Source organism: Triturus cristatus, chromosome 1_1 (genome assembly GCF_964204655.1).
Source record: "Triturus cristatus chromosome 1_1, aTriCri1.1, whole genome shotgun sequence".
Lineage (NCBI taxonomy): Eukaryota > Metazoa > Chordata > Amphibia > Caudata > Salamandridae > Triturus > Triturus cristatus.
The window spans coordinates 393123752-393263481 of record NC_140579.1 but is presented as its reverse complement, the minus strand read 5'-3'; positions in this window follow the sequence as shown (position 1 = coordinate 393263481).

Genomic DNA, 139730 nt, shown 5'->3' with positions numbered 1-139730 from the left:
TTCTCTCCCTCTAAAGCAGCTCTGCTGACCTGGTTCTCTGTCTCTAGAGCAGTTCTGCTTACCTGGTTTCTCGGGCTCTAGAGAAGCACTGAAGACCTGGTTCTCTGGCTCTAGAACAGCTCTGCTGACCTGGTTCTCTCCCTCTAAAGCAGCTCTGCTGACCTGATTAACATCCTCTAAAGCAGCTCTGCTGACCTGGTTCTCTGGCTCTAAAGCAGCTCTGGTGACCTGGTTCTATGGATATAAAGCAGCTCTGATGACCTGGTTCTCTGGCTCTAGAGCAGCTCTGCTGACCTGGTTCTCTGGCTTTAAAGCAGCTCTGCTGACCTGGCTCTTTGGCTCTAAAGCAGCTCTGCTGACTTGTTTCTCTCCCTCTAAAGCAGCTCTGCTGAGCTGGTTTCTCTGCTCTACAGCAGCTCTGCTGACCTGGTTCTCTACGTCTGGTGCAGCTCTGCTGCCCTGGTTCTCTGGCTCTAAAGCAACTCTGCAGAGGTGGTTCTCTGGATCTAAAGCAGCTCTGCTGACCTGGTTATCTCCATCTAAAGCAGCTCTGCTGACCTGGTTCTCTGGCTCAAGAGCAGCTCTGCTGACCTGGTTCTATGGCACTAAAGCAGCTCTGCTGACCTGGTTCTCTGGCTCCAGAGCAGCTCTGCTGATCTGGTTCTCTCCCTCTAAAGCAGCTCTGCTGACCTGGTTTCTCTGGCTCTACTGCAGCTCTGCTGACCTGTGTCTCTGGCTCTAGAGCATCTCTGCTGACCTGGTTCTCTGGATCTAAAGCGGCTCTGCTAACCTGGTTCTCTGGCTCTACAGCAGCTCTGCTGACCTGGTTCTCTGGCTCTAAAGCAGCTCTGCTGACCTCGTTCTTAGGCTCTAGAGCAGCTCTGCTGACGCGGTTCTCTGTCTCTAGAGCAGCTCTGCTGACTTGGTTCTTAGGCTCTAGAGCAGCTCTGCTGACCTGGTTCTCTGGCTCAAAAGCAGCTCTGCTGACCTGGTTCTCTGGCTGTAAAGCGGCTCTGCTGACCTGGTTCTCTCCGTCTAAAGCAGCTCTGCTGACCTGGTTCTCTGGCTCTAAAGCAGCTCTACTGACCTGGTTCTCTCCCTCTAAAGCAGCTCTGCTCACCTGGTTTCTCTGGCACTACAGCACCTCTGCTTACCTGTGTCTCTGGATATAGAGCAGCTCTGCTGACCTGGTTCTTAGGCTCTAGAGCAGCTCTGCTGACCTGGTTCTCTGACTCTACAGTAGTTCTATTGACCTGGTTCTTAGGCTCTAGAGCAGCTCTGCTGACCTGGATCTCTGTCTCTAATGCAGCGCTGCTCACCTGGTTCTCTGGCTCCAAAGCAGGTCTGCTGACCCGGTTCTCTGGCTGTAAAGCAGCTCTGCTCACCTGGTTCTCTGGCTGTAAAGCGGCTCTGCTGACCTGGTTCTCCCCCTCTAAAGCAACTCTGCTGACCTGGTTCTCTGGTTCTAAAGCAGCTCTGTTGACCTGGTTCTTAGGCTCTAGAGCAGCTCTGCTGACCTGGTTCTCTCCCTGTAAAGCAGCTCTGCTGACCTGGTTCTCTGGCTCTAAAGCAGCTCTACTGACCTGGTTCTCTCCCTCTAAAGCAGCTCTGCTGACCTGGTTTCTCTGGCTCTACAGCACCTCTGCTTACCTGTGTCTCTGGATATAGAGCAGCTCTGCTGACCTGGTTCTTAGACTCTAGAGCAGCTCTGCTGACCTGGTTCTCTGACTCTACAACTGCTCTGCTGACCTGGTTCTCTGGCTCTAGAGCAGCTCTGCTGACCTGGTTCTTAGGCTCTAGAGCAGCTCTGCTGACCTGGTTCTCTGGCTCTACAACGGCACTGCTGATCTGGTTCTCTGGCTTTGAAGCAGCTCTGCTGACCTGTTTCTCTCCCTCTAAAGCAGCTCTGCCAACCTGGTTCTCTTGCTCTAAAGCAGCTCTGTTGACCTGGTTCTCTGGCTCTAAAACCTGGTTCTCTGGCTATAAAGCAGCTCTGCTGACCTGGTTCTCTGGCTTTAGAGCAGCTCTGCTGATCCGGTTCTTCGGCTCTAGAACAGCTCTGCTGACATGGTTCTCTGGCTCTACAACAGCTCTGCTGCCCTGGTTCTCTTGCTCTAAGGCAGTTCTGCTGACCTGGTTATCTAGCTCTACAGCAGCTCTTCTGACCTGGTTCTCTGACTCTACATCAGCTCAACTGACCTGGTTCTTCGGCTCTAGAGCAGCTCTGCTGACCTGGTTCTCTGGCTCTAATGCAGCTCTGCTCACCTGGTTCTCTGGCTGTAAAGCAGGTCTGCTGACCTGGTTCTCTGGCTGTAAAGGAGCTCTGCTGACTTGGTTCTCTGGCTGTAAAGTGTCTCCGCTGACCTGGTTCTCTGGCTCTAGAGCAGTTCTGCTGACCTGGTTCTTATGCTCTAGAGCAGCTCTGCTGACCTGGTTCTCTTGCTCTAAAGCAGCTCTGCTGACCTGGTTCTCTGGCTCTAGAGCAGCTCTTCTGACCCGGTTCTTAGGCTCTAGAACAGCTCTGCTGACCTGGTTCTCTGCCTCTACAGTAGTTCTATTGACCTGGTTCTTAGGCTCTAGAGCAGCTCTGCTGACCTGGATCTCTGGCTCTAATGCAGCTCTGCTCACCTGGTTCTCTGGCTCCAAAGCAGGTCTGCTGACCCGGTTCTCTGGCTGTAAAGCAGCTCTGCTGACCTGGTTCTCTGGCTGTAAAGCGGCTCTGCTGACCTGGTTCTTTCCCTCTAAAGCAGCTCTGCTGACCTGGTTCTCTGGTTCTAAAGCAGCTCTGTTGACCTGGTTCTTAGGCTCTAGAGCAGCTCTGTTGACCTGGTTGTCTGGCTCAACAACAGCTCTGCTGACCTGGTTCTCTGGCTCTAAAGCAGCTCTGCTGACCTGGTTCTTAGGCTCTAGAGCAGCTCTGCTGACCTGGTTGTTTGGCTCTACAATGGCTCTGCTGACCTGGTTCTCTGCCTGTTAAGCGGCTCTGCTGACCTTGTTCTCTCCCTCTAAAGCAGCTCTGCTGACCTGGTTCTCTGTCTCTAGAGCAGTTCTGCTTACCTGGTTTCTCGGGCTCTAGAGAAGCACTGAAGACCTGGTTCTCTGGCTCTAGAACAGCTCTGCTGACCTGGTTCTCTCCCTCTAAAGCAGCTCTGCTGACCTGATTAACATCCTCTAAAGCAGCTCTGCTGACCTGGTTCTCTGGCTCTAAAGCAGCTCTGGTGACCTGGTTCTATGGATATAAAGCAGCTCTGATGACCTGGTTCTCTGGCTCTAGAGCAGCTCTGCTGACCTGGTTCTCTGGCTTTAAAGCAGCTCTGCTGACCTGGCTCTTTGGCTCTAAAGCAGCTCTGCTGACTTGTTTCTCTCCCTCTAAAGCAGCTCTGCTGAGCTGGTTTCTCTGCTCTACAGCAGCTCTGCTGACCTGGTTCTCTACGTCTGGTGCAGCTCTGCTGCCCTGGTTCTCTGGCTCTAAAGCAACTCTGCGGAGGTGGTTCTCTGGATCTAAAGCAGCTCTGCTGACCTGGTTATCTCCATCTAAAGCAGCTCTGCTGACCTGGTTCTCTGGCTCAAGAGCAGCTCTGCTGACCTGGTTCTGAGGCTCTACAGCAGCTCTGCTGACCTGGTTCTATGGCACTAAAGCAGCTCTGCTGACCTGGTTCTCTGGCTCCAGAGCAGCTCTGCTGATCTGGTTCTCTCCCTCTAAAGCAGCTCTGCTGACCTGGTTTCTCTGGCTCTACTGCAGCTCTGCTGACCTGTGTCTCTGGCTCTAGAGCATCTCTGCTGACCTGGTTCTTAGGATCTCAACGGCTCTGCTGACCTGGTTCTCTGGATCTAAAGCGGCTCTGCTGACCTGGTTCTCTGGCTCTACAGCAGCTCTGCTGACCTGGTTCTCTGGCTCTAAAGCAGCTCTGCTGACCTCGTTCTTAGGCTCTAGAGCAGCTCTGCTGACGCGGTTCTCTGTCTCTAGAGCAGCTCTGCTGACTTGGTTCTTAGGCTCTAGAGCAGCTCTGCTGACCTGGTTCTCTGGCTCTAAAGCAGCTCTGCTGACCTGGTTCTCTGGCTGTAAAGCGGCTCTGCTGACCTGGTTCTCTCCGTCTAAAGCAGCTCTGCTGACCTGGTTCTCTGGCTCTAAAGCAGCTCTACTGACCTGGTTCTCTCCCTCTAAAGCAGCTCTGCTCACCTGGTTTCTCTGGCACTACAGCACCTCTGCTTACCTGTGTCACTGGATATAGAGCAGCTCTGCTGACCTGGTTCTTAGGCTCTAGAGCAGCTCTGCTGACCTGGTTCTCTGACTCTACAGTAGTTCTATTGACCTGGTTCTTAGGCTCTAGAGCAGCTCTGCTGACCTGGATCTCTGTCTCTAATGCAGCGCTGCTCACCTGGTTCTCTGGCTCCAAAGCAGGTCTGCTGACCCGGTTCTCTGGCTGTAAAGCAGCTTTGCTCACCTGGTTCTCTGGCTGTAAAGCGGCTCTGCTGACCTGGTTCTCCCCCCTCTAAAGCAGCTCTGCTGACCTGGTTCTCTGGTTCTAAAGCAGCTCTGTTGACCTGGTTCTTAGGCTCTAGAGCAGCTCTGTTGACCTGGTTGTCTGGCTCAACAACAGCTCTGCTGACCTGGTTCTCTGGCTCTAAAGCAGCTCTGCTGACCTGGTTGTTTGGCTCTACAACGGCTCTGCTGACCTGGTTCTCTGGCTATTAAGCGGCTCTGCTGACCTTGTTCTCTCCCTCTAAAGCAGCTCTGCTGACCTGGTTCTCTGTCTCTAGAGCGGTTCTGCTTACCTGGTTTCTCTGGCTCTAGAGAAGCTCTGCAGACCTGGTTCTCTGGCTCTAGAACAGTTCTGCTGACCTGGTTCTCTCCCTCTAAAGCAGCTCTGCTGACCTGATTAACATCCTCTAAAGCAGCTCTGCTGACCTGGTTCTCTGGCTCTAAATCAGCTCTGGTGACCTGGTTCTATGGCTGTAAAGCAGCTCTGATGACCTGGTTCTCTGGCTCTAGAGCAGCTCTGCTGACCTGGTTCTCTGGCTTTAAAGCAGCTCCGCTGACCTGGCTCTTTGGCTCTAAAGCAGCTCTGCTGACTTGTTTCTCTCCCTCTAAAGCAGCTCTGCTGAGCTGGTTTCTCTTGCTCTACAGCAGCTCTGCTGACCTGGTTCTCTACGTCTGGTGCAGCTCTGCTGCCGTGGTTCTCTGGCTCTAAAGCAACTCTGCGGACGTGGTTCTCTGGATCTAAAGCAGCTATGCTGACCTGGTTATCTCCATCTAAAGCAGCTCTGCTGACCTGGTTCTCTGGCTCAAGAGCAGCTCTGCTGACCTGGTTCTGAGGCTCTACAGCAGCTCTGCTGACTTGGTTCTGAGGCTCTACAGCAGCTCTGCTGACCTGGTTCTATGGCACTAAAGCAGCTCTGCTGACCTGGTTCTCTGGCTCCAGAGCAGCTCTGCTGATCTGGTTCTCTCCCTCTAAAGCAGCTCTGCTGACCTGGTTTCTCTGGCTCTACTGCAGCTCTGCTGACCTGTGTCTCTGGCTCTAGAGCATCTCTGCTGACCTGGTTCTTAGGCTCTCAACGGCTCTGCTGACCTGGTTCTCTGGCTCTAAAGCGGCTCTGCTGACCTGGTTCTCTGGCTCTAAAGCAACTCTGCTGACCTGGTTCTCTGGCTCTACAGCAGCTCTGCTGACCTGGTTCTCTAGCTCTACAGCAGCTCTGCTGACCTGGTTCTCTGGCTCTAAAGCAGCTCTGCTGACCTCGTTCTTAGGCTCTAGAGCAGCTCTGCTGACATGGTTCTCTGTCTCTAGAGCAGCTCTGCTGACCTGGTTCTTAGGCTCTAGAGCAGCTCTGCTGACCTGGTTCTCTGGCTCTAAAGCAGCTCTGCTGACCTGGTTCTCTGGCTGTAAAGCGGCTCTGCTGACCTGGTTCTCTCCCTCTAAAGCAGCTCTGCTGACCTGGTTCTCTGGCTCTAAAGCAGCTCTACTGACCTGGTTCTCTCCCTCTAAAGCAGCTCTGCTGACCTGGTTTCTCTGGCTCTACAGCACCTCTGCTTACCTGTGTCTCTGGATATAGAGCAGCTCTACTGACCTGGTTCTTAGGCTCTAGAGCAGCTCTGCTGACCTGGTTCTCTGACTCTACAACTGCTCTGCTGACCTGGTTCTCTGGCTTTGAAGCAGCTCTGCTGACCTGTTTCTCTCCCTCTAAAGCAGCTCTGCCGACATGGTTCTCTTGCTCTAAAGCAGCTCTGTTGGCCTTGTTTCTCTGGCTCTACAGCAGCTCTGCTGAACTGGTTCTCCGGCTCTAGAGCAGCTCTGCTGACCTGGTTCTTAGGATCTAGAGCAGCAATGCTGACCTGGCTGTCTGGCTCTATAACGGATCTGATGACCTGCTTCTCTGGCTATAAAGCAGCTCTGCTGACCTGGGTCTCTGGCTCTAGAGCAGCTCTGCTGACCTGGTTCTTCGGCTCTAGAACAGCTCTGCTGATATGGTTCTCTGGCTCTACAACAGCTCTGCTGCCCTGGTTTTCTTGCTCTAAGGGAGTTCTGCTGACCTGGTTATCTGGCTCTACAGCAGCTCTTCTGACCTGCTTCTCTGACTCTACATCAGCTCAACTGACCTGGTTCTCTGGCTGTAAAGCAGGTCTGCTCACCTGGTTCTCTGGCTGTAAAGCAGGTCTGCTGACCTGGTTCTCTGGCTGTAAAGCAGCTCTGCTGACTTGGTTCTCTGGCTGTAAAGTGTCTCTGCTGACCTGGTTCTCTGGCTCTAGAGCAGCTCTGCTTACCTGGTTCTTAGGCTCTAGAGCAGCTCTGTTGACCTGGTTGTCTGGCTCAAAAACGGCTCTGCTGACCTTGTTCTCTGGCTCTAAAGCAGCTCTGCTGACCTGGTTCTTAGGCTCTAGAGCAGCTCTGCTGACCTGGTTGTTTGGCTCTCCAACGGCTCTGCTGACCTGGTTCTCTGGCTGTTAAGCGGCTCTGCTGATCTTGTTCGCTCCCTCTAAAGCAGCTCTGGTGACCTGTTCACTGGCTCTAAAGCAGCTCTGCTGACCTGGTTCTATGGCTCTAAAGCAGCTATGCTGACCTGGTTCTCTGTCTCTAGAGCAGCACTGCTGACCTGGTTCTCTTCCTCTAAAGCAGCTCTGCTGACCTGGTTCTCTCCCTCTAAAGCAGCTCTGCTGACCTGGCTCTAAAGCAGCTCTGCTGACCTGGTTCTCTGGCTCTAAAGCAGCTCTGCTGACCTGGCTTCTTCGGCTCTACAGCAGCTCTGCTGATCTGGTTCTCTGGCTCTAGAGCAGCTCTGCTGACCTGGTTCGTAGGCTCTAGAGCAGCTCTGCTGACCTAGTTCTCTGGTTTGAAGCAGCTCTGCTGACCTGATTCTCTGGCTCTAAAGCACCTCTGCTGGCCTTGTTCTATGGCTCAAAAGCAAAGCTGCTGACCTGGTTCTCTGGCTTTGAAGCACCTCTGTTGACCTGGTTCTCTGGCTCTAAACTAGCTCTATTTACCTGGTTCTCTCCCTCTAAAGCACCTCTGCTGACCTGGTTCTATGGCTCTAAAGCAGCTATGCTGACCAGGTTCTCTGTCTCTAGAGCAGCTCTTCTGACCTGGTTCTCTTCGTCTGAAGCAGCTCTGCGACCTGATTCTCTGGCTCTAAAGCAGCTCTGCTCACCTGGTTCTCTGGCTCCAAAGCAGGTCTGCTGACCCGGTTCTCTGGCTGTAAAGCAGCTTTGCTCACCTGGTTCTCTGGCTGTAAAGCGGCTCTGCTGACCTGGTTCTCCCCCCTCTAAAGCAGCTCTGCTGACCTGGTTCTCTGGTTCTAAAGCAGCTCTGTTGACCTGGTTCTTAGGCTCTAGAGCAGCTCTGTTGACCTGGTTGTCTGGCTCAACAACAGCTCTGCTGACCTGGTTCTCTGGCTCTAAAGCAGCTCTGCTGACCTGGTTGTTTGGCTCTACAACGGCTCTGCTGACCTGGTTCTCTGGCTATTAAGCGGCTCTGCTGACCTTGTTCTCTCCCTCTAAAGCAGCTCTGCTGACCTGGTTCTCTGTCTCTAGAGCGGTTCTGCTTACCTGGTTTCTCTGGCTCTAGAGAAGCTCTGCAGACCTGGTTCTCTGGCTCTAGAACAGTTCTGCTGACCTGGTTCTCTCCCTCTAAAGCAGCTCTGCTGACCTGATTAACATCCTCTAAAGCAGCTCTGCTGACCTGGTTCTCTGGCTCTAAATCAGCTCTGGTGACCTGGTTCTATGGCTGTAAAGCAGCTCTGATGACCTGGTTCTCTGGCTCTAGAGCAGCTCTGCTGACCTGGTTCTCTGGCTTTAAAGCAGCTCCGCTGACCTGGCTCTTTGGCTCTAAAGCAGCTCTGCTGACTTGTTTCTCTCCCTCTAAAGCAGCTCTGCTGAGCTGGTTTCTCTTGCTCTACAGCAGCTCTGCTGACCTGGTTCTCTACGTCTGGTGCAGCTCTGCTGCCGTGGTTCTCTGGCTCTAAAGCAACTCTGCGGACGTGGTTCTCTGGATCTAAAGCAGCTATGCTGACCTGGTTATCTCCATCTAAAGCAGCTCTGCTGACCTGGTTCTCTGGCTCAAGAGCAGCTCTGCTGACCTGGTTCTGAGGCTCTACAGCAGCTCTGCTGACTTGGTTCTGAGGCTCTACAGCAGCTCTGCTGACCTGGTTCTATGGCACTAAAGCAGCTCTGCTGACCTGGTTCTCTGGCTCCAGAGCAGCTCTGCTGATCTGGTTCTCTCCCTCTAAAGCAGCTCTGCTGACCTGGTTTCTCTGGCTCTACTGCAGCTCTGCTGACCTGTGTCTCTGGCTCTAGAGCATCTCTGCTGACCTGGTTCTTAGGCTCTCAACGGCTCTGCTGACCTGGTTCTCTGGCTCTAAAGCGGCTCTGCTGACCTGGTTCTCTGGCTCTAAAGCAACTCTGCTGACCTGGTTCTCTGGCTCTACAGCAGCTCTGCTGACCTGGTTCTCTAGCTCTACAGCAGCTCTGCTGACCTGGTTCTCTGGCTCTAAAGCAGCTCTGCTGACCTCGTTCTTAGGCTCTAGAGCAGCTCTGCTGACATGGTTCTCTGTCTCTAGAGCAGCTCTGCTGACCTGGTTCTTAGGCTCTAGAGCAGCTCTGCTGACCTGGTTCTCTGGCTCTAAAGCAGCTCTGCTGACCTGGTTCTCTGGCTGTAAAGCGGCTCTGCTGACCTGGTTCTCTCCCTCTAAAGCAGCTCTGCTGACCTGGTTCTCTGGCTCTAAAGCAGCTCTACTGACCTGGTTCTCTCCCTCTAAAGCAGCTCTGCTGACCTGGTTTCTCTGGCTCTACAGCACCTCTGCTTACCTGTGTCTCTGGATATAGAGCAGCTCTACTGACCTGGTTCTTAGGCTCTAGAGCAGCTCTGCTGACCTGGTTCTCTGACTCTACAACTGCTCTGCTGACCTGGTTCTCTGGCTTTGAAGCAGCTCTGCTGACCTGTTTCTCTCCCTCTAAAGCAGCTCTGCCGACATGGTTCTCTTGCTCTAAAGCAGCTCTGTTGGCCTTGTTTCTCTGGCTCTACAGCAGCTCTGCTGAACTGGTTCTCCGGCTCTAGAGCAGCTCTGCTGACCTGGTTCTTAGGATCTAGAGCAGCAATGCTGACCTGGCTGTCTGGCTCTATAACGGATCTGATGACCTGCTTCTCTGGCTATAAAGCAGCTCTGCTGACCTGGGTCTCTGGCTCTAGAGCAGCTCTGCTGACCTGGTTCTTCGGCTCTAGAACAGCTCTGCTGATATGGTTCTCTGGCTCTACAACAGCTCTGCTGCCCTGGTTTTCTTGCTCTAAGGGAGTTCTGCTGACCTGGTTATCTGGCTCTACAGCAGCTCTTCTGACCTGCTTCTCTGACTCTACATCAGCTCAACTGACCTGGTTCTCTGGCTGTAAAGCAGGTCTGCTCACCTGGTTCTCTGGCTGTAAAGCAGGTCTGCTGACCTGGTTCTCTGGCTGTAAAGCAGCTCTGCTGACTTGGTTCTCTGGCTGTAAAGTGTCTCTGCTGACCTGGTTCTCTGGCTCTAGAGCAGCTCTGCTTACCTGGTTCTTAGGCTCTAGAGCAGCTCTGTTGACCTGGTTGTCTGGCTCAAAAACGGCTCTGCTGACCTTGTTCTCTGGCTCTAAAGCAGCTCTGCTGACCTGGTTCTTAGGCTCTAGAGCAGCTCTGCTGACCTGGTTGTTTGGCTCTCCAACGGCTCTGCTGACCTGGTTCTCTGGCTGTTAAGCGGCTCTGCTGATCTTGTTCGCTCCCTCTAAAGCAGCTCTGGTGACCTGTTCACTGGCTCTAAAGCAGCTCTGCTGACCTGGTTCTATGGCTCTAAAGCAGCTATGCTGACCTGGTTCTCTGTCTCTAGAGCAGCACTGCTGACCTGGTTCTCTTCCTCTAAAGCAGCTCTGCTGACCTGGTTCTCTCCCTCTAAAGCAGCTCTGCTGACCTGGCTCTAAAGCAGCTCTGCTGACCTGGTTCTCTGGCTCTAAAGCAGCTCTGCTGACCTGGCTTCTTCGGCTCTACAGCAGCTCTGCTGATCTGGTTCTCTGGCTCTAGAGCAGCTCTGCTGACCTGGTTCGTAGGCTCTAGAGCAGCTCTGCTGACCTAGTTCTCTGGTTTGAAGCAGCTCTGCTGACCTGATTCTCTGGCTCTAAAGCACCTCTGCTGGCCTTGTTCTATGGCTCAAAAGCAAAGCTGCTGACCTGGTTCTCTGGCTTTGAAGCACCTCTGTTGACCTGGTTCTCTGGCTCTAAACTAGCTCTATTTACCTGGTTCTCTCCCTCTAAAGCACCTCTGCTGACCTGGTTCTATGGCTCTAAAGCAGCTATGCTGACCAGGTTCTCTGTCTCTAGAGCAGCTCTTCTGACCTGGTTCTCTTCGTCTGAAGCAGCTCTGCGACCTGATTCTCTGGCTCTAAAGCAGCTCTGCTGACCTGGTTCTTAGGCTCTAGAGCAGCTCTGCTGACCTGGTTGTTTGGCTCTACAACGGCTCTGCTGACCTGGTTCTCTGGCTGTTAAGCTGCTCTGCTGATCTTGTTCTCTCCCTCTAAAGCAGCTCTGCTGACCTGGCTCTAAAGCAGCTCTGCTGACCTGGTTATCTGGCTCTAAAGCAGCTCTGCTGACCTGGCTTCTTCGGCTCTACAGCAGCTCTGCTGTTCTGGTTCTCTGGCTCTAGAGCGGCTCTGCTGACCTGGTTCTTGGGCTCTAGAGCAGCTCTGCTGCTGACCTGGTTCTCTAGCTCTACAACGGCTCTGCTGACCTAGTTCTCTGGCTTTGAAGCAGCTCTGCTGACCTGGTTCTCTGGCTCTAAAACAAATCTGCTGACCTGGTTCTATGGCTCTAAAGCAGATCTGCTGACCTCGTTCTCTGGCTTTGAAACAGCTCTGCTGACCTGGTTCTCTTGCTCTAAAAAAGCTCTGCTGACCTCGTTCCCTCCCTCTAATGCAGCTCTGCTGACCTGGTTTCTCTTGCTCTACAGCAGCTCTGCTGACCTGGTTCTCTGCCTCTAAAGCAGCTCTGCTGACCTGGTTCTCTGGCTCAAGAGCAGCTTTGCTGACTTGGTTCTTAGGCTCTAGAGCAGTTCTGCTGACCTAGTTCTATGGCTCTAAAGCAGCTCTGCTGACCTGGTTCTCTGGCTCTAAAGCAGCTTTGCTGACCTGGTTATATGACTCTAAAGCAGCTCTGCTGACATGGATCTCTGGCTTTGAAGCAGCTCTGCTGACCTGGTTCTCTGGCTCTAAAGCATCTCTGGTGGCCTGGTTCTCTGGCTCTAAAGCAGCTCTGCTGACCTAGTCCTCTGGCTCAAGAGCAGCTCTGTTGACCTGGTTTCTCTGGCTCTACAGCAGCTCTGCGGACCTGGTTCTCTGGCTCTACAACAGCTATGCTGACCTGGTTCAATAGCTTTGAAGCAGCTCGGCTTACCTGGTTGTCTGGCTCTAAAGAAACTCTGCTGACCTGGTTCTATGGCTCTACAACGGCTCTGCTGACCTGGTTCTCTGGCTCTAAAGCAACTCTTCTGACCTTGTTCTCTGGCTCTAGAGCAGCTCTGCTGACCTGGTTCTCTGGCTCTAGAGCAGCTCTGCTGACCTGGATCTAAGGCTCTAGAGCAGCTCTGATTACCTCGTTCTCTGACTCAAGAGCAGCTCTGCTGACCTTGTTCTTAGGCTCTAGAGCATCTCTGCTGACCTGGTTCTCTGGTTCTACAGCAGTTCTGCTGACCTGGTTATCTCCCTCTAAAGCAGCTCTGGTGACCTGGTTCTCTGGTTCTACAGCAGCCCTGCTGACCTGTTTCTCTCCCTATAAAGCAGCTCTGCTGTCCTGGTTCTCTGGCTCTAAAGCAGCTCTGTTGACCTGGTTTCTCTGGCACTACAGCAACTCTGCTGACCTGGTTCTCCGGCTCTAGAGCAGCTCTGCTGACCTGTTTCTTAGGCTCTAGAACAGCTCTGCTGACCCGGTTCTCTGGCTCTACAACGTCTCTGTTGACCTGGTTCTCTTGGTCTAAAACCTGGTTCTCTGGCTCTACAACGGCTTTGCTGACCTGGTTCTCTTGCACTAAGGCAGCTCTGCTGACCTGGTTCTCTGGCTCTACAGCAGCTCTGCTGACCTGGTTCTCTGCCTCTACAGCAGCTCTGCTGAACAGGTTCTCTGGCTGTAAAGCAGTTCTGCTGACCTTGTTCTCTGGTTCTAAAGCAGGTCTGCTGACCTTGTTCTCTGGCTGTAAAGCAGCTCTGCTGACCTGGTTCTCTGGCTCTAAAGCAGCTCTACTGACCTGGTTCTCTCCCTCTAAAGCAGCTCTGCTGACCTGGTTTCTCTGGCTCTACAGCACCTCTGTTGACCTGGTTTTTCTGGCTCTACAGCAGCTCTGCTGAACTGGTTCTCCGGCTCTAGAGCAGCTCTGCTGACCTGGTTCTTAGGCTCTAGAGCAGCTCTGCTGACCTGGCTGTCTGGCTCTATAACGGATCTGCTGACCTGGTTCTCTGGCTCTAAAGCTGCTCTGCTGACCTGGTTCTATGGCTCTAAAACCTGGTTCTCTGGCTATAAAGCAGCTCTGCTGACCTGGTTCTCTGACTCTACATCAGCTCAACTGACCTGGTTCTTCGGCTCTAGAGCAGCTCTGCTGACCTGGTTCTCTGGCTCTAATGCAGCTCTGCTCACCTGGTTCTCTGGCTGTAAAGCAGGTCTGCTGACCTTATTCTCTGGCTGTAAAGGAGCTCTGCTGACTTAGTTTTCTGGCTGTAAAGTGTCTCCGCTGACCTGGTTCTCTGGCTCTAGAGCAGCTCTGCTTACCTGGTTCTTAGGCTCTAGAGCAGCTCTGTTGACCTGTTTGTCTGGCTCAACAACGGCTCTGCTGACCTGGTTCTCTGGCTCTAAAGCAGCTCTGCTGACCTGGTTCTTAGGCTCTAGAGCAGCTCTGCTGACCTGGTTGTTTGGCTCTACAACGGCTCTGCTGACCTGGTTCTCTGGCTGTTAAGCGGCTCTGCTGATCTTGTTCTCTCCCTCTAAAGCAGCTCTGGTGACCTGTTCACTGGCTCTAAAGCAGCTCTGCTGACCTGGTTCTATGGCTCTAAAGCAGCTATGCCGACCTGGTTCTCTGTCTCTAGAGCAGCACTGCTGACCTGGTTCTCTTCCTCTAAAGCAGCTCTGCTGACCTGGTTCTCTCCCTCTAAAGCAGCTCTGCTGACCAGGCTCTAAAGCAGCTCTGCTGACCTGGTTCTCTGGCTCTAAAGCAGCTCTGCTGACCTGGCTTCTTCGGCTCTACAGCAGCTCTGCTGATCTGGTTCTCTGGCTCTAGAGCAGCTCTGCTGACCTGGTTCTTAGGCTCAAGAGCAGCTCTGCTGACCTAGTTCTCTGGTTTGAAGCAGCTCTGCTGACATGATTCTCTGGCTCTAAAGCACCTCTGCTGACCTTGTTCTACGGCTCAAAAGCAAACCTGCTGACCTGGTTCTCTGGCTTTGAAGCACCTCTGTTGACCTGGTTCTCTGGCTCTAAACTAGCTCTAATGACCTGGTTCTCTGGCTCTAAAGCACCTCTGTTGACCTGGTTCTCTGGCTCTAAAGCAGCTCTGCTGACCTGGTTCTATGGCTCTAAAGCAGCTATGCTGACCTGGTTCTCTGTCTCTAGAGCAGCTCTGCTGACCTGGTTCTCTTCGTCTGAAACAGCTCTGCTGACCTGATTCTCTGGCTCTAAAGCAGCTCTGCTGACCTGGTTTTTAGGCTCTAGAGCAGCTCTGCTGACCTGGTTGTTTGGCTCTACAACGGCTCTGCTGACCTGGTTCTCTGGCTGTTAAGCTGCTCTGCTGATCTTGTTCTCTCCCTCTAAAGCAGCTCTGCTGACCTGGCTCTAAAGCAGCTCTGCTGACCTGGTTCTCTGGCCCTAAAGCAGCTCTGCTGACCTGGCTTCTTCGGCTCTACAGCAGCTCTGCTGATCTGGTTCTCTGGCTCTAGAGCAGCTCTGCTGACCTGGTTCTTAGGCTCTAGAGCAGCTCTGCTGACCTGGTTCTCTAGCTCTACAACGGCTCTGCTGACCTAGTTCTCTGGCTTTGAAGCAGCTCTGCTGACCTGGTTCTTTGGCTCTTAGTCAGCTCTGCTGACCTGGTTCTCTGGCTATGAAGCAGCTCTGCTGACCTGGTTCTCTGGCTCTAGAGCAGCTCTGCTGACATGGTTCTCCCTCTAAATCAGCTCTGCTGACCTTGTTCTCTGGCTGTAAAGCAGCTCTGCTGACCAGATACTCTCCCTCAAAAGCAGCTCTGCTGACCTGCTTCTCTGGCTTTGAAGCAGCTCTGCTGACCTGGTTCTCTGACTCTAGAGCAGCTCTGCTGACCTGCTTTCTCTGGCTCTACAGCAGCTCTGCTGACCTGTGTCTCTGGCTCTAGAGCAGCTCTGCTGGCCTGGTTCTCTCCCTCTAAAGCCGCTCTGCTTACCTGCTTCTCTGGCTTTGAAGCAGCTCTGCTGACCTGGTTATCTGGCTCTACAGCAGCTCTGCTGACCTGTTTCTCTGGCTCTAGAGCATCTCTGCTGACCTGGTTCTTAGGCTCTACAATGGCTCTGCTGACCTGGTTATCTGGCTCTAAAGCGGCTCTGCTGACCTGGTTCTCTGGCTCTAAAGCAACTCTGTTGACCTGGTTCTCTGGCTCTAGAGCAGCTCTGGTGACCTGGTTCTCTGGCTCTAAAGCAGCTCTGCTGACCTGGTTCTTAGGCTCTAGAGCAGCTCTTCTGACCTTGTTTTCTGGCTCTAGAGCAGCTCTGCTGACCTGGTTCTTAGGCTCTATAGAAGCTCTGTTGACCTGGTTCTCTGGCTCTAAAGCAGGTCTGATGACCTGGTTCTCTCCCTTTAAAGCAGCTCTGCTGACCTGGTTTCTCTGGCTCTATAGTAGCTCTGCTGACCTGGTTCTCTGGCTCTATAACGGCTCTGCTGACCTGGTTCTCTGGCTTTGTAGCAGCTCTGCTGACCTGGTTGTCTGGCTCTAGAACAAATCTGCGGACCTGGTTCTATGACTCTAAAGCAGCTCTGCTGACCTGGGTCTCTGGCTTTGAAACAGCTCTGCTGATCTGGTTCTCTGGCTCTAGAGCAGCTCTGCTGACCTGGTTCTTAGGCTCTAGAGCAGCTCTGCTGACCTGGTTCTCTAGCTCTACAACGGCTCTGCTGACCTAGTTCTCTGGCTTTGAAGCAGCTCTGCTGACCTAGTTCTCTGGCTTTAAAGCAGCTCTGAAGACCTGGTTCTTTGGCTCTTAGTCAGCTCTGCTGACCTGGTTCTCTGGCTATGAAGCAGCTCTGCTGACCTGGTTCTCTGGCTCTAGAGCAGCTCTGCTGACATGGTTCTCTCCCTCTAAAGCAGCTCTGCTGACCTTGTTCTCTGGCTGTAAAGCAGCTCTGCTGACCTGATACTCTCCCTCAAAAGCAGCTCTGCTGACCTGCTTCTCTGGCTTTGAAGCAGCTCTGCTGACCTGGTTCTCTGACTCTAGAGCAGCTCTGCTGACCTGCTTTCTCTGGCTCTACAGCAGCTCTGCTGACCTGTGTCTCTGGCTCTAGAGAAGCTCTGCTGACCTGGTTCTCTCCCTCTAAAGCCGCTCTGCTGACCTGCTTCTCTGGCTTTGAAGCAGCTCTGCTGACCTGGTTCTCTGGCTCTACAACAGCTCTGCTGACCTGTTTCTCTGGCTCTAGAGCATCTCTGCTGACCTGGTTCTTAGGCTCTACAATGGCTCTGCTGACCTGGTTATCTGGCTCTAAAGCGGCTCTGCTGACCTGGTTCTCTGGCTCTAAAGCAACTCTGCTGACCTGGTTCTCTGGCTCTAGAGCAGCTCTGGTGACCTGGTTCTCTGGCTCTAAAGCAGCTCTGCTGACCTGGTTCTTAGGCTCTAGAGCAGCTCTTCTGACCTTGTTCTCTGGCTCTAAAACAAATCTGCTGACCTGGTTCTATGACTCTAAAGCAGCTCTGATGACCTGGGTCTCTGGCTTTGAAACAGCTCTGCTGACCTGGTTCTCTTGCTCTAAAAAAGCTCTGCTGACCTGGTTCCCTCCCTCTAATGCAGCTCTGCTGACCTGGTTTCTCTTGCTCTACAGCAGCTCTGCTGACCTGGTTCTCTACCTCTGGTGCCGCTCTGCTGCCCTGGTTCTCTGGCTCTAAAGCAACTCTGCGGACCTGGTTCTCTGGATCTAAAGCAGCTCTGCTGACCTGGTTCTCTGGCTCTAAAGCAGCGCTGCTGACCTGGTTCTCTTCCTCTAAAGCAGCTCTGCTGACCTGGTTCTCTACCTCTGGTGCCGCTCGGCTGCCCTGGTTCTCTGGCTCTAAAGCAACTCTGCGGACCTGGTTCTCTGGATCTAAATCAGCTCTGCTGACCTGGTTATCTCCATCTAAAGCAGCTCTGCTGACCTGGTTCTCTGGCTCAAGAGCATCTTTGCTAAATTGGTTCTTAGCCTCTAGAGCAGTTCTGCTGACCTGGTTCTATGGCTATAAAGCAGCTCTGCTGACCTGGTTCACTGGCTTTGAAGTAGCTCTGCTGACCTGGTTCTCTGGCTCTAAAGCAGCGTTGCTGACCTGGTTATATGGCTCTAAAGCAGCTCTGCTGACATGGATCTCTGGCTTTGAAGCAGCTCTGCTGACCTGGTTCTCTGGCTATAAAGCTGCTCTGCTGACCTGGTTCTCTGGCTCTAAAGCAGCTCTGTTGACGTGGTTCTCTGGCTCTACAGCAGCTCTGCTGACCTGTGTCTCTGGCTCTAGAGCAGCTCTGCTGACCTGGTTCTCTCCCTCTAATGCCGCTCTGCTGACCTGCTTCTCTGGTTTTGAAGCAGCTCTGCTGACCTGGTTCTCTGGCTCTACAGCAGCTCTGCTGACCTGTTTCTCTGGCTCTAGAGCATCTCTGCTGACCTGGTTCTCTGACTCTACATCAGCTCAACTGACCTGGTTCTTCGGCTCTAGAGCAGCTCTGCTGACCTGGTTCTCTGGCTCTAATGCAGCTCTGCTCACCTGGTTCTCTGGCTGTAAAGCAGGTCTGCTGACCTGGTTCTCTGGCTGTAAAGGAGCTCTGCTGACTTGGTTCTCTGGCTGTAAAGTGTCTCCGCTGACCTGGTTCTCTGGCTCTACAGCAGCTCTGCTGACCTGTTTCTCTGGCTCTAGAGCATCTCTGCTGACCTGGTTCTTAGGCTCTACAATGGCTCTGCTGACCTGGTTATCTGGCTCTAAAGCGGCTCTGCTGACCTGGTATTCTGGCTCTAAAGCAACTCTGCTGACCTGGTTCTCTGGCTCTAGAGCAGCTCCGGTGACCTGGTTCTCTGGCTCTAAAGCAGCTTTGCTGACCTGGTTCTTAGGCTCTAGAGCAGCTCTTCTGACCTTGTTCTCTGGCTCTAGAGCAGCTCTGCTGACCTGGTTCTTAGGCACTATAGAAGCTCTGTTGACCTGGTTCTCTGGCTCCAAAGCAGGTCTGATGACCTGGTTCTCTCCCTTTAAAGCAGCTCTGCTGACCTGGTTTCTCTGGCTCTATAGAAGCTCTGCTGACCTGGTTCTCTGGCTCTATAACGGCTCTGCTGACCTGGTTCTCTGGCTCTAAAACAAATCTGCTGACCTGGTTCTATGACTCTAAAGCAGCTCTGCTGACCTGGTTCTCTGGCTTTGAAACAGCTCTGCTGACCTGGTTCTCTTGCTCTAAAAAAGCTCTGCTGACCTGGTTCCCTCCCTCTAATGCAGCTCTGCTGGCCTGGTTTCTCTTGCTCTACAGCAGCTCTGCTGACCTGGTTCTCTGCCTCCGGAGCAGCTCTGCTGACCTGGTTCTTAGGCTCTGGAGCAGCTCTGCTGATGTGGTTCTTTGGCTCTAAAGCAGCACTGCGGACCTAGTTCTCTGGCTCTAAAGCAGCGCTGCTGACCTCGTTCTCTTACTCTAAAGCAGCTCTGCTGACCTGGTTCTCTACCTCTGGTGCCGCTCTGCTGCCCTGGTTCTCTGGCTCTAAAGCAACTCTGCGGACCTGGTTCTCTGGATCTAAAGCAGCTCTGCTGACCTGGATATCTCCATCTAAAGCAGCTCTGCTGACCTGGTTCTCTGGCTCAAGAGCATCTTTGCTGACTTGGTTCTTAGCCTCTAGAGCAGTTCTGCTGACCTGGTTCACTGGCTTTGAAGTAGCTCTGCTGACCTGGTTCTCTGGCTCTAAAGCAGCGTTGCTGACCTGGTTATATGGCTCTAAAGCAGCTCTGCTGACATGGATCTCTGGCTTTGAAGCAGCTCTGCTGACCTGGTTCTCGGGCTATAAAGCTGCTCTGCTGACCTGGTTCTCTGGCTCTAAAGCAGCTATGCTGACCTGGTTCTCTGTCTCTAGAGCAGCACTGCTGACCTGGTTCTCTTCCTCTAAAGCAGCTCTGCTGACCTGGTTCTCTCCCTCTAAAGCAGCTCTGCTGACCTGGCTCTAAAGCAGCTCTGCTGACCTGGTTCTCTGGCTCTAAAGCAGCTCTGCTGACCTGGCTTCTTCGGCTCTACAGCAGCTCTGCTGATCTGGTTCTCTGGCTCTAGAGCAGCTCTGCTGACCTGGTTCGTAGGCTCTAGAGCAGCTCTGCTGACCTAGTTCTCTGGTTTGAAGCAGCTCTGCTGACCTGATTCTCTGGCTCTAAAGCACCTCTGCTGGCCTTGTTCTATGGCTCAAAAGCAAAGCTGCTGACCTGGTTCTCTGGCTTTGAAGCACCTCTGTTGACCTGGTTCTCTGGCTCTAAACTAGCTCTAATGACCTGGTTCTCTCCCTCTAAAGCACCTCTGCTGACCTGGTTCTATGGCTCTAAAGCAGCTATGCTGACCTGGTTCTCTGTCTCTAGAGCAGCTCTTCTGACCTGGTTCTCTTCGTCTGAAGCAGCTCTGCGACCTGATTCTCTGGCTCTAAAGCAGCTCTGCTGACCTGGTTCTTAGGCTCTAGAGCAGCTCTGCTGACCTGGTTGTTTGGCTCTACAACGGCTCTGCTGACCTGGTTCTCTGGCTGTTAAGCTGCTCTGCTGATCTTGTTCTCTCCCTCTAAAGCAGCTCTGCTGACCTGGCTCTAAAGCAGCTCTGCTGACCTGGTTCTCTGGCTCTAAAGCAGCTCTGCTGACCTGGCTTCTTCGGCTCTACAGCAGCTCTGCTGTTCTGGTTCTCTGGCTCTAGAGCGGCTCTGCTGACCTGGTTCTTGGGCTCTAGAGCAGCTCTGCTGCTGACCTAGTTCTCTAGCTCTACAACGGCTCTGCTGACCTAGTTCTCTGGCTTTGAAGCAGCTCTGCTGACCTGGTTCTCTGGCTCTAAAACAAATCTGCTGACCTGGTTCTATGGCTCTAAAGCAGATCTGCTGACCTCGTTCTCTGGCTTTGAAACAGCTCTGCTGACCTGGTTCTCTTGCTCTAAAAAAGCTCTGCTGACCTCGTTCCCTCCCTCTAATGCAGCTCTGCTGACCTGGTTTCTCTTGCTCTACAGCAGCTCTGCTGACCTGGTTCTCTGCCTCTAAAGCAGCTCTGCTGACCTGGTTCTCTGGCTCAAGAGCAGCTTTGCTGACTTGGTTCTTAGGCTCTAGAGCAGTTCTGCTGACCTAGTTCTATGGCTCTAAAGCAGCTCTGCTGACCTGGTTCTCTGGCTCTAAAGCAGCTTTGCTGACCTGGTTATATGACTCTAAAGCAGCTCTGCTGACATGGATCTCTGGCTTTGAAGCAGCTCTGCTGACCTGGTTCTCTGGCTCTAAAGCAGCTCTGGTGGCCTGGTTCTCTGGCTCTAAAGCAGCTCTGCTGACCTAGTCCTCTGGCTCAAGAGCAGCTCTGTTGACCTGGTTTCTCTGGCTCTACAGCAGCTCTGCGGACCTGGTTCTCTGGCTCTACAACAGCTATGCTGACCTGGTTCAATAGCTTTGAAGCAGCTCAGCTTACCTGGTTGTCTGGCTCTAAAGAATCTCTGCTGACCTGGTTCTATGGCTCTACAACGGCTCTGCTGACCTGGTTCTCTGGCTCTAAAGCAACTCTTCTGACCTTGTTCTCTGGTTCTAGAGCAGCTCTGCTGACCTGGTTCTCTGGCTCTAGAGCAGCTCTGCTGACCTGGATCTAAGGCTCTAGAGCAGCTCTGATTACCTCGTTCTCTGACTCAAGAGCAGCTCTGCTGACCTTGTTCTTAGGCTCTAGAGCATCTCTGCTGACCTGGTTCTCTGGTTCTACAGCAGTTCTGCTGACCTGGTTATCTCCCTCTAAAGCAGCTCTGGTGACCTGGTTCTCTGGTTCTACAGCAGCCCTGCTGACCTGTTTCTCTCCCTATAAAGCAGCTCTGCTGTCCTGGTTCTCTGGCTCTAAAGCAGCTCTGTTGACCTGGTTTCTCTGGCACTACAGCAACTCTGCTGACCTGGTTCTCCGGCTCTAGAGCAGCTCTGCTGACCTGTTTCTTAGGCTCTAGAACAGCTCTGCTGACCCGGTTCTCTGGCTCTACAACGTCTCTGTTGACCTGGTTCTCTTGGTCTAAAACCTGGTTCTCTGGCTCTACAACGGCTTTGCTGACCTGGTTCTCTTGCACTAAGGCAGCTCTGCTGACCTGGTTCTCTGGCTCTACAGCAGCTCTGCTGACCTGGTTCTCTGCCTCTACAGCAGCTCTGCTGACCAGGTTCTCTGGCTGTAAAGCAGTTCTGCTGACCTTGTTCTCTGGTTCTAAAGCAGGTCTGCTGACCTTGTTCTCTGGCTGTAAAGCAGCTCTGCTGACCTGGTTCTCTGGCTCTAAAGCAGCTCTACTGACCTGGTTCTCTCCCTCTAAAGCAGCTCTGCTGACCTGGTTTCTCTGGCTCTACAGCACCTCTGTTGACCTGGTTTCTCTGGCTCTACAGCAGCTCTGCTGAACTGGTTCTCCGGCTCTAGAGCAGCTCTGCTGACCTGGTTCTTAGGCTCTAGAGCAGCTCTGCTGACCTGGCTGTCTGGCTCTATAACGGATCTGCTGACCTGGTTCTCTGGCTCTAAAGCTGCTCTGCTGACCTGGTTCTATGGCTCTAAAACCTGGTTCTCTGGCTATAAAGCAGCTCTGCTGACCTGGTTCTCTGACTCTACATCAGCTCAACTGACCTGGTTCTTTGACTCTAGAGCAGCTCTGCTGACCTGGTTCTCTGGCTCTAATGCAGCTCTGCTCACCTGGTTCTCTGGCTGTAAAGCAGGTCTGCTGACCTTATTCTCTGGCTGTAAAGGAGCTCTGCTGACTTGGTTTTCTGGCTGTAAAGTGTCTCCGCTGACCTGGTTCTCTGGCTCTAGAGCAGCTCTGCTTACCTGGTTCTTAGGCTCTAGAGCAGCTCTGTTGACCTGTTTGTCTGGCTCAACAACGGCTCTGCTGACCTGGTTCTCTGGCTCTAAAGCAGCTTTGCTGACCTGGTTCTTAGGCTCTAGAGCAGCTCTGCTGACCTGGTTGTTTGGCTCTACAACGGCTCTGCTGACCTGGTTCTCTGGCTGTTAAGCGGCTCTGCTGATCTTGTTCTCTCCCTCTAAAGCAGCTCTGGTGACCTGTTCACTGGCTCTAAAGCAGCTCTGCTGACCTGGTTCTATGGCTCTAAAGCAGCTATGCCGACCTGGTTCTCTGTCTCTAGAGCAGCACTGCTGACCTGGTTCTCTTCCTCTAAAGCAGCTCTGCTGACCTGGTTCTCTCCCTCTAAAGCAGCTCTGCTGACCAGGCTCTAAAGCAGCTGTGCTGACCTGGTTCTCTGGCTCTAAAGCAGCTCTGCTGACCTGGCTTCTTCGGCTCTAATGCAGCTCTGCTCACCTGGTTCTCTGGCTGTAAAGCAGGTCTGCTGACCTTATTCTCTGGCTGTAAAGGAGCTCTGCTGACTTGGTTTTCTGGCTGTAAAGTGTCTCCGCTGACCTGGTTCTCTGGCTCTAGAGCAGCTCTGCTTACCTGGTTCTTAGGCTCTAGAGCAGCTCTGTTGACCTGTTTGTCTGGCTCAACAATGGCTCTGCTGACCTGGTTCTCTGGCTCTAAAGCAGCTCTGCTGACCTGGTTCTTAGGCTCTAGAGCAGCTCTGCTGACCTGGTTGTTTGGCTCTACAACGGCTCTGCTGACCTGGTTCTCTGGCTGTTAAGCGGCTCTGCTGATCTTGTTCTCTCCCTCTAAAGCAGCTCTGGTGACCTGTTCACTGGCTCTAAAGCAGCTCTGCTGACCTGGTTCTATGGCTCTAAAGCAGCTATGCCGACCTGGTTCTCTGTCTCTAGAGCAGCACTGCTGACCTGGTTCTCTTCCTCTAAAGCAGCTCTGCTGACCTGGTTCTCTCCCTCTAAAGCAGCTCTGCTGACCAGGCTCTAAAGCAGCTCTGCTGACCTGGTTCTCTGGCTCTAAAGCAGCTCTGCTGACCTGGCTTCTTCGGCTCTACAGCAGCTCTGCTGATCTGGTTCTCTGGCTCTAGAGCAGCTCTGCTGACCTGGTTCTTAGGCTCTAGAGCAGCTCTGCTGACCTAGTTCTCTGGTTTGAAGCAGCTCTGCTGACATGATTCTCTGGCTCTAAAGCACCTCTGCTGACCTTGTTCTACGGCTCAAAAGCAAACCTGCTGACCTGGTTCTCTGGCTTTGAAGCACCTCTGTTGACCTGGTTCTCTGGCTCTAAACTAGCTCTAATGACCTGGTTCTCTCCCTCTAAAGCACCTCTGTTGACCTGGTTCTCTGGCTCTAAAGCAGCTCTGCTGACCTGGTTCTATGGCTCTAAAGCAGCTATGCTGACCTGGTTCTCTGTCTCTAGAGCAGCTCTGCTGACCTGGTTCTCTTCGTTTGAAACAGCTCTGCTGACCTGATTCTCTTGCTCTAAAGCAGCTCTGCTGACCTGGTTTTTAGGCTCTAGAGCAGCTCTGCTGACCTGGTTGTTTGGCTCTACAACGGCTCTGCTGACCTGGTTCTCTGGCTGTTAAGCTGCTCTGCTGATCTTGTTCTCTCCCTCTAAAGCAGCTCTGCTGACCTGGCTCTAAAGCAGCTCTGCTGACCTGGTTCTCTGGCCCTAAAGCAGCTCTGCTGACCTGGCTTCTTCGGCTCTACAGCAGCTCTGCTGATCTGGTTCTCTGGCTCTAGAGCAGCTCTGCTGACCTGGTTCTTAGGCTCTAGAGCAGCTCTGCTGACCTGGTTCTCTAGCTCTACAACGGCTCTGCTGACCTAGTTCTCTGGCTTTGAAGCAGCTCTGCTGACCTGGTTCTTTGGCTCTTAGTCAGCTCTGCTGACCTGGTTCTCTGGCTATGAAGCAGCTCTGCTGACCTGGTTCTCTGGCTCTAGAGCAGCTCTGCTGACATGGTTCTCCCTCTAAAGCAGCTCTGCTGACCTTGTTCTCTGGCTGTAAAGCAGCTCTGCTGACCAGATACTCTCCCTCAAAAGCAGCTCTGCTGACCTGCTTCTCTGGCTTTGAAGCAGCTCTGCTGACCTGGTTCTCTGACTCTAGAGCAGCTCTGCTGACCTGCTTTCTCTGGCTCTACAGCAGCTCTGCTGACCTGTGTCTCTGGCTCTAGAGCAGCTCTGCTGGCCTGGTTCTCTCCCTCTAAAGCCGCTCTGCTGACCTGCTTCTCTGGCTTTGAAGCAGCTCTGCTGACCTGGTTATCTGGCTCTACAGCAGCTCTGCTGACCTGTTTCTCTGGCTCTAGAGCATCTCTGCTGACCTGGTTCTTAGGCTCTACAATGGCTCTGCTGACCTGGTTATCTGGCTCTAAAGCGGCTCTGCTGACCTGGTTCTCTGGCTCTAAAGCAACTCTGTTGACCTGGTTCTCTGGCTCTAGAGCAGCTCTGGTGACCTGGTTCTCTGGCTCTAAAGCAGCTCTGCTGACCTGGTTCTTAGGCTCTAGAGCAGCTCTTCTGACCTTGTTCTCTGGCTCTAGAGCAGCTCTGCTGACCTGGTTCTTAGGCTCTATAGAAGCTCTGTTGACCTGGTTCTCTGGCTCTAAAGCAGGTCTGATGACCTGGTTCTCTCCCTTTAAAGCAGCTCTGCTGACCTGGTTTCTCTGGCTCTATAGTAGCTCTGCTGACCTGGTTCTCTGGCTCTATAACGGCTCTGCTGACCTGGTTCTCTGGCTTTGTAGCAGCTCTGCTGACCTGGTTCTCTGGCTCTAGAACAAATCTGCGGACCTGGTTCTATGACTCTAAAGCAGCTCTGCTGACCTGGGTCTCTGGCTTTGAAACAGCTCTGCTGATCTGGTTCTCTGGCTCTAGAGCAGCTCTGCTGGCCTGGTTCTTAGGCTCTAGAGCAGCTCTGCTGACCTGGTTCTCTAGCTCTACAACGGCTCTGCTGACCTAGTTCTCTGGCTTTGAAGCAGCTCTGCTGACCTAGTTCTCTGGCTTTAAAGCAGCTCTGAAGACCTGGTTCTTTGGCTCTTAGTCAGCTCTGCTGACCTGGTTCTCTGGCTATGAAGCAGCTCTGCTGACCTGGTTCTCTGGCTCTAGAGCAGCTCTGCTGACATGGTTCTCTCCCTCTAAAGCAGCTCTGCTGACCTTGTTCTCTGGCTGTAAAGCAGCTCTGCTGACCTGATACTCTCCCTCAAAAGCAGCTCTGCTGACCTGCTTCTCTGGCTTTGAAGCAGCTCTGCTGACCTGGTTCTCTGACTCTAGAGCAGCTCTGCTGACCTGCTTTCTCTGGCTCTACAGCAGCTCTGCTGACCTGTGTCTCTGGCTCTAGAGAAGCTCTGCTGACCTGGTTCTCTCCCTCTAAAGCCGCTCTGCTGACCTGCTTCTCTGGCTTTGAAGCAGCTCTGCTGACCTGGTTCTCTGGCTCTACAACAGCTCTGCTGACCTGTTTCTCTGGCTCTAGAGCATCTCTGCTGACCTGGTTCTTAGGCTCTACAATGGCTCTGCTGACCTGGTTATCTGGCTCTAAAGCGGCTCTGCTGACCTGGTTCTCTGGCTCTAAAGCAACTCTGCTGACCTGGTTCTCTGGCTCTAGAGCAGCTCTGGTGACCTGGTTCTCTGGCTCTAAAGCAGCTCTGCTGACCTGGTTCTTAGGCTCTAGAGCAGCTCTTCTGACCTTGTTCTCTGGCTCTAAAACAAATCTGCTGACCTGGTTCTATGACTCTAAAGCAGCTCTGATGACCTGGGTCTCTGGCTTTGAAACAGCACTGCTGACCTGGTTCTCTTGCTCTAAAAAAGCTCTGCTGACCTGGTTCCCTCCCTCTAATGCAGCTCTGCTGACCTGGTTTCTCTTGCTCTACAGCAGCTCTGCTGACCTGGTTCTCTACCTCTGGTGCCGCTCTGCTGCCCTGGTTCTCTGGCTCTAAAGCAACTCTGCGGACCTGGTTCTCTGGATCTAAAGCAGCTCTGCTGACCTGGTTCTCTGGCTCTAAAGCAGCGCTGCTGACCTGGTTCTCTTCCTCTAAAGCAGCTCTGCTGACCTGGTTCTCTACCTCTGGTGCCGCTCGGCTGCCCTGGTTCTCTGGCTCTAAAGCAACTCTGCGGACCTGGTTCTCTGGATCTAAATCAGCTCTGCTGACCTGGTTATCTCCATCTAAAGCAGCTCTGCTGACCTGGTTCTCTGGCTCAAGAGCATCTTTGCTAAATTGGTTCTTAGCCTCTAGAGCAGTTCTGCTGACCTGGTTCTATGGCTATAAAGCAGCTCTGCTGACCTGGTTCACTGGCTTTGAAGTAGCTCTGCTGACCTGGTTCTCTGGCTCTAAAGCAGCGTTGCTGACCTGGTTATATGGCTCTAAAGCAGCTCTGCTGACATGGATCTCTGGCTTTGAAGCAGCTCTGCTGACCTGGTTCTCTGGCTATAAAGCTGCTCTGCTGACCTCGTTCTCTGGCTCTAAAGCAGCTCTGCTGACGTGGTTCTCTGGCTCTAGAGCAGCTCTGCTGACCTGGTTCTCTCCCTCTAATGCCGCTCTGCTGACCTGCTTCTCTGGCTTTGAAGCAGCTCTGCTGACCTGGTTCTCTGGCTCTACAGCAGCTCTGCTGACCTGTTTCTCTGGCTCTAGAGCATCTCTGCTGACCTGGTTCTCTGACTCTACATCAGCTCAACTGACCTGGTTCTTCGGCTCTAGAGCAGCTCTGCTGACCTGGTTCTCTGGCTCTAATGCAGCTCTGCTCACCAGGTTCTCTGGCTGTAAAGCAGGTCTGCTGACCTGGTTCTCTGGCTGTAAAGGAGATCTGCTGACTTGGTTCTCTGGCTGTAAAGTGTCTCCGCTGACCTGGTTCTCTGGCTCTACAGCAGCTCTGCTGACCTGTTTCTCTGGCTCTAGAGCATCTCTGCTGACCTGGTTCTTAGGCTCTACAATGGCTCTGCTGACCTGGTTATCTGGCTCTAAAGCGGCTCTGCTGACCTGGTATTCTGGCTCTAAAGCAACTCTGCTGACCTGGTTCTCTGGCTCTAGAGCAGCTCCGGTGACCTGGTTCTCTGGCTCTAAAGCAGCTCTGCTGACGTGGTTCTTAGGCTCTAGAGCAGCTCTTCTGACCTTGTTCTCTGGCTCTAGAGCAGCTCTGCTGACCTGGTTCTTAGGCTCTATAGAAGCTCTGTTGACCTGGTTCTCTGGCCCTAAAGCAGGTCTGATGACCTGGTTCTCTCCCTTTAAAGCAGCTCTGCTGACCTGGTTTCTCTGGCTCTATAGAAGCTCTGCTGACCTGGTTCTCTGGCTCTATAACGGCTCTGCTGACCTGGTTCTCTGGCTCTAAAACAAATCTGCTGACCTGGTTCTATGACTCTAAAGCAGCTCTGCTGACCTGGTTCTCTGGCTTTGAAACAGCTCTGCTGACCTGGTTCTCTTGCTCTAAAAAAGCTCTGCTGACCTGGTTCTCTGCCTCCGGAGCAGCTCTGCTGACCTGGTTCTTAGGCTCTGGAGCAGCTCTGCTGATGTGGTTCTTTGGCTCTAAAGCAGCACTGCGGACCTAGTTCTCTGGCTCTAAAGCAGCGCTGCTGACCTCGTTCTCTTACTCTAAAGCAGCTCTGCTGACCTGGTTCTCTACCTCTGGTGCCGCTCTGCTGCCCTGGTTTTCTGGCTCTAAAGCAACTCTGCGGACCTGGTTCTCTGGATCTAAAGCAGCTCTGCTGACCTGGATATCTCCATCTAAAGCAGCTCTGCTGACCTGGTTCTCTGGCTCAAGAGCATCTTTGCTGACTTGGTTCTTAGCCTCTAGAGCAGTTCTGCTGACCTGGTTCACTGGCTTTGAAGTAGCTCTGCTGACCTGGTTCTCTGGCTCTAAAGCAGCGTTGCTGACCTGGTTATATGGCTCTAAAGCAGCTCTGCTGACATGGATCTCTGGCTTTGAAGCAGCTCTGCTGACCTGGTTCTCGGGCTATAAAGCTGCTCTGCTGACCTGGTTCTCTGGCTCTACAGCAGCTCTGCTGACCTGTGTCTCTGGCTCTAGAGCAGCTCTGCTGACCTGGTTCTCTCCCTCTAATGCCGCTCTGCTGACCTGCTTCTCTGGCTCTAAAGCAGGTCTGATGACCTGGTTCTCTCCCTTTAAAGCAGCTCTGCTGACCTGGTTTCTCTGGCTCTATAGAAGCTCTGCTGACCTGGTTCTCTGGCTCTATAACGGCTCTGCTGACCTGGTTCTCTGGCTCTAAAACAAATCTGCTGACCTGGTTCTATGACTCTAAAGCAGCTCTGCTGACCTGGTTCTCTGGCTTTGAAACAGCTCTGCTGACCTGGTTCTCTTGCTCTAAAAAAGCTCTGCTGACCTGGTTCCCTCCCTCTAATGCAGCTCTGCTGGCCTGGTTTCTCTTGCTCTACAGCAGCTCTGCTGACCTGGTTCTCTGCCTCCGGAGCAGCTCTGCTGACCTGGTTCTTAGGCTCTGGAGCAGCTCTGCTGATGTGGTTCTTTGGCTCTAAAGCAGCACTGCGGACCTGGTTCTCTGGCTCTAAAGCAGCGCTGCTGACCTCGTTCTCTTACTCTAAAGCAGCTCTGCTGACCTGGTTCTCTACCTCTGGTGCCGCTCTGCTGCCCTGGTTCTCTGGCTCTAAAGCAACTCTGCGGACCTGGTTCTCTGGATCTAAAGCAGCTCTGCTGACCTGGATATCTCCATCTAAAGCAGCTCTGCTGACCTGGTTCTCTGGCTCAAGAGCATCTTTGCTGACTTGGTTCTTAGCCTCTAGAGCAGTTCTGCTGACCTGGTTCACTGGCTTTGAAGTAGCTCTGCTGACCTGGTTCTCTGGCTCTAAAGCAGCGTTGCTGACCTGGTTATATGGCTCTAAAGCAGCTCTGCTGACATGGATCTCTGGCTTTGAAGCAGCTCTGCTGACCTGGTTCTCGGGCTATAAAGCTGCTCTGCTGACCTGGTTCTCTGGCTCTAAAGCAGCTCTGCTGACGTGGTTCTCTGGCTCTACAGCAGCTCTGCTGACCTGTGTCTCTGGCTCTAGAGCAGCTCTGCTGACCTGGTTCTCTCCCTCTAATGCCGCTCTGCTGACCTGGTTCTCTGGCTCTATAACGGCTCTGCTGACCTGGTTCTCTGGCTCTAAAACAAATCTGCTGACCTGGTTCTATGACTCTAAAGCAGCTCTGCTGACCTGGTTCTCTGGCTTTGAAACAGCTCTGCTGACCTGGTTCTCTTGCTCTAAAAAAGCTCTGCTGACCTGGTTCCCTCCCTCTAATGCAGCTCTGCTGGCCTGGTTTCTCTTGCTCTACAGCAGCTCTGCTGACCTGGTTCTCTGCCTCCGGAGCAGCTCTGCTGACCTGGTTCTTAGGCTCTGGAGCAGCTCTGCTGATGTGGTTCTTTGGCTCTAAAGCAGCACTGCGGACCTAGTTCTCTGGCTCTAAAGCAGCGCTGCTGACCTCGTTCTCTTACTCTAAAGCAGCTCTGCTGACCTGGTTCTCTACCTCTGGTGCCGCTCTGCTGCCCTGGTTTTCTGGCTCTAAAGCAACTCTGCGGACCTGGTTCTCTGGATCTAAAGCAGCTCTGCTGACCTGGATATCTCCATCTAAAGCAGCTCTGCTGACCTGGTTCTCTGGCTCAAGAGCATCTTTGCTGACTTGGTTCTTAGCCTCTAGAGCAGTTCTGCTGACCTGGTTCACTGGCTTTGAAGTAGCTCTGCTGACCTGGTTCTCTGGCTCTAAAGCAGCGTTGCTGACCTGGTTATATGGCTCTAAAGCAGCTCTGCTGACATGGATCTCTGGCTTTGAAGCAGCTCTGCTGACCTGGTTCTCGGGCTATAAAGCTGCTCTGCTGACCTGGTTCTCTGGCTCTACAGCAGCTCTGCTGACCTGTGTCTCTGGCTCTAGAGCAGCTCTGCTGACCTGGTTCTCTCCCTCTAATGCCGCTCTGCTGACCTGCTTCTCTGGCTCTAAAGCAGGTCTGATGACCTGGTTCTCTCCCTTTAAAGCAGCTCTGCTGACCTGGTTTCTCTGGCTCTATAGAAGCTCTGCTGACCTGGTTCTCTGGCTCTATAACGGCTCTGCTGACCTGGTTCTCTGGCTCTAAAACAAATCTGCTGACCTGGTTCTATGACTCTAAAGCAGCTCTGCTGACCTGGTTCTCTGGCTTTGAAACAGCTCTGCTGACCTGGTTCTCTTGCTCTAAAAAAGCTCTGCTGACCTGGTTCCCTCCCTCTAATGCAGCTCTGCTGGCCTGGTTTCTCTTGCTCTACAGCAGCTCTGCTGACCTGGTTCTCTGCCTCCGGAGCAGCTCTGCTGACCTGGTTCTTAGGCTCTGGAGCAGCTCTGCTGATGTGGTTCTTTGGCTCTAAAGCAGCACTGCGGACCTGGTTCTCTGGCTCTAAAGCAGCGCTGCTGACCTCGTTCTCTTACTCTAAAGCAGCTCTGCTGACCTGGTTCTCTACCTCTGGTGCCGCTCTGCTGCCCTGGTTCTCTGGCTCTAAAGCAACTCTGCGGACCTGGTTCTCTGGATCTAAAGCAGCTCTGCTGACCTGGATATCTCCATCTAAAGCAGCTCTGCTGACCTGGTTCTCTGGCTCAAGAGCATCTTTGCTGACTTGGTTCTTAGCCTCTAGAGCAGTTCTGCTGACCTGGTTCACTGGCTTTGAAGTAGCTCTGCTGACCTGGTTCTCTGGCTCTAAAGCAGCGTTGCTGACCTGGTTATATGGCTCTAAAGCAGCTCTGCTGACATGGATCTCTGGCTTTGAAGCAGCTCTGCTGACCTGGTTCTCGGGCTATAAAGCTGCTCTGCTGACCTGGTTCTCTGGCTCTAAAGCAGCTCTGCTGACGTGGTTCTCTGGCTCTACAGCAGCTCTGCTGACCTGTGTCTCTGGCTCTAGAGCAGCTCTGCTGACCTGGTTCTCTCCCTCTAATGCCGCTCTGCTGACCTGCTTCTCTGGCTTTGAAGCAGCTCTGCTGACCTGGTTCTCTGGCTCTACAGCAGCTCTGCTGACCTGTTTCTCTGGCTCTAGAGCATCTCTGCTGACCTGGTTCTTAGGCTCTACAATGGCTCTGCTGACCTGGTTATCTGGCTCTAAAGCGGCTCTGCTGACCTGGTTCTCTGGCTCTAAAGCAACTCTGCTGACCTGGTTCTCTGGCTCTAGCGCAGCTCTGATGACCTGGTTCTCTGGCTCTAAAGCAGCTCTGCTGACCTGGTTCTTAGGCTCTAGAGCAGCTCTTCTGACCTGGTTCTCTGGCTCTAGAGCAGCTCTGATGACCTGGTTCCCTCCCTCTAATGCAGCTCTGCTGACCTGGTTTCTCTTGCTCTAAGAAAGCTCTGCTGACCTGGTTCCCTCCCTCTAATGCAGCTCTGCTGACCTGGTTTCTCTTGCTCTACAGCAGCTCTGCTGACCTGGTTCTCTGCCTCCGGAGCAGCTCTGCTGACCTGGTTATTAGGCTCTGGAGCAGCTCTGCTGATGTGGTTCTCTGGCTCTAAAGCAGCAATGCGGACCTGGTTCTCTGGCTCTAAAGCAGCGCTGCTGACCTGGTTCTCTTCCTCTAAAGCAGCTCTGCTGACCTGGTTCTCTACCTCTGGTGCAGCTCTGCTGCCCTGGTTCTCTGGCTCTAAAGCAACTCTGCGGACCTGGTTCTCTGGATCTAAAGCAGCTCTGCTGACCTGGTTCTCTGGCTCAAGAGCAGCTTTGCTGACTTGGTTCTTAGCCTTTAGAGCAGTTCTGCTCACCAGGTTCTATGGCTATAAAGCAGCTCTGCTGACCTGGTTCACTGGCTTTGAAGTAGCTCTGCTGGCCTGGCTCTCTGGCTCTAAAGCAGCGTTGCTGACCTGGTTATATGGCTCTAAAGCAGCTCTGCTGACATGGATCTCTGGCTTTGAAGCAGCTCTGCTGACCTGGTTCTCTGGCTATAAAGCTGCTCTGCTGACCTGGTTCTCTGGCTCTAAAGCAGCTCTGCTGACGTGGTTCTCTGGCTCTACAGCAGCTCTGCTGATCTAGTCCTCGGGCTCAAGAGCAGCTCTGTTGACCTGGTTTCTCTGGTTCTACAGCAGCTCTGCGGACCTGGTTCTCTGGCTCTAGAGCAGCTCTGCTGACCTGGTCCTTAGGCTCTAGAGAAGCTATGCTGACCTGGTCCTGTGGCTCTACAACAGCTATGCTGACCTGGTTCAATGGCTTTGAAGCAGCTCGGCGTACCTGGTTGTCTGGCTCTAAAGCAGCTCTGCTGACTTGGTTCTATGGCTCTACAACGGCTCTGCTGACCTCGTACTCTGGCTTTGAAGCAGCTCTGCTGACCTGGTTCTCTGGCTCAAAAGCCGCTCTGCTGACCTGGTTCTATGGCTCTAAAGCAGCTCTACTGACCTGGTTCTCTGGCTCTAAAGCAGCTCTGCTGACCTGGTTCTTTGTCTCTAGAGCAGCTCTGCTGAACTGGTTTTTCTGGCTCTAGAGAAGCTCTGCAGACCTGGTTCTCTGGTTCTAGAGAAGTTCTGCTGACCTGGTTCTCTCCCTCTAAAGCAGCTCTGCTGACTTGATTCTCTCCCTCTAAAGCAGCTCTGCTGACCTGGTTCTCTGGCTCTAGAGCAGCTCTGCTGACCTAGTTCTCTGGCTTTAAAGCAGCTCTGCTGAGTTGGCTCTTTGGCTCTAAAGCAGCTCTGCTGACCTGGTTCTCTGCCTCTGGTGCAGCTCTGCTGACCTGGTTCTCTGGCTCTAAAGCAAGTCTGCGGACCTGGTTCTCTGGATCTAAAGCAGCTCTGCTGACCTGGTTATCTCCCTCTAAAGCAGCTCTGCTGACCTGGTTCTCTGGCTCATGAGCAGCTCTGATGACCTTGTTCTGAGGCTCTACAGCAGCTCCACTGACCTGGTTCTATGGCCCTAAAGCAGCTCTTCTGACCTGGTTCTCTGGCTCCAGAGCAGCTCTGCTGACCTGGTTCTCTCCCTCTAAATCAGCTCTGCTGACCTGGTTTCTATGGCTCTACAGCAGCTCTGCTGACCTGTACCTCAGGCTCTAGAGCATCTCTGCTGACCTGGTTCTTAGGCTCTAAAGCGTCTCTGCTGACCTGGTTCTCTGGCTCTAAAGCAACTCTTCTGACCTGGTTCTCTGGCTCTAGAGCAGCTCTGCTGACCTGGTTCTCTGGCTCTAGAGCAGCTCTGCTGACCTGGTTCTCTGGCTCTACAACGGCTCTGCTGACCTGGTTGTCTGTCTGTAAAGCAGCTCTGCTGACCTGGTTCTATGGCTGTAAAGCAGCTCTGCTGACCTGCTTCTCTGGCGACCTGGTTCTCTGGCTCTAGAGCATCTCTGCTGACCTGGTTCTTAGGCTCTAAAGCGGCTCTGCTGACCTGGTTCTCTCCCTCTAAAGCAGCTCTGCTGACCTGGTTCTCTGGTTCTAAACCAGCTCTGGTGACCTGGTTCTTAGGCTCTAGAGCAGCTCTGTTGACCTGGTTGTCTGGCTCAACAACAGCTCTGCTGACCTGGTTCTCTGGCTCTAAAGCAGCTCTGCTGACCTGGTTCTTAGGCTCTAGAGCAGCTCTGCTGACCTGGTTGTTTGGCTCTACAACGGCTCTGCTGACCTGGTTCTCTGTCTCTAGAGCGGTTCTGCTTACCTGGTTTCTCTGTCTCTAGAGCAGCACTGCTAACCTGGTTCTCTGGCTCTAGAGCAGCTCTGCTGACCTGGTTCTCTCCCTCTAAAGCGGCTCTGCTGACCTGATTAACATCCTCTAAAGCAGCTCTGCTGACCTGGTTCTCTGGCTCTAAAGCAGCTCTGGTGACATGGTTCTATGGCTGTAAAGCAGCTCTGATGACCTGGTTCTCTGGCTCTAGAGCAGCTCTGCTGACCTGGTTCTCTGGCTTTAAAGCAGCTCTGCTGACCTGGCTCTTTGGCTCTAAAGCAGCTCTGCTGACTTGTTTCTCTCCCTCTAAAGCAGCTCTGCTGAGCTGGTTTCTCTTGCTCTACAGCAGCTCTGCTGACCTGGTTCTCTACATCTGGTGCAGCTCTGCTGCCCTGGTTCTCTGGCTCTAAAGCAACTCTGCGGACGTGGTTCTCTGGATCTAAAGCAGCTCTGCTGACCTGGTTATCTCCATCTAAAGCAGCTCTGCTGACCTGGTTCTCTGGCTCAAGAGCAGCTCTGCTGACCTGGTTCTGAGGCTCTACAGCAGCACTGCTGACCTGGTTCTATGGCATTAAAGCAGCTCTGCTGACCTGGTTCCCTGGCTCCAGAGCAGCTCTGCTGATCTGGTTCTCTCCCTCTAAAGCAGCTCTGCTGACCTGGTTTCTCTGGCTCTACTGCAGGTCTGCTGACCTGTGTCTCTGGCTCTAGAGCATCTCTGCTGACCTGGTTCTTAGGCTCTCAACTGCTCTGCTGACCTGGTTCTCTGGCTCTAAAGCGGCTCTGCTGACCTGGTTCTCTTGCTCTAAAGCAACTCTGCTGACCTGGTTCTCTGGCTCTAGAGCAGCTCTGCTGACCTGGTTCTCTAGCTCTACAGCAGCTCTGCTGACCTGGTTCTCTGGCTCTAAAGCAGCTCTGCTGACCTCGTTCTTAGGCTCTAGAGCAGCTCTGCTGATGTGGTTCTCTGTCTCTAGAGCAGCTCTGCTGACCTGGTTCTTAGGCTCTAGAGCAGCTCTGCTGACCTGGTTCTCTGGCTGTAAAGCGGCTCTGCTGACCTGGTTCTATCCCTCTAAAGCAGCTCTGCTGACCTGGTTCTCTGGCTCTAAAGCAGCTCTACTGACCTGGTTCTCTCCCTCTAAAGCAGCTCTGCTGACCTGGTTTCTCTGGCTCTACAGCACCTCTGCTTACCTGTGTCTCTGGATATAGAGCAGCTCTGCTGACCTGGTTCTTAGGCTCTAGAGCAGCTCTGCTGACCTGGTTCTCTGACTCTACAACTGCTCTGCTGACCTGGTTCTCTGGCTCTAGAGCAGCTCTGCTGACCTGGTTCTTAGGCTCTAGAGCAGCTCTGCTGACCTGGTTCTCTGGCTCCACAACGGCTCTGCTGACCTGGTTCTCTGGCTTTGAAGCAGCTCTGCCGACCTGGTTCTCTTGCTCTAAAGCAGCTCTGTTGACCTGGTTTCTCTGGCTCTACAGCAGCTCTGCTAAACTGGTTCTCCGGCTCTAGAGCAGCTCTGCTGACCTGGTTCTTAGGTTCTAGAGCAGCTCTGCTGACCTGGCTGTCTGGCTCTATAACGGATCAGCTGACCTGGTTCTCTGGCTCTAAAGCTGCTCTGCTGACCTGGTTCTCTGGCTCTAAAACCTGGTTCTCTGGCTATAAAGCAGCTCTGCTGACCTGGTTCACTGGCTCTAGAACAGCTCTGCTGACATGGTTCTCTGGCTCTACAACAGCTCTGCTGCCCTGGTTCTCTTGCTCTAAGGCAGTTCTGCTGACCTGGTTATCTAGCTCTACAGCAGCTCTTCTGACCTGGTTCTCTGACTCTACATCAGCTCAACTGACCTGGTTCTTCAGCTCTAGAGCAGCTCTGCTGACCTGGTTCTCTGGCTCTAATGCAGCTCTGCTCACATGGTTCTCTGGCTGTAAAGCAGGTCTGCTGACCTGGTTCTCTGGCTGTAAAGGAGCTCTGCTGACTTGGTTCTCTGGCTCTAGAGCAGTTCTGCTGACCTGGTTCTTATGCTCTAGAGCAGCTCTGCTGACCTGGTTCTCTTGCTCTAAAGCAGCTCTGCTGACCTGGTTCTCTGGCTCTAGAGCAGCTCTTCTGACCCGGTTCTTAGGCTCTAGAACCGCTCTGCTGACCTGGTTCTCTGCCTCTACAGTAGTTCTATTGACCTGGTTCTTAGGCTCTAGAGCAGCTCTGCTGACCTGGATCTCTGGCTCTAATGCAGCTCTGCTCACCTGGTTCTCTGGCTCCAAAGCAGGTCTGCTGACCCGGTTCTCTGGCTGTAAAGCAGCTCTGCTGACCTGGTTCTCTGGCTGTAAAGCGGCTCTACTGACCTGGTTCTCTCCCTCTAAAGCAGCTCTGCTGACCTGGTTCTCTGGTTCTAAAGCAGCTCTTTTGACCTGGTTCTTAGGCTCTAGAGCAGCTCTGTTGACCTGGTTGTCTGGCTCAACAACAGCTCTGCTGACCTGGTTCTCTGGCTCTAAAGCAGCTCTGCTGACCTGGTTCTTAGGCTCTAGAGCAGCTCTGCTGACCTGGTTGTTTGGCTCTACAACGGCTCTGCTGACCTGGTTCTCTGCCTGTTAAGCGGCTCTGCTGACCTTGTTCTCTCCCTCTAAAGCAGCTCTGCTGACCTGGTTCTCTGGCTCTAAAGCAGCTCTGGTGACATGGTTCTATGGCTGTAAAGCAGCTCTGATGACCTGGTTCTCTGGCTCTAGAGCAGCTCTGCTGACCTGGTTCTCTGGCTTTAAAGCAGCTCTGCTGACCTGGCTCTTTGGCTCTAAAGCAGCTCTGCTGACTTGTTTCTCTCCCTCTAAAGCAGCTCTGCTGAGCTGGTTTCTCTTGCTCTACAGCAGCTCTGCTGACCTGGTTCTCTACGTCTGGTGCAGCTCTGCTGCCCTGGTTCTCTGGCTCTAAAGCAACTCTGCGGACGTGGTTCTCTGGATCTAAAGCAACTCTGCTGACCTGGTTATCTCCATCTAAAGCAGCTCTGCTGACCTGGTTCTCTGGCTCAAGAGCAGCTCTGCTGACCTGGTTCTGAGGCTCTACAGCAGCTCTGCTGACCTGGTTCTATGGCACTAAAGCAGCTCTGCTGACCTGGTTCTCTGGCTCCAGAGCAGCTCTGCTGATCTGGTTCTCCCCCTCTAAAGCAGCTCTGCTGACCTGGTTTCTCTGGCTCTACTGCAGGTCTGCTGACCTGTGTCTCTGGCTCTAGAGCATCTCTGCTGACCTGGTTCTTAGGCTCTCAACTGCTCTGCTGACCTGGTTCTCTGGCTCTAAAGCGGCTCTGCTGACCTGGTTCTCTTGCTCTAAAGCAACTCTGCTGACCTGGTTCTCTGGCTCTAGAGCAGCTCTGCTGACCTGGTTCTCTAGCTCTACAGCAGCTCTGCTGACCTGGTTCTCTGGCTCTAAAGCAGCTCTGCTGACCTCGTTCTTAGGCTCTAGAGCAGCTCTGCTGATGTGGTTCTCTGTCTCTAGAGCAGCTCTGCTGACCTGGTTCTTAGGCTCTAGAGCAGCTCTGCTGACCTGGTTCTCTGGCTCTAAAGCAGCTCTGCTGACCTGGTTCTCTCCCTCTAAAGCGGCTCTGCTGACCTGGTTCTCTCCCTCTAAAGCAGCTCTGCTGACCTGGTTCTCTGGCTCTAAAGCAGCTCTACTGACCTGGTTCTCTCCCTCTAAAGCAGCTCTGCTGACCTGGTTTCTCTGTCTCTACAGCACCTCTGCTTACCTGTGTCTCTGGATATAGAGCAGCTCTGCTGACCTGGTTCTTAGGCTCTAGAGCAGCTCTGCTGACCTGGTTCTCTGACTCTACAACTGCTCTGCTGACCTGGTTCTCTGGCTCTAGAGCAGCTCTGCTGACCTGGTTCTTAGGCTCTAGAGCAGCTCTGCTGACCTGGTTCTCTGGCTCCACAACGGCTCTGCTGACCTGGTTCTCTGGCTTTGAAGCAGCTCTGCTGACCTGTTTCTCTCCCTCTAAAGCAGCTCTGCCGACCTGGTTCTCTTGCTCTAAAGCAGCTCTGTTGACCTGGTTTCTCTGGCTCTACAGCAGCTCTGCTAAACTGGTTCTCCGGCTCTAGAGCAGCTCTGCTGACCTGGTTCTTAGGCTCTAGAGCAGCTCTGCTGACCTGGCTGTCTGGCTCTATAACGGATCTGCTGACCTGGTTCTCTGGCTCTAAAGCTGCTCTGCTGACCTGGTTCTCTGGCTCTAAAACCTGGTTCTCTGGCTATAAAGCAGCTCTGCTGACCTGGTTCTCTGGCTTTAGAGCAGCTCTGCTGACCCGGTTCTTCGGCTCTAGAACAGCTCTGCTGACATGGTTCTCTGGCTCTACAACAGCTCTGCTGCCCTGGTTCTCTTGCTCTAAGGCAGTTCTGCTGACCTGGTTATCTAGCTCTACAGCAGCTCTTCTGACCTGGTTCTCTGACTCTACATCAGCTCAACTGACCTTGTTCTTCGGCTCTAGAGCAGCTCTGCTGACCTGGTTCTCTGGCTCTAATGCAGCTCTGCTCACCTGGTTCTCTAGCTGTAAAGCAGGTCTGCTGACCTGGTTCTCTGGCTGTAAAGGAGCTCTGCTGACTTGGTTCTCTGGCTGTAAAGTGTCTCTGCTGACCTGGTTCTCTGGCTCTAGAGCAGTTCTGCTGACCTGGTTCTTATGCTCTAGAGCAGCTCTGCTGACCTGGTTCTCTTGCTCTAAAGCAGCTCTGCTGACCTGGTTCTCTGGCTCTAGAGCAGCTCTTCTGACCCGGTTCTTAGGCTCTAGAACAGCTCTGCTGACCTGGTTCTCTACCTCTACAGTAGTTCTATTGACCTGGTTCTTAGGCTCTAGAGCAGCTCTGCTGACCTGGATCTCTGGCTCTAATGCAGCTCTGCTCACCTGGTTCTCTGGCTCCAAAGCAGGTCTGCTGACCCGGTTCTCTGGCTGTAAAGCAGCTCTGCTGACCTGGTTCTCTGGCTGTAAAGCGGCTCTGCTGACCTGGTTCTCTCCCTCTAAAGCAGCTCTGCTGACCTGGTTCTCTGGTTCTAAAGCAGCTCTGTTGACCTGGTTCTTAGGCTCTAGAGCAGCTCTGTTGACCTGGTTGTCTGGCTCAACAACAGCTCTGCTGACCTGGTTCTCTGGCTCTAAAGCAGCTCTGCTGACCTGGTTCTTAGGCTCTAGAGCAGCTCTGCTGACCTGGTTGTTTGGCTCTACAACGGCTCTGCTGACCTGGTTCTCTGCCTGTTAAGCGGCTCTGCTGACCTTGTTCTCTCCCTCTAAAGCAGCTCTGCTGACCTGGTTCTCTGTCTCTAGAGCGGTTCTGCTTACCTGGTTTCTCTGGCTCTAGAGAAGCTCTGCAGACCTGGTTCTCTGGCTCTAGAACAGCTATGCTGACCTGGTTCTCTCCCTCTAAAGCAGCTCTGCTGACCTGATTAACATCCTCTAAAGCAGCTCTGCTGACCTGGTTCTCTGGCTCTAAAGCAGCTCTGGTGACCTGGTTCTATGGCTAAAAAGCAGCTCTGATGACCTGGTTCTCTGGCTCTAGAGCAGCTCTGCTGACCTGGTTCTCTGGCTTTAAAGAAGCTCTGCTGACCTGGCTCTTTGGCTCTAAAGCAGCTCTGCTGACTTGTTTCTCTCCCTCTAAAGCAGCTCTGCTGAGCTGGTTTCTCTGCTCTACAGCAGCTCTGCTGACCTGGTTCTCTACGTCTGGTGCAGCTCTGCTGCCCTGGTTCTCTGGCTCTAAAGCAACTCTGCGGACGTGGTTCTCTGGATCTAAAGCAGCTCTGCTGACCTGGTTATCTCCATCTAAAGCAGCTCTGCTGACCTGGTTCTCTGGCTCAAGAGCAGCTCTGCTGACCTGGTTCTGAGGCTCTACAGCAGCTCTGCTGACCTGGTTCTATGGCACTAAAGCAGCTCCGCTGACCTGGTTCTCTGGCTCCAGAGCAGCTCTACTGATCTGGTTCTCTCCCTCTAAAGCAGCTCTGCTGACCTGGTTTCTCTGGCTCTACTGCAGCTCTGCTGACCTGTGTCTCTGGCTCTAGAGCATCTCTGCTGACCTGGTTCTTAGGATCTCAACGGCTCTGCTGACCTGGTTCTCTGGATCTAAAGCGGCTCTGCTGACCTGGTTCTCTGGCTCTAAAGCAACTCTGCTGACCTGGTTCTTTGGCTCTAGAGCAGCTCCGCTGACCTGGTTCTCTAGCTCTACAGCAGCTCTGCTGACCTGGTTCTCTGGCTCTAAAGCAGCTCTGCTGACCTCGTTCTTAGGCTCTAGAGCAGCTCTGCTGACGTGGTTCTCTGTCTCTAGAGCAGCTCTGCTGACTTGGTTCTTAGGCTCTAGAGCAGCTCTGCTGACCTGGTTCTCTGGCTCTAAAGCAGCTCTGCTGACCTGGTTCTCTGGCTCTAAAGCAGCTCTACTGACCTGGTTCTCTCCCTCTAAAGCAGCTCTGCTCACCTGGTTTCTCTGGCACTACAGCACCTCTGCTTACCTGTGTCTCTGGATATAGAGCAGCTCTGCTGACCTGGTTCTTAGGCTCTAGAGCAGCTCTGCTGACCTGGTTCTCTGACTCTACAGTAGTTCTATTGACCTGGTTCTTAGGCTCTAGAGCAGCTCTGCTGACCTGGATCTCTGGCTCTAATGCAGCGCTGCTCACCTGGTTCTCTGGCTCCAAAGCAGGTCTGCTGACCCGGTTCTCTGGCTGTAAAGCAGCTCTGCTCACCTGGTTCTCTGGCTGTAAAGCGGCTCTGCTGACCTGGTTCTCCCCCTCTAAAGCAGCTCTGCTGACCTGGTTCTCTGGTTCTAAAGCAGCTCTGTTGACTTGGTTCTTAGGCTCTAGAGCATCTCTGTTGACCTGGTTGTCTGGCTCAACAACAGCTCTGCTGACCTGGTTCTCTGGCTCTAAAGCAGCTCTACTGACCTGGTTCTCAGGCTCTAGAGCAGCTCTGCTGACCTGGTTGTTTGGCTCTACAACGGCTCTGCTGACCTGGTTCTCTGGCTATTAAGCGGCTCTGCTGACCTTGTTCTCTCCCTCTAAAGCAGCTCTGCTGACCTGGTTCTCTGTCTCTAGAGCGGTTCTGCTTACCTGGTTTCTCTGGCTCTAGAGAAGCTCTGCTGACTTGTTTCTCTCCCTCTAAAGCAGCTCTGCTGAGCTGGTTTCTCTTGCTCTACAGCAGCTCTGCTGACCTGATTCTCTACGTCTGGTGCAGCTCTGCTGCCCTGGTTCTCTGGCTCTAAAGCAACTCTGGGGACGTGGTTCTCTGGATCTAAAGCAGCTCTGCTGACCTGGTTCTCTGGCTCAAGAGCAGCTCTGCTGACCTGGTTCTGAGGCTCTACAGCAGCTCTGCTGACCTGGTTTTATGGCACTAAAGCAGCTCTGCTGACCTGGTTCTCTGGCTCCAGAGCAGCTCTGCTGATCTGGTTCTCTCCCTCTAAAGCAGCTCTGCTGACCTGGTTTCTCTGGCTCTACTGCAGCTCTGCTGACCTGTGTGTCTGGCTCTAGAGCATCTCTGCTGACCTGGTTCTCTGGCTCTAAAGCGGCTCTGCTGACCTGGTTCTCTGGCTCTAAAGCGGCTCTGCTGACCTGGTTCTCTGGCTCTAGAGCAGCTCTGCTGACCTGGTTCTCTAGCTCTACAGCAGCTCTGCTGACCTGGTTCTCTGGCTCTAAAGCAGCTCTGCTGACCTCGTTCTTAGGCTCTAGAGCAGCTCTGCTGACGTGGTTCTCTGGCTCTAAAGCAGCTCTGCTGACCTGCTTCTCTGGCTGTAAAGCGGCTCTGCTGACCTGGTTCTCTCCCTCTAAAGCAGCTCTGCTGACCTGGTTCTCTGGCTCTAAAGCAGCTCTGCTGACCTGGTTCTCTGACGCTACAACTGCTCTGCTGACCTGGTTCTCTGGCTTTGAAGCAGCTCTGCTGACCTGTTTCTCTCCCTCTAAAGCAGCTCTGCCGACCTGGTTCTCCGGCTCTAGAGCAGCTCTGCTGACCTGGTTCTTAGGCTCTAGAGCAGCTCTGCTGACCTGGCTGTCTGGCTCTATAACGGATCTGCTGACCTGGTTCTCTGGCTCTAAAGCTGCTCTGCTGACCTGGTTCTCTGGCTCTAAAACCTGGTTCTCTGGCTCTAGAGCAGCTCTGCTGCCCTGGTTCTCTTGCTCTAAGGCAGTTCTGCTGACCTGGTTATCTGGCTCTACAGCAGCTCTTCTGACCTGCTTCTCTGACTCTACATCAGCTCAACTGACCTGGTTCTTCAGCTCAAGAGAAGCTCTGCTGACCTGGTTCTCTGGTTCTAATGCAGCTCTGCTCACCTGGTTCTCTGGCTGTAAAGCAGGTCTGCTGACCTGGTTCTCTGGCTGTAAAGGAGCTCTGCTGACCTGGTTCTCTGGCTCTAGAGCAGCTCTGCTTACCTGGTTCTTAGGCTCTAGAGCAGCTCTGTTGACCTGGTTGTCTGGCTCAACAACGGCTCTGGTGACCTGGTTCTCTGGCTCTAAAGCAGCTCTGCTGACCTGGTTCTTAGGCTCTAGAGCAGCTCTGCTGACCTGGTTATCTCCATCTAAAGCAGCTCTGCTGACCTGGTTCTCTGGCTCAAGAGCAGCTCTGCTGACCTGGTTCTGAGGCTCTACAGCAGCTCTGCTGACCTGGTTCTATGGCACTAAAACAGCTCTGCTGAGCTGTTTCTCTGGCTGCAGAGCAGCTCTGCTGATCTGGTTCTCTCCCTCTAAAGCAGCTCTGCTGACCTGGTATCTCTGGCTCTACTGCAGCTCTGCTGACCTGGGTCTCTGGCTCTAGAGCATCTCTGCTGACCTGGTTCTCTGGCTCTAAAGCGGCTCTGCTGACCTGGTTCTCTGGCTCTAAAGCAACTCTGCTGACCTGGTTCTCTGGCTCTAGAGCAGCTCTGCTGACCTGGTTCTCTAGCTCTACAGCAGCTCTGCTGACCTGGTTCTCTGGCTCTAAAGCAGCTCTGCTGACCTCGTTCTTGGGCTCTAGAGCAGCTCTGCTGACGTGGTTCTCTGTCTCTAGAGCAGCTCTGCTGACCTGGTTCTTAGGCTCTAGAGCAGCTCTGCTGACCTGGTTCTCTGGCTCTAAAGCAGCTCTGCTGACCTGGTTCTCTGGCTGTAAAGCGGCTCTGCTGACCTGGTTCTCTCCCTCTAAAGCAGCTCTGCTGACCTGGTTCTCTGGCTCAAGAGCAGCTCTGCTGACCTGGTTCTGAGGCTCTACAGCAGCTCTGCTGACCTGGTTCTATGGCACTAAAGCAGCTCCGCTGACCTGGTTCTCTGGCTCCAGAGCAGCTCTACTGATCTGGTTCTCTCCCTCTAAAGCAGCTCTGCTGACCTGGTTTCTCTGGCTCTACAGCACCTCTGCTTACCTGTGTCTCTGGATATAGAGCAGCTCTGCTGACCTGGTTCTTAGGCTCTAGAGCAGCTCTGCTGACCTGGTTCTCTGACACTACAACTGCTCTGCTGACCTGGTTCTCTGGCTTTGAAGCAGCTCTGCTGACCTGTTTCTCTCCCTCTAAAGCAGCTCTGCCGACCTGGTTTCTCTGGCTCTACAGCAGCTCTGTTGACCTGGTTTCTCTGGCTCTACAGCAGCTCTGCTGAACTGGTTCTCCGGCTCTAGAGCAGCTCTCCTGACCTGGTTCTTAGGCTCTAGAGCAGCTCTGCTGACCTGGCTGTCTGGCTCTATAACGGATCTGCTGACCTGGTTCTCTGGCTCTAAAGCTGCTCTGCTGACCTGGTTCTCTGGCTCTAAAACCTGGTTCTCTGGCTATAAAGCAGCTCTGCTGACCTGGTTCTCTGGCTTTAGAGCAGCTCTGCTGACCCGGTTCTTCGGCTCTAGAACAGCTCTGCTGACATGGTTCTCTGGCTCTACAACAGCTCTGCTGCCCTGGTTCTCTTGCTCTAAGGCAGTTCTGCTGACCTGGTTATCTGGCTCTACAGCAGCTCTTCTGACCTGCTTCTCTGACTCTACATCAGCTCAACTGACCTGGTTCTTCAGCTCAAGAGCAGCTCTGCTGACCTGGTTCTCTGGCTCTAATGCAGCTCTGCTCACCTGGTTCTCTGGCTGTAAAGCAGGTCTGCTGACCTGGTTCTCTGGCTGTAAAGGAGCTCTGCTGACTTGGTTCTCTGGCTGTAAAGTGTCTCTGCTGACCTGGTTCTCTGGCTCTAAAGCAGCTCTGCTTACCTGGTTCTTAGGCTCTAGAGCAGCTCTGTTGACCTGGTTGTCTGGCTCAACAACGGCTCTGCTGACCTGGTTCTCTGGCTCTAAAGCAGCTCTGCTGACCTGGTTCTTAGGCTCTAGAGCAGCTCTGCTGACCTGGTTGTTTGGCTCTACAACGGCTCTGCTGACCTGGTTCTCTGGCTGTTAAGCGGCTCTGCTGATCTTGTTCTCTTCCTCTAAAGCAGCTCTGGTGACCTGTTCACTGGCTCTAAAGCAGCTCTGCTGACCTGGTTCTATGGCTCTAAAGCAGCTATGCTGACCTGGTTCTCTGTCTCTAGAGCAGCACTGCTGACCTGGTTCTCTTCCTCTAAAGCAGCTCTGCTGACCTGGTTCTCTCCCTCTAAAGCAGCTCTGCTGACCTGGCTCTAAAGCAGCTCTGCTGACCTGGTTCTCTGGCTCTACAGCAGCTCTGCTGACCTGGCTTCTTCGGCTCTACAGCAGCTCTGCTGATCTGGTTCTCTGGCTCTAGAGCAGCTCTGCTGACCTGGTTCTTAGGCTCTAGAGCAGCTCTGCTGACCTAGTTCTCTGGTTTGAAGCAGCTCTGCTGACCATATTCTCTGGCTCTAAAGCACCTCTGCTGACCTTGTTCTATGGCTCAAAAGCAAACCTGCTGACCTGGTTCTCTGGCTTTGAAGCACCTCTGTTGACCTGGTTCTCTGGCTCTAAACTAGCTCTAATGACCTGGTTCTCTCCCTCTAAAGCAACTCTGTTGACCTGGTTCTCTGGCTGTAAAGCAGCTCTGCTGACCTGGTTCTATGGCTCTAAAGCAGCCATGCTGACCTGGTTCTCTGTCTCTAGAGCAGCTCTTCTGACCTGGTTCTCTTCGTCTGAAGCAGCTCTGCTGACCTGATTCTCTGGCTCTAAAGCAGCTCTGCTGACCTGGTTCTTAGGCTCTAGAGCAGCTCTGCTGACCTGGTTGTTTGGCTCTACAACGGCTCTGCTGACCTGGTTCTCTGGCTGTTAAGCTGCTCTGCTGATCTTGTTCTCTCCCTCTAAAGCAGCTCTGCTGACCTTGTTCTCTCCCTCTAAAGCAGCTCTGCTGACCTGGCTCTAAAGCAACTCTGCTGACCTGGTTCTCTGGCTCTAAAGCAGCTCTGCTGACCTGGCTTCTTCGGCTCTAGAGCAGCTCTGCTGATCTGGTTCTCTGGCTCTAGAGCAGCTCTGCTGACCTGGTTCTTAGGATCTAGAGCAGCTCTGCTGCTGACCTGGTTCTCTAGCTCTACAACGGCTCTGCTGACCTAGTTCTCTGGCTTTGAAGCAGCTCTGCTGACCTAGTTCTCTGGCTTTAAAGCAGCTCTGATGACCTGGTTCTTTGGCTCTTAGTCAGCTCTGCTGACCTGGTTCTCTGGCTATGAAGCAGCTCTGCTGACCTGGTTCTCTGGCTCTAGAGCAGCTCTGCTGACATGGTTCTCTCCCTCTAAAGCAGCTCTGCTCACCTGGTTCTCTGGCTGTAAAGCAGGTCTGCTGACCTTGTTCTCTGGCTGTAAAGGAGCTCTGCTGACTTGGTTCTCTGGCTGTAAAGTGTCTCTGCTGACCTGGTTCTCTGGCTCTAGAGCAGCTCTGCTTACCTGGTTCTTAGGCTCTAGAGCAGCTCTGTTGACCTGGTTGTCTGGCTCAAAAACGGCTCTGCTGACCTGGTTCTCTGGCTCTAAAGCAGCTCTGCTGACCTGGTTCTTAGGCTCTAGAGCAGCTCTGCTGACCTGGTTGTTTGGCTCTACAACGGCTCTGCTGACCTGGTTCTCTGGCTCTTAAGCGGCTCTGCTGATCTTGTTCTCTCCCTCTAAAGCAGCTCTGGTGACCTGTTCACTGGCTCTAAAGCAGCTCTGCTGACCTGGTTCTATGGCTCTAAAGCAGCTATGCTGACCTGGTTCTCTGTCTCTAGAGCAGCACTGCTGACCTGGTTCTCTTCCTCTAAAGCAGCTCTGCTGACCTGGTTCTCTTCCTCTAAAGCAGCTCTGCTGACCTGGTTCTCTCCCTCTAAAGCAGCTCTGCTGACCTGGCTCTAAAGCATATCTGCTGACCTGGTTCTCTGGCTCTAAAGCAGCTCTGCTGACCTGGCTTCTTCGGCTCTACAGCAGCTCTGCTGATCTGGTTCTCTGGCTCTAGAGCAGCTCTGCTGACCTGGTTCTTAGGCTCTAGAGCAGCTCTGCTGCTGACCTGGTTCTCTAGCTCTACAACGGCTCTGCTGACCTAGTTCTCTGGCTTTGAAGCAGCTCTGCTGACCTAGTTCTCTGGCTTTAAAGCAGCTTTGATGACCTGGTTCTTTGGCTCTTAGTCAGCTCTGCTGACCTGGTTCTCTGGCTATGAAGCAGCTCTGCTGACCTGGTTCTCTGGCTCTAGAGCAGCTCTGCTGACATGGTTCTCTCCCTCTAAAGCAGCTCTGCTGACCTTGTTCTCTGGCTGTAAAGCAGCTCTGCTGACCTGATACTCTCCCTCAAAAGCAGCTCTGCTGACCTGCTTCTCTGGCTTTGAAGCAGCTCTGCTGACCTGGTTCTCTGACTCAAGAGCAGCTCTGCTGACCTGCTTTCTCTGGCTCTACAGCAGCTCTGCTGACCTGTGTCTCTGGCTCTAGAGCAGCTCTGCTGACCTGGTTCTCTCCCTCTAAAGCCGCTCTGCTGACCTGCTTCTCTGGCTTTGAAGCAGCTCTGCTGACCTGGTTCTCTGGCTCTACAGCAGCTCTGCTGACCTGTTTCTCTGGCTCTAGAGCATCTCTGCTGACCTGGTTCTTAGGCTCTACAATGGCTCTGCTGACCTGGTTAGGAAGCCACCCCCTGTACTCTCGCACCTGGAGGCGCTATAAACTGCACCTGGGCTTCTGGCTGAGCGGGCGTCCTACTATACGCTGTGTGCTCGAAGCTGTCACCCCTACCTGCCTGCTCTGGACACAATCCTTGCGCCTGGTGATCGTCTCCCTCCCGCTGCCGCCACTCCATCGCGGCCGCTGTGAGGAAGAGGAGACTACATCCCCCAGCATCCCCAGCGGCGGAAGAGGAAGCCGCCCCCTGTACTCTCGCGCCTGGAGGTGCTATAAACTGCACCTGGGCTTCTGGCTGAGCGGGCGTCCTACTATACGCTGTGTGCTCGAAGCTGTCACCCTACCTGCCTGCTCTGGACACAATCCTCGCGCCTGGTGATCGTCTCCCTCCCGCTGCCTCCACTCCATCGCGGCCGCTGTGAGGAAGAGGAGACTACATCCCCCAGCATCCCCAGCGGCGGAAGAGGAAGCCGCCCCCTGTACTCTCGCGCCTGGAGGCGCTATAAACTGCACCTGGGCTTCTGGCTGAGCTGGCGTCCTACTATACGCTGTGTGCTCGAAGCTGTCACCCTACCTGCCTGCTCTGGACACAATCCTCGCGCCTGGTGATCGTCTCCCTCCCGCTGCCGCCACTCCATCGCGGCCGCTGTGAGGAAGAGGAGACTACATCCCCAGCGGCGGAAGAGGAAGCCGCCCCCTGTACTCTCGCGCCTGGTGGTGCTATAAACTGCACCTGGGCTTCTGGCTGAGCGGGCGTCCTACTATACGCTGTGTGCTCGAAGCTGTCACCCTACCTGCCTGCTCTGGACACTATCCTCGCGCCTGGTGATCGTCTCCCTCCCGCTGCCTCCACTCCATCGCGGCCGCTGTGAGGAAGAGGAGACTACATCCCCCAGCATCCCCAGCGGCGGAAGAGGAAGCCGCCCCCTGTACTCTCGCGCCTGGAGGCGCTATAAACTGCACCTGGGCTTCCGCCTCGCGGGACCGCGCGCGGGCGGCGCCGGGCGAAGCCCGGGCAAAGGGCGGGCCCTCTGAGGCCCTCAGAGGCACAAGGAGGCCGGGACGGGCCAGAGATCCAGGACGATATCCTGACCAGCTAACTACGGATGGGAAGGTTTAGTACTTTATATATTGTGTGGATCCTATTGGTGGGGATTTGTCTAAATTGCTCATACTACATCTTTCCCTCCCATAATCCTCAGTTATACGCTTATCTTTTGATTCTGATTGAGTGATATTGGATACCCGGACTATCCTTATTTACTATCAGTTAGGATAATCCTGCCCTGTATATGTCTGAAAATAGCTTGCACATAATGACCACGCGGGAAACTAGAAGTAAGACTGTAACCGGGGGGACTAAGTTGACGGGAACACTCGATTACTTTATCGTACGTACTAATTCCCTTATAGACCAAGGGATAGTATTAATGGAGAGAAGGGTATCTCAAGACTTAGCTTTTGCTAAGAGGTCATCGTTGGGCAATATAGCCGCGGCACGTAGCCCAGATAATATTTCATCTGATTCTCACCTATTACCAACACATGTGGAGGTACATAATAGTGCTGGTACTTACTTGGCCTCTTAGAGTCCAATTATTACGGGACTTCAATCATTACATCCTGTGGAAGAAACTATGCCAGGGGCACATTTAGATACTCATGTTGAGGCTGCAAACACTAAATTATAAGGAAAAAGGCAGGGAGCAATCCCAAAAAAGTGTATTATAAGTCAACTTGCAAGAAAGTGAAGGTAAAAGCGGTTAAGATGGGTGGTACTAGAGAGGTGAGTACTAAAGACCTCAAGGCAAACGAAACTGGGATTGAATCCGAGAAAGAAGTTGCCAGCCGCAAGAAATTGTCCATGCCTATGATAGATGTCACTTTACCTGATGAGTCATTAGCTGATATTCTTGATGAGAGTATCATAGTTAACAGTACAGGTGAATATGTAGATAGGGAGGATTCCATGACACATACCCTGTCAACGCTAATTAAATCCTTACTTGCCCCCATAGAAGAGAGGCTCTATGGTATAGAGAAGCTACTTCAGATATTGCAGAAGGATATAAAAATACAGCACTGTAGCCAGGAAAAAAGGGTAAACCATGAGATCATTCCGGTGGATAAACCGCCGATTATAAAAGATAAACGGATGGAAGGGAAGAAAAGAACACTTACAACTCCACTCCCCAAATCTATGCAAACTACCAATGGCCAAGTAGTGAGTATAGATCCTCTCAAACCAACCCCGGCACCCGAAGTAACAGTATCTACTACAGTTTTGCCCTCTGCACCCACTCCTAACCCTGATAAAGCACAACATGAGAAAACAAAAAAACGTAGAAGCATAAATTTACCACCAGATGCATGCCCTTATGTGGTAGTATTAACAGGGGTCCCTGAACTGGCCCCCCATATTATGGAACCCTTTGAAGCACTCAGAAATAAGGTGATTCACTGGTTAAATTCCAATTACCCTATACCACCAGTTCTAGCCAGTAGAATCTTAATGGTCCAAAGGGCTCCATGGGTGGGTCACAATAGGAAGAGACTACAGGGGGACTGTGTGGTCATAACTTTTGAAAACCTGCAAACGGTAGACTATATCTGCCGGGGGGTTCCTAGGAATCAGGGTTTGTCGATCACAGTTAGACCCCTGTCTTATTTTTATATTCCAATTGAACAACTAGATGACAGATGGAGCTGGACTAGGGACGAAAATTGTGCTAGGGAAGGGAGGAGATATGATATGTATGGGGACTTAAACCTTAACAGGCAGGGAGGGAGGGAAGATGACTACTGGACTTTAATACAGCGAAGGGCTGGGAGAAATCAAAAGGGATGTCAGCAATATTGGGGAGATTGGTCAGGCGCACAGTTTGGTCCATCTCCCCTCCCATGCTATAACAGATTCAGTCCATTGGATCTGGTTGACTGACGCCCAGGGTATGAAGAACGTTCTGACTTGTGGCCATCCGTAAATACTACTCTAAATCTATTAGCGCTCAGTTCCTCTCAGAAAAAATTTGATACGACCAATGGTAGTCTGAGTAATAAGATTGCACCAGTAAGTCAAGAATCAAATAATCAGGCCAAAAGGATGGCGCAGGAGCATGTCAAATGTAAAAAGGGATTACCTATTCATAATAGTCAAAATCTGACCTCCGAGTCAATAGAAGTCCTGGGCGAATCCACAGTGGAAATAAATGAGATTGTTAGGGGTCATGTCGTCACAGACGAGGCAATAATATCTAGCCATAAAGAAAACTGCACTGTGATGTTCTGGAACGTGGCAGGTTTAAAGCAGAAAATGTCTAATCCCTCTTGGAAAACAGCCACGGATAGCATGGACATTCTGGCTCTGCAAGAAACTTGGACTATAGACCCCATACATTTAACTGGATATAAAACTTACTGTACTCCTGCAGTAGGAGGGACACATGGGAGACCTAAAGGCGGTATGATTATGTACCTTTCAAACCGTTTATTATATGAAAGGGTCTGCTTTCACCAAGAATGTAGTTTCTATCACAAAGTAGTGATCGATACTAAAACTGGGATCAGTCTTGTTATTGTTAATTTTTATAACAATATCCCAAGTACTGCAATTCAGGGGATTATGAAAAGGCTAAATGTTGATTTACAAGGGGAGATAGATAGCAAGATGAAGGAAGTAATGATTTTATGGGGGGGGGGGGGGATTTTAACTGTCATCTTTGCAAAAAGGGTCAAAAAGGAATTTGTGGTTTAATGTTAGAGCAAGACATTAATTTATTATGTGTTCAAATACCTCTGGATTTAGGGCCTCTAGCTTTAAGATTTACGAATTGCCACTGAGTGATCATTACCCACAAGTACTTGAAATTGATTGCCCATTTACTGCATGCCAATATGACAGCTTGCAGATACAGGCAGCCCCGGATGTGCTGATGGGGAGACAAAATGGGTATTCTCTTAAGTGGAGTAAGGTGGTCCCGGACGAATTCTTAGCCAAACTGGTTAATACCTGTACAGATAGCTTTAGAATTTGCCTAGATGAAAATTCAAAGAGTGAAAATATAATTGAACATTTTAATATTATAGCAGCCACCGTTAAAGAGAGTTTGAGGGTGGCTTCTAGAAACAGGTCTAAAAATGGTAGAAGATGGTTCGATGATGCATGCACGAAGGCCTTGACTGAGCTCAAACATGCTATTCATCGGGAACCTCGGGACCCCCCCTTAATAAGAGACTTAAGGAACCGTTACAATTTGGTACTGCAACAAAGAAAGAATACCATAAAGAGGTTGGCCTGGGAACAACTATGTGATGCCTCACAGTCTAAAGATATATCTGCATTTTGGAGGGTGGTTAATGTGCCCCTCCTTTTTGATAATAGCAAGGCTCGCATAGAAATTGCAATTAGTGAGGATGACTGGGTCACACATTTTTCTACCCTCTATATGTGTTTAGAACAGCCCTCACAAAAAGATTCTACCTCACTATGTGAAAAAGGGATGGATGTACAAAAAGTATCGGTTACGCCATTGGAGGTCCTACGGGAGAAAGGGGGGGTTCCCGAAAAAATAGTGGTTACCCTGCCCGAGGTCTTATTGAGCCTAAAAGCCACAAAGAGCGGAAAGGCAGCAGGCCCAGATGGGATCCCAGCTGATCTGTATAAAGCTAACAGTGACATCTGTAGCCCCATTCTGGTACAGCTTTTTAATGCAGCATTAGCAAGGGGCTTAACTCTGTCATGGTTTACATCTATTATTGTTCCCATTTATAAAAAGGGAGATAGACAAAATTGCGCATGTTATAGGCCAATATCCCTACTCGATTCATCCATAAAAATCCTCGGCAGAGTTATTTTAGCAAAATTGCAAAACTGGGCGGAGGAAACTGGGGTAATAAGTGACCTACAGTTTGGCTTCCAAAAGGGCATTGGAACTATAGAGCAGTGCCTAAACTTATTTCTTGTTCAGCAGAAGTATATATCGATAAAAAAGGAGCGTTTATACTTTGCTTTTGTCGATCTTACTTCGGCTTTTGATTGTGTATCCCATAATAAACTATGGAAATTGATGCAAGGGATGGGCGTGGATGATCCGATTCTTTGCTTCTTGAAGGAGCTATATTCTGGGGCTACAGCAACTGTCCGCTATGGAAAAGGGGGGGAATGCAGCAGACCTTTTGGGATAGGGCGTGGAGTACGCCAGGGATGTGTCCTGGCGCCTTTCCTATTCCTGATCTATATAAATGGGTTGGAGCACCGTCTACTGCAGGAGGGCAGGGATGTGCCTGTTGTTGGTAATCGGCGTATCCCTGTGCTCCTGTATGCGGACGATGCTGTCTTAATGGCACGAACACCAATTGCCCTCCAAAATTTAATAGTATCCTTCAACAACTTTATGCACAGTTTGGATTTAAAAATCAACTGTAGTAAAACTTTTACCATGAATTGCGGAACACGATCTAAGAAGAAGATGAAAACTATCTTAATAAATAATGCTTGCTTAGAAAACACACCCACCTTTTCTTACTTAGGCATCTTGTTTCATGAGACTGGCTCATGGACAAGTGCGATTAGAGCAAGAACTCTTTTGTTCTCAAAAACAATAATGGCTTTAAAGAGCTTCATACAGAAACTGGGAAAGAAGCCCTTTAGGGAAATGTTAACTGTTTATAATGCAACGTGTATATCGGTGGCTGTGTATGGAGCAGGATTCTGGGGGTATGCCAATATAAACACTATTCAATTAATCGAAAATAAGTTTATGCGGTACATGTTGTCTGTACCCGATAGTATTGCAACCCTTAATTGTCATGAGGAGTTGGGGCAGCTGTATATCTCAGACATAATAAGAATTCAGCCCATTCTATTATGGCACAGGGTCTGGACTGTTAATGAGTGTGTTGTAAATGGTGCCATACTTCAGGATGTGTTACAACTTGAAAATGTAAATATTTTCAAATGGTTAAACTATGTGAAGACCTTTTTGACAGAAATTCACTGTCAACAATATTTTGAGGATCCACTCTTAACCCCTTCGATGCTCATGACGGAACGGTTCCGTCATGAGCATCGGTTGGGCTGTGCTCATGACGGAACCGTTCCGTCATGAGGACAGCCCCCGGGGGAAGCGCTGGCGCTCCCCCCCTTGTGCAGCGATCTTCACCCCCTTTACGGGGGTGGCAGCGGAAGAGCTTCCGCTGCCACCCCCGAGCCCCCCCGAGCCCCCCCACGCTTTCTGATGACGTCAGCGCGCACAGCGCGCGCCGGCGTCATCAGGAAGCGTTGGACGCGCTGGAATCCATTTCTTCCAGCGCGTCCAAGGGAGCAGAGGTAGGTTTTGTAGTCCGGTGGGGGCCGCGGCGGTGAAATTTGTAGTATTGAGGCATCGGGGGAGAGGAAAGAGTATTTCCTCTCCCCCGATGTCTCAATACAGGGCATTCCTGCTCCACGATCGCGCACAGCGTCGCGATCGTGGAGCAGGGATGCCCCACTAGACACCAGGGATGTGTTTTATTTTATTTTGGAAGCGACCCCTTGGGTAAGGGTCGCTTCCTGGGGGCCATATATTATTATAAGACTTTTCTGCCCCCTCTGGGGGCAGATCGGTGGTTTTTTTTCGCCGTTTCTGCTCCCAGGGGGGGCAGAAAAGCCCACTAGACACCAGGGATATCATTATTTATGTAGGAAGCGACCCCTTGAGCAAGGGTGGCTTCCTTGGGGCCCTAAATTGTTTGAAGACTTTTCTGCCCCCTCTGGGTGCAGATCGGTGTCGTTTGTTTTGCCGTTTCTGCTCCCAGGGGGGGCAGAAAAGCCCACTAGACACCAGGGATCTTATTATTATTGTAGGAAGCGACCCCTTGGGCAAGGGTCGCTTCCTTGGGCCCACAAATTTTTGAAAGACTTTTCTGCCCCCTCTGGGGGCAGATCGGTGTCATTATTTTGCCGTTTCTGCTCCTAGGGGGGGGCAGAAAAGCCCACTAGACACCAGGGATCTTATTATTATTGTAGGAAGCGACCCCTTGGGCAAGGGTCGCTTCCTTGGCCCCCTAAATTTTTTGAAGACTTTTCTGCCCCCTCTGGGGGCAGATCGGTGTTATTTTTTTGCCGTTTCTGCTCCCATGGGGGGGGGGGGCAGAAAAGCCCACTAGACACCAGGGATCTAATTTTTGTTGTAGGAAGCGACCCCTTGGGCAAGGGTCGCTTCCTTGGGCCCCTAATTATTTTGTAGATTTTTCTGCCCCCTCTGGGGGCAGATCGGTTTTATTTTTTCGCCGTGTCTGCTCCCAGGGGGGGGGCAGAAAAGGCCACTAGACACCAGGGAATTAGTTCAAATAAAAATAGAAGTGACCCCTCGCTTCCAGGGTGTAATTTGTTTTCTGGCACACAACCCGATTGACCATTTGGGTAGTGACATAGCATGTTATAATGTTTATTGTTATATTTTTTGTGAATTCCAATTGTAATGTTTTTTTTTTGTTTACTTTTTTGTTCTAGGTGAAGGCTTTTCTTCATTTCACGTTGCAGTGTTGTGACTGGTGGTTCTGCTGTTTGTGTAGTTTGGTAAGAGACTTATTTTTGTACAATGTAAATGTGTTTGATTTCTCTGCCTGTTTTGCAAATGGTGTAATAATAGCAGTATGTTTGGTTTTTGAGTGTCAAAAACTTTTTGCATTGGTGCTCGATGTGTATTTTGTTGTCTTGTGAGTAATTTGTTTTTTTTTCTTCTTTCTAGTTTGATATCGTTGGTTTTTGCTGTGTCACTGCAGAGTTGGTTTCTGGTGAGTGCAGCTGTCTCTTGTAATTGGATTGTATAGTTTTTGAGTACATTGATCTTTGTGATAAAGGTACACATTTCTTTACTTACTTTGTTTGCACATTGTTGGTTGTTGTTGACTTGTTTGTGCAGTCTTCTATTTTAGTAAGTATAATGACTAGCCGCAGGATGACTGCTCAGCAGGTTGTTGGTTTGCTGTTTGAGTCTTCCTCTGATATTGGTTCAGAGACTGACTCTGCATCTGAGGGAGAGGAGGCAGGGGACGATTCTGGCAGTGAGTTGTCTCTCCGTATGGAGTCATCGGATGATGAAGATACTCTTAGTGCGGATGAAGTGCCTGTGTTAGAGGAGGAGATTGATGTGCCGATAGTGCGGCAAGAGGCATCTGGGCTGCAGCCTGGGGCTGCAAGACTTCCCGTTGGTGTAGTGCGGCAAGAGGCATCTGGGCTGCAGGCTGGGGCTGCAAGTCTTCCCGTTGAAAGTGATGACCTCTGGGTTGCCCCTGGCATGGTGCAGCCGGAATTTCCAGAGTTTACTGGTGTTCCAGGGTCTAGAGTGAATACTGAGAACTTTTTGCCTGTAAATTTTTTTCAGTTGTTTATGGACGATGTGTTTTTGGCAGAGATTGTTGAGCAGACTAATTTGTATGCCGAACAGTTTTTGAGGGACAACAGTGCCAGTCTTAAGCCACACTCTAGAGCTACCCGGTGGACTCCCACAAATGTTGAAGAGATGAAGAAGTTCTTGGATTTAACTTTTTTGAAGGGCTTGCTAAGGAAGCCATCATTGGCTTCATATTGGTCTAGCAGTCCCTTGATGGCAACGTCTATTTTTCCGGCAGTCATGACTCGTGACAGGTATTTGCTTCTGCTTCGGATGATGCACTTTGTTGATAATGGTTTAGCGTTGCCACGAGATCACCCTGATTGTGACCGTCTTTTTAAGATTAGGCCTGTCCTTGATCACTTTGTTGATCGATTTTCTGAGATTTATGCCCCTGGTAGAGAAATTGCAGTGGATGAGTCTTTGGTGTTGTTCAAGGGCCGCTTGGTTTTTAGGCAATACATTCCTAGTAAGAGGGCACGCTATGGAATAAAGCTGTATATGCTGTGTGACAGTAGGACTGGATATGTCTCTAATTTCAGGGTGTACACCGGTAAGGAATCTAGGTTTAACCTCCCTGGTTGTCCGTCCACTTTTGGAGTGACTGAGAAAATTGTTTGGGAACTTGGTAGAGGATTTTTTAACAAAGGCCACCATTTATATGTAGATAACTTCTACACTGGTGTGCGGTTGTTCAGGGAATTGGCCAAAGTGGACACTTTTGCTTGTGGCACAATCCGCTGTAACCGTAAAGGTTTTCCGAAAGAACTTGTTTGTCAAAAGCTTGTGCGGGGACAGTGCAGTGCGTTGCGTTGCCAGGAACTTCTTGCTGTGAAGTTTACAGACAGGAGAGATGTATACATGCTGACTTCCATCCATGATGAAAGCACTGCACCTGTGACTGTTTGGGGTCAGGTCGCTGAAGCGCGCAAACCTGTGTGCATTTTAGACTATAATAGGCACATGGGTGGTGTTGACAGAGTAGATCAGAGGTTGGAACCTTACACTGCTCTTCGTAAGGCTTACATTTGGTACAAGAAGTTGGCTATCCATCTTTTCCACATGGCAATGTTTAATGCTTTTGTTGTGTTCCAGGATTCTTGCCCTGAGTCAAAGATGACTTTTGCTAAGTTTCAGGAGTCTGTAATAGGCAGCCTTGTTGTAGTGGAACAGGCAAGTGTTCCTAGAGTTGGACTGGTGGAGGATGTTGCTAGATTGAAAGAACGCCATTTTCCAGATCACATTCCTCCCACACCCGCAAAAGATTTTCCCAGTAGGAGATGTAGAGTCTGTTGGCGAAGAGGTTTGCGGAAGGAGAGTCGTATGTACTGCCCCGATTGTCCCTCTCATCCTGCACTGTGTCTCTCTGCTTGTTTCAGAGCGTACCACACGCGTAAAAATTTCTGGGAACATTCATGAGTGGTAAAGTGAACTGCCTGGTCTGTATTCTTTGGAAAATATGATTCTGTTTCAAGGTTGGTGTTAGTGCAATGTATTTAGTTGCTGATTTTCTGTTAGAAGATTTGTATCTATTTGCAATTTGTTTGTGTTTTTATTTTTTTCTAAAAAAATCCAAAATGTGATGGCGGTGTGTGTAGGCTTGCGCTTGGCTGTTGGTGTGTGTGGACTGGCACTTGGTTGGTGGTGTGCGTGGAATGGTGCTTGGCTGACGGTGTGCGTGGACTGGCGGTGTGCATGGACTGGCGGTGTGCGTGGACTGGTGCGTGGCTGGTGGTGTGCGTGGAATGGTGCTTGGCTGGCGGTGTGCGTGGAATGGTGCTTGGCTGGCGGTGTGCGTGGAATGGTGCTTAGCTGGCGGTGTGCGTGGACTGTTACTTGGCTGGCGGTGTGTGTGGACTGGTGGTGTGTGCGGACTGGTGTTTGGCTGGTGGTGTCCGTGGACTGGAGCTTGGCTGGTGGTGTCCGTGGACTGGAGCTTGGCTGGTGGTGTGCGTGGACTGGAGCTTGGCTGGCGGTGTGCGTGGAATGGTGCTTGGCTGGCGGTGTGCGTGGACTGGTACTTGGCTGGCGGTGTGCGTGGACTGGTGGTGTGTGCGGACTGGTGCTTGGCTGGTGGTGTCCGTGGACTGGAGCTTGGCTGGCGGTGTAGGTGGATTGGCGATTGGCTGCCGGTGTGCCTGGACTGGCGATTGGATGGCGGTGTGCCTGGACTGGCGCTTGGCTAGCGGTGTGCGTGGACTGGCGTTTGGCTAGCAGTGTGTGTGTCGACTGGTGCTTGGCTGGCTGTGTGTGAGTAGTGACTTTCTGCTGGTCACTACACACACTGCTAGCTGAGTGCCACTCCACGCAATCCTTCAGCCTGTGTAGTTGCTGTGTCTGGATTGTGGGCGTGTGAAAGTGATGGGCCCTTGAATGGCGCTGTGTGCTGGTGTGAGTTTTGTTATGTGATGGGCCCGCGGCTGGCGGTGTGAATGGTTTTGTATGTCTCACACGTATGAAAGGTGTATGAATGGCCTGTAAAGAGGTTGGTGCCTTGTCGTGGCTTTACAGCTCACGAGCTGTGAGTCAATGGTTCAGTTTCTTGCCCTTTCAATTATTACCAGTGCATTTCATGTTTTGTGAAATCACTTGGTAATACAATTTTATCTACTGAACCATCACTCACCCTCGTGCCAAATCCAACCAGTATGTGTGTGTGCTTGCGGGTTAGATGACTGTGCAGTAATATTTGTCTTTCTGAAGCAGGGTGTACCTTGTCCCTTTTTGGTGATTTTTGTACTGTGTTGCTTTTGTACCTGGTGGTGCGAATGGTCTTGTTTGTATCACGTATGAAAGGTGTGTGAATGGCCTGTAAAGTGGTTGGTGCCTTGACGTGGCTTTACAGCTCACGAGCTGCAAGTCATTGGTTTGGTTTTTTGTGAATTTAATTATTGACAGTGCATTTCATTTTTGTGAAATCTCTTGTTAATAAAATTTAATACACTGAACCATGACTTGCCCTCGTGCCAAATCCAACCAGTATGTGTGTGTGTTTGAGGAATAGATGGTTGTGCAGGAATCTTTGTCTTTAGTTTCTCTGCCAAGGTACACTTTCCATGTAAGAATAACCCACCAACTGTAGATATTGTCGAAAACCCTTGGGAGTTCATGGTGATGTCTCTCTAGTAATTTGAAAAATATTTTTTATCCCCATTGTCCTGTAAACCTCAAATTGTCTGCCACATTTTCTTTGCAGTATTATTCCTAAATTCTCACGCTGTAGTAACAATAGGTAATCTGGTTTTGCAAGGGGGGTTACTTTGGGTTTTTGCCCAGGGCTCGGCGGCCATCTAGGGAAACCTTTCAAACCCACGCATTTCTGAAAACTAGACACCCGGCGGCTTTCAGGGAGGTATGGCTTGCGTGGATCCCCCAACGTTTCCTTACCCAGAATCCCCTGCAAACCTAAATTTTTGCCCAAAAAATCACCTTTTTCACACATTTTGGGGTGGGAAAGTAGTGGCATCACCGGGCTCACACAAATTTACCACCACCCAGCGTTCCCCCAGGTCTCCCGGTAAAAATGGTGCCTCACTTGTGTGGGAGGCCCAAGGACCCGCGGCAGGCAAGGGCCCCAAACGTAGTGAGGCGACATCAAGATGGCCTATCGCCAAACCACCTGGTTTTTCAAGGGGGGTCACTTTGGTTTTTGGCCCGGTGCGCGGCGGCCATCTAGGGAAACCTACCAAACCCAGGCATTTTTGAAAACTAGACACCCGGCGGCTTCCAGGGAGGTATGGCTTGCGTGGATCCCCCAATGTTTCCTTACCCAGAATCCCCTGCAAACCTCATTTTTTGCTCAAAAAATCACTTTTTTCACACATTTTGGGGTGGGAAAGTAGTGGCATCACCGGGCTCACACAAATTTACCACCACCCAGCGTTCCCCCAGGTCTCCCGGTAAAAATGGTGCCTCACTTGTGTGGGAGGCCCAAGGACCCGCGGCAGGCAAGGGCCCCAAACGTAGTGAGGCGACATCAAGATGGCCTATCGCCAAACCACCTGGTTTTTCAAGGGGGGTCACTTTGGTTTTTGGCCCGGTGCGCGGCGGCCATCTAGGGAAACCTACCAAACCCAGGCATTTTTGAAAACTAGACACCTGGCGGCTTCCAGGGAGGTATGGCTTGCGTGGATCCCCCAACGTTTCCTTACCCAGAATCCCCTGCAAACCTCATTTTTTGCTCAAAAAATCACTTTTTTCACACATTTTGGGGTGGGAAAGTAGTGGCATCACCGGGCTCACACAAATTTAACACCACCCAGCGCTCCCCCAGGTCTCCCGGTAAAAATGGTGCCTCACTTGTGTGGGAGGCCCAAGTACCCGCGGCAGGCAAGGAGAACAAACGTAGTGAGGCGACATTTGGGATAGGCAATGTTGATGTCGCCTCACTACGTTTGTTGTCCTTGCCTGCCGCGGGTACTTGGGCCTCCCACACAAGTGAGGCACCATTTTTACCGGGAGACCTGGGGGAACGCTGGGTGGTGGTAAATTTATGTGAGCCCGGTGATGCCACTACTTTCCCACCCCAAAATGTGTGAAAAAAGTGATTTTTTGAGCAAAAAATGAGGTTTGCAGGGGATTCTGGGTAAGGAAACGTTGGGGGATCCACGCAAGCCATACCTCCCTGGAAGCCGCCGGGTGTCTAGTTTTCAAAAATGCCTGGGTTTGGTAGGTTTCCCTAGATGGCCGCCGCGCACCGGGCCAAAAACCAAAGTGACCCCCCCTTGCAAAACCAGGTGGTTTGGCGATAGGCCATTTTGATGTCGCCTCACTACGTTTGGGGCCCTTGCCTGCCGCGGGTACTTGGGCCTCCCACACAAGTGAGGCACCATTTTTACCGGGAGACCTGGGGGAACGCTGGGTGGTGGTAAATTTGTGTGAGCCCGGTGATGCCACTACTTTCCCACCCCAAAATGTGTGAAAAAAGTGATTTTTTGAGCAAAAAATGTGGTTTGCAGGGGATTCTGGGTAAGGAAACGTTGGGGGATCCACGCAAGCCATACCTCCCTGGAAGCCGCCGGGTGTCTAGTTTTCAAAAATGCCTGGGTTTGGTAGGTTTCCCTAGATGGCCGCCGCGCATCGGGCCAAAAACCAAAGTGACCCCCCTTGCAAAACCAGGTGGTTTGGCGATAGGCCATTTTGATGTCGCCTCACTACGTTTGGGGCCCTTGCCTGCCGCGGGTACTTGGGCCTCCCACACAAGTGAGGCACCATTTTTACCGGGAGACCTGGGGGAACGCTGGGTTGTGGTAAATTTGTGTGAGCCCGGTGATGCCACTACTTTCCCACCCCAAAATGTGTGAAAAAAGTGATTTTTTGAGCAAAAAATAAGGTTTGCAGGGGATTCTGGGTAAGGAAACGTTGGGGGATCCACACAAGCCATACCTCCCTCGAAGCCGCCGGGTGTCTAGTTTTCAAAAATGCCTGGGTTTGGTAGGTTTCCCTAGATGGCCGCCGCGCACCGGGCCAAAAACCAAAGTGACCCCCCTTGCCAAACCAGGTGGTTTGGCGATAGGCCATTTTGATGTCGCCTCACTACGTTTGGGGCCCTTGCCTGCCGCGGGTACTTGGGCCTCCCACACAAGTGAGGCACCATTTTTACCGGGAGACCTGGGGGAACGCTGGGTGGTGGTAAATTTGTGTGAGCCCGGTGATGCCACTACTTTCCCACCCCAAAATGTGTGAAAAAAGTGATTTTTTGAGCAAAAAATGAGGTTTGCAGGGGATTCTGGGTAAGGAAACGTTGGGGGATCCACGCAAGCCATACCTCCCTAGAAGCCGCCGGGTGTCTAGTTTTCAGAAATGCGTGGGTTTGCTAGGTTTCCCTAGGTGCCGGCAGGGCTAGGGTACAAAATCTACAGCTAGTCACTTTGCCAAAAAAAGGGTCATTTTTCGCTGCAAAACCACGTTGCGTTTTGCGCCGTTTCCTGTCGCGGGCACTAGGCCGACCCGCACAAGTGAGGTACCATTTTTCTCGTAGGACTTTGGGGAACGCGGGTGGGTGGAAATTTGTGGATCCACGCAGATTCCAGAACTTTCCATCACAGAAATGTGGGGAAAATGTGTTTTTTTTGTCAATTTTTTACGTTTGCAAGGGATTCTGGGTAACAGACCATGGTGGGAGGCAGTCAAGTCACCCCATCCTGGATTCCCCTGGGTGTCTAGTTTTCAGAAATGTATAGGTTTGCTAGGTTTCCCTAGGTGCCGGCAGGGCTAGGGTACAAAATCTACAGCTAGTCACTTTGCCAAAAAAAGGGTCATTTTTCACTGCAAAACCACGTTGCGTTTTGCGCCGTTTCCTGTCGCGGGCACTAGGCCGACCCGCACAAGTGAGGTACCATTTTTCTCGTAGGACTTTGGGGAACGCGGGGTGGGTGGAAATTTGTGGATCCACGCAGATTCCAGAACTTTCCATCACAGAAATGTGGGGAAAATGTGTTTTTTTTGTCAATTTTTTACATATGCAAGGGATTCTGGGTAACAGACCATGGTGGGAGGCAGTCAAGTCACCCCATCCTGGATTCCCCTGGGTGTCTAGTTTTCAAAAATGTATAGGTTTGCTAGGTTTCCCTAGATGCCGGCAGGGCTAGGGTACAAAATCTACAGCTAGTCACTTTGCCAAAAAAAGGGTCATTTTTCACTGCAAAACCACGTTGCGTTTTGCGCCGTTTCCTGTCGCGGGCACTAGGCCGACCCGCACAAGTGAGGTACCATTTTTCTCGTAGGACTTTGGGGAAGGCGGGGTGGGTGGAAATTTGTGGATCCACGCAGGTTCCAGAACTTTCCATCACAGAAATGTGGGGAAAATGTGTTTTTTTTGTCAATTTTTTACGTTTGCAAGGGATTCTGGGTAACAGACCATGGTGGGAGGCAGTCAAGTCACCCCATCCTGGATTCCCCTGGGTGTCTAGTTTTCAAAAATGTATAGGTTTGCTAGGTTTCCCTAGGTGCCGGCAGGGCTAGGGTACAAAATCTACAGCTAGTCACTTTGCCAAAAAAAGTGTCATTTTTCGCTGCAAAACCACGTTGCGTTTTGCGCCGTTTCCTGTCGCGGGCACTAGGCCGACCCGCACAAGTGAGGTACCATTTTTCTCGTAGGACTTTGGGGAACGCGGGGTGGGTGGAAATTTGTGGATCCACGCAGATTCCAGAACTTTCCATCACAGAAATGTGGGGAAAATGTGTTTTTTTTGTCAATTTTTTACGTTTGCAAGGGATTCTGGGTAACAGACCATGGTGGGAGGCAGTCAAGTCACCCCATCCTGGATTCCCCTGGGTGTCTAGTTTTCAAAAATGTATAGGTTTGCTAGGTTTCCCTAGGTGCCGGCAGGGCTAGGGTACAAAATCTACAGCTAGTCACTTTGCCAAAAAAAGGGTCATTTTTCACTGCAAAACCACGTTGCGTTTTGCGCCGTTTCCTGTCGCGGGCACTAGGCCGACCCGCACAAGTGAGGTACCATTTTTCTCGTAGGACTTTGGGGAACGCGGGGTGGGTGGAAATTTGTGGATCCATGCAGGTTCCAGAACTTTCCATCACAGAAAAGTGGGGAAAATGTGTTTTTTTTGTCAATTTTTTACGTTTGCAAAGGATTCTGGGTAACAGACCATGGTGGGAGGCAGTCAAGTCACCCCATCCTGGATTCCCCTGGGTGTCTAGTTTTCAAAAATGTATAGGTTTGCTAAGTTTCCCTAGGTGCCGGCAGGGCTAGGGTACAAAATCTACAGCTAGTCACTTTGCCAAAAAAAGGGTCATTTTTCACTCCAAAACCACGTTGCGTTTTGCGCCGTTTCCTGTCGCGGGCACTAGGCCGACCCGCACAAGTGAGGTACCATTTTTCTCGTAGGACTTTGGGGAACGCGGGGTGGGTGGAAATTTGTGGATCCACGCAGATTCCAGAACTTTCCATCACAGAAATGTGGGGAAAATGTGTTTTTTTTGTCAATTTTTTACGTTTGCAAGGGATTCTGGGTAACAGACCATGGTGGGAGGCAGTCAAGTCACCCCATCCTGGATTCCCCTGGGTGTCTAGTTTTCAAAAATGTATAGGTTTGCTAAGTTTCCCTAGGTGCCGGCAGGGCTAGGGTACAAAATCTACAGCTAGTCACTTTGCCAAAAAAAGGGTCATTTTTCACTCCAAAACCACGTTGCGTTTTGCGCCGTTTCCTGTCGCGGGCACTAGGCCGACCCGCACAAGTGAGGTACCATTTTTCTCGTAGGACTTTGGGGAAGGCGGGGTGGGTGGAAATTTGTGGATCCACGCAGGTTCCAGAACTTTCCATCACAGAAATGTGGGGAAAATGTGTTTTTTTTGTCAATTTTTTACGTTTGCAAGGGATTCTGGGTAACAGACCATGGTGGGAGGCAGTCAAGTCACCCCATCCTGGATTCCCCTGGGTGTCTAGTTTTCAAAAATGTATAGGTTTGCTAGGTTTCCCTAGGTGCCGGCAGGGCTAGGGTACAAAATCTACAGCTAGTCACTTTGCCAAAAAAAGGGTCATTTTTCACTGCAAAACCACGTTGCGTTTTGCGCCGTTTCCTGTCGCGGGCACTAGGCCGACCCGCACAAGTGAGGTACCATTTTTCTCGTAGGACTTTGGGGAACGCGGGGTGGGTGGAAATTTGTGGATCCACGCAGGTTCCAGAACTTTCCATCACAGAAATGTGGGGAAAATGTGTTTTTTTTGTCAATTTTTTACGTTTGTAAGGGATTCTGGGTAACAGACCATGGTGGGAGGCAGTCAAGTCACCCCATCCTGGATTTCCCTGGGTGTCTAGTTTTCAAAAATGTATAGGTTTGCTAGGTTTCCCTAGGTGCCGGCAGGGCTAGGGTACAAAATCTACAGCTAGTCACTTTGCCAAAAAAAGGGTCATTTTTCGCTGCAAAACCACGTTGCGTTTTGCTCCGTTTCCTGTCGCGGGCACTAGGCCGACCCGCACAAGTGAGGTACCATTTTTCTCGTAGGACTTTGGGGAACGCGGGGTGGGTGGAAATTTGTGGATCCACGCAGATTCCAGAACTTTCCATCACAGAAATGTGGGGAAAATGTGTTTTTTTTGTCAATTTTTTACGTTTGGAAGGGATTCTGGGTAACAGACCATGGTGGGAGGCAGTCAAGTCACCCCATGCTGGATTCCCCTGGGTGTCTAGTTTTCAAAAATGTATAGGTTTGCTAGGTTTCCCTAGGTGCCGGCAGGGCTAGGGTTCAAAAACTACAGCTAGACTCTTTGCAAAAAAAGTGTAAATTTTCAGTGTGAAAATGTGGTGTGTTCACCTTAGGTTTTGAGCCACTTCCTGTCGTGGGCACTATGCCTACCCACACAAGTGAGGTACCATTTTTCTCGGGAGACTTAGGGTAGTTCAAATTTGTAAAGCAACTGTTATTACCTATTGATTTTTGATGCATTTCTCCCTTCCAAATGAAAGACATTGTGTAAAAAAAAAGTCATTTTGAAAAATGACCAATAATTGTCATGCAAATATGAGTATTCCCAATTTCGAAAATGTGCAAATATGCACTGTTTCTGAACTCTGTAATTTGTTCCCATTTCAGAAATACATAGGTGACTTTCATACCGATTTTTCCATGTATACATTTTCCCACAATAATTGCTATATACCCGGACCAAAAAAAAAAAACATTACAAAATGCTGCTCATTTTTCTACTCTGGGTTCGTTGGGCTCTTGGTGAACCTACAAGTCCTATATGTCCCCACAACCAGGAAGGTCTACCGGATGTAACGGTACATTGCTTTCAAAGAGATGTCATAATTCGAAGAAGTTACAGGTAAAAACGTTGACTCAAAAGGCTGCTTTTTTCAACAAATTTTTAATTTTTCCTATATTTGCCTGTAAAATTCTATAAAGAAACCTTGATGGATCTACACAAATGACCCCTTGGTGAATTCAGAATTTTGTCTACTTTTCAAAAATGTATAGCTTTCCAGGATCCATTATTGTTTTTGTACCCATTTCTACCGTTAACTGGAAGGAGGTTGAAAGCACAAAAAATAGCAAAAATAGGGTATGTCCCAGAAAAATGCCAAAACTGTGTAAAAAATGTTGGTTTTCTAACAAAATTCTGTCATTCCCTAAAAGCTGGAGAAATTGTGATTTCAGCCCCACAAACCCTTTTTTGATACCATTTGCAGAGAAAAACCCAGAAGCTTTCATTTGCAGCCCGTTTTTCACATTTTTCACAAAAAAAAAAAATAATTGCTGTATTTTGACTAATTTCTGGGAACCCTCTAGGAGAATCCACAAACCCTGGGTACCTTTAGAATCCCCAAGATGTTGGAAGAAAAGGACGCCAATTTGGCGTGGATACCTAATGTGGTCAAAAAGTTACAGGGGCCTAAGCGCGCACTACCTCAAATAGCCCAAAAAGGGCTTAGCACAGGAGGGGAAAAGGCCTAGCAGCGAAGGGGTTAATGGTACACATCTCTAGAAAATTACTGAAAAAATCGTGCATGGAACACCTCAGGGAAAAAAGACTGTTTGAGGAAATGAAGAAAAAGACAGTGTGTTCCCATCAGCTGATATTGAGCGGTGCTAAACTACAACCATACCTATGCCTCTCTATGGCAAATTACGATAGATTCTGCCTTACACGTTTCAGATTTAATATTGTTTTTAGATTACTAACTTTCCCAGAAATGAATTCTTGGTCTAATGAATTGTGTTTATGCCCATGTGATGAATTATCTTTACAATCTGACATTCATGTGCTGTTTTTCTGTAGATTTTATACTTTGCCCCGTAGGAAATTTATTGTCCCAATTCTTAAAGAGATGAAGGTAAATAGATGCCGCCCAGCGTTTTTAGAATTGCAAAGAATGGACACTGTATTTATTGTTGTTTCTTTGACAGAATGTTTTAAAAATGTTTTTAAATTGCGTAAATCGATGTATGGATAATTTTTAACCGTTCATATAGAAATAAAATGTCTGCACTTCTCCCCTGTAATAGCAACTACGTACTGAACTATTTTTAATTGTATTTGTATTCCTGCTGCTTTTATGGTTAATGTTTTTTAACCGAATAAAGTATATTTTGACTTTTTGACCTGGTTATCTGGCTCTAAAGCGGTTCTGCTGACCTGGTACTCTGCTGACCTGGTTCTCTGGCTCTAGAGCAGCTCTGATGACCTGGTTCTCTGGCTCTAAAGCAGCTCTGCTGACCTGGTTCTTAGGCTCTAGAGCAGCTCTTCTGACCTTGTTCTCTGGCTCTAGAGCAGCTCTGCTGACCTGGTTCTTAGGCTCTATAGAAGCTCTGTTGACCTGGTTCTCTGGCTCTAAAGCAGGTCTGATGACCTGGTTCTCTCCCTTTAAAGCAGCTCTGCTGACCTGGTTTCTCTGGCTCTATAATGGCTCTGCTGACCTGGTTATCTCCATCTAAAGCAGCTCTGCTGACCTGGTTCTCTGGCTCAAGAGCAGCTTTACTGACTTGGTTCTTAGCCTCTAGAGCAGTTCTGCTCACCTGGTTCTATGGCTATAAAGCAGCTCTGCTGACCTGGTTCACTGGCTTTGAAGTAGCTCTGCTGGGATGTATGTCGTTACAACGCACACTTTTACAACGCATGCACTTACAATGCATTTTTTACAACGCAACATCCACTACAACGCATTCCATTACATAGCATGACACTACAACGCATGTTTAAAAACTACCTTTACAACGCATTCCATTACATCGCATACTACCTTTACAACGCATACCATTACAACGCATAGTATAGGGGTAAAAATTACTATTCTAACTCCAGGGGGTGCAACAGTAGGGTAAGTGTTGGATTGCGTTGTAATGGTATGCGTTGTAAAGGTAGTATGCGATGTAATGGAATGCGTTGTAAAGGTAGTTTTTAAACATGCGTTGAGTGTCATGCTATATAATGGAATGCGTTGTAGTGGATGTTGCGTTGTAAAAATTTTGTTGTAAGTGTAGTGCGTTGTAACAGTTGCGTTGTAAAGGTTGTTCACCCTCTGCTGGCCTGGTTCTCTGGCTCTAAAGCAGCGTTGTTGACCTGGTTATATGGCTCTAAAGCAGCTCTGCTGACATGGATCTCTGGCTTTGAAGCAGCTCTGCTGACCTGGTTCTGTGGCTATAAAGCTGCTCTGCTGACATGGTTCTCTGGCTCTAAAGCAGCTCTGCTGACGTGGTTCTCTGGCTCTACAGCAGCTCTGCTGACCTAGTCCTCTGGCTCAAGAGCAGCTCTGTTGACCTGGTTTCTCTGGCTCTACAGCAGCTCTGCGGACCTGGTTCTTTGGCTCTAGAGCAGCTCTGCTGACCTGGTCCTTAGGCTCTAGAGAAGCTATGCTGACCTGGTCCTGTGGCTCTACAACAGCTATGCTGACCTGGTTCAATGGCTTTGAAGCAGCTCGGCGTACCTGGTTGTCTGGCTCTAAAGCAGCTCTGCTGACTTGGTTCTATGGCTCTACAACGGCTCTGCTGACCTAGTACTCTGGCTTTGAAGCAGCTCTGCTGACCTGGTTCTCTCGCTCAAAAGCCGCTCTGCTGACCTGGTTCTCTGGCTCTAAAGCAGCTCTGCTGACCTGGTTCTTTTGTCTCTAGAGCAGCTCTGCTGACCTGGTTTTTCTGGCTCTAGAGAAGCTCTGCAGACCTGGTTCTCTGGTTCGAGAGAAGCTCGGCTGACCTGGTTCTCTCCCTCTAAATCAGCTCTGCTGACCTGATTCTCTCCCTCTAAAGCAGCTCTGCTGACCTGGTTCTCTGGCTCTAGACCAGCTCTGCTGACCTAGTTCTCTGGCTTTAAAGCAGCTCTGCTGAGTTGGCTCTTTGGCTCTAAAGCAGCTCTGGTGACCTGGTTCTCTCCCTCTAAAGCAGCTCTGCTGACCTGGTTTCTCTTGCTCTACAGCAGCTCTGCTGACCTGGTTCTCTGCCTCTGGTGCAGCTCTGCTGACCTGGTTCTCTGGCTCTAAAGCAAGTCTGCGGACCTGGTTCTCTGGATCTAAAGCAGCTCTGCTGACCTGGTTATCTCCCTCTAAAGCACCTCTGCTGACCTGGTTCTCAAGCTCATGAGCAGCTCTGATGACCTTGTTCTGAGGCTCTACAGCAGCTCTGCTGACCTGGTTCTATGGCTCTAAAGCAGCTCTGCTGACCTGGTTCTCTGGCTCCAGAGCAGCTCTGCTGACCTGCTTCTCTCCCTCTAAATCAGCTCTGCTGACCTGGTTTCTCTGGCTTTACAGCAGCTCTGCTAACCTGTGTCTCTGGCTCTAGAGCATCCCTGCTGACCTGGTTCTCTGGCTCTACAACTGCTCTGCTGACCTGGTTCTCTGGCTCTAAAGCGGCTCTGCTGACCTTATTCTCTTGCTCTAGAGCAGCTCTGCTGACCTGGTTCTCTGGCTCTAGAGCAGCTCTGCTGACCTGGTTCTTAGGCTCTAGAGCTGCTCTACTGACCTGGTTCTCTGGCTCTACAACGGCTCTGCTGACCTTGTTCTATGGCTCTAAATCAGCTCTGCTGACCTGGTTCTCTGGCAACCTGGTTCTCTGGCTCTAGAGCATCTCTGCTGACCTGGATCTTAGGCTCTAGAGCAGCTCTGATGACCTCGTTCTCTGACTAAAGAGCAGCTCTGCTGACCTTGTTCTTAGGCTCTATAGCAGTTCTGCTGACCTGGTTATCTCCCTCTAAAGCAGCTCTGCTGACCTTGTTCTCTGGCTCAAGAGCAGCTCTGCTGACCTTGTTCTGAGGCTCTACAGCAGCTCCACTGACCTGGTTCTATGGCTCTAAAGCAGTTCTGCTGACCTGGTTCTCTGGCTCCAGAGCAGCTCTGCTGACCTGGTTCTCTCCCTCTAAATCAGCTCTGCTGACCTGGTTTCTCTGGCTCTACAGCAGCTCTGCTGACCTGTGTCTCTGGCTCTAGAGCATCTCTGCTGACCTGGTTCTTAGGCTCTACAACGGCTCTGCTGACCTGGTTCTCTGGCTCTAAAGCGACTCTGCTAACCTGGTTCTCTGGCTCTAAAGCAACTCTTCTGACCTGGTTCTCTGGCTCTAGAGCAGCTCTGCTGACCTGGTTCTCTGGCTCTAGAGCAGCTCTTCTGACCTGGTTCTCTGGCTCTACAACGGCTCTGCTGACCTGGTTGTCTGTCTGTAAAGCAGCTCTGCTGACCTGGTTCTATGACTGTAAAGCAGCTCTGCTGACCTGGTTCTCTGGCGACCTGGTTCTCTGGCTCTAGAGCATCTCTGCTGACCTGGATCTTAGGCTCTAGAGCAGCTCTGATGACCTCGTTCTCTGACTCAAGAGCAGCTCTGCTGACCTTGTTCTTAGGCTCTAGAGCATCTCTGCTGACCTGGTTCTCTGGCTCTAAAGCTGCCCTGCTGTTCTGGTTCTCTGGCTCTAAAGCAGCTCTGCTGACCTCGTTCTTAGGCTCTAGAGCAGCTCTGCTGACCTGGTTCTCCGGCTCTAGAGCAGTTCTGCTGACCTTGTTCTTAGGCTCTAGAGTATCTCTGCTGACCTGGTTCTCTGGCTCTAAAGCAGCCCTGCTGTTCCGGTTCTCTGGCTCTAAAGCAGCTCTGCTGACCTCGATCTTAGGCTCTAGAGTAGCTCTGCTGGCCTGGTTCTCTGGCTCTAAAGCAGCGTTGCTGACCTGGTTATATGGTTCTAAAGCAGCTCTGCTGACATGGATCTCTGGCTTTGAAGCAGCTCTGCTGACCTGGTTCTCTGGCTATAAAGCTGCTCTGCTGACGTGGCTCTCTGGCTCTAAAGCAGCTCTGCTGACGTGGTTCTCTGGCTCTACAGCAGCTCTGCTGACCTAGTCCTCTGGCTCAAGAGCAGCTCTGTTGACCTGGTTTCTCTGGCTCTACAGCAGCTCTGCGGACCTGGTTCTCTGGCTCTAGAGCAGCTCTGCTGACCTGGTTCTCTACGTCTGGTGCAGCTCTGCTGCCCTGGTTCTCTGGCTCTAAAGCAACTCTGCGGACGTGGTTCTCTGGATCTAAAGCAGCTCTGTTGACCTGGTTATCTCCATCTAAAGCAGCTCTGCTGACCTGGTTCTCTGGCTCAAGAGCAGCTCTGCTGACCTGGTTCTGAGGCTCTACAGCAGCTCTGCTGACCTGGTTCTATGGCACTAAAGCAGCTCCGCTGACCTGGTTCTCTGGCTCCAGAGCAGCTCTGCTGATCTGGTTCTCTACCTCTAAAGCAGCTCTGCTGACCTGGTTTCTCTGGCTCTACTGCAGCTCTGCTGACCTGTGTCTCTGGCTCTAGAGCATCTCTGCTGACCTGGTTCTTAGGATCTCAACGGCTCTGCTGACCTGGTTCTCTGGATCTAAAGCGGCTCTGCTGACCTGGTTCTCTGGCTCTAAAGCAACTCTGCTGACCTGGTTCTCTGGCTCTAGAGCAGCTCCGCTGACCTGGTTCTCTAGCTCTACAGCAGCTCTGCTGACCTGGTTCTCTGGCTCTAAAGCAGCTCTGCTGACCTCGTTCTTAGGCTCTAGAGCAGCTCTGCTGACATGGTTCTCTGTCTCTAGAGCAGCTCTGCTGACTTGGTTCTTAGGCTCTAGAGCAGCTCTGCTGACCTGGTTCTCTGGCTCTAAAGCAGCTCTGCTGACCTGGTTCTCTGGCTCTAAAGCAGCTCTACTGACCTTGTTCTCTCCCTCTAAAGCAGCTCTGCTCACCTGGTTTCTCTGGCACTACAGCACCTCTGCTTACCTGTGTCTCTGGATATAGAGCAGCTCTGCTGACCTGGTTCTTAGGCTCTAGAGCAGCTCTGCTGACCTGGTTCTCTGACTCTACAGTAGTTCTATTGACCTGGTTCTTAGGCTCTAGAGCAGCTCTGCTGACCTGGATCTCTGGCTCTAATGCAGCGCTGCTCACCTGGTTCTCTGGCTCCAAAGCAGGTCTGCTGACCCGGTTCTCTGGCTGTAAAGCAGCTCTGCTCACCTGGTTCTCTGGCTGTAAAGCGGCTCTGCTGACCTGGTTCTCCCCCTCTAAAGCAGCTCTGCTGACCTGGTTCTCTGGTTCTAAAGTAGCTCTGTTGACCTGGTTCTTAGGCTCTAGAACATCTCTGTTGACCTGGTTGTCTGGCTCAACAACAGCTCTGCTGACCTGGTTCTCTGGCTCTAAAGCAGCTCTGCTGACCTGGTTCTCAGGCTCTAGAGCAGCTCTGCTGACCTGGTTGTTTGGCTCTACAACGGCTCTGCTGACCTGGTTCTCTGGCTATTAAGTGGCTCTGCTGACCTTGTTCTCTCCCTCTAAAGCAGCTCTGCTGACCTGGTTCTCTGTCTCTAGAGCGGTTCTGCTTACCTGGTTTCTCTGGCTCTAGAGAAGCTCTGCAGACCTGGTTCTCTGGCTCTAGAACAGCTCTGCTGACCTGGTTCTCTCCCTCTAAAGCAGCTCTGCTGACCTGATTAACATACTCTAAAGCAGCTCTGCTGACCTGGTTCTCTGGCTCTAAAGCAGCTCTGGTGACCTAGTTCTATGGCTGTAAAGCAGCTCTGATTACCTGGTTCTCTGGCTCTAGAGCAGCTCTGCTGACCTGGTTCTCTGGCTTTAAAGCAGCTCTGCTGACCTGGCTCTTTGGCTCTAAAGCAGCTCTGCTGACTTGTTTCTCTCCCTCTAAAGCAGCTCTGCTGAGCTGGTTTCTCTTGCTCTACAGCAGCTCTGCTGACCTGGTTCTCTACGTCTGGTGCAGCTCTGCTGCCCTGGTTCTCTGGCTCTAAAGCAACTCTGCGGACGTGGTTCTCTGGATCTAAAGCAGCTCTGCTGACCTGGTTATCTCCATCTAAAGCAGCTCTGCTGACCTGGTTCTCTGGCTCAAGAGCAGCTCTGCTGACCTGGTTCTGAGGCTCTACAGCAGCTCTGCTGACCTGGTTCTATGGCACTAAAGCAGCTCTGCTGACCTGGTTCTCTGGCTCCAGAGCAGCTCTGCTGATCTGGTTCTCTCCCTCCAAAGCAGCTCTGCTGACCTGGTTTCTCTGGCTCTACTGCAGCTCTGCTGACCTGTGTCTCTGGCTCTAGAGCATCTCTGCTGACCTGGTTCTCTGGCTCTAAAGCGGCTCTGCTGACCTGGTTCTCTGGTTCTAAAGCAACTCTGCTGACCTGGTTCTCTGGCTCTAGAGCAGCTCTGCTGACCTGGTTCTCTAGCTCTACAGCAGCTCTGCTGACCTGGTTCTCTGGCTCTAAAGCAGCTCTGCTGACCTCGTTCTTAGGCTCTAGAGCAGCTCTGCTGACGTGGTTCTCTGTCTCTAGAGCAGCTCTGCGGACCTGGTTCTTAGGCTCTAGAGCAGCTCTGCTGACCTGGTTCTCTGGCTCTAAAGCAGCTCTGCTGACCTGGTTCTCTGGCTGTAAAGCGGCTCTGCTGACCTGGTTCTCTCCCTCTAAAGCAGCTCTGCTGACCTGGTTCTCTGGCTCTAAAGCAGCTCTACTGACCTGGTTCTCTCCCTCTAAAGCAGCTCTGCTGACCTGGTTTCTCTGGCTCTACAGCACCTCTGCTTACCTGTGTCTCTGGATATAGAGCAGCTCTGCTGACCTGGTTCTTAGGCTCTAGAGCAGCTCTGCTGACCTGGTTCTCTGACGCTACAACTGCTCTGCTGACCTGGTTCTCTGGCTTTGAAGCAGCTCTGCTGACCTGTTTCTCTCCCTCTAAAGCAGCTCTGCCGACCTGGTTCTCTTGCTCTAATGCAGCTCTGTTGACCGGGTTTCTCTGGCTCTACAGCAGCTCTGCTGAACTGGTTCTCCGGCTCTAGAGCAGCTCTGCTGACCTGGTTCTTAGGCTCTAGAGCAGCTCTGCTGACCTGGCTGTCTGGCTCTATAACGGATCTGCTGACCTGGTTCTCTGGCTCTAAAGCTGCTCTGCTGACCTGGTTCTCTGGCTCTAGAGCAGCTCTGCTGACCCGAATCTTCGGCTCTAGAACAGCTCTGCTGATATGGTTCTCTGGCTCTACAACAGCTCTGCTGCCCTGGTTCTCTTGCTCTAAGGCAGTTCTGCTGACCTGGTTATCTGGCTCTACAGCAGCTCTTCTAACCTGCTTCTCTGACTCTACATCAGCTCAACTGACCTGGTTCTTCAGCTCAAGAGCAGCTCTGCTGACCTGGTTCTCTGGCTCTAATGCAGCTCTGCTCACCTGGTTCTCTGGCTGTAAAGCAGGTCTGCTGACCTGGTTCTCTGGCTGTAAAGGAGCTCTGCTGACTTGGTTCTCTGGCTGTAAAGTGTCTCTGCTGACCTGGTTCTCTGGCTCTAGAGCAGCTCTGCTTACCTGGTTCTTAGGCTCTAGAGCAGCTCTGTTGACCTGGTTGTCTGGCTCAACAACGGCTCTGCTGACCTGGTTCTCTGGCTCTAAAGCAGCTCTGCTGACCTGGTTCTTAGGCTCTAGAGCAGCTCTGCTGACCTGGTTCTCTGGCTCTAAAGCGGCTCTGCTGACCTGGTTCTCTGGCTCTAAAGCAACTCTGCTGACCTGGTTCTCTAGCTCTACAGCAGCTCTGCTGACACGGTTCTCTGGCTCTAAAGCAGCTCTGCTGACCTCGTTCTTAGGCTCTAGAGCAGCTCTGCGGACCTGGTTCTTAGGCTCTAGAGCAGCTCTGCTGACCTGGTTCTCTGGCTCTAAAGCAGCTCTGCTGACCTGGTTCTCTGGCTGTAAAGCGGCTCTGCTGACCTGGTTCTCTCCCTCTAAAGCAGCTCTGCTGACCTGGTTCTCTGGCTCTAAAGCAGCTCTGCTGACCTGGTTCTCTGGCTCTAAAGCAACTCTGCTGACCTGTAAACAAAAGGAACGTACGGCTGACCACAGTTAAGCACACCAAATCCAAGATCAATACACAATTTTTAAAAGGGTGCAGAAACACGTCCAGAGCATGCCGAACTTTTGCTCTACTGGAAAACCAGATATACAAACTTTTTTACAAAAAGACGGTGCACCAAGGGAAAAGTCTTTTCACTAAATCCAATTTGTTGTTCTTTTATTTTCATTCAATTTTCAAGAAACAGACTCAGCCAACGCGTTTCGTTCTCTACGAACTTCGTCAGGGCTGTGAGAAAACATAGATAAAAACATACATATGTATAAAACACATAAAATACACCATGAAACACAACAAACTACATTGCCAATACTACATAGAAAAGTGACATCATTACATGTAGCCATATAAAATAGTAAACACACCTCAACGAACATACAAATTCAATTTCAAATTTGACATATACATATATTACATACAAAAGATGAGTCAAAAGTATATTGCATTTTCATACATATATAAAAACCAAAAATAACATACATATTAGTCAAACACATATACATCACAAAAGGTTTAAAAACACTACAGAAAACACATATATATTCTGCTTACTTTCACGGACAGGACTTAGTGTGTTCTGCCCACCTACATGCGCTGTCCAATGTTTTGTAAAGAGAACTCCTTTGAGTCAATTTATAAGTGTAAAAAGAACCCTAAAAAATAATAATCTATAATCAGGTATATTAATAGAGTTAAAGAAAATAATCCTTTTAATACCGAAGACACTAACTCAAATAGAAGATGATCTATAAAGAAAGAGAAATAAAGAAAAAATCTATAAAAAGAAAGAAAATAATGAAGAAATCGAGATAACAATTCTTACCATAGATTGTCTCCAAGGAGCGGCCACCATAAATTCCAAAAGAGACACCGCCGTCCTTTAAAGTAATACGAATGTATGTAACCTAATACGAATAGTAGTTTTACAAGAGAAGAAAAAAGACGAATTCCATTAAGGCCTATTGCGGGCATGACTTATCACAATCTTCTCAAGTAGCCATTTGATTCATACACAAAATGATGACAAAAGTCTTACCTCTGCAAATGTAGAGGTTCTTGTTGAAATATCACCGGCTAGTCCAACAATCAATTAATCGAAACCTTTTTGTCCGATTTCTATGTTTCAACGGAAAAAGTAAAACGACTCTGTTGTCGTATATTTATGCCCACAGTACAGGCTCCATCATTCTAGAGAAGTAATATAAAAAACACACAATGTGTCAAAGGAGTCCACTATGGTTTAAATCTGTATTGATAATTTCTATTGCATATTGTTCATTCGAATATGCACTAATATATCACAAAATAAAATAAAAGCTATATTTATCACCATAATACATTGGACCGCTTCAAAGACCGGAGGGTCCCACTTAATTACGTGCATAGAATATTAGCGTCAGAAGCGTTTTGAGCAGGTGAACGATCAACATCATATTCACTAGTTTAGACATGTAGCTGTCCTTATCTGCCTCACATCGAGCTATTGACTTGTGAGACTAATGGGACGGTAACAGCGGAGATCCTAGCGAAAGGCATTAATACACGAGCAACGAACAACGCTCATGTCAATAATTCAGTAAAAACGTTTCTTTTTATCGCACAATTCGCCCCAAAAGACAATAATAATAAAAATAATAGAATAAAATCTAAGACAGCAAACGATGAAAGCGTTTTTTTCTCCTCAATATGCAAAGGTGGTGTTGCACCAATACACTCCCCTCCACATACACCATAGCGATCTCGTCTTACCTTTCAAAATCGGGCGCTATCTCGTGTCACCGGTGAAACCCTACCCCATAGGTCAACCGTCTTAAATAGGCATAGCCCCCATGTCACGTGATGAATTACGATGTTTATTAGGTGAAAATGTAAATCTTAGTGCTTGTTTCACCTCTGCGGGCGCCATTTTGGAACGGAGTTCCCATACATAGTATTCAATCTCATATTAGTCAAACCAGCATATATATAAGTCACTTGAATAAATATAAGAAATTCGATGTGCAAATCAGTCCCATATTCAAGTTGCGACAATAATATCTTCACTAAAACGGTTCTTTTGCTAGGTTTTCAGTACTCGGACACCATGGGAATAACATGCTGGAAAATAATTCTGAAAGGCCTCTTATGTCTATATATGACCGTAATATATGCGGCGACCAAATTTTAAGTATAAACCAAGTATTTCAAAAAATGCTATATTAAGACCCTATAGGTTATCCAGTAGTAAGGTATAGGCCCAAGTGGCGACCTATGCGTATCATTTGCCTACGTATTCAATAATCAATACTGACGACCTTTGCGATATCGAGAAACGAAAGGAAACCTCAAAGAATAAATATAGGGTTTCCTATATATACGGGTGCACACCAAGAAAATATACAAATATTAAAATCAATATAGGCACGTGAACCTGAATAATTGACTAATGGGCGTGAAGAGAGTATAAGCTCGATACGATCCATGTATAATGACGTACCAGCATTCCCTGATGTTAGTACTATCTTTACCTAAAAGGAAAGAATGACACGCATCAAATAGGAAAGAGTGACACGCATCAAAACTTGATGTGTATATCATTAGAAGCCAAAAAGCGCCAATGATATTAGATTGATGTTCGCCCGATCTGCACGCAATACCAGGAAACATTATTGCCCAACCCTCCATGGGCTCAATATATAACGAATTTTTATTTACGTTTCAAATCTGTTTGGAACAATGGAAATCAACACTTTAAAAGAGAAGGGAAAAGAAGGGGACGAAACGAACAAAATGAGATCCAGTAAGGCCCAAGTTATACTCAGAGGGTATTCTTAGGGATATATAGATAAACGGACAATTCTTCTAGATGTTCTCGCGATGTCCTCTAGTCAATAATGGTAAGTTCATATGACCAGTGGAGCTATTTAAAAAGTAATGGCCACCAAGGGTTATCTGCAACTAGTTTAATAATAGGATGAGGAGAGCAAACACGGAAAAAATAATAAATAAATTTTGTAGAGTATATCGACCCAATTGTCCAACAGGTATAAAAAAGAAGAAAATCATATCTAACAAAACCAACTGTGTAAAACAATATATTAGTCCAAGTATCCAACTATAAAAAATAGTGCATTTCCCCATCCGTATTATGCCCCAGACTATTCGCTCTCAAACGACAAATCCATTTGGATTCTTTCTGTCTCAGCAACAGATCCCTGTTGCCGCCTCTCTTTGGTTTCGGAACATGTTCAATAGCATGGAACCAGAATTCCAAATCATCAGGATTTTCACTAGCGTAATGATTAGTGATTGGGTATCTGGTGTCTTTGGATTTTATTGCCCTTCTATGTTCCTGAATCCTGAGTTTTAAAGCCCGGCTGGTACTTCCGACATAGATTATACCACATCTGCATCCCAAGACATATATCACAAATGTCGTATTGCAGTTTATGAAATTCTCAATTCTGTACTCTCTCGAGCTATTGTAACAGAAGACGAATGTTTTATTCCTGCCTAGAGGGCAGACATTGCACATTCCACAGGTGAAAAATCCCTTTGGTTTCTCCGGTAACCATGTTTGAGTTTTTTGATGAGAGGTTACATAACTAGGACAGAGTGATCTTTTCAGGGACATACCCTTTCTGTATGTAATAGATGGTCTGTTGTTAATCACATCTCTTAGGCCTGGGACCCCCACTAAGAGATGCCAATGTTTTCTGAAAATATTGAAAATGGTATTACTATGGGAAGTGTATTGGGTTATGAACCTAACCTTGGTGTCAGTTACGTGCATTTTCTGTTTGTCCTGTAATGTCGTATTCCGATCCATCCTACTGACCCTGAGTTCAGCTCTATCCAAAGTGGCCCGATCGTATCCCCTTTTTGCAAATCTGCTCTTGGTGTCTCCAATATGTGCATGGAACATGTCTTCCTCACTACAATTCCGTCTGACCCTCACCATTTCACCAAAGGGAATGTTCTTCTTTACAGAGTGGGGGTGTGCACTCGTTGCGTGCAGCACAGCGTTACACGCAGTTTCCTTCCTATATAGTGTACTTTGTATTTGCCCATGTTTGATGTAAAAAGTAATATCCAGGAAGTTGATATGTTCCTTATGGTAAGTCATGGTAAATTTTACATTGTGTGTGTTATTATTCAAAAAGGATACATATTGATTTAATTGGTCAATCGACCCGGACCACAGGCAAATCACGTCATCAATATACCTCCCCCAGTACACGATGTAATTGGTCCAGGGGGAGGCATTCCTGTTCCAGGCATGCTCCCTCTCAAACCATCCCATGAAAAGGCAGGCGTAAGAGGGAGCAAACCTGGAACCCATTGCGGTTCCATGTATCTGTTGGAACCATTCACCATCAAAAAGGAAAAAGTTGTTGTCCAAAATGATGTTAATCATTGAAACAATCATCTCATTGTAGTCAAAAAAGCTAGCGTCTTCTCTATCAAGGAAGGATTGAACTGCTTTGATACCATATGTCTTGTTAATGCAGGTGTAGAGACTCTCTACATCTAGAGTTACACATGTTAACTCATCTGACCAATCAAAGTCTTTGAACTTCATTAAGATGTCCTTACTATCCCTTACATATGAGGGCAAATTGGGGACATATTTCTGGAGCTTGTAATCAACGAATTCTGATATTTTTTCTGTGGGTGAGCCCACCCCAGAAATAATTGGTCTCCCAGGGGAAAATTTCCCCCCCTTGTGTACCTTAGGTAACACATAGATACATGGGAAATTCGGACAATTCACCCACATAAATCTGCATTCATCTTCACTGAGAAGACCGGATTCCCGCCATTCTAATAGTTTTGCATTGATGTTCGCTGTGCTGTTGGGGATTGGATTCTCATTGACCTTACGATAATGTGTCTCGTTACTGAGCTGTCTTGATATCTCCTGTATATAATCTACATGATTCATTACCACGATGTTCCCGCCTTTATCGGCTTCCCTTATGACTATGTTCGTATCCTTGTTTAATCTTGTCAGGGCTAATCTCTCTGCCGCTGTTATATTGGTGGTTGACCTGGGAGTGAATCTTCTGGGTGTTTCAATGTTATAGAACTCCTCTGTGATTTTATTATGAAAATCATCAATGTTGTGGTGGTAAGAATGCGAGGGTATGAACTTAGATTTTGGACGTAGTCCACTGTCAATACTTGCACTATGATTGATGTCTAGGTCTTCAAGGACCGTAGTTATATTCACCTCATCATCTGGATTCAGGGAGAGGAGACAATGTATATTGCGTACTTCTTGTATGGTATGTGTACCCCCACTTTGTACACCCCTGTCACCCCCTTGTTCACAAGGTTTATTCGCAAAGAAATCCTTCAATTTCAATGTCCTGGTGAATTTAAAGAGATCAACATGCAGGTTTGCAAAATCCCCCCCTTGTGTTGGGCAAAAATTGAGACCTTTACTCAGTAAACTTTTTTCATCATCATCCAAGATTTTATTTGAGAGATTTATGATTTTTAAATCAGTATTCACATTTTGACTGGTCAAGAGGTCCCCTGTTGTTGCAAGGCCACCCGCAACTACTTCCTTACTTTGGGCACTGCACCCGATTTGTTTGCCAAGCCTCCCCTTTTCGTTGCTCCTTGATCGCCTACCTCCCCGCCTCTTTTTGTTTGGTCTTTTTTCTGTTGGAGGCGGTTGCTTATCCTTAGGCTGGCTAATTCCTTTTGGAAGGGCGAGGCCCCCTCTTCTAAAGGGACATCTGGCGTTACATGACTTGATGTGGAACTACCTAAAGAGGAAAGGGATAGATTGCTATTAGAGCCCGTTTCCTCACTAACATCTCTATCTTCCCTTGTCCTTTTCTTAGTCACATCCTCGGTTCCCTGCAACCCATCATATTTTTTGGCAAAGGTGTATATTCTGCCATTTTGGTAGTCCCTATCATCTCTTCTTATTTTACTTAGTTTTTTGTTTTTCAAGTACACTTGGTGATCATCCATCACCTGTTTAAGTATTGTATAATTTTTCTCAATCAAGTCCTTCTCAGTTATATTGTTAATTTCCTTTTCTAGGAGCTCAATCTCTGCCTGTAGCTTTTCTCCCTTCTCTGCAGCGTGTCTTACCAATATTTTCATCATCGTTATAGATGCACCCTCCAGATTGCATTCCCATTCTTTAAGTAGATCCCCACTCAAATCTTCAAATGTCGGGAAAATCAGGATACGAAGTCCCCTTGGAATTTTGCCATTTTTCATGTACTGTTCCAAGGTGACTCCGTCCCACCATCTACTTAGCTCCTGTTTACGCAATTTTTCTAGTTTCACAAATAGTGTCTTAAGGCTCACAGTAGCCGTATTGGTTACAGTTGTTGTGTTTTTAGAGACACTAGTCCCAAAAAGATCCATAGCCAATTCCTCGCGTCCATCCTGAAATTTGGGCATGTTATCTGAGGGAATAAAGCCCTCAACTTTTGGATTAATATTTATGAAATAACAAATGGAAAAGAGTGCAGAACGGTCAATTAAATAAACTGTAAACAAAAGGAACGTACGGCTGACCACAGTTAAGCACACCAAATCCAAGATCAATACACAATTTTTAAAAGGGTGCAGAAACACGTCCAGAGCATGCCGAACTTTTGCTCTACTGGAAAACCAGATATACAAACTTTTTTACAAAAAGACGGTGCACCAAGGGAAAAGTCTTTTCACTAAATCCAATTTGTTGTTCTTTTATTTTCATTCAATTTTCAAGAAACAGACTCAGCCAACGCGTTTCGTTCTCTACGAACTTCGTCAGGGCTGTGAGAAAACATAGATAAAAACATACATATGTATAAAACACATAAAATACACCATGAAACACAACAAACTACATTGCCAATACTACATAGAAAAGTGACATCATTACATGTAGCCATATAAAATAGTAAACACACCTCAACGAACATACAAATTCAATTTCAAATTTGACATATACATATATTACATACAAAAGATGAGTCAAAAGTATATTGCATTTTCATACATATATAAAAACCAAAAATAACACACATATTAGTCAAACACATATACATCACAAAAGGTTTAAAAACACTACAGAAAACACATATATATTCTGCTTACTTTCACGGACAGGACTTAGTGTGTTCTGCCCACCTACATGCGCTGTCCAATGTTTTGTAAAGAGAACTCCTTTGAGTCAATTTATAAGTGTAAAAAGAACCCTAAAAAATAATAATCTATAATCAGGTATATTAATAGAGTTAAAGAAAATAATCCTTTTAATACCGAAGACACTAACTCAAATAGAAGATGATCTATAAAGAAAGAGAAATAAAGAAAAAATCTATAAAAAGAAAGAAAATAATGAAGAAATCGAGATAACAATTCTTACCATAGATTGTCTCCAAGGAGCGGCCACCATAAATTCCAAAAGAGACACCGCCGTCCTTTAAAGTAATACGAATGTATGTAACCTAATACGAATAGTAGTTTTACAAGAGAAGAAAAAAGACGAATTCCATTAAGGCCTATTGCGGGCATGACTTATCACAATCTTCTCAAGTAGCCATTTGATTCATACACAAAATGATGACAAAAGTCTTACCTCTGCAAATGTAGAGGTTCTTGTTGAAATATCACCGGCTAGTCCAACAATCAATTAATCGAAACCTTTTTGTCCGATTTCTATGTTTCAACGGAAAAAGTAAAACGACTCTGTTGTCGTATATTTATGCCCACAGTACAGGCCAACTCTGCTGACCTGGTTCTCTGGCTCTAGAGCAGCTCTGCTGACCTGGTTCTCTAGCTCTACAGCAGCTCTGCTGACCTGGTTCTCTGGCTCTAAAGCAGCTCTGCTGACCTGGTTCTCTGGCTTTGAAGCAGCTCTGCTGACCTGTTTCTCTCCCTCTAAAGCAGCTCTGCCGACCTGGTTCTCTTGCTCTAATGCAGCTCTGCTGACCTGGTTCTCTGGCTCTAAAGCAGCTCTGCCGACCTGGTTCTCTGGCTCTAAAGCAGCTCTGCTGACCTGGTTCTTAGGCTCTAGAGCAGCTCTGCTGACCTGGTTGTTTGGCTCTACAACGGCTCTGCTGACCTGGTTCTCTGGCTGTTAAGCGGCTCTGCTGATCTTGTTCTCTCCCTCTAAAGCAGCTCTGGTGACCTGTTCACTGGCTCTAAAGCAGCTCTGCTGACCTGGTTCTATGGCTCTAAAGCAGCTATGCTGACCTGGTTCTCTGTCTCTAGAGCAGCACTGCTGACCTGGTTCTCTTCCTCTAAAGCAGCTCTGCTGACCTGGTTCTCTCCCTCTAAAGCAGCTCTGCTGACCTGGCTCTAAAGCAGCTCTGCTGACCTGGTTCTCTGGCTCTAAAGCAGCTCTGCTGACCTGGCTTCTTCGGCTCTACAGCAGCTCTGCTGATCTGGTTCTCTGGCTCTAGAGCAGCTCTGCTGACCTGGTTCTTAGGCTCTAGAGCAGCTCTGCTGACCTGGCTGTCTGGCTCTATAACGGATCTGCTGACCTGGTTCTCTGGCTCTAAAGCTGCTCTGCTGACCTGGTTCTCTGGCTCTAAAACCTGGTTCTCTGGCTATAAAGCAGCTCTGCTGACCTGGTTCTCTGGCTCTAGAGCAGCTCTGCTGACCCGGTTCTTCGGCTCTAGAACAGCTCTGCTGATATGGTTCTCTGGCTCTACAACAGCTCTGCTGCCCTGGTTCTCTTGCTCGGTATAAAGATAGAATATCGACGGGAAAATATCGACTAGCATTAATATCGTGGTAAGAATATCGACTGTGAAAAATATCGTAATAGAAAATATCTTTGTTAAAAATATCGTTTCTTGAGAATGACAAAAATATCGTCAAGAAAAAATATCGATGAACAGAATATCGTTGATCAAAATGTTGTTTCATATAATATCGACAGAAAAATATAAGTTGTTATAAAATTTATAAAAAAATATGTATTATGTTTTTAAAAAACTTACAAAACTCCTACTAGTAATAATATGTGTTAAAAAATATTTTCTACAAAAGAATTATTAAAATTTTAGTAGCGGGTTATTGGTATTATAGGGGATAAAGGTGGGTAGTAATTTAAAATTTGGTTTTTACAAAATTTGTAAAATATAAAAATATTAGAAAATAATTAAGAAATCAAAATTTTAATTAGAAATTTCGAATTGTTCACCAAATTAAATTTGTAATTAAATTTTAAACTTCCAAAAAAAAAATTTAGGAGCGGGTTTTTGGTATTATAGGGGATTAGGGTGGGTAGTAAATGTCGTGTTTTAAAAGTGTAGAAAATATTAATAAATTAGAAATTTATCATGAAATCAAAATTTAACTTCGAAATTTACAATTTTACATGAAATTAATTTTTTAATATTAATAAAAAATATTAAATTAATATTGAAGAAGCGTTATTTTGGTATTATAGGGTAATAGGGTATAAAAAATAATTTAGATAGAAAAATGTATATTGTTTACTAACCTGCACATTTCCTGACTTATGTTGGATTGGAGTTAGAATAGTAATTTGTTATGGTTTACTATCCAGCACTTTCCCTGACTTATGTTGGATTGGAATTAGAATAGTAATTTATTATGGTTTACTATCCAGCACTCTCCCTGACTTATGTTATGTTTGGAGTTAGAATAGTAATTTTTTATGGTTTACTATGCAGCATTTTCCCTGACTTATGTTGGATTGGAGTTAGAATAGTAAATTATTATGGTTTACTATCCAGCACTCTCCCTGACTTATGTTATGTTTGGAGTTAGAATAGTAATTTATTATGAGAAGAAAAGGGTGCCCCCATTTTGAGAAGCACTCGCAGGAAGCACTCGTTGTTCAGGGAAGGCTTCTGCATTCACCGCGCCACCTTACGCGTTTCGGGCCACGCCCTTCGTCAGAGGTATGCTGTGCGCGGCTCACCAAACACATGACTCCAGGTAAATTCCCTCTTTTATTTCATTTACAGAACACGACTCAGGTGAGTGTATCCAGAGCATTATGGGACTTGGAGTTCGACATTCAAACCCAGGTGGGCTGTTGGTGAGATACGAGTCACAGTTCTTACAGCACGATGATCGCACTTTTGAATCCTTCACCCTCCTCCTGCTCCTTGCCGTAACTGTTTCCAATGCCGGCGGAACCAAATTGCATGGCGGTGCTCCTCCCGACCTGGGCTTGGCCGTATTTATGAGAAGAAAAGGGTGCCCCCGTTTTGAGAAGCACTCGCAGGAAGCACTCGTTGTTCAGGGAAGGCTTCTGCATTCACCGCGCCACCTTACGCGTTTCGGGCCACGCCCTTCGTCAGAGGTATGCTGTGCGCGGCTCACCAAACACATGACTCCAGGTAAATTCCCTCTTTTATTTCATTTACAGAACACGACTCAGGTGAGTGTATCCAGAGCATTATGGGACTTGGAATTCGACATTCAAACCCAGGTGGGCTGTTGGTGAGATACGAGTCACAGTTCTTACAGCACGATGATCGCACTTTTGAATCCTTCACCCTCCTCCTGCTCCTTGCCGTAACTGTTTCCAATGCCGGCGGAACCAAATTGCATGGCGGTGCTCCTCCCGACCTGGGCTTGGCCGTATTTATGAGAAGAAAAGGGTGCCCCCGTTTTGAGAAGCACTCGCAGGAAGCACTCGTTGTTCAGGGAAGGCTTCTGCATTCACCGCGCCACCTTACGCGTTTCGGGCCACGCCCTTCGTCAGAGGTATGCTGTGCGCGGCTCACCAAACACATGACTCCAGGTAAATTCCCTCTTTTATTTCATTTACAGAACACGACTCAGGTGAGTGTATCCAGAGCATTATGGGACTTGGAGTTCGACATTCAAACCCAGGTGGGCTGTTGGTGAGATACGAGTCACAGTTCTTACAGCACGATGATCGCACTTTTGAATCCTTCACCCTCCTCCTGCTCCTTGCCGTAACTGTTTCCAATGCCGGCGGAACCAAATTGCATGGCGGTGCTCCTCCCGACCTGGGCTTGGCCGTATTTATGAGAAGAAAAGGGTGCCCCCGTTTTGAGAAGCACTCGCAGGAAGCACTCGTTGTTCAGGGAAGGCTTCTGCATTCACCGCGCCACCTTACGCGTTTCGGGCCACGCCCTTCGTCAGAGGTATGCTGTGCGCGGCTCACCAAACACATGACTCCAGGTAAATTCCCTCTTTTATTTCATTTACAGAACACGACTCAGGTGAGTGTATCCAGAGCATTATGGGACTTGGAGTTCGACATTCAAACCCAGGTGGGCTGTTGGTGAGATACGAGTCACAGTTCTTACAGCACGATGATCGCACTTTTGAATCCTTCACCCTCCTCCTGCTCCTTGCCGTAACTGTTTCCAATGCCGGCGGAACCAAATTGCATGGCGGTGCTCCTCCCGACCTGGGCTTGGCCGTATTTATGAGAAGAAAAGGGTGCCCCCGTTTTGAGAAGCACTCGCAGGAAGCACTCGTTGTTCAGGGAAGGCTTCTGCATTCACCGCGCCACCTTACGCGTTTCGGGCCACGCCCTTCGTCAGAGGTATGCTGTGCGCGGCTCACCAAACACATGACTCCAGGTAAATTCCCTCTTTTATTTCATTTACAGAACACGACTCAGGTGAGTGTATCCAGAGCATTATGGGACTTGGAGTTCGACATTCAAACCCAGGTGGGCTGTTGGTGAGATACGAGTCACAGTTCTTACAGCACGATGATCGCACTTTTGAATCCTTCACCCTCCTCCTGCTCCTTGCCGTAACTGTTTCCAATGCCGGCGGAACCAAATTGCATGGCGGTGCTCCTCCCGACCTGGGCTTGGCCGTATTTATGAGAAGAAAAGGGGGCCCCCGTTTTGAGAAGCACTCGCAGGAAGCACTCGTTGTTCAGGGAAGGCTTCTGCATTCACCGCGCCACCTTACGCGTTTCGAGCCACGCCCTTCGTCAGAGGTATGCTGTGCGCGGCTCACCAAACACATGACTCCAGGTAAATTCCCTCTTTTATTTCATTTACAGAACACGACTCAGGTGAGTGTATCCAGAGCATTATGGGACTTGGAGTTCGACATTCAAACCCAGGTGGGCTGTTGGTGAGATACGAGTCACAGTTCTTACAGCACGATGATCGCACTTTTGAATCCTTCACCCTCCTCCTGCTCCTTGCCGTAACTGTTTCCAATGCCGGCGGAACCAAATTGCATGGCGGTGCTCCTCCCGACCTGGGCTTGGCCGTATTTATGAGAAGAAAAGGGTGCCCCCGTTTTGAGAAGCACTCGCAGGAAGCACTCGTTGTTCAGGGAAGGCTTCTGCATTCACCGCGCCACCTTACGCGTTTCGGGCAACGCCCTTCGTCAGAGGTATGCTGTGCGCGGCTCACCAAACACATGACTCCAGGTAAATTCCCTCTTTTATTTCATTTACAGAACACGACTCAGGTGAGTGTATCCAGAGCATTATGGGACTTGGAGTTCGACATTCAAACCCAGGTGGGCTGTTGGTGAGATACGAGTCACAGTTCTTACAGCACGATGATCGCACTTTTGAATCCTTCACCCTCCTCCTGCTCCTTGCCGTAACTGTTTCCAATGCCGGCGGAACCAAATTGCATGGCGGTGCTCCTCCCGACCTGGGCTTGGCCGTATTTATGAGAAGAAAAGGGTGCCCCCGTTTTGAGAAGCACTCGCAGGAAGCACTCGTTGTTCAGGGAAGGCTTCTGCATTCACCGCGCCACCTTACGCGTTTCGGGCCACGCCCTTCGTCAGAGGTATGCTGTGCGCGGCTCACCAAACACATGACTCCAGGTAAATTCCCTCTTTTATTTCATTTACAGAACACGACTCAGGTGAGTGTATCCAGAGCATTATGGGACTTGGAGTTCGACATTCAAACCCAGGTGGGCTGTTGGTGAGATACGAGTCACAGTTCTTACAGCACGATGATCGCACTTTTGAATCCTTCACCCTCCTCCTGCTCCTTGCCGTAACTGTTTCCAATGCCGGCGGAACCAAATTGCATGGCGGTGCTCCTCCCGACCTGGGCTTGGCCGTATTTATGAGAAGAAAAGGGTGCCCCCGTTTTGAGAAGCACTCGCAGGAAGCACTCGTTGTTCAGGGAAGGCTTCTGCATTCACCGCGCCACCTTACGCGTTTCGGGCCACGCCCTTCGTCAGAGGTATGCTGTGCGCGGCTCACCAAACACATGACTCCAGGTAAATTCCCTCTTTTATTTCATTTACAGAACACGACTCAGGTGAGTGTATCCAGAGCATTATGGGACTTGGAGTTAGTAATTTATTATGGTTTACTATCCAGCACTTTCTCTGACTTATGTTGGATTGGAGTTTGAATAGTAATTTATTATGGTTTACTATCCAGCACTTTCCCTGAGTTATGTTATGTTTGGAGTTAGAATAGTAATTTATTATGGTTTACGATCCAGCATTTTCCCTGACTTATGTTGGATTGGAGTTAGAATAGTAAATTATTATGGTTTACAATCCAGCACTTTCCCTGACTTATGTTGGATTGGAGTTAGATTAGTAAATTATTATGGTTTACAATCCAGCACTTTCCTTGACTTATGTTTTGTTTGGAGTTAGAATAGTTAATTATAATGGTTTATTATCCAGCATTATCTATTTACTATTTTTAATAAGAATAATATATGTCATGTTGTAATACTCATTTCAACAATATAAATTAAAAACATTTTTATAACATTTTTACATACATATGACAAGTTTCTAAATTAAGAAATAACAATTTTTAGATCTTTTTTTTTATTCATAGTTTAAATTGTTACTGCAAAGATTTTGAACATTTTATAAAACATTTAATATAATTTTTGTTAACAAATTATATTGCAGTTTTGTACATAAATACAGTTTCAATTATGCATACATTAGTATATAAATTTTTTATATTTTTTATAAAAATTTAATATATTACATATTTTTGATGACATTGATTTTATCACGATATGTACATAACATAAATTTACATTTTTTAACATCTGAGAAAAATATTTAACAATGAAAAACAGTTTTTAATATACAATAAACAATTAATATATAATTCTATTGAACATATTAATGTATATTTTACAATATTCATTTGTTTTTTAAGAATAAAAAGTAAATTATTACTAAACATGGTAAATTTATATTTAAAGGATGGATTTAGCTATTAGGTCTAAGTATGCTAGACCTTCTATACTTGGGTACAGTCTAGTTTTTTGCTGGAGATATTCGTACATATTTAATGTTTGTTTACTTAGTTTAGGGCCAATTTTAGAAAGGGATTGCTCTATTCTGAGTTCTTGGTAGCTTTGTTCTTTTTTAATGCTTTGGATTAGTTTGTGAAGTGTTGGTTGACTTCTTCCTAAAGTGGCTTGGAAGGCATTATGCCATCCTTCAACTGCGTTGTTAGTTTTAGCTTTCTGTGCTATTGTACTAGCATACACATTCCACCATGGAATTTGAAATTTAGGTTGTCTACGGTGGCCTGAACGATGTAATCTTCCAACCCAGGTATCTTCAATATAGTCCAAGAAGGGAGTTAGTATTTTCTCATTGGTGCGGTAGAAAGGGCTGTCAATTAATAAATTGTAGTAGTTAGCTACTTCTGTTGTTGGTACATATGCCAATGCAATCAACTTTTTTATTTGATAAGCAAAGTGACTGTTTGTACAATATTCAATGCTTAAGGTAGATTTTTGTAAGTGCCTCCATATACTTTGGTTGTAGTGATAATAACAACCTTGTATTGAGGTATGGGGATATATCTTAAGGATAGCTTGAATCATGGCTATTTCAAAGTCAATTATAATTCTTTGAGTATAGTAATTATCTGTTAATTCTTTGATCTTTGTTAAAAGTTCAACGTAGGTAGTATTTGTTTTGTTTGGCAGCAGAGTATAAATTAGAGGGATATTTGTATCTTGGTATTCCCCATGGATGGTGTAAAGTTGATAGAAAGGTTTGGGACAAACTTTAAAAGTCCCGTCCATCATCCATGTTTCACATGATTTAAGTTTTTGCAAATTACTATTAGTAGCAAAAAGTAAAACTCGTTTGTCATGACTCTGGTTGTCATACATTAGGAATTTATCCTCATTATGTGTAATGGTATATTCAGGATATATTTTTATATCCTTAAAACTTTCTGGCGTTGGTGGAGTTGGATCTTAAGCACGTTTAGTTTTTTAAATTAATCTTTTTAAGTTGGGAATAGAAGGTAGCTGTCCTGTCACATGTTCTGGCACTTTGCTTAAAACATTTTTCAAAATACTAGTGCTTGTTTCTTGTGATCCTTTACTAGAATCTTTCAATGTTTCCAGTGCTTCTCTAACTTCCACTTCTGTTTCATTTGGTGGGTGGTTATGCTCACGTACATTTACCACATTGTTATCAACAGTTGTTGCTCTACCATAGCATGCACTTGAGTAATATTTGCTACATTTCCAATGGGTCTTATTCGCTTTTACTCTTTCTTGGGTGTAGGTGTAACCCATGTAGTTCAGCATTAGTTTCCCTTTTTGCGAAGTAATGAAAGTAGCTCCAGTTGCCATGTCTAAGGTAGATCTGTGGAAAATATATATATGTATTTTTAAGAACATTGAAGACGATTTACAGAGATGTGTATAAGAGCAGGAAAAAGCGTGAACATATACTTACTATGTGGCTTCACTGGTAATTCTTTTATTCTTATTTCTCTTTCTGAATTTTCTTATTTTTAAGTTCTGTAGTAGTGTTAAAGAATAATTGAAAGACATGATTTAGTGTTATAGGTGTTTGATTTTACTTTCAGAATTGTTATACATACAGTGACTATACTTACTTGATGTAGTAGAAGATGTTGGTAGTGTAGTTGTAGATAGGTAAATAATTTTGTAGAGTCTGTGGAAAAAATAATCATTGTGTTACTTATAGTATTTGGATGATAGTAGTTGTTAACATATGAAGTAAATAGTACATTTACTTAGCAAGTTTAAATAATTTTTATCAGCTATCTAAGTAGACATGGATAAGGTAGTTTATAAATGTTTTTACATCTAATTTTTTGGTCGTTGTTGATAAGTTCAACATGTTTTGTTTTCACTCTAAAGAAGAACAGTTTTTAAATTAGGGAGTTTATCTACTTTTTGCTAAGTTCGAATGAAAAAAGCAATGGGATTTTACTTACTTGAAGTGTAGTATGACGTTTTGTAGTTGTAGTCGTAGGTTTGTATTCTCTTCTCTCAGCAAGGTAACCGTTTTTCTCCAAGTTTGTGCCAAAAATGGTAAATTACGTTAAGTGTGTAATTGTTTTTATATTAGTGAGTTAATTAATGGTAGGTTTTGATTGGTTCAATTAGTGAAATTTCAAAATCATTGGTCGAGAACGTAATTTCGAATTAGAAAACCGTTATTTTCGTAAGAGTTTGTTGCATCACTATTTGTTTGTTAAAGTACATTGTAAAAAGTTTTATATGTGCTTTTTTGTTTTATATGTAAATAGTTTATATGTAGAAAATAATGAAATGTGTTTCACATTTAGGCCATCGGAGTGTATGATAGTATCAGTAAATGTAATTTTTTTTAACATATATTATATATTTTTATATCAATAAGTATTAGGAAAACTAAATAATTATATGTGTGAATAGTTTTGTAAAGTAAAATAGTAAAAACAAGTGAGTAAAATAAAAGAATCGTGCATATCGAGTTGGTAATAAAAAGACGATATTTTTTGTATATTTCTATAAGCAGATAGGTCGTCGATGTTAGTGTAGTCGATTTAAATGTCTAAGGTAATGATATTTAAAATAAAGTCGATAATGTAGTAGTCGATATTTATGTTGTAGATATTAGTGTGAACGATATTAGGGTTGTCGATAAAAAAAAATCGATATTTGTGTGAATTCTTAGTATAGGATGACGATATTAATGTAAGCGATATTTTAGTGACGATATTTATTTCTGACGATATTTATGTTAACGATATTCCATCATGGAACCCTCTTGCTCTAAGGCAGTTCTGCTGACCTGGTTATCTGGCTCTACAGCAGCTCTTCTGACCTGCTTCTCTGACTCTACATCAGCTCATCTGACCTGGTTCTTCAGCTCAAGAGCAGCTCTGCTGACCTGGTTCTCTGGCTCTAATGCAGCTCTGCTCACCTGGTTCTCTGGCTGTAAAGCAGGTCTGCTGACCTGGTTCTCTGGCTGTAAAGGAGCTCTGCTGACTTGGTTCTCTGGCTGTAAAGTGTCTCTGCTGACCTGGTTCTCTGGCTCTAGAGCAGCTCTGCTTACCTGGTTCTTAGGCTCTAGAGCAGCTCTGTTGACCTGGTTGTCTGGCTCAACAACGGCTCTGCTGACCTGGTTCTCTGGCTCTAAAGCAGCTCTGCTGACCTGGTTCTTAGGCTCTAGAGCAGCTCTGCTGACCTGGTTGTTTGGCTCTACAACGGCTCTGCTGACCTGGTTCTCTGGCTGTTAAGCGGCTCTGCTGATCTTGTTCTCTCCCTCTAAAGCAGCTCTGCTGACCTGGTTCTATGGCTCTAAAGCAGCTATGCTGACCTGGTTCTCTGTCTCTAGAGCAGCACTGCTGACCTGGTTCTCTTCCTCTAAAGCAGCTCTGCTGACCTGGTTCTCTGGCTCTAAAGCAGCTCTACTGACCTGGTTCTCTCCCTCTAAAGCAGCTCTGCTGACCTGGTTTCTCTGGCTCTACAGCACCTCTGCTTACCTGTGTCTCTGGATATAGAGCAGCTCTGCTGACCTGGTTCTTAGGCTCTAGAGCAGCTCTGCTGACCTGGTTCTCTGACGCTACAACTGCTCTGCTGACCTGGTTCTCTGGCTTTGAAGCAGCTCTGCTGACCTTTTTCTCTCCCTCTAAAGCAGCTCTGCCGACCTGGTTCTCTTGCTCTAAAGCAGCTCTGTTGACCTGGTTTCTCTGGCTCTACAGCAGTTCTGCTGAACTGGTTCTCCGGCTCTAGAGCAGCTCTGCTGACCTGGTTCTTAGGCTCTAGAGCAGCTCTGCTGACCTGGCTGTCTGGCTCTATAACGGATCTGCTGACCTGGTTCTCTGGCTCTAAAGCTGCTCTGCTGACCTGGTTCTCTGGCTCTAAAACCTGGTTCTCTGGCTATAAAGCAGCTCTGCTGACCTGGTTCTCTGGCTCTAGAGCAGCTCTGCTGACCCGGTTCTTCGGCTCTAGAACAGCTCTGCTGATATGGTTCTCTGGCTCTACAACAGCTCTGCTGCCCTGGTTCTCTTGCTCTAAGGCAGTTCTGCTGACCTGGTTATCTGGCTCTACAGCAGCTCTTCTGACCTGCTTCTCTGACTCTACATCAGCTCATCTGACCTGGTTCTTCAGCTCAAGAGCAGCTCTGCTGACCTGGTTCTCTGGCTCTAATGCAGCTCTGCTCACCTGGTTCTCTGGCTGTAAAGCAGGTCTGCTGACCTGGTTCTCTGGCTGTAAAGGAGCTCTGCTGACTTGGTTCTCTGGCTGTAAAGTGTCTCTGCTGACCTGGTTCTCTGGCTCTAGAGCAGCTCTGCTTACCTGGTTCTTAGGCTCTAGAGCAGCTCTGTTGACCTGGTTGTCTGGCTCAACAACGGCTCTGCTGACCTGGTTCTCTGGCTCTAAAGCAGCTCTGCTGACCTGGTTCTTAGGCTCTAGAGCAGCTCTGCTGACCTGGTTGTTTGGCTCTACAACGGCTCTGCTGACCTGGTTCTCTGGCTGTTAAGCGGCTCTGCTGATCTTGTTCTCTCCCTCTAAAGCAGCTCTGGTGACCTGTTCACTGGCTCTAAAGCAGCTCTGCTGACCTGGTTCTATGGCTCTAAAGCAGCTATGCTGACCTGGTTCTCTGTCTCTAGAGCAGCACTGCTGACCTGGTTCTCTTCCTCTAAAGCAGCTCTGCTGACCTGGTTCTCTCCCTCTAAAGCAGCTCTGCTGACCTGGCTCTAAAGCAGCTCTGCTGACCTGGTTCTCTGGCTCTAAAGCAGCTCTGCTGACCTGGCTTCTTCGGCTCTACAGCAGCTCTGCTGATCTGGTTCTCTGGCTCTAGAGCAGCTCTGCTGACCTGGTTCTTAGGCTCTAGAGCAGCTCTGCTGACCTAGTTCTCTGGTTTGAAGCAGCTCTGCTGACCTGATTCTCTGGCTCTAAAGCACCTCTGCTGACCTTGTTCTATGGCTCAAAAGCAAACCTGCTGACCTGGTTCTCTGGCTTTGAAGCACCTCTGTTGACCTGGTTCTCTGGCTCTAAACTAGCTCTAATTACCTGGTTCTCTCCCTCTAAAGCAACTCTGTTGACCTGGTTCTCTGGCTGTAAAGCAGCTCTGCTGACCTGGTTCTATGGCTCTAAAGCAGCCATGCTGACCTGGTTCTCTGTCTCTAGAGCAGCTCTTCTGACCTGGTTCTCTTCGTCTGAAGCAGCTCTGCTGACGTGATTCTCTGGCTCTAAAGCAGCTCTGCTGACCTGGTTCTTAGGCTCTAGAGCAGCTCTGCTGACCTGGTTGTTTGGCTCTACAACGGCTCTGCTGACCTGGTTCTCTCGCTGTTAAGCTGCTCTGCTGATCTTGTTCTCTCCCCCTAAAGCAGCTCTGCTGACCTGGCTCTAAAGCAACTCTGCTGACCTGGTTCTCTGGCTCTAAAGCAGCTCTGCTGACCTGGCTTCTTCGGCTCTACAGCAGGTCTGCTGATCTGGTTCTCTGGCTCTAGAGCAGCTTTGCTGACCTGGTTCTTAGGCTCTAGAGCAGCTCTGCTGCTGACCTGGTTCTCTAGCTCTACAACGGCTCTGCTGACCTAGTTCTCTGGCTTTGAAGCAGCTCTGCTGACCTGGTTCTCTGGCTCTAAAGCAGCTCTGCTGACCTGGTTCTTAGGCTCTAGAGCAGCTCTGCTGACCTGGTTGTTTGGCTCTACAACGGCTCTGCTGACCTGGTTCTCTGGCTGTTAAGCGGCTCTGCTGATCTTGTTCTCTCCCTCTAAAGCAGCTCTGCTGACCTGGTTCTATGGCTCTAAAGCAGCTCTGCTGACCTGGTTCTCTGGCTCTACAGCACCTCTGCTTACCTGTGTCTCTGGATATAGAGCAGCTCTGCTGACCTGGTTCTTAGGCTCTAGAGCAGCTCTGCTGACCTGGTTCTCTGACGCTACAACTGCTCTGCTGACCTGGTTCTCTGGCTTTGAAGCAGCTCTGCTGACCTTTTTCTCTCCCTCTAAAGCAGCTCTGCCGACCTGGTTCTCTTGCTCTAAAGCAGCTCTGTTGACCTGGTTTCTCTGGCTCTACAGCAGTTCTGCTGAACTGGTTCTCCGGCTCTAGAGCAGCTCTGCTGACCTGGTTCTTAGGCTCTAGAGCAGCTCTGCTGACCTGGCTGTCTGGCTCTATAACGGATCTGCTGACCTGGTTCTCTGGCTCTAAAGCTGCTCTGCTGACCTGGTTCTCTGGCTCTAAAACCTGGTTCTCTGGCTATAAAGCAGCTCTGCTGACCTGGTTCTCTGGCTCTAGAGCAGCTCTGCTGACCCGGTTCTTCGGCTCTAGAACAGCTCTGCTGATATGGTTCTCTGGCTCTACAACAGCTCTGCTGCCCTGGTTCTCTTGATCTAAGGCAGTTCTGCTGACCTGGTTATCTGGCTCTACAGCAGCTCTTCTGACCTGCTTCTCTGACTCTACATCAGCTCATCTGACCTGGTTCTTCAGCTCAAGAGCAGCTCTGCTGACCTGGTTCTCTGGCTCTAATGCAGCTCTGCTCACCTGGTTCTCTGGCTGTAAAGCAGGTCTGCTGACCTGGTTCTCTGGCTGTAAAGGAGCTCTGCTGACTTGGTTCTCTGGCTGTAAAGTGTCTCTGCTGACCTGGTTCTCTGGCTCTAAAGCAGCTCTGCTGACCTGGTTCTTAGGCTCTAGAGCAGCTCTGCTGACCTGGTTGTTTGGCTCTACAACGGCTCTGCTGACCTGGTTCTCTGGCTGTTAAGCGGCTCTGCTGATCTTGTTCTCTCCCTCTAAAGCAGCTCTGGTGACCTGTTCACTGGCTCTAAAGCAGCTCTGCTGACCTGGTTCTATGGCTCTAAAGCAGCTATGCTGACCTGGTTCTCTGTCTCTAGAGCAGCACTGCTGACCTGGTTCTCTTCCTCTAAAGCAGCTCTGCTGACCTGGTTCTCTCCCTCTAAAGCAGCTCTGCTGACCTGGCTCTAAAGCAGCTCTGCTGACCTGGTTCTCTGGCTCTAAAGCAGCTCTGCTGACCTGGCTTCTTCGGCTCTACAGCAGCTCTGCTGATCTGGTTCTCTGGCTCTAGAGCAGCTCTGCTGACCTGGTTCTTAGGCTCTAGAGCAGCTCTGCTGACCTAGTTCTCTGGTTTGAAGCAGCTCTGCTGACCTGATTCTCTGGCTCTAAAGCACCTCTGCTGACCTTGTTCTATGGCTCAAAAGCAAACCTGCTGACCTGGTTCTCTGGCTTTGAAGCACCTCTGTTGACCTGGTTCTCTGGCTCTAAACTAGCTCTAATTACCTGGTTCTCTCCCTCTAAAGCAACTCTGTTGACCTGGTTCTCTGGCTGTAAAGCAGCTCTGCTGACCTGGTTCTATGGCTCTAAAGCAGCCATGCTGACCTGGTTCTCTGTCTCTAGAGCAGCTCTTCTGACCTGGTTCTCTTCGTCTGAAGCAGCTCTGCTGACGTGATTCTCTGGCTCTAAAGCAGCTCTGCTGACCTGGTTCTTAGGCTCTAGAGCAGCTCTGCTGACCTGGTTGTTTGGCTCTACAACGGCTCTGCTGACCTGGTTCTCTCGCTGTTAAGCTGCTCTGCTGATCTTGTTCTCTCCCCCTAAAGCAGCTCTGCTGACCTGGCTCTAAAGCAACTCTGCTGACCTGGTTCTCTGGCTCTAAAGCAGCTCTGCTGACCTGGCTTCTTCGGCTCTACAGCAGGTCTGCTGATCTGGTTCTCTGGCTCTAGAGCAGCTTTGCTGACCTGGTTCTTAGGCTCTAGAGCAGCTCTGCTGCTGACCTGGTTCTCTAGCTCTACAACGGCTCTGCTGACCTAGTTCTCTGGCTTTGAAGCAGCTCTGCTGACCTGGTTCTCTGGCTCTAAAGCAGCTCTGCTGACCTGGTTCTTAGGCTCTAGAGCAGCTCTGCTGACCTGGTTGTTTGGCTCTACAACGGCTCTGCTGACCTGGTTCTCTGGCTGTTAAGCGGCTCTGCTGATCTTGTTCTCTCCCTCTAAAGCAGCTCTGCTGACCTGGTTCTATGGCTCTAAAGCAGCTCTGCTGACCTGGTTCTCTGGCTCTACAGCACCTCTGCTTACCTGTGTCTCTGGATATAGAGCAGCTCTGCTGACCTGGTTCTTAGGCTCTAGAGCAGCTCTGCTGACCTGGTTCTCTGACGCTACAACTGCTCTGCTGACCTGGTTCTCTGGCTTTGAAGCAGCTCTGCTGACCTTTTTCTCTCCCTCTAAAGCAGCTCCGCCGACCTGGTTCTCTTGCTCTAAAGCAGCTCTGTTGACCTGGTTTCTCTGGCTCTACAGCAGTTCTGCTGAACTGGTTCTCCGGCTCTAGAGCAGCTCTGCTGACCTGGTTCTTAGGCTCTAGAGCAGCTCTGCTGACCTGGCTGTCTGGCTCTATAACGGATCTGCTGACCTGGTTCTCTGGCTCTAAAGCTGCTCTGCTGACCTGGTTCTCTGGCTCTAAAACCTGGTTCTCTGGCTATAAAGCAGCTCTGCTGACCTGGTTCTCTGGCTCTAGAGCAGCTCTGCTGACCCGGTTCTTCGGCTCTAGAACAGCTCTGCTGATATGGTTCTCTGGCTCTACAACAGCTCTGCTGCCCTGGTTCTCTTGATCTAAGGCAGTTCTGCTGACCTGGTTATCTGGCTCTACAGCAGCTCTTCTGACTTGCTTCTCTGACTCTACATCAGCTCATCTGACCTGGTTCTTCAGCTCAAGAGCAGCTCTGCTGACCTGGTTCTCTGGCTCTAATGCAGCTCTGCTCACCTGGTTCTCTGGCTGTAAAGCAGGTCTGCTGACCTGGTTCTCTGGCTGTAAAGGAGCTCTGCTGACTTGGTTCTCTGGCTGTAAAGTGTCTCTGCTGACCTGGTTCTCTGGCTCTAGAGCAGCTCTGCTTACCTGGTTCTTAGGCTCTAGAGCAGCTCTGTTGACCTGGTTGTCTGGCTCAACAACGGCTCTGCTGACCTGGTTCTCTGGCTCTAAAGCAGCTCTGCTGACCTGGTTCTTAGGCTCTAGAGCAGCTCTGCTGACCTGGTTGTTTGGCTCTACAACGGCTCTGCTGACCTGGTTCTCTGGCTGTTAAGCGGCTCTGCTGATCTTGTTCTCTCCCTCTAAAGCAGCTCTGGTGACCTGTTCACTGGCTCTAAAGCAGCTCTGCTGACCTGGTTCTATGGCTCTAAAGCAGCTATGCTGACCTGGTTCTCTGTCTCTAGAGCAGCACTGCTGACCTGGTTCTCTTCCTCTAAAGCAGCTCTGCTGACCTGGTTCTCTCCCTCTAAAGCAGCACTGCTGACCTGGCTCTAAAGCAGCTCTGCTGACCTGGTTCTCTGGCTCTAAAGCAGCTCTGCTGACCTGGCTTCTTCGGCTCTACAGCAGCTCTGCTGATCTGGTTCTCTGGCTCTAGAGCAGCTCTGCTGACCTGGTTCTTAGGCTCTAGAGCAGCTCTGCTGACCTAGTTCTCTGGTTTGAAGAAGCTCTGCTGACCTGATTCTCTGGCTCTAAAGCACCTCTGCTGACGTTGTTCTATGGCTCAAAAGCAAACCTGCTGACCTGGTTCTCTGGCTTTGAAGCACCTCTGTTGACCTGGTTCTCTGGCTCTAAACTAGCTCTAATTACCTGGTTCTCTCCCTCTAAAGCAACTCTGTTGACCTGGTTCTCTGGCTGTAAAGCAGCTCTGCTGACCTGGTTCTATGGCTCTAAAGCAGCCATGCTGACCTGGTTCTCTGTCTCTAGAGCAGCTCTTCTGACCTGGTTCTCTTCGTCTGAAGCAGCTCTGCTGACGTGATTCTCTGGCTCTAAAGCAGCTCTGCTGACCTGGTTCTTAGGCTCTAGAGCAGCTCTGCTGACCTGGTTGTTTGGCTCTACAACGGCTCTGCTGACCTGGTTCTCTCGCTGTTAAGCTGCTCTGCTGATCTTGTTCTCTCCCTCTAAAGCAGCTCTGCTGACCTGGCTCTAAAGCAACTCTGCTGACCTGGTTCTCTGGCTCTAAAGCAGCTCTGCTGACCTGGCTTCTTCGGCTCTACAGCAGGTCTGCTGATCTGGTTCTCTGGCTCTAGAGCAGCTTTGCTGACCTGGTTCTTAGGCTCTAGAGCAGCTCTGCTGCTGACCTGGTTCTCTAGCTCTACAACGGCTCTGCTGACCTAGTTCTCTGGCTTTGAAGCAGCTCTGCTGACCTAGTTCTCTGGCTTTAAAGCAGCTCTGATGACCTGGTTCTTTGGCTCTTAGTCAGCTCTGCTGACCTGGTTCTCTGGCTATGAAGCAGCTCTGCTGACCTGGTTCTCTGGCTCTAGAGCAGCTCTGCTGACATGGTTCTCTCCCTCTAAAGCAGCTCTGCTGACCTTGTTCTCTGGCTGTAAAGCAGCTCTGCTGACCTGATACTCTCCCTCAAAAGCAGCTCTGCTGACCTGCTTCTCTGGCTTTGAAGCAGCTCTGCTGACCTGGTTCTCTGACTCAAGAGCAGCTCTGCTGACCTGCTTTCTCTGGCTCTACAGCAGCTCTGCTGACCTGTGTCTCTGGCTCTAGAGCAGCTCTGCTGACCTGGTTCTCTCCCTCTAAAGCCGCTCTGCTGACCTGCTTCTCTGGCTTTGAAGCAGCTCTGCTGACCTGGTTCTCTGGCTCTACAGCAGCTCTGCTGACCTGTTTCTCTGGCTCTAGAGCATCTCTGCTGACCTGGTTCTTAGGCTCTACAATGGCTCTGCTGACCTGGTTAGGAAGCCACCCCATGTACTCTCGCACCTGGAGGCGCTATAAACTGCACCTGGGCTTCTGGCTGAGCGGGCGTCCTACTATACGCTGTGTGCTCGAAGCTGTCACCCTACCTGCCTGCTCTGGACACAATCCTCGCGCCTGGTGATCGTCTCCCTCCCGCTGCCGCCACTCCATCGCGGCCGCTGTGAGGAAGAGGAGACTACATCCCCCAGCATCCCCAGCGGCGGAAGAGGAAGCCGCCCCCTGTACTCTCGCGCCTGGAGGTGCTATAAACTGCACCTGGGCTTCTGGCTGAGCGGGCGTCCTACTATACGCTGTGTGCTCGAAGCTGTCACCCTACCTGCCTGCTCTGGACACAATCCTCGCGCCTGGTGATCGTCTCCCTCCCGCTGCCTCCACTCCATCGCGGCCGCTGTGAGGAAGAGGAGACTACATCCCCCAGCATCCCCAGCGGCGGAAGAGGAAGCCGCCCCCTGTACTCTCGCGCCTGGAGGCGCTATAAACTGCACCTGGGCTTCCGCCTCGCGGGACCGCGCGCGTGCGGCGCCGGGCGAAGCCCGGGCAAAGGGCGGGCCCTCTGAGGCCCTCAGAGGCACAAGGAGGCCGGGACGGGCCAGAGATCCAGGACGATATCCTGACCAGCTAACTACGGATGGGAAGGTTTAGTACTTTATATATTGTGTGGATCCTATTGGTGGGGACTTGTCTAAATTGCTCATACTACATCTTTCCCTCTCATAATCCTCAGTTATACGCTTATCTTTTGATTCTGATTGAGTGATATTGGATACCCGGACTATCCTTATTTACTATCAGTTAGGATAAACCTGCCCTGTATATGTCTGAAAATAGCTTGCACATAATGACCACGCGGGAAACTAGAAGTAAGACTGTAACCGGGGGGACTAAGTTGACGGGAACACTCGATTACTTTATCGTACGTACTAATTCCCTTATAGACCAAGGGATAGTATTAATGGAGAGAAGGGTATCTCAAGACTTAGCTTTTGCTAAGAGGTCATCGTTGGGCAATATAGCCGCGGCACGTAGCCCAGATAATATTTCATCTGATTCTCACCTATTACCAACAAATGTGGAGGTACATAATAGTGCTGGTACTTACTTGGCCTCTTAGAGTCCAATTATTACGGGACTTCAATCATTACATCCTGTGGAAGAAACTATGCCAGGGGCACATTTAGATACTCATGTTGAGGCTGCAAACACTAAATTATAAGGAAAAAGGCAGGGAGCAATCCCAAAAAAGTGTATTATAAGTCAACTTGCAAGAAAGTGAAGGTAAAAGCGGTTAAGATGGGTGGTACTAGAGAGGTGAGTACTAAAGACCTCAAGGCAAACGAAACTGGGATTGAATCCGAGAAAGAAGTTGCCAGCCGCAAGAAATTGTCCATGCCAATGATAGATGTCACTTTACCTGATGAGTCATTAGCTGATATTCTTGATGAGAGTATCATAGTTAACAGTACAGGTGAATATGTAGATAGGGAGGATTCCATGACACATACCCTGTCAACGCTAATTAAATCCTTACTTGCCCCCATAGAAGAGAGGCTCTATGGTATAGAGAAGCTACTTCAGATATTGCAGAAGGATATAAAAATACAGCACTGTAGCCAGGAAAAAAGGGTAAACTATGAGATCATTACGGTGGATAAACCGCCGATTATAAAAGATAAACGGATGGAAGGGAAGAAAAGAACACTTACAACTCCACTCCCCAAATCTATGCAAACTACCAATGGCCAAGTAGTGAGTATAGATCCTCTAAAACCAACCCCGGCACCCGAAGTAACAGTATCTAATACAGTTTTGCCCTCTGCACCCACTCCTAACCCTGATAAAGCACAACATGAGAAAACAAAAAAACGTAGAAGCATAAATTTACCACCAGATGCATGCCCTTATGTGGTAGTATTAACAGGGGTCCCTGAACTGGCCCCCCATATTATGGAACCCTTTGAAGCACTCAGAAATAAGGTGATTCACTGGTTAAATTCCAATTACCCTATACCACCAGTTCTAGCCAGTAGAATCTTAATGGTCCAAAGGGCTCCATGGGTGGGTCACAATAGGAAGAGACTACAGGGGGACTGTGTGGTCATAACTTTTGAAAACCTGCAAACGGTAGACTATATCTGCCGGGGGGTTCCTAGGAATCAGGGTTTGTCGATCACAGTTAGACCCCTGTCTTATTTTTATATTCCAATTGAACAACTAGATGACAGATGGAGCTGGACTAGGGACGAAAATTGTGCTAGGGAAGGGAGAAGATATGATATGTATGGGGACTTAAACCTTAACAGGCAGGGAGGGAGGGAAGATGACTACTGGACTTTAATACAGCGAAGGGCTGGGAGAAATCAAAAGGGATGTCAGCAATATTGGGGAGATTGGTCAGGCGCACAGTTTGGTCCATCTCCCCTCCCATGCTATAACAGATTCAGTCCATTGGATCTGGTTGACTGACGCCCAGGGTATGAAGAACGTTCTGACTTGTGGCCATCCGTAAATACTACTCTAAACCTATTAGCGCTCAGTTCCTCTCAGAAAAAATTTGATACGACCAATGGTAGCCTGAGTAATAAGATTGCACCAGTAAGTCAAGAATCAAATAATCAGGCCAAAAGGATGGCGCAGGAGCATGTCAAATGTAAAAAGGGATTGCCTCTTCATAATAGTCAAAATCTGACCTCCGAGTCAATAGAAGTCCTGGGCGAATCCACAGTGGAAATAAATGAGATTGTTAGGGGTCATGTCGTCACAGACGAGGCAATAATATCTAGCCATAAAGAAAACTGCACTGTGATGTTCTGGAACGTGGCAGGTTTAAAGCAGAAAATGTCTAATCCCTCTTGGAAAACAGCCACGGATAGCATGGACATTCTGGCTCTGCAAGAAACTTGGACTATAGACCCCATACATTTAACTGGATATAAAACTTACTGTACTCCTGCAGTAGGAGGGACACATGGGAGACCTAAAGGCGGTATGATTACATACCTTTCAAACCGTTTATTATATGAAAGGGTCTGCTTTCACCAAGAATGTAGTTTCTATCACAAAGTAGTGATCGATACTAAAACTGGGATCAGTCTTGTTATTGTTAATTTTTATAACAATATCCCAAGTACTGCAATTCAGGGGATTATGAAAAGGCTAAATGTTGATTTACAAGGGGAGATAGATAGCAAGATGAAGGAAGTAATGATTTTATGGGGGGGGGGGGGATTTTAACTGTCATCTTTGCAAAAAGGGTCAAAAAGGAATTTGTGGTTTAATGTTAGAGCAAGACATTAACCTCACACATTTTGACCATACTTTAACTGGGGATTTGTTGAATGAGATATTATTTCACAGTGACCTGGGATATGTAAACGAACTGGCCATGCGCCCAACACCATTTGTCCCGACCTTTATTGGGAGGGGTGCATCGACTACCATTGATTTTATTATGTGTTCAAATACCTCTGGATTTAGGGCCTCTAGCTTTAAGATTTACGAATTGCCACTGAGTGATCATTACCCACAAGTACTTGAAATTGATTGCCCATTTACTGCATGTCAATATGACAGCTTGCAGATACAGGCAGCCCCGGATGTGCTGATGGGGAGACAAAATGGGTATTCTCTTAAGTGGAGTAAGGTGGTCCCGGACGAATTCTTAGCCAAACTGGTTAATACCTGTACAGATGGCTTTAGAATTTGCCTAGATGAAAATTCAAAGAGTGATAATATAATTGAACATTTTAATATTATAGCAGCCACCGTTAAAGAGAGTTTGAGGGTGGCTTCTAGAAACAGGTCTAAAAATGGTAGAAGATGGTTCGATGATGCATGCACTAAGGCCTTGACTGAGCTCAAACATGCTATTCATCGGGAACCTCGGGACCCCCCCTTAATAAGAGACTTAAGGAACCGTTACAATTTGGTACTGCAACAAAGAAAGAATACCATAAAGAGGTTGGCCTGGGAACAACTATGTGATGCCTCACAGTCTAAAGATATATCTGCATTTTGGAGGGTGGTTAATGCGCCCCTCCTTTTTGATAATAGCAAGGCTCGCATAGAAATTGCAATTAGTGAGGATGACTGGGTCACACATTTTTCTACCCTCTATATGTGTTTAGAACAGCCCTCACAAAAAGATTCTACCTCACTATGTGAAAAAGGGATGGATGTACAAAAAGTATCGGTTACGCCATTGGAGGTCCTACGGGAGAAAGGGGGGGTTCCCGAAAAAATAGTGGTTACCCTGCCCGAGGTCTTATTGAGCCTAAAAGCCACAAAGAGCGGAAAGGCAGCAGGCCCAGATGGGATCCCAGCTGATCTGTATAAAGCTAACAGTGACATCTGGAGCCCCATTCTGGTACAGCTTTTTAATGCAGCATTAGCAAGGGGCTTAACTCTGTCATGGTTTACATCTATTATTGTTCCCATTTATAAAAAGGGAGATAGACAAAATTGCGCATGTTATAGGCCAATATCCCTACTCGATTCATCCATAAAAATCCTCGGCATAGTTATTTTAGCAAAATTGCAAAACTGGGCGGAGGAAACTGGGGTAATAAGTGACCTACAGTTTGGCTTCCAAAGGGGCATTGGAACTATAGAGCAGTGCCTAAACTTATTTCTTGTTCAGCAGAAGTATATATCGATAAAAAAGGGGCGTTTATACTTTGCTTTTGTCGATCTTACTTCGGCTTTTGATTGTGTATCCCATAATAAACTATGGAAATTGATGCAAGGGATGGGCGTGGATGATCCGATTCTTTGCTTCTTGAAGGAGCTATATTCTGGGGCTACAGCAACTGTCCGCTATGGAAAAGGGGGGGAATGCAGCAGACCTTTTGGGATAGGGCGTGGAGTACGCCAGGGATGTGTCCTGGCGCCTTTCCTATTCCTGATCTATATAAATGGGTTGGAGCACCGTCTACTGCAGGAGGGCAGGGATGTGCCTGTTGTTGGTAATCGGCGTATCCCTGTGCTCCTGTATGCGGACGATGCTGTCTTAATGGCACGAACACCAATTGCCCTCCAAAATTTAATAGTATCCTTCAACAACTTTATGCACAGTTTGGATTTAAAAATCAACTGTAGTAAAACTTTTACCATGAATTGCGGAACACGATCTAAGAAGAAGATGAAAACTATCTTAATAAATAATGCTTGCTTAGAAAACACACCCACCTTTTCTTACTTAGGCATCTTGTTTCATGAGACTGGCTCATGGACAAGTGCGATTAGAGCAAGAACTCTTTTGTTCTCAAAAACAATAATGGCTTTAAAGAGCTTCATACAGAAACTGAGAAAGAAGCCCTTTAGGGAAATTTTAACTGTTTATAATGCAACGTGTATATCGGTGGCTGTGTATGGAGCAGGACTCTGGGGGTATGCCAATATAAACACTATTCAATTAATCGAAAATAAGTTTATGCGGTACATGTTGTCTGTACCCGATAGTATTGCAACCCTTAATTGCCATGAGGAGTTGGGGCAGCTGTATATCTCAGACATAATAAGAATTCAGCCCATTCTATTATGGCACAGGGTCTGGACTGTTAATGAGTGTGTTGTAAATGGTGCCATACTTCAGGATGTGTTACAACTTGAAAATGTAAATATTTTCAAATGGTTAAACTATGTGAAGACCTTTTTGACAGAAATTCACTGTCAACAATATTTTGAGGATCCACTCTTAATGGTACACATCTCTAGAAAATTACTGAAAAAATCGTGCATGGAACACCTCAGGGAAAAAAGACTGTTTGAGGAAATGAAGAAAAAGACAGTGTGTTCCCATCAGCTGATATTGAGCGGTGCTAAACTACAACCATACCTATGCCTCTCTATGGCAAATTACGATAGATTCTGCCTTACACGTTTCAGATTTAATATTGTTTTTAGATTACTAACTTTCCCAGAAATGAATTCTTGGTCTAATGAATTGTGTTTATGCCCATGTGATGAATTATCTTTACAATCTGACATTCATGTGCTGTTTTTCTGTAGATTTTATACTTTGCCCCGTAGGAAATTTATTGTCCCAATTCTTAAAGAGATGAAGGTAAATAGATGCCGCCCAGCGTTTTTAGAATTGCAAAGAATGGACACTGTATTTATTGTTGTTTCTTTGACAGAATGTTTTAAAAATGTTTTTAAATTGCGTAAATCGATGGATGGATAATTTTTAACCGTTCATATAGAAAAAAAATGTCTGCACTTCTCCCCTGTAATAGCAACTATGTACTGAACTATTTTTAATTGTATTTGTATTCCTGCTGCTTTTATGGTTAATGTTTTTTAACCGAATAAAGTATATTTTGACTTTTTGACTTTTTGACCTGGTTATCTGGCTCTAAAGCGGTTCTGCTGACCTGGTACTCTGGCTCTAAAGCAACTCTGCTGACCTGGTTCTCTGGCTCTAGAGCAGCTCTGATGACCTGGTTCTCTGGCTCTAAAGCAGCTCTGCTGACCTGGTTCTTAGGCTCTAGAGCAGCTCTTCTGACCTTGTTCTCTGGCTCTAGAGCAGCTCTGCTGACCTGGTTCTTAGGCTCTATAGAAGCTCTGTTGACCTGGTTCTCTGGCTCTAAAGCAGGTCTGATGACCTGGTTCTCTCCCTTTAAAGCAGCTCTGCTGACCTGGTTTCTCTGGCTCTATAACGGCTCTGCTGACCTGGTTATCTCCATCTAAAGCAGCTCTGCTGACCTGGTTCTCTGGCTCAAGAGCAGCTTTGCTGACTTGGTTCTTAGCCTCTAGAGCAGTTCTGCTCACCTGGTTCTATGGCTATAAAGCAGCTCTGCTGACCTGGTTCACTGGCTTTGAAGTAGCTCTGCTGGGATGTATGTCGTTACAACGCACACTTTTACAACGCATGCACTTACAATGCATTTTTTACAACGCAACATCCACTACAACGCATTCCATTACATAGCATGACACTACAACGCATGTTTAAAAACTACCTTTACAACGCATTCCATTACATCGCATACTACCTTTACAACGCATACCATTACAACGCATAGTATAGGGGTAAAAATTACTATTCTAACTCCAGGGGGTGCAACAGTAGGGTAAGTGTTGGATTGCGTTGTAATGGTATGCGTTGTAAAGGTAGTATGCGATGTAATGGAATGCGTTGTAAAGGTAGTTTTTAAACATGCGTTGAGTGTCATGCTATGTAATGGAATGCGTTGTAGTGGATGTTGCGTTGTAAAAATGTCGTTGTAAGTGTAGTGCGTTGTAAAGGTTGTTCACCCTCTGCTGGCCTGGTTCTCTGGCTCTAAAGCAGCGTTGCTGACCTGGTTATATGGCTCTAAAGCAGCTCTGCTGACATGGATCTCTGGCTTTGAAGCAGCTCTGCTGACCTGGTTCTCTGGCTATAAAGCTGCTCTGCTGACATGGTTCTCTGGCTCTAAAGCAGCTCTGCTGACGTGGTTCTCTGGCTCTACAGCAGCTCTGCTGACCTAGTCCTCTGGCTCAAGAGCAGCTCTGTTGACCTGGTTTCTCTGGCTCTACAGCAGCTCTGCGGACCTGGTTCTCTGGCTCTGGAGCAGCTCTGCTGACCTGGTCCTTAGGCTCTAGAGAAGCTATGCTGACCTGGTCCTGTGGCTCTACAACAGCTATGCTGACCTGGTTCAATGGCTTTGAAGCAGCTCGGCGTACCTGGTTGTCTGGCTCTAAAGCAGCTCTGCTGACTTGGTTCTATGGCTCTACAACGGCTCTGCTGACCTGGTACTCTGGCTTTGAAGCAGCTCTGCTGACCTGGTTCTCTCGCTCAAAAGCCGCTCTGCTGACCTGGTTCTCTGGCTCTAAAGCAGCTCTGCTGACCTGGTTCTTTGTCTCTAGAGCAGCTCTGCTGACCTGTTTTTTCTGGCTCTAGAGAAGCTCTGCAGACCTGGTTCTCTGGTTCGAGAGAAGCTCTGCTGACCTGGTTCTCTCCCTCTAAAGCAGCTCTGCTGACCTGATTCTCTCCCTCTAAAGCAGCTCTGCTGACCTGGTTCTCTGGCTTTAAAGCAGCTCTGCTGAGTTGGCTCTTTGGCTCTAAAGCAGCTCTGGTGACCTGGTTCTCTCCCTCTAAAGCAGCTCTGCTGACCTGGTTTCTCTTGCTCTACAGCAGCTCTGCTGACATGGTTCTCTGCCTCTGGTGCAGCTCTGCTGACCTGGTTCTCTGGCTCTAAAGCAAGTCTGCGGACCTGGTTCTCTGGATCTAAAGCAGCTCTGCTGACCTGGTTATCTCCCTCTAAAGCACCTCTGCTGACCTGGTTCTCTGGCTCATGAGCAGCTCTGATGACCTTGTTCTGAGGCTCTACAGCAGCTCTGCTGACCTGGTTCTATGGCTCTAAAGCAGCTCTGCTGACCTGGTTCTCTGGCTCCAGAGCAGCTCTGCTGACCTGCTTCTCTCCCTCTAAATCAGCTCTGCTGACCTGGTTTCTCTGGCTTTACAGCAGCTCTGCTAACCTGTGTCTCTGGCTCTAGAGCATCCCTGCTGACCTGGTTCTTAGGCTCTACAACGGCTCTGCTGACCTGGTTCTCTGGCTCTAAAACGGCTCTGCTGACCTGGTTCTCTGGCTCTAAAGCAACTCTGCTGACCTTGTTCTCTTGCTCTAGAGCAGCTCTGCTGACCTGGTTCTCTGGCTCTAGAGCATCTCTGCTGACCTGGTTCTTAGGCTCTAGAGCTGCTCTACTGACCTGGATCTTAGGCTCTAGAGCAGCTCTGATGACCTCGTTCTCTGACTCAAGAGCAGCTCTGCTGACCTTGTTCTTAGGCTCTATAGCAGTTCTGCTGACCTGGTTATCTCCCTCTAAAGCAGCTCTGCTGACCTTGTTCTCTGGCTCAAGAGCAGCTCTGCTGACCTTGTTCTGAGGCTCTACAGCAGCTCCACTGACCTGGTTCTATGGCTCTAAAGCAGTTCTGCTGACCTGGTTCTCTGGCTCCAGAGCAGCTCTGCTGACCAGGTTCTCTCCCTCTAAATCAGCTCTGCTGACCTGGTTTCTCTGGCTCTACAGCAGCTCTGCTGACCTGTGTCTCTGGCTCTAGAGCATCTCTGCTGACCTGGTTCTTAGGCTCTACAACGGCTCTGCTGACCTTGTTCTCTGGCTCTAAAGCGACTCTGCTGACCTGGTTCTCTGGCTCTAAAGCAACTCTTCTGACCTGGTTCTCTGGCTCTAGAGAAGCTCTGCTGACCTGGTTCTCTGGCTCTACAACGGCTCTGCTGACCTGGTTGTCTGTCTGTAAAGCAGCTCTGCTGACCTGGTTCTATGGCTGTAAAGCAGCTCTGCTGACCTGGATCTTAGGCTCTAGAGCAGCTCTGATGACCTCGTTCTCTGACTCAAGAGCAGCTCTGCTGACCTTGTTCTTAGGCTCTAGAGCATCTCTGCTGACCTGGTTCTCTGGCTCTAAAGCATCCCTGCTGTTCTGGTTCTCTGGCTCTAAAGCAGCTCTGCTGACCTCGTTCTTAGGCTCTAGAGCAGCTCTGCTGACCTGGTTCTCTGGCTCTAGAGCAGTTCTGCTGACCTTGTTCTTAGGCTCTAGAGTATCTCTGCTGACCTGGTTCTCTGGCTCTAAAGCAGCCCTGCTGTTCTGGTTCTCTGGCTCTAAAGCAGCTCTGCTGACCTCGTTCTTAGGCTCTAGAGTAGCTCTGCTGGCCTGGTTCTCTGGCTCTAAAGCAGCGTTGCTGACCTGGTTATATGGCTCTAAAGCAGCTCTGCTGACATAGATCTCTGGCTTTGAAGCAGCTCTGCTGACCTGGTTCTCTGGCTATAAAGCTGCTCTGCTGACCTGGTTCTCTGGCTATAAAGCTGCTCTGCTGACCTGGTTCTCTGGCTCAAGAGCAGCTCTGTTGACCTGGTTTCTCTGGCTCTACAGCAGCTCTGCGGACCTGGTTCTCTGGCTCTAGAGCAGCTCTGCTGACCTGGTCCTGTGGCTCTACAACAGCTATGCTGACCTGGTTCAATGGCTTTGAAGCAGTTCGGCGTACCTGGTTGTCTGGCTCTAAAGCGGCTCTGCTGACTTGGTTCTATGGCTCTACAACGGCTCTGCTGACCTGGTACTCTGGCTTTGAAGCAGCTCTGCTAACCTGGTTCTCTGGCTCAAAAGCCGCTCTGCTGACCTGGTTCTATGACTCTAAAGCAGCTCTGCTGACCTGGTTCTCTGGCTCTAAAGCAGCTCTGCTAACCTGGTTCTGAGGCTCTACAGCAGCTCTGCTGACCTTGTTCTCTGGCTCAAGAGCAGCTCTGCTGACCTTGTTCTGAGGCTCTACAGCAGCTCCATTGACCTGGTTCTATGGCTCTAAAGCAGTTCTGCTGACCTGGTTCTCTGGCTCCAGAGCAGCTCTGCTGACCTGGTTCTCTCCCTCTAAATCAGCTCTGCTGTCCTGGTTTCTCTGGCTCTACAGCAGCTCTGCTGACCTGTGTCTCTGGCTCTAGAGCATCTCTGCTGACCTGGTTCTTAGGCTCTACAACGGCTCTGCTGACCTGGTTCTCTGGCTCTAAAGTGGCTCTGCTGACCTGGTTCTCTGGCTCTAAAGCGACTCTTCTGACCTGGTTCTCTGGCTCTAGAGCAGCTCTGCTGACCTGGTTCTCTGGCTCTACAACGGCTCTGCTGACCTGGTTGTCTGTCTGTAAAGCAGCTCTGCTGACCTGGTTCTATGACTGTAAAGCAGCTCTGCTGACCTGGTTCTCTGGCAACCTGGTTCTCTGGCTCTAGAGCATCTCTGCTGACCTGGATCTTAGGCTCTAGAGCAGCTCTGATGACCTCGTTCTCTGACTCAAGAGCAGCTCTGCTGACCTTGTTCTTAGGCTCTAGAGCATCTCTGCTGACCTGGTTCTCTGGCTCTAAAGCAGCCCTGCTGTTCTGGTTCTCTGGCTCTAAAGCAGCTCTGCTGACCTCGTTCTTAGGCTCTAGAGCAGCTCTGCTGACCTGGTTCTCTGGCTCTAGAGCAGTTCTGCTGACCTTGTTCTTAGGCTCTAGAGTATCTCTGCTGACCTGGTTCTCTGGCTCTAAAGCAGCCCTGCTGTTCCGGTTCTCTGGCTCTAAAGCAGCTCTGCTGACCTCGTTCTTAGGCTCTAGAGTAGCTCTGCTGGCCTGGTTCTCTGGCTCTAAAGCAGCGTTGCTGACCTGGTTATATGGCTCTAAAGCAGCTCTGCTGACATGGATCTCTGGCTTTGAAGCAGCTCTGCTGACCTGGTTCTCTGGCTATAAAGCTGCTCTGCTGACCTGGTTCTCTGGCTCTAAAGCAGCTCTGCTGACGTGGTTCTCTGGCTCTACAGCAGCTCTGCTGACCTAGTCCTCTGGCTCAAGAGCAGCTCTGTTGACCTGGTTTCTCTGGCTCTACAGCAGCTCTGCGGACCTGGTTCTCTGGCTCTAGAGCAGCTCTGCTGACCTGGTCCTTAGGCTCTAGAGAAGCTATGCTGACCTGGTCCTGTGGCTCTACAACAGCTATGCTGACCTGGTTCAATGGCTTTGAAGCAGCTCGGCGTACCTGGTTGTCTGGCTCTAAAGCAGCTCTGCTGACTTGGTTCTATGGCTCTACAACGGCTCTGCTGACCTGGTACTCTGGCTTTGAAGCAGCTCTGCTGACCTGGTTCTCTGGCTCAAAAGCCGCTCTGCTGACCTGGTTCTATGGCTCTAAAGCAGCTCTGCTGACCTGGTTCTCTGGCTCTAAAGCAGCTCTGCTGACCTGGTTCTTTGTCTCTAGAGCAGCTCTGCTGACCTAGTTTTTCTGGCTCTAGAGAAGCTCTGCAGACCTGGTTCTCTGGTTCTAGAGAAGCTCTGCTGACCTGGTTCTCTCCCTCTAAAGCAGCTCTGCTGACCGGATTCTCTCCCTCTAAAGCAGCTCTGCTGACCTGGTTCTCTGGCTCTAGAGCAGCTCTGCTGACCTTGTTCTCTGGCTTTAAAGCAGCTCTGCTGAGTTGGCTCTTTGGCTCTAAAGCAGCTCTGGTGACCTGGTTCTCTCCCTCTAAAGCAGCTCTGCGGACCTGGTTCTCTGGATCTAAAGCAGCTCTGCTGACCTGGTTATCTCCCTCTAAAGCAGCTCTGCTGACCTGGTTCTCTGGCTCATGAGCAGCTCTGATGACCTTGTTCTGAGGCTCTACAGCAGCTCCACTGACCTGGTTCTATGGCTCTAAAGCAGTTCTGCTGACCTGGTTCTCTGGCTCCAGAGCAGCTCTGCTGACCTGGTTCTCTCCCTCTAAATCAGCTCTGCTGACCTGGTTTCTCTGGCTCTACAGCAGCTCTGCTGACCTGTGTCTCTGGCTCTAGAGCATCTCTGCTGACCTGGTTCTTAGGCTCTACAACGGCTCTGCTGACCTGGTTCTCTGGCTCTAAAGCCGCTCTGCTGACCTGGTTCTCTGGCTCTAAAGCAACTCTGCTGACCTGGTTCTCTGGCTCTACAACGGCTCTGCTGACCTGGTTGTCTGTCTGTAAAGCAGCTCTGCTGACCTGGTTCTATTACTGTAAAGCAGCTCTGCTGACCTGGTTCTCTGGCGACCTGGTTCTCTGGCTCTAGAGCATCTCTGCTGACCTGGATCTTAGGCTCTAGAGCAGCTCTGATGACCTCGGTCTCTGACTCAAGAGCAGCTCTGCTGACCTTGTTCTTAGGCTCTAGAGCATCTCTGCTGACCTGGTTCTCTGGCTCTAAAGCAGCCCTGCTGTTACGGTTCTCTGGCTCTAAAGCAGCCCTGCTGTTCTGGTTCTCTGGCTCTAAAGCAGCTCTGCTGACCTCGTTCTTAGGCTCTAGAGCAGCTCTGCTGACCTGGTTCTCTGGCTCTAGAGCAGTTCTGCTGACCTTGTTCTTAGGCTCTAGAGTATCTCTGCTGACCTGGTTCTCTGGCTCTAAAGCAGCCCTGCTGTTCTGGTTCTCTGGCTCTAAAGCAGCTCTGCTGACCTCGTTCTTGGGCTCTAGAGTAGCTCTGCTGGCCTGGTTCTCTGGCTCTAAAGCAGCGTTGCTGACCTGGTTATATGGCTCTAAAGCAGCTCTGCTGACATGGATCTCTGGCTTTGAAGCAGCTCTGCTGACCTGGTTCTCTGGCTATAAAGCTGCTCTGCTGACCTGGTTCTCTGGCTCTAAAGCAGCTCTGCTGACGTAGTTCTCTGGCTCTACAGCAGCTCTGCTGACCTAGTCCTCTGGCTCAAGAGCAGCTCTGTTGACCTGGTTTCTCTGGCTCTACAGCAGCTCTGCGGACCTGGTTCTCTGGCTCTAGAGCAGCTCTGCTGACCTGGTCCTTAGGCTCTAGAGAAGCTATGCTGACCTGGTCCTGTGGCTCTACAACAGCTATGCTGACCTGGTTCAATGGCTTTGAAGCAGCTCGGCGTACCTGGTTGTCCGGCTCTAAAGCAGCTCTGCTGACTTCGTTCTATGGCTCTACAACGGCTCTGCTGACCTGGTACTCTGGCTTTGAAGCAGCTCTGCTGACCTGGTTCTCTGGCTCAAAAGCTGCTCTGCTGACCTGGTTCTATGGCTCTAAAGCAGCTCTGCTGACCTGGTTCTCTGGCTCTAAAGCAGCTCTGCTGACCTGGTTCTTTGTCTCTAGAGCAGCTCTGCTGACCTGGTTTTTCTGGCTCTAGAGAAGCTCTGCAGACCTGGTTCTCTGGTTCTAGAGAAGCTCTGCTGACCTGGTTCTCTCCCTCCAAAGCAGCTCTGCTGACCTGATTCTCTCCCTCTAAAGCAGCTCTGCTGACCTGGTTCTCTGGCTCTAGAGCAGCTCTGCTGACCTAGTTCTCTGGCTTTAAAGCAGCTCTGCTGAGTTGGCTCTTTGGCTCTAAAGCAGCTCTGGTAACCTGGTTCTCTCCCTCTAAAGCAGCTCTGCGGACCTGGTTCTCTGGATCTAAAGCAGCTCTGCTGACCTGGTTATCTCCCTCTAAAGCAGCTCTGCTGACCTGGTTCTCTGGCTCATGAGCAGCTCTGATGACCTTGTTCTGAGGCTCTACAGCAGCTCTGCTGACCTGGTTCTATGGCTCTAAAGCAGCTCTGCTGACCTGGTTCTCTGGCTCCAGACGAGCTCTGCTGACCTGCTTCTCTCCCTCTAAATCAGCTCTACTGACCTGGTTTCTCTGGCTTTACAGCAGCTCTGCTAACCTGTGACTCTGGCTCTAGAGCATCTCTGCTGACCTGGTTCTTAGGCTCTACAACGGCTCTGCTGACCTGGTTCTCTGGCTCTAAAACGGCTCTGCTGACCTGGTTCTCTGGCTCTAAAGCAACTCTGCTGACCTTGTTCTCTTGCTCTAGAGCAGCTCTGCTGACCTGGTTCTCTGGCTCTAGAGCAGCTCTGCTGACCTGGTTCTTAGGCTCTAGAGCTGCTCTACTGACCTGGTTCTCTGGCTCTGCAACGGCTCTGCTGACCTGGTTCTCTGGCGACCTGGTTCTCTGGCTCTAGAGCATCTCTGCTGACCTGGATCTTAGGCTCTAGAGCAGCTCTGATGACCTCGTTCTCTGACTCAAGAGCAGCTCTGCTGACCTTGTTCTTAGGCTCTAGAGCATCTCTAATGACCTGGTTCTCTGGCTCTAAAGCAGCCCTGCTGTTCTGGTTCTCTGGCTCTAAAGCAGCTCTGCTGACCTGGTTCTCTCCCTCTAAAGCAGCTCTGCTGACCTGGTTTCTCTGACTCAAGAGCAGCTCTGCTGACCTTGTTCTGAGGCTCTACAGCAGCACCACTGACCTGGTTCTATGGCTCTAGAGCAGTTTTGCTGACCTGGTTATCTCCCTCTAAAGCAGCTCTGCTGGCCTGGGTCTCTGGCTCAAGAGCAGCTCTGCTGACCTTGTTCTGAGGCTCTACAGCAGCTCCACTGACCTGGTTCTATGGCTCTAAAGCAGTTCTGCTGACCTGGTTCTCTGGCTCCAGAGCAGCTCTGCTGACCTGGTTCTCTCCCTCTAAATCAGCTCTGCTGACCTGGTTTCTCTGGCTCTACAGCAGCTCTGCTGACCTGTGTCTCTGGCTCTAGAGCATCTCTGCTGACCTGGTTCTTAGGCTCTACAATGGCTCTGCTGACCTGGTTCTCTGGCTCTAAAGCGGCTCTGCTGACCTGGTTCTCTGGCTCTAAAGCAACTCTTCTGACCTGGTTCTCTGGCTCTAGAGCAGCTCTGCTGACCTGGTTCTCTGGCTCTAGAGCAGCTCTGCTGACCTGGGTTTCTGGCTCTACAATGGCTCTGCTGACCTGGTTGTCTGTCTGTAAAGCAGCTCTGCTGACCTGGTTCTATGGCTGTAAAGCAGCTCTGCTGACCTGGTTCTCTGGCGACCTGGTTCTCTGGCTCTAGAGCATCTCTGCTGACCTGGATCTTAGGCTCTAGAGCAGCTCTGATGACCTCGTTCTCTGACTCAAGAGCAGCTCTTCTGACCTTGTTCTTAGGCTCTAGGGCATCTCTGCTGACCTGGTTCTCTGGCTCTAAAGCAGCTCTGCTGACCTCGTTCTTAGGCTCTAGAGCAGCTCTGCTGACCTGGTTCTCTGGCTCTAGAGCAGTTCTGCTGACCTGGTTCTTATGCTCTAGAGCAGCTATGCTGACCTGGTTCTCTTGCTCTAAAGCAGCTCTGCTGACCTGGTTCTCTGGCTCTAGAGCAGCTCTTCTGACCCGGTTCTTAGGCTCTAGAGCAGCTCTGCTGACCTGGATCTCTGGCTCTAATGCAGCTCTGCTCACCTGGTTCTCTGGCTCCAAAGCAGGTCTGCTGACCCGGTTCTCTGGCTGTAAAGCAGCTCTGCTGACCTGGTTCTCTGGCTGTAAAGAGGCTCTGCTGACCTGGTTCTCTCCCTCTAAAGCAGCTCTGCTGACCTGGTTCTCTGGTTCTAAAGCAGCTCTGTTGACCTGGTTCTTAGGCTCTAGAGCAGCTCTGTTGACCTGGTTGTCTGGCTTAACAACAGCTCTGCTGACCTGGTTCTCTGGCTCTAAAGCAGCTCTGCTGACCTGGTTCTAAGGCTCTAGAGCAGCTCTGCTGACCTGGTTGTTTGGCTCTACAACGGCTCTGCTGACCTGGTTCTCTGGCTGTTAAGCGGCTCTGCTGACCTTGTTCTCTCCCTCTAAAGCAGCTCTGCTGACCTGGTTCTCTGTCTCTAGAGCTGTTCTGCTTACCTGGTTTCTTTGGCTCTAGAGAAGCTCTGCAGACCTGGTTCTCTGGCTCTAGAACAGCTCTGCTGACCTGGTTCTCTCCCTCTAAAGCAGCTCTGCTGACCTGATTAACATCCTCTAAAGCAGCTCTGCTGACCTGGTTCTCTGGCTCTAAAGCAGCTATGGTGACCTGGTTCTATGGCTGTAAAGCAGCTCTGATGACCTGGTTCTCTGGCTCTAGAGCAGCTCTGCTGCCCTGGTTCTCTGGCTCTAAAGCAACTCTGCGGATGTGGTTCTCTGGATCTAAAGCAGCTCTGCTGACCTGGTTATCTCCATCTAAAGCAGCTCTGCTGACCTGGTTCTCTGGCTCAAGAGCAGCTCTGCTGACCTGGTTCTGAGGCTCTACAGCAGCTCTGCTGACCTGGTTCTATGGCACTAAAGCAGCTCTGCTGACCTGGTTCTCTGGCTCCAGAGCAGCTCTGCTGATCTGGTTCTCTCCCTCTAAAGCAGCTCTGCTGACCTGCTTTCTCTGGCTCTTCTGCAGCTCTGCTGACCTGTGTCTCTGGCTCTAGAGCATCTCTGCTGACCTGGTTCTTAGGCTCTCAACGGCTCTGCTGACCTGGTTCTCTGGCTCTAAAGCGGCTCTGCTGACCTGGTTCTCTGGCTCTAAAGCAACTCTGCTGACTTGGTTCTCTGGCTCTAGAGCAGCTCTGCTGACCTGGTTCTTAGGCTCTAGAGCAGCTCTGCTGACGTGGTTCTCTGTCTCTAGAGCAGCTCTGCTGACCTGGTTCTTAGGCTCTAGAGCAGTTCTGCTGACCTGGTTCTCTGGCTCTAAAGCAGCTCTGCTGACCTGGTTCTCTGGCTGTAAAGCGGCTCTGCTGACCTGGTTCTCTCCCTCTAAAGCAGCTCTGATGACCTGGTTCTCTGGCTCTAAAGCAGCTCTACTGACCTGGTTCTCTCCCTCTAAAGCAGCTCTGCTGACCTGGTTTCTCTGGCTCTACAGCACCTCTGCTTACCTGTATCTCTGGATATAGAGCAGCTCTGCTGACCTGGTTCTTAGGCTCTAGAGCAGCTCTGCTGACCTGGTTCTCTGACTCTACAACTGCTCTGCTGACCTGGTTCTCTGGCTCTAGAGCAGCTCTGCTGACCTGGTTCTTAGGCTCTAGAGCTGCTCTGCTGACCTGGTTCTCTGGCTCTACAACGACTCTGCTGACCTGGTTCTCTGGCTTTGAAGCAGCTCTGCTGACCTGTTTCTCTCCCTCTAAAGCAGCTCTGCCGACCTGGTTCTCTTGCTCTAAAGCAGCTCTGTTGACCTGGTTTCTCTGGCTCTACAGCAGCTCTGCTGAACTGGTTCTCCGGCTCTAGAGCAGCTCTGCTGACCTGGTTCTTAGGCTCTAGAGCAGCTCTGCTGACCTGGCTGTCTGGCTCTATAACGGATCTGCTGACCTGGTTCTCTGGCTCTAAAGCTGCTCTGCTGACCTGGTTCTCTGGCTCTAAAACCTGGTTCTCTGGCTATAAAGCAGCTCTGCTGACCTGGTTCTCTGGCTCTAGAGCAGCTCTGCTGACCTGGTTCTTCGGCTCTAGAACAGCTCTGCTGACATGGTTCTCTGGCTCTACAACAGCTCTGCTGCCCTGGTTCTCTTGCTCTAAGGCAGTTCTGCTGACCTGGTTATCTGGCTCTACAGCAGCTCTTCTGACCTGGTTCTCTGACTCTACATCAGCTCAACTGACCTGGTTCTTCGGCTCTAGAGCAGCTCTGCTGACCTGGTTCTCTGGCTCTAATGCAGCTCTGCTCACCTGGTTCTCTGGCTGTAAAGCAGGTCTGCTGACCTGGTTCTCTGGCTGTAAAGGAGCTCTGCTAACTTGGTTCTCTGGCTGTAAAGTGTCTGCTGACCTGGTTCTCTGGCTCTAGAGCAGCTCTGCTTACCTGGTTCTTAGGCTCTAGAGCAGCTCTGTTGACCTGGTTGTCTGACTCAACAACGGCTCTGCTGACCTGGTTCTCTGGCTCTAAAGCAGCTCTGCTGACCTGGTTCTTAGGCTCTAGAGCAGCTCTGCTGACCTGGTTGTTTGGCTCTACAACGGCTCTGCTGACCTGGTTCTCTGGCTGTTAAGCAGCTCTGCTGATCTTGTTCTCTCCCTCTAAATCAGCTCTGGTGACCTGTTCACTGGCTCTAAAGCAGCTCTGCTGACCTGGTTCTATGGCTCTAAAGCAGCTATGCTGACCTGGTTCTCTGTCTCTAGAGCAGCACTGCTGACCTGGTTCTCTTCCTCTAAAGCAGCTCTGCTGACCTGGTTATCTCCCTCTAAAGCAGCTCTGCTGACCTGGTTCTCTGGCTCTAAAGCAGCTCTGCTGACCTGGCTTCTTCGGCTCTACAGCAGCTCTGCTGATCTGGTTCTCTGGCTCTAGAGCAGCTCTCCTGACCTGGTTCTTAGGCTCTAGAGCAGCTCTGCTGACCTAGTTCTCTGGTTTGAAGCAGCTCTGCTGACCTGATTCTCTGGCTCTAAAGCACCTCTGCTGACCTTGTTCTATGGCTCAAAAGCAAACCTGATGACCTGGTTCTCTGGCTTTGAAGCACCTCTGTTGACGTGGTTCTCTGGCTGTAAAGCAGCTCTGCTGACCTGGTTCTATGGCTCTAAAGCAGCTATGCTGACCTGGTTCTCTGTCTCTAGAGCAGCTCTGCTGACCTGGTTCTCTTTGTCTGAAGCAGCTCTGCTGACCTGATTCTCTGGCTCTAAAGCAGCTCTGCTGACCTGGTTCTTAGGCTCTAGAGCAGCTCTGCTGACCTGGTTGTTTGGCTCTACAACTGCTGACCTGGTTCTCTGGCTGTTAAGCTGCTCTGCTGATCTTGTTCGCTCCCTCTAAAGCAGCTCTGCTGACCTGGCTCTATAGCAGCTCTGCTGACCTGGTTATCTGGCTCTAAAGCGGCTCTGCTGACCTGGTTCTCTGGCTCTAAAGCAACTCTGCTGACCTGGTTCTCTGGCTCTAGAGCAGCTCTGATGACCTGGTTCTCTGGCTCTAAAGCAGCTCTGCTGACCTGGTTCTTAGGCTCTAGAGCTGCTCTTCTGACCTTGTTCTCTGGCTCTAGAGCAGCTCTGCTGACCTGGTTCTTAGGCTCTATAGAAGCTCTGTTGGCCTGGTTCTCTGGCTCTAAAGCAGCTCTGCTGACCTGTTTCTCTGGCTCTAGAGCATCTCTGCTGACCTGGTTCTTAGGCTCTACAATGGCTCTGCTGACCTGGTTATCTGGCTCTAAAGCGGCTCTGCTGACCTGGTTCTCTGGCTTTGAAGCAGCTCTGCTGACCTGGTTCTCTGGCTCTAAAACAAATCTGCTGACCTGGTTCTATGACCCTAAAGCAGCTCTGCTGACCTGGTTTTCTGGCTTTGAAACAGCTCTGCTGACCTGGTTCTCTTGCTCTAAAAAAGCTCTGCTGACCTGGTTCCCTCCCTCTAATGCAGCTCTGCTGACCTGGTTTCTCTTGCTCTACAGCAGCTCTGCTGACCTGGTTCTCTGACTCTAAAGCAGCACTGCGGACCTGGTTCTTAGGCTCTGGAGCAGCGCTGCTGATGTGGTTCTCTGGCTCTAAAGTAGCACTGCGGACCTGGTTCTCTGGCTCTAAAGCAGCTCTGCTGACCTGGTTCTCTACCTCTGGTGCAGCTCTGCTGCCCTGGTTCTCTGGCTCTAAAGCAACTCTGCGGACCTGGTTCTCTGGATCTAAAGCAGCTCTGCTGACCTGGTTATCTCCATCTAAAGAAGCTCTGCTGACCTGGTTCTCTGGCTCAAGAGCAGCTTTGCTGACTTGGTTCTAAGCCTCTAGAGCAGTTCTGCTGACCTGGTTCAATGGCTATAAAGCAGCTCCGCTGACCTGGTTCACTGGCTTTGAAGTAGCTCTGCTGACCTGGTTCTCTGGCTCTAAAGCAGCGTTGCTGACCTGGTTATATGGCTCTAAAGCAGCTCTGCTGACATGGATCTCTGGCTTTGAAGCAGCTCTGCTGACCTGGTTCTCTGGCTATAACGCAGCTCTGCTGACCTGGTTCTCTGGCTCTAAAGCAGCTCTGCTGACGTGGTTCTCTGGCTCTAAAGCAGCTCTGCTGACCTGTGTCTCTGGCTCTAGAGCAGCTCTGCTGACCTGGTTCTCTCCCTCTAAAGCCGCTCTGCTGACCTGCTTCTCTGGCTTTGAAGCAGCTCTGCTGACCTGGTTCTCTGGCTCTACAGCAGCTCTGCTGACCTGTTTCTCTGGCTCTAGAGCATCTCTGCTGACCTGGTTCTTAGGCTCTACAATGGCTCTGCTGACCTGGTTATCTGGCTCTAAAGCGGCTCTGCTGACCTGGTTCTCTGGCTCTAAAGCAACTCTGCTGACCTCGTTCTCTGGCTCTAGAGCAGCTCTGATGACTTGGTTCTCTGGCTCTAAAGCAGCTCTGCTGACCTGGTTCTTAGGCTCTATAGAAGTGTTGTTGACCTGCTTCTCTGGCTCTAAAGCAGGTCTGATGACCTGGTTCTCTCCCTTTAAAGCAGCTCTGCTGACCTGGTTTCTCTGGCTCTATAGAAGCTCTTCTGACCTGGTTCTCTGGCTCTATAACGGCTCTTATGACCTGGTTCTCTGGCTTTGAAGCAGCTCTGCTGACCTGGTTCTCTGGCTCTAAAACAAATCTGCTTACCTGGTTCTATGGCTCTAAAGCAGCTCTGCTGACCTGGTTCTCTGGCTTTGAAACAGCTCTGCTGACCTGGTTCTCTTGCTCTAAAAAAGCTCTGCTGACCTGGTTCCCTCGCTCTAATGCAGCTCTGCTGACCTGGTTTCTCTTGCTCTACAGCAGCTCTGCTGACCTGGTTCTCTGCCTCCAGAGCAGCTCTGCTGACCTGGTTCTTAGGCTCTGGAGCAGCTCTGCTGATGTGGTTCTCTGGCTCTAAAGCAGCACTGCGGACCTGGTTCTCTGGCTCTAAAGTAGCGCTGCTGACCTGGTTCTCTTCCTCTAAAGCAGCTCTGCTGACCTGGTTCTCTACCTCTGGTGCAGCTCTGCTGCCCTGGTTCTCTGGCTCTAAAGCAACTCTGCGGACCTGGTTCTCTGGATCTAAAGCAGCTCTGCTGACCTGGTTATCTCCATCTAAAGCAGCTCTGCTGACCTGGTTCTCTGGCTCAAGAGCAGCTTTGCTGACTTTGTTCTTAGCCTCTAGAGCAGTTCTGCTCACCTAGTTCTATGGCTATAAAGCAGCTCTGCTGACCTGGTTCACTGGCTTTGAAGTAGCTCTGCTGGCCTGGTTCTCTGGCTCTAAAGCAGCGTTGCTGACCTAGTTATATGGCTCTAAAGCAGCTCTGCTGACATGGATCTCTGGCTTTGAAGCAGCTCTGCTGACCTGGTTCTCTGGCTATAAAGCTGCTCTGCTGACCTGGTTCTCTGGCTCTAAAGCAGCTCTGCTGACGTGGTTCTCTGGCTCTACAGCAGCTCTGCTGACCTAGTCCTCTGGCTCAAGAGCAGCTCTGTTGACCTGGTTTCTCTGGCTCTACAGCAGCTCTGCAGGCCTGGTTCTCTGGCTCTAGAGCAGCTCTGCTGACCTGGTCCTTAGGCTCTAGAGAAGCTATGCTGACCTGGTCCTGTGGCTCTACAACAGCTATGCTGACCTGGTTCAATGGCTTTGAAGCAGCTCGGCGTACCTGGTTGTGTGGCTCTAAAGCAGCTCTGCTGACTTGGTTCTATAGATCTACAACGGCTCTGCTGACCTGGTACTCTGGCTTTGAAGCAGCTCTGCTGACCTGGTTCTCTGGCTCAAAAGCCGCTCTGCTGACCTGGTTCTATGGCTCTAAAGCAGCTCTGCTGACCTGGTTCTCTGGCTCTAAAGCAGCTCTGCTGACCTGGTTCTTTGTCTCTAGAGCAGCTCTGCTGACCTGGTTTTTCTGGCTCTAGAGAAGCTCTGCAGACCTGGTTCTCTGGTTCTAGAGAAGCTCTGCTGACCTGGTTCTCTCCCTCTAAAGCAGCTCTGCTGACCTGATTCTCTCCCTCTAAAGCAGCTCTGCTGACCTGGTTCTCTGGCTCTAGAGCAGCTCTGCTGACCTAGTTCTCTGGCTTTAAAGCAGCTCTGCTGAGTTGGCTCTTTGGCTCTAAAGCAGCTCTGGTGACCTAGTTCTCTCCCTCTAAAGCAGCTCTGCTGACCTGGTTTCTCTTGCTCTACAGCAGCTCTGCTGACCTGGTTCTCTGCCTCTGGTGCAGCTCTGCTGACCTGGTTCTCTGGCTCTAAAGCAAATCTGCGGACCTGGTTCTCTGGATCTAAAGCAGCTCTGCTGACCTGGTTCTCTGGCTCATGAGCAGCTCTGATGACCTTGTTCTGAGGCTCTAAAGCAGCTCTGCTGACCTGGCTCTCTGGCTCCAGAGCAGCTCTGCTGACCTGCTTCTCTCCCTCTAAATCATCTCTGCTGACCTGGTTTCTCTGGCTTTACAGCAGCTCTGCTAACCTGTGTCTCTGGCTCTAGAGCATCTCTGCTGACCTGGTTCTTAGGCTCTACAACGGCTCTGCTGACCTGGTTCTCTGGCTCTAGAACGGCTCTGCTGCCCTGGTTCTCTGGCTCTAAAGCAACTCTGCTGACCGTGTTCTCTTGCTCTAGAGCAGCTCTGCTGACCTGGTTCTCTGGCTCTAGAGCAGCTCTGCTGACCTGGTTCTTAGGCTCTAGAGCTGCTCTACTGACCTGGTTCTCTGGCTCTACAACGGCTCTGCTGACCTGGTTCTCTGTCTGTAAAGCAGCTCTGCTGACCTGGTTCTATGGCTCTAAAGCAGCTCTGCTGACCTGGTTCTCTGGTGACCTGGTTCTCTGCCTCTAGAGCATCTCTGCTGACCTGGATCTTACGCTCTAGAGCAGCTCTGATGACCTCGTTCTCTGACTCAAGAGCAGCTCTGCTGACCTTGTTCTTAGGCTCTAGAGCATCTCTGCTGACCTGGTTCTCTGGCTCTAAAGCAGCCCTGCTGTTCTGGTTCTCTGGCTCTAAAGCAGCTCTGCTGACCTCATTCTTAGGCTCTATAGCAGCTCTGCTGACCTGATTCTCTGGCTCTAGAGCAGTTCTGCTGACCTGATTCTCTCCCCTCTAAAGCAGCTCTGCTGACCTGGCTCTAAAGCAGCTCTGCTGACCTGGCTTCTTCGGCTCTACAGCAGCTCTGCTGATCTGGTTCTCTGGCTCTAGAGCAGCACTGCTGACCTGTTTCTTAGGCTCTAGAGCAGCTCTGCTGACCTAGTTCTCTGGTTTGAAGCAGCTCTGCTGACCTGATTCTCTGGCTCTAAAGCACCTCTGCTGACCTTGTTCTATGGCTCAAAAGCAACCCTGCTGACCTGGTTCTGTGGCTTTGAAGCACCTCTGTTGACCTGGTTCTCTGGCTCTAAACTAGTTCTAATGACCTGGTTCTCTCCCTCTAAAGCACCTCTGTTGATCTGGTTCTCTGGCTGTAAAGCAGCTCTGCTGACCTGGTTCTATGGCTCTAAAGCAGCTATGCTGACCTGGTTCTCTGTCTCTAGAGCAGCTCTGCTGACCTGGTTCTCTTTGTCTGAAGCAGCTCTGCTGACCTGATTCTCTGGCTCTAAAGCAGCTCTGCTGACCTGGCTCTAAAGCAGCTCTGCTGACCTGGTTCTCTGGCTCTAAAGCAGCTCTGCAGACCTGGCTTCTTCGGCTCTACAGCAGCTCTGCTGATCTGGTTCTCTGGCTCTAGAGCAGCTCTGCTGACCTGGTTCTTAGGCTCTAGAGCAGCTCTGCTGACCTGGTTCTCTAGCTCTACAACGGCTCTGCTGACCTAGTTCTCTGGCTTTGAAGCAGCTCTGCTGACCTAGTTCTCTGGCTTTAAAGCAGCTCTGATGACCTGGTTCTTTGGCTCGTAGTCAGCTCTGCTGACCTGGTTCTCTGGCTATGAAGCAGCTCTGCTGACCTGGTTCTCTGGCTCTAGAGCAGCTCTGCTGACATGGTTCTCTCCCTCTAAAGCAGCTCTGCTGACCTTGTTCTCTGGCTGTAAAGCAGCTCTGCTAACCTGATACTCTCCCTCAAAAGCAGCTCTGCTGACCTGCTTTTCTGGCTTTGAAGCAGCTCTGCTGACCTGGTTCTCTGACTCAAGAGCAGCTCTGCTGACCTGCTTTCTCTGGCTCTACAGCAGCTCTGCTGACCTGTGTCTCTGGCTCTAGAGCAGCACTGCGGACCTGGTTCTCTGGCTCTAAAGCAGCGCTGCTGACCTGGTTCTCTTCCTCTAAAGCAGCTCTGCTGACCTGGTTCTCTACCTCTGGTGCAGCTCTGCTGCCCTGGTTCTCTGGCTCTAAAGCAACTCTGCGGACCTGGTTCTCTGGATCTAAAGCAGCTCTGCTGACCTGCTTCTCTGGCTTTGAAGCAGTTCCGCTGACCTGGTTCTCTGGCTCTACAGCAGCTCTGCTGACCTGTTTCTCTGGCTCTAGAGCATCTCTGCTTACCTGGTTCTTAGGCTCTACGATGGCTCTGCTGACCTGGTTATCTGGCTCTAAAGCGGCTCTGCTGACCTGGTTCTCTGGCTCTAAAGCAACTCTGCTGACCTGGTTCTCTGGCTCTAGAGCAGCTCTGATGACCTGGTTTTCTGGCTCTAAAGCAGCTCTGCTGACCTGGTTCTCTGGCTCTAAAACAAATCTGCTGACCTGGTTCTATGACTCTAAAGCAGGTCTGCTGACCTGGTTCTCTGGCTCTAAAGCAGCGCTGCTGACCTGGTTCTCTTCCTCTAAAGCAGCTCTACTGATCTGGTTCTCTACCTCTGGTGCAGCTCTGCTGCCCTGGATCTCTGGCTCTAAAGCAACTCTGCGGACCTGGTTCTCTGGATCTAAAGCAGCTCTGCTGAATTGGTTATCTCCATCTAAAGCAGCTCTGCTGACCTGTTTCTCTGGCTCTAGAGTATCTCTGCTGACCTGGTTCTTAGGCTCTACAATGGCTCTGCTGACCTGGTTCTCTGGCTCTAAAGCTGCGCTGCTGTCCTGGTTCTCTTCCTCTAAAGCAGCTCTGCTGACCTGGTTCTCTACCTCCGGTGCAGCTCTGCTGCCCTGGTTCTCTGGCTCTAAAGCAGCACTGCGGACCTCGTTCTCTGGCTCTAAAGCAGCGCTGCTTACCTGGTTCTCTTCCTCTAAAGCAGCTCTGCTGACCTGGTTCTCTACCTCTGGTGCAGCTCTGCTGCCCTGGTTCTCTGGCTCTAAAGCAACTCTGCGGACCTGGTTCTCTGGATCTAAAGCAGCTCTGCTGACCTGGTTATCTCCATCTAAAGCAGCTCTGCTGACCTGGTTCTCTGGCTCAAGAGCAGCTTTGCTGACTTGGTTCTTAGCCTCTAGAGCAGTTCTGCTGACCTGGTTCTATGGCTATAAAGCAGCTCTGCTGACCTGGTTCACTGGTTTTGAAGTAGCTCTGCTGACCTGGTTCTCTGGCTCTAAAGTAGCGTTGCTGACCTGGTTATATGGCTCTAAAGCAGCTCTGCTGACATGGATCTCTGGCTTTGAAGCAGCTCTGCTGACCTGGTTCTCTGGCTATAAAGCTGCTCTGCTGACCTGGTTCTCTGGCTCTAAAGCAGCTCTGCTGACGTGGTTTCTGGCTCTACAGCAGCTCTGCTGACCTGTGTCTCTGGCTCTAGAGCAGCTCTGCTGACCTGGTTCTCTCCCTCTAAAACCGCTCTGCTGACCTGCTTCTCTGGCTTTGGAGCAGCTCCGCTGACCTGGTTCTCTGGCTCTACAGCAGCTCTGCTGACCTGTTTCTCTGGCTCTAGAGCATCTCTGCTGACCTGGTTCTTAGGCTCTACAATGGCTATGCTGACCTGGTTATCTGGCTCTAAAGCGGCTCTGCTGACCTGGTTCTCTGGCTCTAAAGCAACTCTGCTGACCTGGTTCTCTGGCTCTAGAGCAGCTCTGATGACCTGGTTCTCTGGCTCTATAGCAGCTCTGCTGACCTGGTTCTTAGGCTCTAGAGCAGCTCTTCTGACCTTGTTCTCTGGCTCTAGAGCAGCTCTGCTAACCTGGTTCTTAGGCTCTATAGAAGCTCTGTTGACCTGGTTCTCTGGCTCTAAAGCAGGTCTGATGACCTGGTTCTCTCCCCTTAAAGCAGCTCTGCTGACCTGGTTTCTCTGGCTCTATAGAAGCTCTGCTGACCTGGTTCTCTGGCTCTATAACGGCTCTGCTGACCTGGTTCTCTGGCTTTGAAGCAGCTCTGCTGACCCGGTTCTCTGGCTCTAAAACAAATCTGCTGACCTGGTTCTATGGCTCTAAAGCAGCTCTGCTGACCTCGTTCTCTGGCTTTGAAACAGCTCTGCTGACCTGATTCTCTTGCTCTATAAAAGCTCTGCTGACCTGCTTCCCTCCCTCTAATGCAGCTCTGCTGACCTGGTTTCTCTTGCTCTACAGCAGCTCTGCTGACCTGGTTCTCTGCCTCCAGAGCAGCTCTGCTGACCTGGTTCTTAGGCTCTGGAGCAGCTCTGCTGATGTGGTTCTCTGGCTCTAAAGCAGCACTGCGGACCTGGTTCTCTGGCTCTAAAGCAGCGCTGCTGACCTGGTTCTCTTCCTCTAAAGCAGCTCTGCTGACCTGGTTCTCTATCTCTGGTGCAGCTCTGCTGCCCTGGTTCTCTGGCTCTAAAGCAACTCTGCGGACCTGGTTCTCTGGATCTAAAGCAGCTCTGCTGACCTGGTTATCTCCATCTAAAGCAGCTCTGCTGACCTGGTTCTCTGGCTCAAGAGCAGCTTTGCTGACTTGGTTCTTAGCCTCTAGAGCAGTTCTGCTCACCTGGTTCTATGCCTATAAAGCAGCTCTGCTGACCTGGTTCACTGGCTTTGAAGTAGCTCTGCTGACCTGGTTATATGGCTCTAAAGCAGCTCTGCTGACATGGATCTCTGGCTTTGAAGCAGCTCTGCTGACCTGGTTCTCTGGCTGTGAAGCTGCTCTGCTGACCTGGTTCTCTGGCTCCAAAGCAGCTCTGCTGACGTGGTTTCTGGCTCTACAGCAGCTCTGCTGACCTGTGTCTCTGGCTCTAGAGCAGCTCTGCTGACCTGGTTCTCTCCCTCTAAAGCCGCTCTGCTGACCTGCTTCTCTGGCTTTGAAGCAGCTCCGCTGACCTGGTTCTCTGGCTCTACAGCAGCTCTGCTGACCTGTGTCTCTGGCTCTAGAGCATCTCTGCTGATCTGGTTCTTAGGCTCTACAATGGCTCTGCTGACCTGGTTATCTGGCTCTAAAGCGGCTCTGCTGACCTGGTTCTCTGGCTCTAAAGCAACTCTGCTGACCTGGTTCTCTGCCTCTAGAGCAGCTCTGATGACCTGGTTCTCTGGCTCTAAAGCAGCTCTGCTGACCTGGTTCTTAGGCTCTAGAGCTGCTCTTCTGACCTTGTTCTCTGGCTCTAGAGCAGCTCTGCTGACCTGGTTCTTAGGCTCTATAGAAGCTCTGTTGACCTGGTTCTCTGGCTCTAAAGCAGCTCTGCTGACCTGTTTCTCTGGCTCTAGAGCATCTCTGCTGACCTGGTTCTTAGGCTCTACAATAGCTCTGCTGACCTGGTTATCTGGCTCTAAAGCGGCTCTGCTGACCTGGTTCTCTGGCTTTGAAGCAGCTCTGCTGACCTGGTTCTCTGGCTCTAAAACAAATCTGCTGACCTGGTTCTATGACCCTAAAGCAGCTCTGCTGACCTGGTTTTCTGGCTTTGAAACAGCTCTGCTGACCTGGTTCTCTTGCTCTAAAAAAGCTCTGCTGACCTGGTTCCCTCCCTCTAATGCAGCTCTGCTGACCTGGTTTCTCTTGCTCTACAGCAGCTCTGCTGACCTGGTTCTCTGACTCTAAAGCAGCACTGCGGACCTGGTTCTTAGGCTCTGGAGCAGCGCTGCTGATGTGGTTCTCTGGCTCTAAAGTAGCACTGCGGACCTGGTTCTCTGGTTCTAAGGCAGCGCTGCTGACCTGGTTCTCTTCCTCTAAAGCAGCTCTGCTGACCTGGTTCTCTACCTCTGGTGCAGCTCTGCTGCCCTGGTTCTCTGGCTCTAAAGCAACTCTGCGGACCTGGTTCTCTGGATCTAAAGCAGCTCTGCTGACCTGGTTATCTCCATCTAAAGAAGCTCTGCTGACCTGGTTCTCTGGCTCAAGAGCAGCTTTGCTGACTTGGTTCTAAGCCTCTAGAGCAGTTCTGCTGACCTGGTTCAATGGCTATAAAGCAGCTCCGCTGACCTGGTTCACTGGCTTTGAAGTAGCCCTGCTGACCTGGTTCTCTGGCTCTAAAGCAGCGTTGCTGACCTGGTTATATGGCTCTAAAGCAGCTCTGCTGACATGGATCTCTGGCTTTGAAGCAGCTCTGCTGACCTGGTTCTCTGGCTATAACGCAGCTCTGCTGACCTGGTTCTCTGGCTCTAAAGCAGCTCTGCTGACGTGGTTCTCTGGCTCTAAAGCAGCTCTGCTGACCTGTGTCTCTGGCTCTAGAGCAGCTCTGCTGACCTGGTTCTCTCCCTCTAAAGCCGCTCTGCTGACCTGCTTCTCTGGCTTTGAAGCAGCTCTGCTGACCTGGTTCTCTGGCTCTACAGCAGCTCTGCTGACCTGTTTCTCTGGCTCTAGAGCATCTCTGCTGACCTGGTTCTTAGGCTCTACAATGGCTCTGCTGACCTGGTTATCTGGCTCTAAAGCGGCTCTGCTGACCTGGTTCTCTGGCTCTAAAGCAACTCTGCTGACCTCGTTCTCTGGCTCTAGAGCAGCTCTGATGACCTGGTTCTCTGGCTCTAAAGCAGCTCTGCTGACCTGGTTCTTAGGCTCTATAGAAGTTCTGTTGACCTGGTTCTCTGGCTCTAAAGCAGGTCTGATGACCTGGTTCTCTCCCTTTAAAGCAGCTCTGCTGACCTGGTTTCTCTGGCTCTATAGAAGCTCTTCTGACCTGGTTCTCTGGCTCTATAACGGCTCTTATGACCTGGTTCTCTGGCTTTGAAGCAGCTCTGCTGACCTGGTTCTCTGGCTCTAAAACAAATCTGCTTACCTGGTTCTATGGCTCTAAAGCAGCTCTGTTGACCTGGTTCTCTTGCTCTAAAAAAGCTCTGCTGACCTGGTTCCCTCCCTCTAATGCAGCTCTGCTGACCTGGTTTCTCTTGCTCTACAGCAGCTCTGCTGACCTGGTTCTCTGCCTCCGGAGCAGCTCTGCTGACCTGGTTCTTAGGCTCTGGAGCAGCTCTGCTGATGTGGTTCTCTGGCTCCAAAGCAGCACTGCGGACCTGGTTCTCTGGCTCTAAAGTAGCGCTGCTGACCTGGTTCTCTTCCTCTAAAGCAGCTCTGCTGACCTGGTTCTCTACCTCTGGTGCAGCTCTGCTGCCCTGGTTCTCTGGCTCTAAAGCAACTCTGCGGACCTGGTTCTCTGGATCTAAAGCAGCTCTGCTGACCTGGTTATCTCCATCTAAAGCAGCTTTGCTGACCTGGTTCTCTGGCTCAAGAGCAGCTTTGCTGACTTTGTTCTTAGCCTCTAGAGCAGTTCTGCTCACCTAGTTCTATGGCTATAAAGCAGCTCTGCTGACCTGGTTCACTGGCTTTGAAGTAGCTCTGCTGGCCTGGTTCTCTGGCTCTAAAGCAGCGTTGCTGACCTAGTTATATGGCTCTAAAGCAGCTCTGCTGACATGGATCTCTGGCTTTGAAGCAGCTTTGTGACCTGGTTCTCTGGCTATAAAGCTGCTCTGCTGACCTGGTTCTCTGGCTCTAAAGCAGCTCTGCTGACGTGGTTCTCTGGCTCTACAGCAGCTCTGCTGACCTAGTCCTCTGGCTCAAGAGCAGCTCTGTTGACCTGGTTTCTCTGGCTCTACAGCAGCTCTGCGGACCTGGTTCTCTGGCTCTAGAGCAGCTCTGCTGACCTGGTCCTTAGGCTCTAGAGAAGCTATGCTGACCTGGTCCTGTGGCTCTACAACAGCTATGCTGACCTGGTTCAATGGCTTTGAAGCAGCTCGGCGTACCTGGTTGTGTGGCTCTAAAGCAGCTCTGCTGACTTGGTTCTATAGATCTACAACGGCTCTGCTGACCTGGTACTCTGGCTTTGAAGCAGCTCTGCTGACCTGGTTCTCTGGCTCAAAAGCCGCTCTGCTGACCTGGTTCTATGGCTCTAAAGCAGCTCTGCTGACCTGGTTCTCTGGCTCTAAAGCAGCTCTGCTGACCTGGTTCTTTGTCTCTAGAGCAGCTCTGCTGACCTGGTTTTTCTGGCTCTAGAGAAGCTCTGCAGACCTGGTTCTCTGGTTCTAGAGACTGCTGACCTGGTTCTCTCCCTCTAAAGCAGCTCTGCTGACCTGATTCTCTCCCTCTAAAGCAGCTCTGCTGACCTGGTTCTCTGGCTCTAGAGCAGCTCTGCTGACCTAGTTCTCTGGCTTTAAAGCAGCTCTGCTGAGTTGGCTCTTTGGCTCTAAAGCAGCTCTGGTGACCTGGTTCTCTCCCTCTAAAGCAGCTCTGCTGACCTGGTTTCTCTAGCTCTACAGCAGCTCTGCTGACCTGGTTCTCTGCCTCTGGTGCAGCTCTGCTGACCTGGTTCTCTGGCTCTAAAGCAAATCTGCGGACCTGGTTCTCTGGATCTAAAGCAGCTCTGCTGACCTGGTTATCTCCCTCTAAAGCAGCTCTGCTGACCTGGTTCTCTGGCTCATGAGCAGCTCTGATGACCTTGTTCTGAGGCTCTAAAGCAGCTCTGCTGACCTGGCTCTCTGGCTCCAGAGCAGCTCTGCTGACCTGCTTCTCTCCCTCTAAATCATCTCTGCTGACCTGGTTTCTCTGGCTTTACAGCAGCTCTGCTAACCTGTGTCTCTGGCTCTAGAGCATCTCTGCTGACCTGGTTCTTAGGCTCTACAACGGCTCTGCTGACCTGGTTCTCTGGCTCTAGAACGGCTCTGCTGACCTGGTTCTCTGGCTCTAAAGCAACTCTGCTGACCGTGTTCTCTTGCTCTAGAGCAGCTCTGCTGACCTGGTTCTCTGGCTCTAGAGCAGCTCTGCTGACCTGGTTCTTAGGCTCTAGAGCTGCTCTACTGACCTGGTTCTCTGGCTCTACAATGGCTCTGCTGACCTGGTTCTCTGTCTGTAAAGCAGCTCTGCTGACCTGGTTCTATGGCTCTAAAGCAGCTCTGCTGACCTGGTTCTCTGGTGACCTGGTTCTCTGGCTCTAGAGCATCTCTGCTAACCTGGATCTTACGCTCTAGAGCAGCTCTGATGACCTCGTTCTCTGACTCAAGAGCAGCTCTGCTGACCTTGTTCTTAGGCTCTAGAGCATCTCTGCTGACCTGGTTCTCTGGCTCTAAAGCAGCCCTGCTGTTCTGGTTCTCTGGCTCTAAAGCAGCTCTGCTGACCTCTTTCTTAGGCTCTATAGCAGCTCTGCTGACCTGATTCTCTCCCTCTAAAGCAGCTCTGCTGACCTGGCTCTAAAGCAGCTCTGCTGACCTGGCTTCTTCGGCTCTACAGCAGCTCTGCTGATCTGGTTCTCTGGCTCTAGAGCAGCTCTGCTGACCTGGTTCTTAGGCTCTAGTGCAGCTCTGCTGACCTAGTTCTCTGGTTTGAAGCAGCTCTGCTGACCTGATTCTCTGGCTCTAAAGCACCTCTGCTGACCTTGTTCTATGGCTCAAAAGCAACCCTGCTGACCTGGTTCTCTGGCTTTGAAGCACCTCTGTTGACCTGGTTCTCTGGCTCTAAACTAGTTCTAATGACCTGGTTCTCTCCCTCTAAAGCACCTCTGTTGATCTGGTTCTCTGGCTGTAAAGCAGCTCTGCTGACCTGGTTCTATGGCTCTAAAGCAGCTATGCTGACCTGGTTCTCTGTCTCTAGAGCAGCTCTGCTGACCTGGTTCTCTTTGTCTGAAGCAGCTCTGCTGACCTGATTCTCTGGCTCTAAAGCAGCTCTGCTGACCTGGCTCTAAAGCAGCTCTGCTGACCTGGTTCTCTGGCTCTAAAGCAGCTCTGCTGACCTGGCTTCTTCGGCTCTACAGCAGCTCTGCTGATCTGGTTCTCTGGCTCTAGAGCAGCTCTGCTGACCTGGTTCTTAGGCTCTAGAGCAGCTCTGCTGACCTGGTTCTCTAGCACTACAACGGCTCTGCTGACCTAGTTCTCTGGCTTTGAAGCAGCTCTGCTGACCTAGTTCTCTGGCTTTAAAGCAGCTCTGATGACCTGGTTCTTTGGCTCGTAGTCAGCTCTGCTGACCTGGTTCTCTGGCTATGAAGCAGCTCTACTGACCTGGTTCTCTGGCTCTAGAGCAGCTCTGCTGACATGGTTCTCTCCCTCTAAAGCAGCTCTGCTGACCTTGTTCTCTGGCTGTAAAGCAGCTCTGCTAACCTGATACTCTCCCTCAAAAGCAGCTCTGCTGACCTGCTTCTCTGGCTTTGAAGCAGCTCTGCTGACCTGGTTCTCTGACTCAAGAGCAGCTCTGCTGACCTGCTTTCTCTGGCTCTACAGCAGCTCTGCTGACCTGTGTCTCTGGCTCTAGAGCAGCACTGCGGACCTGGTTCTCTGGCTCTAAAGCAGCGCTGCTGACCTGGTTCTCTTCCTCTAAAGCAGCTCTGCTGACCTGGTTCTCTACCTCTGGTGCAGCTCTGCTGCCCTGGTTCTCTGGCTCTAAAGCAACTCTGCGGACCTGGTTCTCTGGATCTAAAGCAGCTCTGCTGACCTGGTTATCTCCATCTAAAGCCGCTCTGCTGACCTGCTTCTCTGGCTTTGAAGCAGTTCCGCTGACCTGTTTCTCTGGCTCTAGAGCATCTCTGCTTACCTGGTTCTTAGGCTCTACGATGGCTCTGCTGACCTGGTTATCTGGCTCTAAAGCGGCTCTGCTGACCTGGTTCTCTGGCTCTAAAGCAACTCTGCTGACCTGGTTCTCTGGCTCTAGAGCAGCTCTGATGACCTGGTTTTCTGGCACTAAAGCAGCTCTGCTGACCTGGTTCTCTGGCTCTAAAATAAATCTGCTGACCTGGTTCTATGACTCTAAAGCAGCTCTGCTGACCTGGTTCTCTGGCTCTAAAGCAGCGCTGCTGACCTGGTTCTCTTCCTCTAAAGCAGCTCTGCTGACCTGGTTCTCTACCTCTGGTGCAGCTCTGCTGCCCTGGTTCTCTGGCTCTAAAGCAACTCTGCGGACCTGGTTCTCTGGATCTAAAGCAGCTCTGCTGAATTGGTTATCTCCATCTAAAGCAGCTCTGCTGACCTGTTTCTCTGGCTCTAGAGCATCTCTGCTGACCTGGTTCTTAGGCTCTACAATGGCTCTGCTGACCTGGTTATCTGGCTCTAAAGCGGCTCTGCTGACCTGGTTCTCTGGCTCTAAAGCAGCGCTGCTGACCTGGTTCTCTACCTCCGGTGCAGCTCTGCTGCCCTGGTTCTCTGGCTCTAAAGCAGCACTGCGGACCTCGTTCTCTGGCTCTAAAGCAGCGCTGCTGACCTGGTTCTCTTCCTCTAAAGCAGCTCTGCTGACCTGGTTCTCTACCTCTGGTGCAGCTCTGCTGCCCTGGTTCTCTGGCTCTAAATCAACTCTGCGGACCTGGTTCTCTGGATCTAAAGCAGCTCTGCTGACCTGGTTATCTCCATCTAAAGCAGCTCTGCTGACCTGGTTCTCTGGCTCAAGAGCAGCTTTGCTGACTTGGTTCTTAGCCTCTAGAGCAGTTCTGCTGACCTGGTTCTATGGCTATAAAGCAGCTCTGCTGACCTGGTTCACTGGTTTTGAAGTAGCTCTGCTGACCTGGTTCTCTGGCTCTAAAGTAGCGTTGCTGACCTGGTTATATGGCTCTAAAGCAGCTCTGCTGACATGGATCTCTGGCTTTGAAGCAGCTCTGCTGACCTGGTTCTCTGGCTATAAAGCTGCTCTGCTGACCTGGTTCTCTGGCTCTAAAGCAGCTCTGCTGACGTGGTTTCTGGCTCTACAGCAGCTCTGCTGACCTGTGTCTCTGGCTCTAGAGCAGCTCTGCTGACCTGGTTCTCTCCCTCTAAAGCCGCTCTGCTGACCTGCTTCTCTGGCTTTGAAGCAGCTCCGCTGACCTGGTTCTCTGGCTCTACAGCAGCTCTGCTGACCTGTTTCTCTGGCTCTAGAGCATCTCTGCTGACCTGGTTCTTAGGCTCTACAATGGCTATGCTGACCTGGTTATCTGGCTCTAAAGCGGCTCTGCTGACCTGGTTCTCTGGCTCTAAAGCAACTCTGCTGACCTGGTTCTCTGGCTCTAGAGCAGCTCTGATGACCTGGTTCTCTGGCTCTATAGCAGCTCTGCTGACCTGCTTCTTAGGCTCTAGAGCAGCTCTTCTGACCTTGTTCTCTGGCTCTAGAGCAGCTCTGCTGACCTGGTTCTTAGGCTCTATAGAAGCTCTGTTGACCTGGTTCTCTGGCTCTAAAGCAGGTCTGATGACCTGGTTCTCTCCCTTTAAAGCAGCTCTGCTGACCTGGTTTCTCTGGCTCTATAGAAGCTCTGCTGACCTGGTTCTCTGGCTCTATAACGGCTCTGCTGACCTGGTTCTCTGGCTTTGAAGCAGCTCTGCTGACCTGGTTCTCTGGCTCTAAAACAAATCTGCTGACCTGGTTCTATGGCTCTAAAGCAGCTCTGCTGACCTCGTTCTCTGGCTTTGAAACAGCTCTGCTGACCTGATTCTCTTGCTCTAAAAAAGCTCTGCTGACCTGGTTCCCTCCCTCTAATGCAGCTCTGCTGACCTGGTTTCTCTTGCTCTACAGCAGCTCTGCTGACCTGGTTCTCTGCCTCCAGAGCTGCTCTGCTGACCTGGTTCTTAGGCTCTGGAGCAGCTCTGCTGATGTGGTTCTTTGGCTCTAAAGCAGCACTGCGGACCTGGTTCTCTGGCTCTAAAGCAGCGCTGCTGACCTGGTTCTCTTCCTCTAAAGCAGCTCTGCTGACCTGGTTCTCTATCTCTGGTGCAGCTCTGCTGCCCTGGTTCTCTGGCTCTAAAGCAACTCTGCGGACCTGGTTCTCTGGATCTAAAGCAGCTCTGCTGACCTGGTTATCTCCATCTAAAGCAGCTCTGCTGACCTGGTTCTCTGGCTCAAGAGCAGCTTTGCTGACTTGGTTCTTAGCCTCTAGAGCAGTTCTGCTCACCTGGTTCTATGGCTATAATGCAGCTCTGCTGACCTGGTTCACTGGCTTTGAAGTAGCTCTGCTGACCTGGTTATATGGCTCTAAAGCAGCTCTGCTGACATGGATCTCTGGCTTTGAAGCAGCTCTGCTGACCTGGTTCTCTGGCTGTGAAGCTGCTCTGCTGAACTGGTTCTCTGGCTCCAAAGCAGCTCTGCTGACGTGGTTTCTGGCTCTACAGCAGCTCTGCTGACCTGTGTCTCTGGCTCTAGAGCAGCTCTGCTGACCTGGTTCTCTCCCTCTAAAGCCGCTCTGCTGACCTGCTTCTCTGGCTTTGAAGCAGCTCCGCTGACCTGGTTCTCTGGCTCTACAACAGCTCTGCTGACCTGTTTCTCTGGCTCTAGAGCATCTCTGCTGACCTGGTTCTTAGGCTCTACAATGGCTCTGCTGACCTGGTTATCTGGCTCTAAAGCGGCTCTGCTGACCTGGTTCTCTGGCTCTAGAGCATCTCTGCTGACCTGGATCTTACGCTCTAGAGCAGCTCTGATGACCTCGTTCTCTGACTCAAGAGCAGCACTGCTGACCTTGTTCTTAGGCTCTAGAGCATCTCTGCTGACCTGGTTCTCTGGCTCTAAAGCAGCCCTGCTGTTCTGGTTCTCTGGCTCTAAAGCAGCTCTGCTGACCTCATTCTTAGGCTCTATAGCAGCTCTGCTGACCTGATTCTCTGGCTCTAGAGCAGTTCTGCTGACCTGATTCTCTCCCTCTAAAGCAGCTCTGCTGACCTGGCTCTAAAGCAGCTCTGCTGACCTGGCTTCTTCGGCTCTACAGCAGCTCTGCGGATCTGGTTCTCTGGCTCTAGAGCAGCTCTGCTGACCTGGTTCTTAGGCTCTAGAGCAGCTCTGCTGACCTAGTTCTCTGGTTTGAAGCAGCTCTGCTGACCTGATTCTCTGGCTCTAAAGCACCTCTGCTGACCTTGTTCTATGGCTCAAAAGCAACCCTGCTGACCTGGTTCTCTGGCTTTGAAGCACCTCTGTTGACCTGGTTCTCTGGCTCTAAACTAGTTCTAATGACCTGGTTCTCTCCCTCTAAAGCACCTCTGTTGATCTGGTTCTCTGGCTGTAAAGCAGCTCTGCTGACCTGGTTCTATGGCTCTAAAGCAGCTATGCTGACCTGGTTCTCTGTCTCTAGAGCAGCTCTGCTGACCTGGTTCTCTTTGTCTGAAGCAGCTCTGCTGACCTGATTCTCTGGCTCTAAAGCAGCTCTGCTGACCTGGCTCTAAAGCAGCTCTGCTGACCTGGTTCTCTGGCTCTAAAGCAGCTCTGCTGACCTGGCTTCTTCGGCTCTACAGCAGCTCTGCTGATCTGGTTCTCTGGCTCTCGAGCAGCTCTGCTGACCTGGTTCTTAGGCTCTAGAGCAGCTCTGCTGACCTGGTTCTCTAGCTCTACAACGGCTCTGCTGACCTAGTTCTCTGGCTTTGAAGCAGCTCTGCTGACCTAGTTCTCTGGCTTTAAAGCAGCTCTGATGACCTGGTTCTTTGGCTCGTAGTCAGCTCTGCTGAACTGGTTCTCTGGCTATGAAGCAGCTCTGCTGACCTGGTTCTCTGGCTCTAGAGCAGCTCTGCTGACATGGTTCTCTCCCTCTAAAGCAGCTCTGCTGACCTTGTTCTCTGGCTGTAAAGCAGCTCTGCTAACCTGATACTCTCCCTCAAAAGCAGCTCTGCTGACCTGCTTCTCTGGCTTTGAAGCAGCTCTGCTGACCTGGTTCTCTGACTCAAGAGCAGCTCTGCTGACCTGCTTTCTCTGGCTCTACAGCAGCTCTGCTGACCTGTGTCTCTGGCTCTAGAGCAGCACTGCGGACCTGGTTCTCTGGCTCTAAAGCAGCGCTGCTGACCTGGTTCTCTTCCTCTAAAGCAGCTCTGCTGACCTGGTTCTCTACCTCTGGTGCAGCTCTGCTGCCCTGGTTCTCTGGCTCTAAAGCAACTCTGCGGACCTGGTTCTCTGGATCTAAAGCAGCTCTGCTGACCTGGTTATCTCCATCTAAAGCCGCTCTGCTGACCTGCTTCTCTGGCTTTGAAGCAGTTCCGCTGACCTGGTTCTCTGGCTCTACAGCAGCTCTGCTGACCTGTTTCTCTGGCTCTAGAGCATCTCTGCTTACCTGGTTCTTAGGCTCTACGATGGCTCTGCTGACCTGGTTATCTGGCTCTAAAGCGGCTCTGCTAACCTGGTTCTCTGGCTCTAAAGCAGCTCTGCTGACCTGGTTCTCTGGCTCTAAAACAAATCTGCTGACCTGGTTCTATGACTCTAAAGCAGCTCTGCTGACCTGGTTCTCTGGCTCTAAAGCAGCACTGCTGACCTGGTTCTCTTCCTCTAAAGCAGCTCTGCTGACCTGGTTCTCTACCTCTGGTGCAGCTCTGCTGCCCTGGTTCTCTGGCTCTAAAGCAACTCTGCGGACCTGGTTCTCTGGATCTAAAGCAGATCTGCTGACCTGGTTATCTCCATCTAAAGCAGCTCTGCTGACCTGGTTCTCTGGCTCAAGAGCAGCTTTGCTGACTTGGTTCTTAGCCTCTAGAGCAGTTCTGCTGACCTGGTTCTATGGCTATAAAGCAGCTCTGCTGACCTGGTTCACTGGTTTTGAAGTAGCTCTGCTGACCTGGTTCTCTGGCTCTAAAGTAGCGTTGCTGACCTGGTTATGTGGCTCTAAAGCAGCTCTGCTGACATGGATCTCTGGCTTTGAAGCAGCTCTGCTGACCTGGTTCTCTGGCTATAAAGCTGCTCTGCTGACCTGGTTCTCTGGCTCTAAAGCAGCTCTGCTGACCTGGTTCTCTGGCTCTACAGCAGCTCTGCTGACCTGTGTCTCTGGCTCTAGAGCAGCTCTGCTGACCTGGTTCTCTCCCTCTAAAGCCGCTCTGCTGACCTGCTTCTCTGGCTTTGAAGCAGCTCCGCTGACCTGGTTCTCTGGCTCTACAGCAGCTCTGCTGACCTGTTTCTCTGGCTCTAGAGCATCTCTGCTGACCTGGTTCTTAGGCTCTACAATGGCTATGCTGACCTGGTTATCTGGCTCTAAAGCGGCTCTGCTGACCTGGTTCTCTGGCTCTAAAGCAACTCTGCTGACCTGGTTCTCTGGCTCTAGAGCAGCTCTGATGATCTGGTTCTCTGGCTCTATAGCAGCTCTGCTGACCTGGTTCTTAGGCTCTAGAGCAGCTCTTCTGACCTTGTTCTCTGGCTCTAGAGCAGCTCTGCTGACCTGGTTCTTAGGCTCTATAGAAGCTCTGTTGACCTGGTTCTCTGGCTCTAAAGCAGGTCTGATGACCTGGTTCTCTCCCTTTAAAGCAGCTCTGCTGACCTGGTTTCTCTGGCTCTATAGAAGCTCTGCTGACCTGGTTCTCTGGCTCTATAACGGCTCTGCTGACCTGGTTCTCTGGCTTTGAAGCAGCTCTGCTGACCTGGTTCTCTGGCTCTAAAACAAATCTGCTGACCTGGTTCTATGGCTCTAAAGCAGCTCTGCTGACCTCGTTCTCTGGCTTTGAAACAGCTCTGCTGACCTGGATTCTCTTGCTCTACAGCAGCTCTGCTGACCTGGTTCTCTGCCTCCGGAGCAGCTCTGCTGACCTGGTTCTTAGGCTCTGGAGCAGCTCTGCTGATGTGGTTCTCTGGCTCTAAAGCAGCACTGCGGACCTGGTTCTCTGGCTCTAAAGCAGCGCTGCTGACCTGGTTCTCTTCCTCTAAAGCAGCTCTGCTGACCTGGTTCTCTATCTCTGGTGCAGCTCTGCTGCCCTGGTTCTCTGGCTCTAAAGCAACTCTGCGGACCTGGTTCTCTGGATCTAAAGCAGCTCTGCTGACCTGGTTATCTCCATCTAAAGCAGCTCTGCTGACCTGGTTCTCTGGCTCAAGAGCAGCTTTGCTGACTTGGTTCTTAGCCTCTAGAGCAGTTCTGCTGACCTGGTTCTATGGCTATAAAGCAGCTCTGCTGACCTGGTTCACTGGTTTTGAAGTAGCTCTGCTGACCTGGTTCTCTGGCTTTGAAGTACCCCTGCTGACCTGGTTCTATGGCTCTAAAGCAGCTCGGCTGACCTGGTTCTCTGGCTTTGAAGATGCTCTGCTGACCTGGTTCTCTGGCTCTAAAGCAGCGCTGCTGACCTGGTTCTCTTCCTCTAAAGCAGCTCTGCTGACCTGGTTCTCTATCTCTGGTGCAGCTCTGCTGCCCTGGTTCTCTGGCTCTAAAGCAACTCTGCGGACCTGGTTCTCTGGATCTAAAGCAGCTCTGCTGACCTGGTTATCTCCATCTAAAGCAGCTCTGCTGACCTGGTTCTCTGGCTCAAGAGCAGCTTTGCTGACTTGGTTCTTAGCCTCTAGAGCAGTTCTGCTCACCTGGTTCTATGGCTATAAAGCGGCTCTGCTGACCTGGTTCACTGGCTTTGAAGTAGCTCTGCTGACCTGGTTATATGGCTCTAAAGCAGCTCTGCTGACATGGATCTCTGGCTTTGAAGCAGCTCTGCTAACCTGGTTCTCTGGCTATGAAGCTGCTCTGCTGACCTGGTTCTCTGGCTCCAAAGCAGCTCTGCTGACGTGGTTTCTGGCTCTACAGCAGCTCTGCTGACCTGTGTCTCTGGCTCTAGAGCAGCTCTGCTGACCTGGTTCTCTCCCTCTAAAGCCGCTCTGCTGACCTGCTCCTCTGGCTTTGAAGCAGCTCCGCTGACCTGGTTCTCTGGCTCTACAACAGCTCTGCTGACCTGTTTCTCTGGCTCTAGAGCATCTCTGCTGACCTGGTTCTTAGGCTCTACAATGGCTCTGCTGACCTGGTTATCTGGCTCTAAAGCGGCTCTGCTGACCTGGTTCTCTGGCTCTAAAGCAACTCTGCTGACCTGGTTCTCTGGCTTTGAAACAGCTCTGCTGGCCTGATTCTCTTGCTCTAAAAAAGCTCTGCTGACCTGGTTCCCTCCCTCTAATGCAGCTCTGCTGACCTGGATTCTCTTGCTCTACAGCAGCTCTGCTGACCTGGTTCTCTGCCTCCGGAGCAGCTCTGCTGACCTGGTTCTTAGGCTCTGGAGCAGCTCTGCTGATTTGGTTCTCTGGCTCTAAAGCAGCACTGCGGACCTGGTTCTCTGGCTCTAAAGCAGCGCTGCTGACCTGGTTCTCTTCCTCTAAAGCAGCTCTGCTGACCTGGTTCTCTACCTCTGGTGCAGCACTGCTGCCCTGGTTCTCTGGCTCTAAAGCAACTCTGCGGACCTGGTTCTCTGCATCTAAAGCAGCTCTGCTGACCTGGTTATCTCCATCTAAAGCAGCTCTGCTGACCTGGTTCTCTGGCTCAAGAGCAGTTTTGCTGACTTGGTTCTTAGCCTCTAGAGCAGTTCTGCTCACCTGGTTCTATGGCTATAAAGCAGCTCTGCTGACCTGGTTCACTGGCTTTGAACTAGCTCTGCTGGCCTGGTTCTCTGGCTCTAAAGCAGCGTTGCTGACCTGGTTATATGGCTCTAAAGCAGCTCTGCTGACCTGGTTCACTGGCTTTGAAGTAGCTCTGCTGACCTGGTTATATGGCTCTAAAGCAGCTGTGCTGACATGGATCTCTGGCTTTGAAGCAGCTCTGCTGACCTGGTTCTCTGGCTATGAAGCTGCTCTGCTGACCTGGTTCTCTGGCTCCAAAACAGCTCTGCTGACGTGGTTTCTGGCTCTACAGCAGCTCTGCTGACCTGTGTCTCTGGCTCTAGAGCAGCTCTGCTGACCTGGTTCTCTCCCTCTAAAGCCGCTCTGCTGACCTGCTTCTCTGGCTTTGAAGCAGCTCCGCTGACCTGGTTCTCTGGCTCTACAACAGCTCTGCTGACCTGTTTCTCTGGCTCTAGAGCATCTCTGCTGACCTGGTTCTTAGGCTCTACAATGGCTCTGCTGACCTGGTTATCTGGCTCTAAAGCGGCTCTGCTGACCTGGTTCTCTGGCTCTAAAGCAACTCTGCTGACCTGGTTCTCTGGCTTTGAAACAGCTCTGCTGGCCTGATTCTCTTGCTCTAAAAAAGCTCTGCTGACCTGGTTCCCTCCCTCTAATGCAGCTCTGCTGACCTGGATTCTCTTGCTCTACAGCAGCTCTGCTGACCTGGTTCTCTGCCTCCGGAGCAGCTCTGCTGACCTGGTTCTTAGGCTCTGGAGCAGCTCTGCTGATGTGGTTCTCTGGCTCTAAAGCAGCACTGCGGACCTGGTTCTCTGGCTCTAAAGCAGCGCTGCTGACCTGGTTCTCTTCCTCTAAAGCAGCTCTGCTGACCTGGTTCTCTACCTCTGGTGCAGCACTGCTGCCCTGGTTCTCTGGCTCTAAAGCAACTCTGCGGACCTGGTTCTCTGCATCTAAAGCAGCTCTGCTGACCTGGTTATCTCCATCTAAAGCAGCTCTGCTGACCTGGTTCTCTGGCTCAAGAGCAGTTTTGCTGACTTGGTTCTTAGCCTCTAGAGCAGTTCTGCTCACCTGGTTCTATGGCTATAAAGCAGCTCTGCTGACCTGGTTCACTGGCTTTGAACTAGCTCTGCTGGCCTGGTTCTCTGGCTCTAAAGCAGCGTTGCTGACCT